This window comes from Malaclemys terrapin, chromosome 1 (genome assembly GCF_027887155.1).
Source record: "Malaclemys terrapin pileata isolate rMalTer1 chromosome 1, rMalTer1.hap1, whole genome shotgun sequence".
Lineage (NCBI taxonomy): Eukaryota > Metazoa > Chordata > Testudines > Emydidae > Malaclemys > Malaclemys terrapin.
The window spans coordinates 67,035,384-67,143,379 of NC_071505.1; the positions used below are offsets into that span (position 1 = coordinate 67,035,384).

Sequence of the window (107,996 nt, forward strand, 5' to 3'; positions counted from 1 at the left end):
TGCCATGGAAAGAAATAATTCAAGATTGTTGCTGGCATTCAAAGAGTAGCTGCCCGGAATACCCCATCGGTACTGGGCTCAGGAATTAAGCACTGAGTGGTGGGATCACATTGTGATGCATGTATGGGATGACAAGCAGTGGCTGCAGAACTTTTGGATGCATAAATCCACCTTCCTGGAACTGTGTGTAGAGCTCACACCAGCACAGTGGTGCAAGGACACCAAAAGGAGAGCTGCCCTCACTGTGGAAAAGCAAGTGGAAATCGCTGGCAACTCCAGACTGCTACTGGTCAGTCGCGAATCAGTTTCGAGTTGGAAAATCCACCCTGGGGACTGCGATGATGCAAGTGCGCAGAGCCATTAATTGCCTCCTGCTACGAAGGACTGCAACTCTCAGTAATGTGCAGGAAATACTTGATGGCTTTGAGGCAATGGGATTCCTTAAGTGTGGTGGGGCAATAGATAGAATATGCATATCCCAACTTCTGCCCCTGCTTTCTTGCCCTGGCAGCTTGGGACTTCAGTGTCCTGCCTGGTTTGAGCCAGACCCGCTAGCCTGCTGCAAACCCAGACCCAGGTCTGAATCACATCCCCTAACAGCAGTAGGCTTAAACTGAAAGCAGCTTAAGAAGTGTTCCTGTCTTTAGCACTCAGATGCCCAACTCCCAATGGGGTCCAAACCCCAAATAAATCCGTTTTACCCTGTATAAAGCTTATACAGGGTAAACTCATAAATTGTTTGCCCTCTATAACACCGATAGAAAGGTATGCATAGCTGCTTGCCCTCCCCCCCACCACATAATACATATTCTGGGTTAATTAATAAATAAAAAGTGATTTGATTAAATAAAGAAAGTAGGATTTAAGTGGTTCCAAGTAGTAACAAACAGAACAAAGTGAATTACCAAGTAAAATAACATAAAACATGCAAGTCTAAGCCTAATACAGTAATAAAACTGAATACAGATAAAATCTCACCCTCAGAGATGTTTCAATAAATTTCTTTCACAGACTGGATGCCTTCCTAGTCTGGGCACAATCCTTTCCCCTGGTACAGCCCTTGTTCCAGCTCAGGTGGTAGCTAGGGGATTTCTCATTCTCTCAGCCCCCTTTGTTCTGTTCCACCCCCTTATATAGCTTTGGCACAAGGCAGGAATCTTTTGTCTCTCTGGGTCCCCCCCGCCTCCCCTTCTAAATGGAAAAGCACCAGGTTAAAGATGAATTCCACTTCAGGTGACATGATCACGTTATTATAAGACTTCATTACCCACTTGCCAGCACACATGTATACAGGAAGACTTACAAGTAAAACAGAGCCATCTACAGACAATTGTCCTGGTTAATGGGAGCCATCAAGATTCCAAACCACCATTAATGGCCCACACTTTGCATAATTACAATAGACTCTCAGAGTTATACACCTCTACCCCGATACAACACGACCCCATATAACACGAATTTGGATATAATGCGGTAAAGCAGTGCTCCGGGGGGGGCGAGGCTGCGCACTCCGGGGGATCAAAGCAAGTTTGATATAACACGGTTTCACCTATAACGCAGTAAGATTTTTTGGCTTCCGAGGACAGCGTTCTACCAGGGTAGAGGTGTATTTCATATTTATAGTTTCAGATATAAGAATAATACATTCATACAAATAGGATGAACACACTCAGTAGATTATAAGCTTTGTAATGATACCTTACAAAAGATCTTTTGCATGAAGCATATTCCAGTTACATTATATTCACACTCATTAGCATATTTTCATAAAATCGTATAGAGTGCAACATCACAGTGTGCATACCAGAGCTCGCTTCCCCTGCTTCAGGCATGCCAGAGCTGGAGTGCTGGGATTTGCTAGTCCCCTCCAGAGTCAAAAACAGATCCTGACTTGCTGCACCACCAGACGACCCTGTCAAGTGTTCCACATCTGCCTCCAACTCCACTTTGTCCTTGGAGCTGACTGTGCTGGTTGCTGCCTCCAGTTCCCCCAAAGTATCCAAGGGGCTCTTGGTGGTTGAGGTGGTGTCACCACCAAGGTTGGCATTCAACTCCATACAGAAGCAGCATGTCTTCGGAGCTGTGTCAGTTTGCCACCCTTGCTATCTAGTACCCCTGCCTCAGCTCCTTGATATTAGCACAGCACTGTTGTGTGTCCCTTTCATGCCCCTTCTGCATCCCACTAGCAATCAGCCCAAAGTTCCTAAGGTTGGAACAAAGCTGCGACTGCACAGCCTCCTCTCCCCAGAGAGCCAGCAGATCCAACAGCTCCAGTGTACTCCAGGTTGGAGCGCGTCTACTGCAGAAAGCTGGCATGGTCAGCTGGGAAGATGCTGAGTGAACTGTCCATGCCAAGCAAACAGGAAGAGGAATTTCAAAAATTCCTGGGCCTTTAAATGAGGGAGGGGCGGATGCCTGTGTACCTGGCTGCAGGGCAAGAGAATCCAAACTGCTGACCAGGGCAGTCATGATGGGCATTGTGGGACACCTCCTGGAGGCCAATTAGGATGACATAAGCAAGCGCAGTGTCTATACTGACACTGCATTGATCTAACTTTGTTACAAAAACCTCTATGCCTCTCAAGGTGGTTTTATTTTGTTGGCGTAGCAGGAGAGTTAAATTGGTGGGAGGAGCATTGTTGTGTGTACACCTCCACTGTTTCGTTGATGGAAGCTGACTTTTGTCGACAAAACTGTGTAGTTTTAGCAGGTTAATTAGTTCCTTCTGAGCCATGTTAACCCCTTCAGGAGTGGTGTGGGGTGAACATCCCATCACATAGAAGAAGTCATATATCTAGGTCTCTTCTCTGTACCTTCTTGAGTATGAACAGCCATTTGTAAGAGTGCTGGTGACAGAATGGTTGAGGGGGCAATCTTGGCCTATACATCTGTTTGTGGTGTCTCCTCTTTGGAGATGGGGCATGAATTACACAGGCAATGAGGGTTGTTCAGGAGTCTTTGAGTGAGTGAGTGAGTGAAGGGACTCATCAATTTTTTTTACTGAATAAGTTAGCCTCGTCAAAGGGTAGGTCCTCAATGGTATTTTGTACCTCCTTGGGGAACCCCCAGGAGTGGAGCCAAGACTCACGCCTCATGACAATTGCTGTAGCTATCCCTCTCAAAATGGCATCAGTAACATTCACTGCAGCCTGAAGAGAAGTTTTAGCTATCAGTCTGCCCTCATCAATGAGGGCTTCGAAATGGGCACTGTCCTCTTGAAGGAGTTTGTCCTTAAAGTCCAAGAATTTGGAGTAGTTGGTGAAATCATACTTTGCTAACAGGACCGGGTAGTTAACAATTCAAAACTGAAGGCTGGTGGAAGAAAAAACCTTCCTCCCTAGGCAGTCAAAGCATTTAGTACCCTTGTCCATGGGTGTTGTCTTGGGATGCTGTAGCCTAGCCTCTTAGTGTCTGCTAACACTACCAGGGAGTTGGGTGCTGGGGTGTAAACTGGAACTCCGCTCCCTTGGTTGGTACAAAATAATGCTTCTCAGCCCTTTTGGGGGTGGGGGTACAGGAAGCAGGAATAGGCCAGACTACTCTGGCTGGTTCCATAATAGCCTCGTTCACTGGAAGGGCCATCCACCTAGGACCAGATGGCTGCAGAATGTCTAGGAGCCTATGCTGAATATCCTGGACTTTTTTGAGTTGGATCTAGAGCTCAGCCACCTCCCTCTGCAGGAGTTCTTGATACTGCCTGTGGTCATCAGGAGGGGATGATGATTATGGAGGGACAATCACCTCATCTGGTGAGGAGGATACTCCCACTGGAACTGTTGTCCCCAGTGGATCTGACTTGATTTCTTTTCTCTTGTACTCTAACAAAGCTGGTTGATTTTGGCTAGGAGATGGTAGGTGAGATTCATACATGGGTCCAGGGTCTAGCATAGAGATTCCAGGGACCCCAATAATGCCAGTATGAAGGGTTGACTGGTTGGGTGGACCCTATGACATTAGGTACCATCAGTCCCCATGGATAGGCATGCCTGGGTGAAGGATGGATCCCAGACCTTTGAGAGTTTTTGTCCGGGCTAGCATCCCTGTGCGGAGATGATGTTTTGTCTGAAGCCTCTGACTTGGCCAATGAGAAGGTACGTTCCAGTTCAACCGGCAGAGCCATTAGTACTGGTGAACAAATACTCTGGCTGGATGGGTAGGGGGGCATTCCTATCTTTTCACATTGGCTTCTTTCTCCAGTGTTGTAATGTCCCTAAATAGGGTCATACTTGACAGGAGAGAAAACTGTGGATAAGATAGGGTAAAGTCCATTCTAGAGTGCAGGGTTTTCTAGTGGTCAGGACAGATGGATCCAGCACATCCCAAGTTGTAGTGAATAGCGGTTCCTTGTGGGGCAGTGCCAGAGCAGTCTTGTCTGGAACTCCTAGATGGTGGTAGGTGCTGATCCTTGAGCTTATGGATTAGAACAGAAGTTGGTCCTGACAGATCCTTATTCCTTTGTGCCATACCTTCATGTTCAGGAGATTTGAGTGGACCTAAGTCCTTAGGACCTGCATGTTAGGACTTAACTGACTTGGATGGAGTCAGGAAGAAATCTGTTACTCTAGGTGCAGATTTGGAAGGATATCTGTCCTTGTGTTTGCAAGAGTGCCTCTTACTCTTGTGAGAGAAGCCCTAAGTAACAGTTGTTTAGACTTAGCTGCTTTGGCCTTGGCTCCTGAGCTTGTGCTTGGAGGGGCACTGCCACCTGACTGAGGCTGTTGTCTGGAGGGCACCTCTCTAGCCCAGGTCCAACTGAGCTCTTATGGCCTTCTCCACGAGATGCTTCTTTAGTCAGAGCCATCGTCCCTCATGGGTTCAGGGAGGGAAGGACTGACAAATGCTGTACCTGATAGAGATGTGACCCTCCCCAAGGCAATAAAGGCAACACTGGAGCTCATCACCTGTGAAGAAAGAATGAAGGCAGGAAATTCAGTTCTTAAACCCTGGCTCTGGGCATGATCTTTGCAGAGAAAGGCTCTCTGGGGGTGGGAGAACTAAATTACACTAACTAGACTAAACCTCATTACTACTACTAATAAAAGAAACGATTTAGAATATATAGGTCCTGAAGAATAAACACAGAGATCGCTTCAGACACAGAGGATTCCCACTCAGGCCATGCAGCACTAGAAAGGAACCGGAACAGCATCACTCTGCACGGCCCCCATAGCCCAGAGGGGGTAAAACCCTGGTATGTGAGGTAGGGAGGCAGAGACACGCTAATGCGGGGTTAGTGGTGGTGTGTACGAGAAAGGCAATGCCCCCGCCCCCCCATGTGGGATTGGGTAGGGGGAGTTCTTCACCCGCGGGTACATCTCCAGCGGCGGCGGCCCCGTCCGCGTCCCCACCCGCACGCGGCTTAGCGGTGCGCCGGTAGCGGCTAAGAGAGAGGCTCCGGCGGGGCGAGCGCCAGGTCAGGACAACCTCTCCCTCCGGAACGCAACCCCGCCCCTCGTTCGCCATATTCGTGTTTCTCCGCCGCCACGAGGCGAGCTGTCAGGAGCGCATGCGCCGGCCTTTTGGCCCTGGGGCTCGCGAGAGGCGGGGGCCTGAGGTTGTTGTGGAGCTGTTGGAAGCACGTGAAGCGCGCAACGTCATCATAAACACTAGTAGGGAAAATGGCGGCTCCTGCGAGCAGCAAGGTAACGGGGGAAGGGGACGCCGGCTGCCCGCCGGCTGGAGCGCGGGGCGCGGCCTGTGCTGATGGCAGCGCCCGGCCCGGCCCTGGTACTGCCGCGTGTCTGTTTGTCTGCTCTAAGCTGGGGGTGGGGGAGCGAGGCCCGGCCCCGTATTGCTCCTTAGCCCTGGCGGGGCGGGGGGCAGGGGAGATCCCTTCTGCTGCTGCGGGGGTGTGTGTGTGTCTCCCCAGGCCGTGGCGCCCAGTGGGTGGGGAGATGGTCCCTATAGAGCGGGGAGAGGCCGGGCACCCTGCGCTGGTTCTCGGGGGACTCCTTAGTGGGGGAAGGGAGGTGCTTGGTGACAGACAGCGACCGTCTTCGCCCCTCCCGAGGAGCTGGTGACATCGGGTGCCTGGCCCCGCCAAGCGGGGTCTGTCTTGCCCGGGCCCACCAGCCTGTCGTGCTGCAGCCCCAGAGTTTCCCCAGTGCTGGGGGCGGCGGGTTGTTGTTCGGCCCTTCGTTTGGCGGAGGCAGCTCAGCTCCACTCACTCTGCGGTGTGCGTTTCCGTGGAGAACACCAGGCTGCTGGTCAGTTGGTGGCTGTTTAAAATCGTAGCGCTTTTGTGAAGAAGTGGAGTTGTCCCATTGTCCTTGGCCATGGTGTCCTGGTGTTTAGTAGCCACCCACTTTGCCAGGATGGGTTGGGTTTTAGCGGAGTGACTGTGTCTACCTTTTGATACTTTGGGATGTTGGTCTGTAAATAGAAGGTATTTTAACATAAATCTAATAATTGTGTTAACATAAATATCTGTGTTCATTGAGCCTTTGATTCATGGTCGAGCCGTGCCTGGGACTATTTTTTTTAGTCCACAATTCCAACTTTCACCTGCTCCTGCATTGTTTCATGCATTTTTATCCCACTTCCACCTGCAAATACTTTAGATCCTGCAAATCCTGCAAGAGAGACAGATACTCCGATGCTACTAAAAAACAAACAAACCCATGGTCAATTAAATTTAAATTAATGGAGATATTCCATCTCCTAGAACTGGAAGGGACCTTGAAAGGTCATCAAGTCTAGCCCCCTGCCTTCACTAGCAGGACCAAGTACTGATTTTGCCCCAGATCCCTAAGTGGCCCCCTCAAGGATTGAACTCACGACCCTGGGTTTAGCAGGCCAATGCTCAAACCACTGAGCTATCCCTCCCCCCTACTCCTTATACTAGATAACCTTCCCTCTGCTATAGGGCAGGTCCCAGGCAGGTTCCACTAGAGTTACGTTCTTCCTTCACCACTTAATATATACATAATTAGAATTCAGACACAATTTTAATGTGCTAAACTGATGAGAGATTTAGCGTTTTCCAGCAAATTACTATAGTATGTCTTTGTGTTTTTTTTTTTTTTGCTCACCTGATTATACCCACAACAAAGTACCTTTTACCTGCTATTGCTATTATGGCAGCGGGTCCTGTGGGACCCACAGGATCCAAGTCCCATTGCAGGGCTCTAATTCCTTGGTGGTCTTTGAGTGTAGAAATTCTGGAATTTAACTCTAATGTGAACCTTGGTTTGTATTCATTTGAGAGGATTAAAAAAAATTGGATCCAAGTTGTCCTTCAACAAGTTTTTTATTGTCGAACAAAAAATTCTGCTTATCACAATTCTTGGTGTTTAGAATGCTTTTTGAAAAACAAGTTACATTCGTATGTTCCACCCTTGAGAACCAGCTAGTGGGGTGTGTACCTGAAAATCCTGGGTATGTTGGCTCACTGGTGCATGTCACCAAAGTCTGAAAATAAAGAATGGTGTCCTACTTCAGTCTCCTTGTAAATGTCAAAACATGGCAGTTTCAATGGTATTGCTCTTAACACAAGAGAACCCATATAATTTCGAAGTGTACTCTTCTCAGAGGGCATTGGGTAGTGCATCTAGCTGAGTGGAATTAGAGGAAGAATTTAGCAAAGAGAGCTAGGTAATAGACTGCAAGGAAACTAATGTGGGAGACCATTTTTCATTGTTTGTTGCAAGTTGGCTGAGGTGAACAGTCAGTTCACCCAGAATTGTTAAACTATCAGTTTAAAAATATGTTGCAAACAAGTTTCTTTAATGCTAGAAACTTTAGACTTGAATTTTTTAAAAAGCCTGATTACTTGTTACTGAGTTTTGTTTACTACTTTGCATTTTTCATAAGTTGAACAAAAATCAAATAAGTCATTTTTGTTTTTAATCAGTATAACTTTCAGATTCCTAGTGCTGCAATGTTTGTTTCAAAGGCTGCAGGTAATATTTGCTTTGAAGGAGCTATATTCGTTGAAAAATGTATTGGGTTGTTTTTACAAACATTAAATGTTGGGTGAAATTTTAAATTGTGTCCATTTCAGGCCAGCAATTTATTGGATGATCAACATTAGAGTCACTCTTCATTACTAGGTGTCTGTGCCTGTTCCCTTGAAATCCCCATTACTCTTCTTTCCTTAATCAGGGACTTGATACTTTATTCTGAAAACTTCAGCAATGAGAAGTTGAAATGGAAATTGGAACAGTGTTAGTGTAGGCTTCTGTAATGATGAGAAAAGTAGACACTGGTGTTATACAACACACAAGTGTTTCCTTTTTATAACCCGAAGCCATAATAGACTAAAACCTACTTGTGGATCTCATAAGTAATCTTAAAAGGACAGTCTGTAGGCTTAACTACTATTTTTTTTTTACTAACTTTTCATTTATTTTGAATACTGAAGGGAACTTTGTTTTGCAAGGCTAGATAAAATGCATACATTCTTTGCATAACTCATTTTTCACATTCTAGCTCATAAATGTCATGGATACAAGCTAAAACATGCCGAGTGTTGATCTTTCCAAGTAAATACAAACTCTCAAGTTGACATGTGGGCTTGGAGAAAACTCTCTCCCCCCCTGCCAAGGACTTATCTACATTGTGGTAAAGGTCCATGGATGTAAGTCATGGTTTACGCTAGTTCAAAGCATCTGCCCTCAGGGTTTGCACCAGGCCGTTACATCAGTATAACCATGTGTGATTGGGATCTCAGGGGGGCCAGGCTAAGATTGCTCAATTAGGGCAAATCGCAAAGATTGGGGCAGATAACCACCAGTTTTGGGGAGTATTTGAATATTTGCAACAAAACAGCTTCTACAATCATAGGCGCTGACTTTCTCCCTACCCGTGGGGTGCTCAGCATGTAGGAAGTGCTGGGAAGGAGGGGGAGGAGTTGATCAGTGGGGCCACCAGCGGGTGGGAGGCACTGGGGTGAGAGGGGAGCTTGGCTGCCGGTGGGTGCTAAGCACCTGCTAATTTTTTTCTGTGAGTGCTTCAGCCCTGGAGCACCCGCCTATGTCTACAATACCTTACTGGTTACCCTGAAGCCAGAAATACAGTTCCTTGTAAAGTAGCCCAGTTTTGAGCTCCCACCCGGACAGTCAAGTCAAATATGATGAAGATTACTGAAAATCTTGTTCATATAAAAAGTTCTACCAATCCCAAAGGATTGGACACATTACCCACCAGGTTAATGAATATCTCAGATCTTACCCCAATACATGCTTACAGCCAATTCTTAATAACTAAACTAAAATTCCATTAATTCTCCCCCTTTGCTTCCTGAGTTACCCAAGATCAGTGGTTCTCAACCCATGGCCCGCATGTGGCCCAATTAGCACACAGCTGCGGCCCAGCTCAGCTGTGTGCTAAAGGCCGTGGGTATGCCCGGGGTCTCAGGTTCCCAGCTGCCTGGGGGTACAGGTTCAGGCTGCCCTGTCACCTAGCGCGGCAGGGTCAGGCTCCCGCCGGTCCTGTGGGGTCGGGGGTCCGAAGCTACCATCTGGCCCTAGAGGGTCGGGGGCCTGCGGTCTGAGGCAGCCGGCCGGCCCCGTGAGCTCCAGGGGCCTGAGCAGCTGCATGGCGAGGGACTGGGGTGGGCAGCCAGCCTGCCCCACATGGCAAGGAGCCCGGGGTCCGGAGCAGCCATCCCATCCCGTGAGCTCCAGGGTCCGGGACAGCTGCCCGGCGGGGGTCCCTGGGCGGGCAGCTGGCTGGCCCCGTGAGCTCCAAGAGCCTGGGCAGCCGCGTCGCGGGGGTCCTGGTGCACTGGCCCCGCATGGTGGGGGTCCAGGGTCAGGGTCTGGGCTGTCACTGCCCTGCCACCCAGTCCCTACAGCCCAGGTAACACATTGTAGGCCGCATATGCGGCCCACAATATGTAATAACTTGAGAACCACTGTCCTAGATCCTAATTCTTTCACTTTTTTACTTTAATTTTTATCTCTGTCCTATTGCAGTCCCTTCTTGAGGGCCTCAGTCACTCACTTTTTCCTCACTGTGTATTCAACTTTTGCAACATGTCCAAGTCAGGTTTACTTTCTGGGTCCTATTTGTAATGGTCCTGCCTTTTGACTATACATTGCTTCTGATCTATATGCAAAATGTTTCTTGATGCTCATTGGAGTTTTGCTGACAGTTGAGGACAGTACGTGATCCTTGTTTTTCTGCTCTTCTCCCCCTTTCTACTTGGCTGTGTGTTGTTACCAGTGGTAAGGGCAACATCTTAGCTGTACTTATTCTTTTGTAGCTCTGTTTTCTGCTTCAAATGTTGCCTCTTTTATATAAGTCATGTTCCTGAGATGTTACTTGGCAAAATCCTAGCTGTCATAGTTTGTTCCTGCACTCTTTGGTTGTGTTCTTTGCTGTTGCCACACCTCCCATAATACCTTTGAACAGCCTTATTTTTCTCTTTTTATAATGATTATTCTGTTCTCTATATGGCCAATTTGTAGTATTAACTTAATTTGTTTTCATTGAATTATGGTTCATGATTCAGATTCTTTTTCAAATAGTGACCGTCTACATTAAAACACTTGTGAGCTTCAGTTCTCTGCCCTTGATTGCAGTCAGCATGTTTTTCTGTGCCTGCAAGTAACTACAGCTAGTGTTTTCTGGGAGTGAGGACCACCTTCCCTGATGCTTTTAATTATATGTCTCAGCATGGGTACCCTTTACCTCTTTCTGCTGCTTACCAGAAGCCAGTTTGTTGTCTTTGTCTTTGGGAATGGTCTCCAAGGCCATGTCTACACTACTGGCTAAATCAACACTGCTGCGATATATTCAGCGATGTCAATTTAGTGCAGGGGTTTTCAAACTGGGGGTTGGGACCCCATTACATGGAGGGGGGTCACGAGCTGTCAACCTCCACCCCAAACCCCACTTTGCTTCCAGCATTTATAATGGTGTTATAAATTAAAAACACTTTTTAATATATTTAAGGGGGGTCACACTCAGAGGCTTGCTATGTGAAAGGAGTCACCAATAAAAAAGTTTGAGAGTCACTGATTTAGTTGGTCTGGTGAAGACATGCTAAGTCAATGGGAGAGCGTTTCCCGTTGACATAGCGTGGTGTGGACACCACTGTAAGTCATCCTAAGTTACGTCGACTTCCGTTATGTAACTGAACTAGTGTATCTTAGATTGACTTACAGCGTTAGTGTAGACCAGCCCCAAGGGTTTTTCCTTATAAAAGAAAGCAAGGTTTGTTAGAAAATAAAGTAAAAATAAAAAATGGTGGCATAAAACCTTATTTTAAAGTCTGAAAAGCAACCTCACTAGATAGGATACTTTATAACTAGTCTGTTAATGGACAGATACAGTTTTTACATTCTTGGAGTTTATGTATTTTCAGTATCTTGGCTGTTAGATCTTTCCCTCCAAGCTCATTGGTACACTTGTCCTCGAGGAGATTATTTTCTCTTGTGTGCTTCTTTACATGGTGCGAACATTCTGTTACCCAGTATAGGGGGAAATATTCTGTGTTTTAGCATAGCCCTCTAATTAAATATATTGGTCATTAAGACCAATATACTTTTTCCATTATGTGAGTTTATTCAATATTTGATTTCAGCCATCTCTAGTTATTTGATATATGCTGCTTCAAAGGAATCTCTGTAACCTTCGTGGAATCAGACACCTTTCTGTATATCCCCTAAATCTAAGGCATCGCTTAACAGAAGGATTCATATAGGCCTTCTCTACACTTAAAATGCTGCAGCAGCACAGCTGCGCCACTGTAGCACTGCACTGAAGATGCTACCTACATCAGTTGGAGGACTTTACCTACCGGAGAGGCAGTAGCTATGTCAATGGGAGAAGCCCTCCCGTTGATATAGTGCTGTCTAACCTAAGAATTAGGTTGGCATAACTGCGTCGCTCAGGGGTGTAGATTTTCCACACCCATGACTGATGTAGTTATACGGAGATAAGTTGCTAGTGTAGCCCAAGCCTCATAGTGTGCTGTGAGCAGAGACCTGTGCCTGCCTGGGATTCTTCTGAATGTTAGACCTTGTTTAAATTAGAATGTTTTACCAGTGTAGCTATGTCTGTTAAGAGTGTGATGATTTTTTTTTCCCCTCTTTCACATTTCTAGCTGACATAGCTATGCCAGCAAAAGCTATGCAGGCAAAAAGTCTTTTTGTTGGTATAGTATATTCCATTCAGGGAGCTGGTTTAAGCTATATCATATATCTGTACTGGTAAACCCTTTTAAGTATAGACAAGGCCTCAGTTATGGTTTCACTGTGCTGAAGAGATAAAGTATAATTCTCCTTTCTATATATTCTTAATTGCATTTTATATCAATTATGTGAACTTCTCTTGCATAAATGCCCACAGTAAAAGTTGCTTATTACTACCTGAGGCTCTTATTCTGTCTGTGCTTAAGAGACTTGTATCTTAGTTTAAATACCACTGTTACTGTATAATTAAGTAGCTGTAACACTTATTCTAATAGCTCAAGACATTTTCAATGAACCTGTGGCAGGACTTGAAAAATTTGCTTATTACCATCAAGTAGGAAATCTTTCCTGTGTGTGTGGTTCCCGTTGTTTCCAATGCTGGCAAACCTGTCAGTATTTGGTGGATTTTTACTTAAAGCCCCAACTCCTGGAATGAAATGAGAATTCTACTTTTAAAAAAAAGCAGATTTTTCTAGTCTTCATCATTGTCATGAAAGAGCTCGAAGATGTGAGCCTTAAATGCTCCAAAAGAAGAATGCACCTAAAGACTCAATTTATTTATTTTTTTAAAAGCTTCTGAACTCTAAGCCATCTCATGATCTTTTAGGGGCCCGATTCATGTTTTTTGAATGCTTATGGTTGGTTGGCAGTGCCAGAATCCAAAACCCTCAATTTCTGCAGAATTTAAGCTTTAATTTAAAAATGCTGTTTGAAAGATAAGCTTCCAAATATGAGCTGTTGCACTGCTTTTATCTTGATTCTTCAGCCTCAGTTCTTCCTGAGCCCACAACTTCTAGGAAAAACTTTGCAATAGTGAGATTTTGATGACTACTAGCACTTCTTCATCATTTACTAGGTTATTGTACCATGGAATACCTAGCCAGGATTGATTGTGTGACCTTTATATCCATTATAGTTGATAAAACAGGAGTACCTTGTCTCTACTCCTTTCCAGACTTGTATTATCCATGTGTGACTGCTTATTGAGTTGTGTTTTTTTGTTTGTTTGTTTATTTAAGTCAGATATGGACATTCTTTTGCATGGTTTGGTTTGGCATCACAAAAGCTGTAATTAGAACTGAACAGATTTGTGTGATAGACCCATGGTTAAAGTTGCAACTATTCCAGCTAGTTGAAATATAAAATAAGTAACTGTTTTGTTAGTACTTAAACATTCCTATGGCCTGGTCTACACTACACAGTTATGTCTATGTAAGGCAGCTTACATTGACCTAATTATGTCACTATCTACACTATAGCCTTGTCCTGCCAATGTAATTGCTGTACTACATGGACATAATAACTCCACCTCCATGAGAGGCGCAGGGATTATGTAAGTGTACAGGCAAATCGCATCTTAGGCGCACTTAACATGCGCGAATTCAGCTTTGCGCGGTCGGCAAAAACGGGGAGAAAAGGAAAAACAACAATATTAAAAACTACATCTGTAGTGCGGGCAATTCTGCCAGCCATTGAACTCAATGAGTGTTTCACTATACGCGGTTTTTGCTTTGCGCGCTAACCGCGGAACGGAACCCCTGAGTAAGATGAGACTTGCCTGTAGTTAGCGTGATGCAGTGTCTGTGCACTGCATTACTTATATCAGCTGTTAGCTTTCTCCAGGAGAGCCATGAAATTGACAAGAAAGCCGGGTAGCTAAAGCCCAGCTCCCCCCGCTCGCCTTTAGAGCTGGGGTGAGAATGGACTCTGCTCCCAGCAGGGAGCTGGGGTGAGAATGGACCTCACTCCCTCTGACTTTCTCTCCCTGTGCTCCCAGCTGGGAACATTGGCTGTCTCCTCATTTTCACAGCTCCATGTTGGAGCTGTGAAATTGAAAAGGCTGCCTAGCTCATGGTTGGGAGCAGGTAGGAGCTGAGGTGGACGAGAACACCGAGCAGCTGGACTCTGCTCCCCAGGGGTGGGAAGCCCAGGTGAACTGGGAGGTGAGAAGCCCCGCCAGAAGCCCAGTAGCCTGTGGGGCAGCCACACTGCCTCTCAGGTCGGTGGAAGCGCTCCTGGTCAGGACGCGCACCACCGACCCAAGGAGGGTACTATGGACATGCACCACCACAGTAATTACTGTGGTGGCTGCAAGTTGACCTAATACAGGCCGATTTAAGTTTTTAGTGTACACATATCCTAAGTATTTTCAGAATATAGGTACATTTTCAGAGCATAGACAGTTACCATTCACAGTGTTTTGCTAAACTAACTTATGATGTGTGCATGTTATTCCAAACTGTAAACTTCAGAATCTTTAAAAGCCTGCACTTTTATCATGATCCGTATAACTACCTTTCTGTCTCCTCCTTTCCCATAATTAAAAAAATAAATAAAATTGCCATAGTGGTATGTTTTTTGTGATAAGCCTCATGGTTCAGACATAAAAGGAAGGAAAGCTGGTGCTTACATGGTGGCTTCTTTTCTTAGCATACTCATATTCACAATTTGACCCATCCAAGGAATTAAAGGAGAAGAGCACCAGATATGGAAAAAACGTTGACAGTTAGTGGATAGTTTCCATTCTTGGAATATTAATGAGGGAAACATTTTCCTCTCTGGCCTGTTGTGCTTGGAACTAGTTATATAACTTAGCCTTATTACAATCAATTGTTCTGCTTCTGTTTCAGTACAATGTAGCATAACTTTTAAAGTTACTAATCATCATATGCTGATCTATAGTCAAAGAATAAATTCATATTTTTCTTAGGCCTTTTCAACGGTCTTAATTTACTGTTCAGAAAGTGACCTGTGTGTTCCAGCATCTTAGTTGGATAGCAACCGTATTACATTAATGTATGTGACTTTCACACCAACATATTAACATTCTGATAATTTGCAATAGTTAAGATAACCACTGATGACCTTCTTTTTATTTTTTCTTGGAAACTATGAAATGGTCTAAAATTAGATAATCTGGTAAAGATTCTGACCCAGTCCAATGAACAATTTGTACTTCCAGCAACTGAAGGAAAAATCTCCGAGGACTAGGAAAGTGTTTGTGAGGGTAAGGAGACCATACTTATGTATGGCAACAGCCTATCTACATGCACCACATTTTGTACTTTTGCTATGTAAGGGAGTTTAGATTTGGCTAAGGCTTAGGACTACTCAGAAGTTTTTGGGGGCCCAGGACAAAATAGAGAAGAAAGCGTTTGAAGAATGCTGTTGAAAACTTTAAAATGATTTATTATCATCAAAGGCAAATCACGTCACATTTATCTTTTTTTTTTTATAACACACTATTATAATTTATACTCTTTGCAAGATTGTCCTCTGTTGACAGCATCACTAAGGCTGATATGTGGTCTCAGCCTATGATTAAGGATACAATTTAGTCACGGAGGTCATGGCTTCTGTGACTTTAAGGAAACTCTGTGACTTCTTTGGCATCAGCCCCCCCAGCAGAGGCAGGGGCCAGAACTTGGGCTGTCAGTCCCTCTCCACTCCTGCGGGGTTTGTGCTTCAGCCCTTTCCCCTTCCTGCCCGTTATTTTTAGTAAAAGTCAGGGACAGGTCATGGGCATCTATGAAATTTTGTTTATTGCCTGGGACCTGTCCCTGATTTTTACTAAAAATAACAATGACGAAATCTTAACCTTATCCATGGTAGGTTGGGAGCAGTTTTTTTTTAATCAGGGATAACTTGCTAAAGGAGCATTTCCTTTTGGAAACTGAAATAGGTATCAAGATCAAAGTCATTAGATCAAAGCCCTGGTCTGCAGGAAAACATTCTGTAGTCCTTGTTCGTAAATCTCATATAACAGCTTAATTGAAGTAACTTTTCCAAACTCTGTGTGTGTCAGTTTGTTTAAAAGGTGAATTTCTTCAACAAAATCCTCTATCAAATCTCTTGGGTAACATTTTAATTGTTCTTGAGCTCATATTAGCATTAGCATTGTTTGTAGTCAGGTTCCAAATAAATGAAACAATGCTTTTGATTTTGTTTAGCTGTTTCAGATTTTCTTGTGATTTCCCTGATAAGAATGTCGATAGCAGCATAAAGTCAACCTTGAACTTGGTTTTCTTGGTAATATGTGGTGATCCTGTCTTTGTTGTAGAATGTCTTCCTCTTTCTGCCCCTGTTCTTCTGACCCAGCTGCTACAAGTTTGGACTCATCAAGAATCAGAGGCTAAGATTCTTGAAGGTGCTGCGTTTCACTTGCAGGTGATTTCATTAGTCTTGATTCTTCACCAAATGTAAGCTCTGAGTCTTGACGTAAACATCTTACATTGTGGATGGCTTGAAGGGTTTTAAGCCAGTAAAATGAATTTGAAACATTTTAACCAGATAAATATTCTACTTTATTGTATAAGTCTGCAGACAAATCAACTTCGTTCTTTGGATTCACCAAAACTTGTAGAATTTTACTCGATTGCTTTGATAGTGGTTTCACTGCTTCAGTTCTTGAATACCACTTAGTGTGCAACAAAATGTTTGCAGCTTTCTGTAGAACTTTTAATCAGGCAGGGCTGGAATTGAATAAGTTGCGGAGTTTGAGTGTTTCCAAACAAACTCTTTATGTCCACACTTAGGTCTGCTGCATGCACACCACAAAGACTCAGACTGTGTGCACTATGTGGTGAGTAGTTTACCTGAAGATTCTTCTGTAAATTCCTCCTTCAGAAATTCCAGCCATGTTTGACCCATTGTCCTGTCCTTGACCTCTACAATTTTGAAGGCTGATACCACTCTTTTCAAGTATTCTGTATACTGGCTCTGCAATGTCCTTTTTTTCTCCCCGGGGAGTCCTCAGACATCAAAAAGCACTCTTTAATTTCCCATACATTATCTTGAGTTTGAACGTATCACAAAACAAAAAATAATTTGCTCTCTATAGGAAGCATCTGGTTTTCTGTCAACAGTCATATCATAGTAGAATGCTTTCTGTACATTTTGGATAAGCGTTTAGGACTTGTTTAGACAGGTTTTAGCTGTCTTCTGTGAACTCCATTCTGATACCTCAAGCAACTGTAAAGTACAAAAGAAAAGGCTGTTCTCGTGGTCCCCAGTTTTGCAGTTAGATCTGCAAAATGAAACCATCTAAAACCAATATGACATCTGAGATGCATTTCAAAATTTCGTTCCATTTTATGGTTTCTTCCTCAGCTTGTTTTTGAAGAACACCATTAATTCCAGTGTGGTTCTTCAAACTTTTTTCCAGTCAAAGTAGAGTGAAAAATGGACAGAATTTTGCTCGTGGCTTTCAACCCGATCATAGTTACTTTTGAGTTCATCAGACATGCCAAGAACTGATACTTTTGTTTCAGCTGTTTATTGCATCCATCAAAAGACAACAAGGAAAGCGGAACAGTTGTTGAGCATGCTGACTCCACACAAGCCAATTTCTGGACATTTTTTTTTGTTTCAGCAAGGTCTTAAAAAATGTTTACTGGAAAAATATGCAACAGGAATCTCATGGAAAAGAGGCTGAGTTCTTAGGAACCTTATTCAGTAGAATCAAATCTTTGTCTGCATTTCTTAGCTGTCTCCGTGTATCTGTATCACTACCAGCCAGCTCTTTGGTAGATTCACTCTTCAGTTCTTTATCCAAAATTAATTCAGGACTGATATCTTTGTTCTCAGTATTCCAAAGAAGAATTTCTTGCTTGTGAGATCCTCCTTCTGAATCTACTGGATATTGATAGGCATCTTTTGTCATCTTCTTCACCTCCAGACAAGCTTCTCTTTCTTTCTGCTTCATTTTCAAGTAGTATTTCCGTTTGCTTTCATTTAGTTTCTCCCGACAGATATCACCTTCTTCCAGACATGTCTTTCCTATTCAAGAGTCACACTCAAAAAGAAAACAGTTCTGTTACTTTTCTGCCTTTTCATCTCCACTTTTATTCAGTACAGAACTGAAATGAAAACAGAATAAAAAAAGTTTTTTCTAAAGGTAAAATGGACTGCAGAGGAAGTGTGTACCATGCTAGTCATAAAAGAAGTAGGACATAAAATCCTATTAACCTGAGAGAGTCTGTCCATTTTCAGAAAGTATATATGTAAAACAGAGTATTACAACCTTTTTGTAGTAGTTCAAGATATTTAATACGATGTGTGTGGAGTACCTAGTACAGTGAAGCCCCGATCCTGTGATCTAGAAGAAGCTGCACTACAAATTAATGAGACTTTTGATGATATATTGACTCACCTTTCATCTACTTTGCCGTCTTTTAAAAGTATTGTCTACACTGCAGTGTTAAACCCAGGATTATCAGGACTTGAGTCCACGCACTCTGTATTTGTAATGCCAGGGCTTGAGCATCCACACTTATTGGTTACACTCTAGATTTAGAATTTCTGGCCCCAGGCCCCAAAGCCTGGCTACACCATCCATACTGCAATACACAGAAGGATTCCAGACACTCCAGAGGATTTAGCCCAAGCCCAAAAAACTCTTCAGAGTGGTGAGGAACCCGAGGCAGGGAAATGCATATAGGGGTGTTGATTATTTTGTATAGATGTGTATATTTCTCATGCTAACTAAGTAAAGAGTGGTGGTGTTTTAGAATCCTGTACAAATTCTATCTAGCTTTCACGATCAGGTGCCACTGAAACCAGAAAGCCAGGTTTGGCAAGCCAATCAACTGACTGCCTATTATTTAACCACAGTCAAACTCTGAAAAGTCACTAGATGTAGCTGTTTAAGCACTCAAAAGGAGTCAAAAATGTCACCAACGAAATTTCCAGAGAATTACATACGTGCATGTGTGCGTCCAGGCAAGTATAGTCACAAAATCATTCACAAGCAGCTCAATAGTGTTGTTAAAAATCCATTCCATGCTCTTTTTACTACTGTAGCACACCAGAAGCAACTACCACAGAACACTGTCATCATCAGGTGGGTGCCCTCCACTCATTGGGAAGGAAACTGCAGCTCTCTGCTCGTTGGGAAGGCTCTGTACACTGCTGACTAGGTTGGCTGGGGTTGGTTAATTTCAGCTGAGCCTCCCTTTCTTGCCCGCCTGGATTTGAGCAGACAGGTTAGTGAAATGGAGAGCCCAGAGTCAGAGGGAAGGGGGCATGCACCTGACCTGAGCTTGGTGTTGCAGGGAGCTAAGAAAGTAATTTTTAAAACAAAAATAGCTAGCCAGACCCCTTCCCCCCCACTTCTAGGATTTGATTTCTGAAAACAGCTGGGCAGCTAACCCAAGGTCAAGCCATGGGAAAGAGTAAAGGGGAGCTGAATCAAGCTAGTTCTACCTTTGATCCTGCAGTAAGGGCTTCATCCCTTACTACACATGGCCCTGTCTCATACCACCACAACTTCCATCCGTGCAGCTCTCTTCCCTAGCTAACCTGCCACCCACACCATGCCCACTTCATTAGCCATTTTTCCCTGCATCACAGGGTGTGCTACCTACTATGGAGCAGCAAGAAAGAACACATTTGGGTAAAATAAGCCCTGGCTAATGTGCTGCTCTCTCCAAAGTACTCCTGGCTTTAGCAAAGTATTTAATTAGCCTCCACAGACTTCTTTTCCTTGCTTGCAGATTATAGTGATCTCAGCCCAAGAAGCCCTGGAATGTGATTCCTTCTGAGGACATGCTCAATTGAGATGTAATGACATTGACTTGGTGTGCAAAGAGCATGGAATGGATTTTATTAACACTACTGAGCTGCTTGTGAATGATTTTTTGACTATACATACTGGTGACTTCTTTCTCTGAATGTCACTGTAATTGGCAGTGAAAGTTGTTAGATTTGTCACTGGTCACTTTGACACCTATTTTCTCACTAGGGAAACCAAAAAGTTGCTAAATCTAGTGACAAAGTAGCTAAGTTGGCAACAACTTTTCAAAAGCAATTAAGTTTGTAAAAGGGTACTGGTATTTTAGCACAGATACAAAAGGCTGAGCTAGTTAGAAGAGAGGATTATTGCATTTTATTTCCAGAAATGTACGTTTCTCCATTTTGAACAATGCATGCTGTTTTATATTTGAGGAACAAATATGTCCACAAAATGAATCACATAATGTTGTATGTTTCAATTCTCAAAACCTTAGTATTGAGCGTTTGGGGTTTTTTTTCACTCGGTTCCTCAGCCAAATGAGTGGGTTTCTTCATGTTCACAACAACCCTGATTTTCATTTCCTTTGGTAGACTTTTGATTAAGGTTATTTATATCAAGCAGCACAGGAAATCATGCTGAATCTTGGCAGAGGAGAACACTGTGTTTAGATTTTTGAAAATAATTTGTATATATGGGAAAATATAATCTCATTCATCAGAAACAGTTTACACAGTAAGTAAGTCTTTAACTTTTGGTGTGCTTAAATTTACATCATAGTAGTCAAATAATAAGATACATTCAAAGATCACCATTCAGATCAATTTTAATGATCTAAAATTCTTCCAAAGTAACTTTGTACTACAGTATTTCATTGAGCCTATTGATTAATCTTTCAATATACTGAAGTTGAAATCAAGCATTTTGTGCAACAACCATTTCTTTGTCCAGAATAAGACTGTGGAAACTCACTTTTTGTGTCTGTGCAGCAGGATTAATTTTGAATTGCAGGGCAAATCAAAATTATAGATCAAATTAATTGTATAGTACCATTTTGGTGCTGTAAACGTGATTTTTAGGACATAACAGTAATACTGTGAGTATAGTTTCCCCTTTATTATCTGTCTAGGTACTTATGTTGTCTAAATCAGTGGTCTCCAAAGTGGGGTACGCAAGAGGATCCTTCGGGATGCGTGGCAGGAGAAGCACTTTTTTTTTTTTTTTTGCTTCAGCAAAAATGGTAGAGCTGGTGCGGCAGGGGGTGCGTGCTCAAAATTTTTTTACTGATAGGGGTGCGCGATCAAAAATGTTTGGAGATCACTGGTCTAAATGTTGCTCTGCCATTAAAATAAGAAGTTGATCCATTTTTGTTTTTTGTTTTTACAGGTTGTGTATGAACAAGAAGGGGTTTTCATTCATTCATCCTGTGCAAAAAATGATGACCAGGACAGTATAATATCAGGAGTACTACGTGTCATAGAAAAGGTAATCATTTGATACAGTTGTTAGATTTTTTTTTCTTACATTTACCTTCAATGCATCTAACGTACCTTCGCAAGTTTAAAATATTAAAAGAAAAATCCTCAATGTTTGTTTTTGTTAATGAATACCATGATGTTTGGCAGCTATACCTAAAATAATGTATGTATAAAATAAACATATGTAATTCTTTGCATAAATAGGTAGATCTGCATTTTCTTAATTATAATCTTACTGAGTTTGTGTTTGATGCATAAGTGTAACTTGTATTGTAGGAAGCTGAAGTAATAGTAGACTGGAGACCATCGGATGATACTTTGGACTCTTCCAATATCCTCTGTGCTGGAAAGGTATGCTTATTAATTACCGGCATTCACCTTTTCATCTCTCTGTGCAGGTTTTGTATGTATTGTTCATCTGTTAAATTTAGCTAGATGATCCTAAAACTAGAAGTTTGTTTATTCAGGGTGGTAGTTTTTTGTTGTTGTTGTTGTGTTTAGGAGCCCTAGTCCTGGACCTCATTATGCAATGCTCTGTAAAAACAGAACAAAAAGACAGTTCTGTTTTGCCATCTGAGTGGGGGGTGCTAGGATCCAATGAAACCTGGTCTTCAGAATATGAAAGAGGGGAGTGCTACCTTTTATGGCTCTGCCTAGACAAGGGTTTAAACATGTTGTGTTAGGATGTTAGCTCACACATCCTAACTAAAATGATTTAAGTCTAGGAAAGAAAATATCTTGATTAAAGCCTCTAGGCTTTAACTGTACTAGCTTGGTATGTACTAAAACAAAGCTCAATGAGGAAAATATTCCCATGCTCATAGCAGCCTGCTGTATGCTGCATAATGTGTGAAGCTAAAGGTGAAAAATTTTCCCGAGGTGGAGTGTGGTGGCGGATTGCCTGGCTGCTGATTTTGAGCAGCCAGATACAGGGCTATTAGAGGTGCTCACTGGAGAGCTATTCAAATTTTGACAATTTGCCCCAGTAATGTCTCTTTTTGTAAAACTTTCTGCCATGCTTTGTTTACTTGCTGCGTGGAATGAAAATTTTGATGATTCCTTCCTGACTGTGATTTGTAGTCTGCAAATGTGCCAATTGCCATTGTGTATTAATTCTAGCAGCAACCACCGTGTGTAGGAGACAAATAAAGATTGATTTTATTTCTAGAGAGTACCTTTTTATTAAACAGCAATAACCAATACACAAAAATGCTTTCTTGGTAGGGACGTAACTCTCTTGATGGAGGCTCTCATAGCTGTGTGTAAGTCCAGCTATCATTGGATGGAACCTGTCTGAAGGGGTGGAGTGAACAGGGTACTGTGAAGGGCTGGAAAGATGCAAGAAATGTGTGGGTGGAGTTTGGGGAGGTCATGGCAGGCAGTTCTGTATGGGCTGCGGGGCGGGGTGGGTGAGCATGCATGTGTTCTGCCTGAGTGCGATTAGGGACTTCAGCATCTCTTTTGGTCCTCCATCACTTTTATCATTCACTCCTGGCCATCTACTCTTAATTTTTAATTAATGATCTCTCTTCATATCCTGTGATCTTGATCTCTGGCGTCAGACAATTGGAGCATCTCTCGAAACATGTTCTTACTCTTCCTGGGTCTCTTCCTTATCTGGTGGAGGCACTCTGCTGGTGTGTAGGGGATTGCCCTCAGGGCCACAACTGCAGAAGCTCAAGAAACAATAAATAGAGGCATGATCGTGAGTAGAGTCCTGCAGATCTGTGGATATCAGCTTTATATCCACGGATGTCCCCATCCGTGGATGCGGATATCTGCGGATCATTTTTGCGGATGCCGGATTGGATACACACATACATTTTGTATGTATTTTAGGGCTCTAAATATAGGATTTCAGAGGCAGGGAAGCAGCTGTCTGCAGCTCATAGCCTATGAGGCTACTTCCCCGCCTTCCAGAGCCTATAGTCCCTTCCTCCCCATCCCCCATGAAGAGAAAGGGGAGGTGATAGATCAAGACAGGCAGTGAAATTCCCCATCCTCCTATCGCCTCAGTTTACGCAGTCAAGCAGTTTAGGAAACCTCTCCTGACTTCATTGCCACATCAGGTCAGTTGGAGATGGAGGCAGCTGCTTCTGCAAAGTAAGTCAGGAATCCATACTGATTTACTTTGCAGAAGCAGCAGCCTCCTTCTCTAACTGACCTGTTAGAGCACAAATTAATCACTGGCTGGGCAACTGGAGAGCACTTCCACCCCACTCCCTTGCCCCTCACCCATGCACACCCCTCTTTGCCCCTAATCCTTGCACCCCCCCCTGCTCCACCCACCTGGGGAAACTGACCTGGAGTCCCGGAGTGCCTGCTGTCGGTGCTCCGCTCCCTCGCTCACAGCCTCTGAGGAGAGTGCAGAGGATGACTTGCCAAGTTAAGAGGTTCTGGGGCTCAGCCCTGGTAAAAATTAAACATTGCTAGGCAGCCGGAAAGCACCTTCACCCCCCTCCTGTGTTCCTCGTTCCTGCATCCCCCTCCTGTGCCAATGTGGGGAAATTGACCTGTCATTGATCCTCACAGCCCCCCGAAGAGGATGACTTGCCAAGCTAAGAGGTGCCAGGGTTGCCCACGAGCCCCGCGAAAATTAAGCACTGTAGCCTGTGATAGTATTCCCCTGCATGCTTCCTCAGTGGCTGGTACAAAGAAACTGGGATTGCTGAGCTCTAAGTGTGATGACTTTATAAATCACAAGCTAAATTGGGGGGGAGACTTCTTTATTTTATAGTTCAGTTTGTGGTTTTGAGCATTATTGACTTGAGAAATTTATTTTTAATGTAAAAGGCTATTTGTTTTGATGCCTGTTGTATAATAAGATTGTTTAAAATAATAATAGTGTGCAAATTTTTAAGCCATATAGCTTTTTTTGTACAGTACACATACACTCACACAATGCTCCTCCTAAGAGGCACTGTGAGGTAGCGTGCTGGTGCAGATGTGTATATAGATTAAAGACAGAGTGTGGATCACAGTTCGGGTACAAATTGATTCTTGCGGATGCGAATCCACATTTTTGTTTTCGCACAGGGCTCTAATTGTAAGTGCACTCAGAGCATTGAATCATAATAAATAAACCTTTTTTTCACTGTCCCTTGGCAAGCTCACAGCTCGGCAACTGCCCTAAACATGGTGAGTTTGGCCTGGGGGGTGGGGGCAGTATTCCAAGATTGGCGAAGGGTATAGGTGTTTTTTTAAGGGGATCACTGCAGGTGACTAGGGACAATGTTGTAAATTCTGCCACCATTTTCCACAGACGGGAGTTATTGAAGCCAATAGCTCACTCCTGAGGGTAAGAAAGGATGCAAGGGTGCATCTCTTGCATGCGTGCGGCTTCAGACTTGGTTCCTATGCTGCTTGCCTGTGTGCCGCTTTGGTCCCTGGAAAAGTGATTGCCAGTGGCTGCGGAAAAGTTTCCTACAGCGGGGGGAAGACACAAAGCAGCTCTGCCAAGGAACCTTCAGCAGAGGATTGGCAAGTACCACCAGGAAAGTTTACTAGAAATCTCTGTGGAGGATTCCCATGAAATCTGTGTGCATTAACACACTGTTCCTCAGAGCCTCCACTGCATACCTGCAAAGGGGGAATGGGAAGCAGATGCAAACACAACTAGTCTTGTACATTTCTATCCCTTAAGCAACTTCTAGCATATAACAAAGCAAAGGACAGCTCTACCTCATGTAACCGAGCAGTATCGAATCAAAATGAGCACTTATTAGAACTCCCCTCTCCTGCATCATGCACACCACAGAGTGCTAAAACTGGCCTGAACCCTCTGGGGTCAAGAAGAGGTCCTGACTTGCCATGATCCCAGACAACCTTGTCACCTGTCCCCTCTCATCCTCCAACTCCACTTCCTCGTCCATCACTTAGTCCTCGGGGTTGAGGTCGCTGGCCACTGTCTTCAGTTCCCCTGTAGTATCCACGGGGCTCATGGAGATGGGGTCGCCGTCGAGGATGGCGTCCAGCTCTTTATAGAAGCGGCAGGTCTTCGGTGTAGCACTAGAGCAATGATTTGACTCCCCTGCCTTCTGGTATGCCTTCCTCAGCTCATTGATCTTTGCATGGCACTGATTCGTGTTCCATTTGTAGCCCTTCTCCAACATGCCGTTAGAAATCTTCTATATGTATCGAAGTTCCTACAGCTGGAGCGAAGCTATGATTGCACAGCTTCCTCTCCAGTAGAACCAACAACTCTGATGTACTCCATGCGGGAGATCATTTAGTGCATGAAGCTGCCATGGTGAGCTGTCCAGGCTGAGCAAACAGGAAGTGGAATTTCAAAATTTCCTGGTCCTTTTAAGGGTGAGGGGCAGATGCCTGTGTACCTGGCAGCAGAGTTTGAACTGCTGACCAGAGCAGTCAGGATGGTGCACCACCTGGAGGCCATTTATGGCGACATAACCAAGTGCAGTGTGTGCACTGACACTACATCAATCTAACTTTTCTGCAAAAAGATCTATGCTGCTCGTCAAACTGGTTTTATTTTGTTGGCGTAGCAGGAGAGTTAAATCAGCGGTAGGAGCATTGTAGTGTGTACACCTCACTATTTTGCTGATGAAAGCTGACTTTTGTTGACAATTGTGTAGTGTAGACAAAGCCTTATACACTGCTAGGAAGCTTTCCCTGTTAAGAGGAGGCCTAAGCCACCAATTTCTATAGAACTTTTTTAAAAAATTAAATTTTAAAATTAAAAAAATTGTTGCTATCCCCTTAGTTGTGAAGATAACATACTAAATCAGGGGTCGGCAACCTTTCGGAAGTGGTGTGCTGAGTTTTCATTTATTCACTCTAATTTAAGTTTTCGTGTGCCAGTAAAACATTTAAATGTTTTTAGAAGATCTCTTTCTATAAGTCTATAATATATAACTAAACTCTTGTTGTATGTAAAGTAAATAAGGTTTTTCAAATGTTTAAGAAGCTTCATTTAAAATTAAATTAAAATGCAGAGCTCCCCCAGACCGGTGGCCAGGACCCGGACAGTGTGAGTGCCACTGAAAATCAGCTTGTGTGCCGCCACTGGCATGCGTGCCATAGGTTGCCTACCCCTGTACTAAATGTATACTAATTTCGTCTTGTCTTCCGGAGTCTGCTGACAGACTACTCCAGTGTCTCCTTTGCTTCTAATAACTTTCCTAAGCAGCAGCAGACAGTAGTTTTTCCCCCCCTGTCCTCCTTCTGCTTTATGGACAGCAGTGGAACTAGCAAAAATGCCAGTCTTACTCTGTTACTACTTTAAGGCCTGGTCTACACTAACCCCCCACTTCGGACTAAGGTACGCAAATTCAGCTACGTTAATAACGTAGCTGAATTCGAAGTACCTTAGTCCAAACTTACCGCGGGTCCAGACGCGGCAGGGAGGCTCCCCCGTCGATGCTGCGTACTCCTCTCGCCGAGCTGGAGTACCGGTGTCAACGGCGAGCACTTCCGGGATCGATTTATCGCATCTAGACCAGACATGATAAATCGATCCCAGAACATCGATTGCCTGCCGCCAGACCCGGAGGTAAGTGTAGACGTACCCTAAGAAAGTTATAAGCAGCAGCAGAGACAAGCAGGGGAGCTATTCATGGAAAGAAACCATATCTCAACCCTTGCTCAGCCAGAGGGTTGAGTAGAGAGCAAAGTAGTAGAGGCAGTCTTCCCCCTTTGGAGTAACCAGGAGAGTTGGGGTTAGGTATAGAGTATTAGATTCTTTCCTTGCAGCCAGGCAACTAGAGCGTGGAGAAGAAAGTGAGAGTGCTGCTCTTTTTGAAACCATTGCACTCTCTCCTTCTTAAGCAGTTGAAAATTCCAACTTGCCACTGGAAATTTGTTCTGGATTCTCACCACAGTGTTGCTCCTGGGCCTCAGGAGATGGAGGAGGAGGCTCCTCTTTCATACTGGCCTCTGGCAAAAAAAAATTTAAGACCAGTTCATACCTACTGTGTATAATATATTGTTGTTTGGACTTTTTTTAAGGTTTTACATTTGAAAAAGCCAAAACAATGAAACAGTGACTGTCACAAGCATAACATTTTTTGTTTTAATAGGGATAAAGAGGTCTAAAACTGTGGACATCTTAAACTGTGGTTCGATCCTAAAAATGTGACATTAAAAGAAGGGCATTGTGGGGTTCCATATTCACTGTGTTTTACAGATTTCTGTATCAAACTTGCTCAGATTAAGCAAACAAACTTGCAAGTTGCTGGCCCAGCAAACTAACCATGGACTTTTGACAGTCAGCATGAGTTCTTCTCATTTTATACATCACCAGTGGGTTTGTGCATATTGTCATTGATGACATCATCTGCAGACAGTGGTCTGGCATAGGATACCGGAAGGCCTAATTCAGCTTGCAGAGCCTTTTTATTGGTGGTGATAAACACAGTGGGTAGAACTCAACTTGTCTCAGAGCCTCTGGTAAGTTTGTTGGACTCACAGCTAGAAAAATGTCTATTTACTTGCAGAATGATCAGATTTGATATGGAGATTATGAAGAATAATTAATCTGGTTCCCCCCCAGGGCCCTTGTTACAAAGTCACTTTACATGATCGAACCACGCTTTACATTTGGAGAAAACTCTGTATGTGTATATTTTTTAAAGTGGAATTCTGAAACAGAATCACAAAGCATTCAGGAGTGCTGGAACCATTTTTCTTGTGGGGGGTGCTGAGAGCCATTGAATCAGACTGCAAACCCTGTATATGATGAAAATCACTTCAAGTTCCAGCACCGATGAAAGCATTTGATTTTATAATTGGCTTCATACATAGCTGTCTCCAATGCAAAGTGTAATGCTTTGCCATCTTAATAACTTTTACTCTTTCTGTGTTGCTGACTTAATGCTTTGATCTTGATTTAGAACAAAGGCCAATTCTGTTTCTTACTATTGTATAATTGACACATGGAATCTTTGCGGGGAGTTGGGAATGATTACTTTTAAAATACTATTTATTTAACCTGGAGTTGTTAAAATGCATCCTTTTCTGTTATCTATGGTTGTAAAGAATAGTGGAAGTGGCTCAAGCATTGTACAATTTAGAGTAATAAATGATACATATGTTATTACTGGGATGAAATCAATTTGTCAATTATGAATAGGTAAGGTTGTTTTAAAATTTCTACTTGTTCTTAGTGCATCTCTAGTTGGGCAGAATTAAGATTATTTGGGTGATCTTCACTATCTTTTTCTATGAATTTCAAATGTTTGGGTTTCTTTTTAATTTAAACTTAACATGGAATTTCTTGTTTTTTTTTCCCCCCTAATATTTGTTTGATAACTATGTTCTTCTGAGGATTTTAACACTCAAGTCTGTGTACTTTCAACCTTAATTCGATTTACCAAAGGTGTTTGTGTTTTTTAAACCTTGAAATTAGCTACTGATAAAATTCAGTTTTCGTTTTATGACTTCTTTTTTTTTATTTTGTTTAGGATTCCAGTTCAGTTGTAGAGTGGACACAAACCCCTAAAGAAAAATCTCCACGAGGATTAGACCACCAAAATAATTATGAAGCAGAATGGGACATGGTCAACACAGTCTCGTTTAAAAAGAAGCCACGTTCGAATGGAGGTACATGCAAAAATAAATTCTGAAATTTTAAATATTTCCTTTGATATTAACTTAGTTTTAAAGGATCCATTAGTTATAAAAAATACTCTAGACTGTATTCCCTCAGGAAGTGAAATGCTGAGGTGACTTGTGGCTTGAATTACTTCTATTTTCCCAGATGAATTGATCTTGGCACCCACAAAGCTGTCTGCTTCTTCAATCTGATTTCCCCGCTAAATCACTAGGGGGGATTGTGTGGTTGAAGCTTACATCTAACCAGCATTTTAAGAGCTCATCCTACTGTGTCATAAATCATTGCTATACCTGTCTTAATATGCATACGACCTTCACATCTCTCTTAAGCAAGTGTAACTTGAACAAATGTATACAATAGTTAGGAAAGAGAATGAGAAGATTAATGCTGTATTAAGCAGATGCTACTTCACTACTGGAACACCAGAGGGAGATTGAGTATACTACTGTGCAGTGAGAGCTTGCACATCAGAAAAAAAAAACAAATATCTGGAGAATTGTACTCTATTTCACACCTAGCACTCAAGTTTTGGTAAAATAAGAAAATAAATACAGGAAAATTAAAAGAATTAAAGAATTGGTAACCATCAAGTTTTCATAGCTAGAATGTGCACAGTTCCTGTGTTTCCCATTATTGTTTTGCTTGTAATTGTGTGATATTTTTACAGTTACATTTGTCCTCCCTCTGTACTTCCTCTCCATCTTTTTATATTCATGGTCTTGCCCTATATTAGACCCCAGTCCCATAACTGGGTACTGTAATGGGGCCTACAAATCCCATACTAAGCGTAGACAGAAGGGGGAGGAGAGCCTCTCCTGTTTATAGGCAAACAGCTTGATCACACCCTCACGCAGCTGCCAGAGCTGCCAATCATGGAGGCAGGCTTCAACAACTTCATCCAGTAGAGGAAACAAAGCCTGCTATAAAGGGGAGAGTACAGAGAAGGAAAGGTAGGCAGAACAGCCTGAGACAGCAAATGGGTAACACCCTTGCACCAGGCTGCCTCCACGAACACAGCCAAGAGGCTGAAACATACTTCTAGATTTAATTAGAGCTGAGGGTCCAAGAACTGCCCTGCTCAGGGGCAAACTAAGGAGCGCCAGTCAGGGGCAGCAGAGACCCCCGCAAAAGACCAACGATGGTGTTTAATACTTTAGGCCTGGTCTACACTCAGTGGTTCTTAGAATGCATGTCCATGTGTATTTCACTCCAGGTGCACATGAGCGCTTGTGCTGGATATTGGAGATATTTAGTTAGCGGTGACTGTTCAGTCTATTCATGCACCTTTGCTACCACTGTATCCCAAACCAAGGTATAAAGGACAATGCAGGACTAACCCTCATTGCAATTCCTTCTCACTGCCCACGGCTGTGATGGAGTGCTCAGTGTCCTACACTCCTATAGTTAGCTCTTATTATTTTATTGCTGCACATAGTGGTTATTTAATGTTAGACTAGTGATTTGCCTGTTGATGATTATCATTTTATAGCTGTTTATAATTTTTGATAGGTTTCATTCGCTTTGAGGAAGCTTTCACTCCTCCTGCCGCCCATTTAGGGTTTTTTTGTCTTTCTGAAGGACTCCGTATGTTTAAGATGTTTGTTTTGTATGATTTGTACTCTCCTGTGCTCTGTATGAGTAAGTAAAAGTATTGATGTATTGTTATATGCTTCACAACTGCTTGTGTGCCCCTGAAAGATTGAACCGGTAAAGCAAAAGCTTCACACGTCTGTGGTGGAATTCTGGGATAGGGTGTGCTTAAGTAACTTGAGAATCTTGAGGGTCAGTGCTGATCTTGGGGGCCTAGGGCAGGTGGGCTGAGGAGCTCAATTTCTGAGAAGTGGTAACTAGCAGACTGAGAGTCAGTGCCCAGGAAATGTGCCAGAGAGGCCAAAGGAGGAACCAATGCTTTAACCAGCTGAGACTCCAGGAGCTTGAAACACCGTAGTAATCCAGTGCAGGAGAGGCGTGGATTCCCCTCACAACAGTCTTAGTGGGTGGCCAGGAGGTGGTACTTTGCTAGGATTTGTGACACGTACCTAGAGTGGAATACACATACAGACACCACATCTCAAAGAACTCCAGTTACTTTACAAGTGAATAACTTTTCTTTCTGGGTGGGGTGAGGGGGTCTACTCACATGTATATGATTGCAGCATCAGGGCTTTAGATAGTGATCCCTTTGAGGCAAGGATTCTGCCTACCCATGTGTTTGTACAGTGCCTAGCACAACATAGCCCCAATCTTATTGGAGCCGTTAGGTAAATCTTGGGACATGGCACTTGTAACTGGGATTTCATACAGCCAGTGAATTTACAGATGCTAGACAAACTGGGTAGAAAATTAGCAGTTGAAGGCCCAGTGCCACTGCACAGTTTGTTTCATGGTAAATCCTCTCCTGGGTATATGTAGATGCTAATAGAAACCAGTTTTGGAAACCAAACTGTGATTGTCACAATTTTGTCTTTAAAGATGCTACAACTCATGCAAATGGAGAAAGCAAGTGGTCATTCCAGTTCAGTTTGACAGATCTGAAGTCAATCAAACAAAACAAAGAAGGCATGGGATGGTCTTATTTGGTATTTTGTCTAAAGGATGACGTCATCCTCCCAGCTCTTCACTTCCATCATGGTGATAGCAAATTATTGATTGTGTCCCTTGAAAAATATGTGGTGTTGTGTGAGTAAGTATCAAACAGTTTTTAATTGTTAATATATAATATAAATATAAATAATGTCAATAATTGTAAATTCTAGTAATAAATTTGCCAGTATGAATGTAGGTTCTGAAAATTTAACAGTAACAAGTTAATAAAATCCCTTCCCTTTAATCTTATTTCTCACTACTTTAATAATTTATCTGATTTCTAACAATTGATTTAATAGTTCATGTTTTCATTTCAAATGTTTTGATATGTTTAAACAAGCTTCATCAATCTATTGAAAATCAAACCTCTGCAGAAAGCTATAATGTTTCATGGTGTTAGCATCCTCCAGAATGGGAATAAGGAGACTCGTGTTCTATTGCTCACTTCACTATTGTCCGAGTTTGTGACTGTGAGTTTATTCTCTCTTCCAGTTTCCTCATCTAAAAATGGGGGTGATAATAGTCAACCTATGTAAATCACTTTGGATCGTCAGCGTTCTTCTCCAGACCTGAAAATCTCTGTGAAGCTCAAAAGCTTGTCCCTTCCACCAACATAAGTTGGTACAAAAAAGATGTTATTTCACCCACTTTGTATGTCTCGTATATAAGCAAGATAATTATTATTGATTATAATGATTTCTATTGTAGGTGTCATTGTCAGGCTAAATGAGTCTAGAAGTTAAACTTTGTTTAAAAAAAAAAAAAAAGTACCACCCTGTCATCCAAATCATATATAAATGTTTCCTCCAAAGTGGTCTTCAGAACTCCATTTATTGCTGTTTATTTTTAACAACTTCATGTTCTCTTCTTAAGGATTTGAAGGGGAAAAAAAAAAATGGCCAAGAAACCTGACCATGGATCCTTCCAGTTTCTGATAAAGTTGTTCCTGTTATGGAGCATTATCTGCTCCTGCTCAGCCAGAAATGAAGGACTAAATACAAATCTTGAACTCTGATACCCTCCTGATAGCATATTACGTCACTATTAGACTAGCTTTATGTACAGAACCAGAGGGGCTGTTTTTTTCACTGGGGTTCTGCCTTGCAGGAACTTCTTTTGTGTTGGCCTCTGCCTAGTAGGATTTGTTTTCTGATCAGATGCATAGCTTACGTTTCATCATACCTCCCACTCTATTGAGCTCCAGAAGTTGTTGTTTCGTGTCTTTTAATTATTTGTATTGTGGTAGCCCATAGGAGCCCCAGTCATGGACCAGGACTCTGTTGTTCTAGGCACTGTATACAAACATGTAAAGACTGTCCCCAAAGAGCGTAGAATCTAAATATGACTCACCAGCTATTTAACCATGTCAAGTTTTTTGTAAGCATCATGGCAAAGAACGGATTAGAAGGGCGATAATGAGATTGCGTTGTAGATTTTTATGGGGAGCTGTTCCTCCAATGCAAGAAGAGCAGCATGGGAGGCGGGGCTAGGGTTGCCAACCCTTCCCGGTTTCACCGGGAGTCTCCTGGAATCAGGCCCTATCTCCTGTAGGCTACTGAAGCCAAACCAGGAGATTTTCTGTACTACTCTGCGCAGTAGAAGCAGGGAAATGCACAGTTTTACTTGAGACTTCTATTTGACCCAACAATTTTTCTCAGTACAAATCTGATGGTTTTACATTAGGCCACAACATACCACCTTGTCGAAAAAGGAAATAGTGATTATGAAATTTTGTAATAAATATGTTGACCAGTTCACTGTGTGAAAAGCTTCACAGTGTTAATGTAGTTACTGTAGACAGTCGTCATTTCTAACTGAAAAATATCCTTTCGCTATGCAACCCCCCTCTAATTTGAAAAGCTGTCTAATGCTTTGTATTTTCTTACAGATCTATCTAGAGTTTAAAATATGTAAAATATGTTTTGGGGATTGGAGCGAGTGCTTCATGTTCACGTACTTTAAGTGACTCGAAGCATGTTAGCTATATTTGTGAGTTAATTCTTTTTTAAAACAATATTCCAAATGTTTTCAAGAAATAACATTAAGGTAGCAACATATTTATTTTTCTTGTTGCATTAGAAAAGTAATTTATGGCAAATAGCAAGATAAATTGTGAATCTGTAAATACAGTAATTGTAATATTCACTTTAGTTTGTTAGCGCAAAAGTTTTATGCTTTTTTCTTTTTTGTAGCCAAGTATAAATCTGATGCATTTGGAGAATAAGCCAAGAATAATTTATCCTTATCACCACCTATCCCATTTGGCCCATATTTTACTTGGTACTACTTCCTTTCCAGCATGATCTGTTGTTGCATTACTTTAGCCAAAGATGAATGTATGGTCTCTCATTTTCTTGACAGTTCTCCTTTGAAGTGGCACTCCCTTGACAGTAAAGTTGATACCTTCTCACAACATTCATTCAGTACTATTCTTGAGACGTTAAGTGTGCTCTGAACCAAAACAAACATCCTTCTTTGTTTGCCTATAAACATGATAATAGCAGTATCACAAAAAGAAATAAGGCAGGATTATTAGAACTTGTTTAAAAGGTTTGCTGGTCTAGATACAGTGGCAAACCCTCCTAGTGTAGACATAGTTCGTAAGTCCTTTTGCTGGGATATGTTATAACCTGTTCCCCAAATGAAGTAAGCTATATCGGCAAAAGGATATTTTTGCTGGTATAACTGCATATATATTAGGGCTTTTGCCTGTATAATTATGTCAGCAAAAAATCATACCCCTAAGCAACCTAGCTATACTAGCAAAACTTTTTAAGTGTAAACCAGGCCCAAATATATAACTGCTGCTTAAAGTATACTTCTACCAAAGACTGGATTGTCAGTTTGTGGTCCAGTCCTTAGTAAAGGGCTGCTCCTGGAGCAGACTGGGAGAGAGATTGTGACTTAGGAAGTCAGTTTCCCTCCAGATTTTCCTAGAGCATTGGGAGGAGTTTACACTTCATGATGCACTGGTGTATCTATGCTGCCAGGCCTGTTGGAGGGGTGCCATGATGACTCCCTTCCTTCTTGCGCACCTGTCTGGGAGGGGAAACCTAGCAGTTCTGCAAAGCCTAATTCCCTTTGCATGCAGGAAGCAGTGGTACAGGGTAGTACAAGGAAGCAAAAGGGAGTAATAGGGTGTCCCCATGTCCACCTCTGCCTCTGCTCCCTTGTGCTGGTATGCAGCACAGGCTGCAACCTGGCCACAAAGTAGCATTGATTAGGAGCATGTGAACTACCATGTTGGATCAGACTGATGGTATTCTCTTTCTGGTAGTGGCCACTAGCACTGGTCAGAAACGCACTGAAACATTTTTTCATTGGAATTTGACTATTAGTTGAGATCTAAACATTTCACAGAGACAATTTAATTTTGACAAAGTTCTGACCGAACCAGGCAGGATTCCATTGGAAACCTGCCTGGTTTCCTGCCAGCTTGCTCCCCCTGGTTTCAACTGTCCCTAGGTCTGGTTCAGTCCATCAATTGGATCTGGATCATTGAGAGTTCTGAAATTTTTGGTTTTCATTGCAAATTGGAATGAAACCAAATTTTGAAATTCTCTGCTAAACATAATCAGTTTTCTCTATCTAGATCTAGTACCCAGTACCAAATGCTTCAGAAGAAGGAGTAGAATTCCCAAAAAGAATAATTACTTAATACAGTTTAGGGAGAAGTCTTTTCTACTTGTTTATTCTGATTTATCTTCAGTGTGCCCATTCTTTAAAATTTTTAGCAACTTGTCTTGATCAGGACTTATACATCCTATGATAATAGAATTTTTATTTTTGATGTGATCTAAATTAGCTGTTACCTCTCAAGAAAGAGATTAGGAGTCATTGTGGATTGTTCTCTGAAAACATCTGCTCAATATGCAGAAACAATTAAAAAAAAACCCTAATGATGTTAGGAACCATTAGGGAAAGGATAGATAAGACAGAAAATATCATAATGCGACTATATAAATCCCTGGTACACCTACACCTTGAATACTGCATACAGTTCTGGTCGCCCCATCTCAAAAAAGATGCATTAGAAATGGGAAAGGTACAGAGAAGTGCAACAAAAATTATCAGGAGCATGGAACAGCTTCCATATGCAGAGAGATTAAAAAGACTGGGGCTTTTCAGCTCAGCAAAGAGACAATTAAGGGGAATATGATAGAGGTCTATAAAATCATGAATGGTGTGGTGACAATGAATAAGGAAGTATTATTTACTCCTTCACATAACACAAGAACAAGGGGTCACTCAATGAAATTAATAGGCGGCAGGTGTAAAACAAACAAAAGGAAGTACTTCTTCACACAATGCACAGTTGATCTGTGGAACTCATTGCCAGGTGATGATGTGAAGGCCAAAACTATAGCGGGGTTCAAAAAAGAATTAGATAAGTTCATGGAGGCTTGGGCCATCAATGGCTATTAGTCAAGATGGTCAAGGATGTAACTCCATGCTCTGGGTGTCCCTAGCCTCTGACTGCAGGAAGCTGGGAGTGGATGACAGGGGATGGATCACTCAGTAAATTGCCCTGTTCTGTTCATTCCCTCTGAAGCACCTGGCATTTTCTGCTGTCAGAAGACAAGAAACTGGGCTAGATGGGCCATTGGTCTGACCCAGCATGGCCGTTCTTAAATTACATTTTTATTGTTGCATCATTATAGATGTTTCCTTGTCCTGCCCATCATTTGCTCCTCATCTTGTTACTGTGCATAGCACATTGATATAAAAACACTAAAAGTGCTTTCTAAAGATTTTTTTTTGACTAATGATTTTTATTTTAATATGGTGAGAAATAGGGTGCCTTGAGTGCTTGAGAGTTATGCATGGTTGTGGCAGCTAACAAAAATTGAGGTTGTTTGTAGATCTGTATGGAGACAGGACCACACTATCTACAAGTGTCATTGATTTATCTGCTTTGTAAAATCTTAAATGTTTTCTCATTCTGTACCCCACATCTTCCCTCTTTTCTAAATCAACTCCTTTCCATAGTTTCTCCAACAAATATTTGAACTTCTGTGTTTGCTTAATATGATCAACATAATAAAAATAAAAATAAGATCATATGTCTCTTGTGATAACAACCAACTTCAAACCTTATAATGTGTAAATCCCCTTCCCTCCTCTTGCTAGTATCCTCTCTCCTTGCTTAATTTCCTGACATACATAACCTCAGTTACAATATGTTCTCTTTATTCTCTCTGTGATGTGTCAGACACCTGTGATATTATATACAAATGTTACATAATCAGTTATTTAATGTTTTGCTTTCTTGCTGTTTCCATTATTCATACATATTGTGCCCTTGATATTCATATAGGGATAGCATAACTACTTTCTAAAATAATGTAATAGGATAGGCTGGCATTTCCCCCTCCTCCTCCTGGACTTTGATAACCTTTTTGCCTTCCATCTAATAATATTCTGTTATGAAAGTATTCAGTCACTGCGTAAGTCAGTATGTCTGAAGTGGCGGAGATGGAACAAATATATTTATTGGATTTGTCACTTTGAACAATCTGTGCTATTTAATTTGGCTTTGTATCTCTGATTTTATTGAATACAATCCTGTTCTGATGCCACATTGTCAAAGCTGGAATTTTGTGAATAAATGCTTTTGTGAATGTGTGTAACTCCACATTTTGTTTTGAACAAGTATCTGTCCAGAGAGAGAATGTTTAATTAAAATGGAAATTTCTTACAAGGGTTTTCATCCTCCTGGCTTGGCAAAGCATAATACATGACTCAGCCTTTGCCCCCTCTGCTGCTTTTAGCAAAACCCAGTTGAGGTTTATTAACTGCCATTGCCAGTGACCTATGACTGTGGTCTGGCAGACTTGAAATGAGATCTCTTGTTGAATTTCATATCCTCCTGCATTAACATTGTATCCTGTCATGTTGGAACTGAAAAGAGATAAGAACTTTAATAACTGTTATCTTAGACTTTAATAGCAAGGCATGTGTTCTATGTAGCAATGAAATAAAAAGTAATTTTTGTTTCAAAGACTAGAAATAGTGAATTTAACCAATTGATTTCCTGGATAGTGAGCCTCAGGTGAAGGGCAGTGGAGGGAGGGGTTTGCCATAATTTTTTAGACGCTTCACTGAAATACTAGATTGCTCAAATACGTTGAATTCAGCCATCTGATGATCAGGTTTCAGAGTGGATTTAGCATTTGGATTCCAAACTAGAATACCTTTTGCAGGGCTGTAATATGACAGTTCAGTTTAGGAATATAATGACTATGCTATTTACAAACTGCATTAATTTTATATGCTTATATGGCTGAAAGTAGATATGATTGTAATATTGTTGATTGAAGAACTCACAAAATAAAATCAGGAAGACTTGCATTGTTGTGGGAAAATGCAGTTTATTACTAGATTACTTATGCATTTATATGCTAAATTTCTTATACCATTTAAAACTTTTTGTTGGGTACCTTAGCATGAAATCCACCAGGTGCTGAGAACAACCCCTGGAATGTATAAGGAATATACAGGGTCTGTTATACTCCTTTGCTGTTATAGTTTATTTTATTCAAGGATGTTTCAGCATAAACTTCTAGGGAGACACAATCAAGCATCCATACACTTCCTCATTAATCAACTGATGTTTTTGTTACAAAATTTACAACGAATCATAAAGTGCAAAAAGTAATTTCAAAGGAGAATTGTGGCACTTAAGTCATAAGGCACTATGTACCATTATCTTAATGCTAGCCTGTTAATTATCAATGTATTTTGTTAATCAGACTTTGGCTTTTAAATAGATTGAGAACTATGTATAAAAATGGAAAAAATGCATATTGTAAATATTTTAGTAAGTGTATTGTGTAAAGGGGCTAAGAATGATTTTGTTCAGCATCAGCTTTTCTCACACAAAGCACCAATTGTAACTTACACAACCTAAATTTTTAAAAACATTTGTAGGAAAACTTGTGATACAAATTGTATTTTATTACAGATCTCCACAGGATAAAAGAATTCTTCTTGTCAATTGTCAGAACAAGAGTCTTTCACAGTCTTTTGAAAATCTCCTTGATGAACCAACGTATGGTCTAATACAGGTACGTACTATGTATAAAACCTACCTACTCATCAGTATTCCTTTGATTTTTAAAACTAAGTCATCTAAAAACACCTCTGCCCTTCCACTGCCTAAAAAACTTCCCAAGCAATTAAGCTTTCTGTAGAAAGAAAAGAACTTATGTTCTACTTGTATACTGTAACTACGTGTCCATAAAATTTCATTATTTTTCACATGATCAGCCATTCCTTAAGGTTCAAGTGCTGCTCCTCCATGTTGTACAGATATTATTTCAATAGGCAAAACCTTGTTTACTTCAGCTTTGCCTAAATATACTCCTTAATTTTTTTCATAGGGGGGGGGGGGGAAAGAAACACAAGGCAAGTCTTGCCCAAATGTGTTAGGTAATTACTCAAAGAGAGAATTATTTCCACCAGTAATGTTTTTTCACCCAATATATGTGCTGCTCAGTGCACAATATTGCACAAATGTAAACTATTCTGTTTTATAACTGCCAATTACTGGGTGAAATCCTGGCCTCACTGAAGGCTGTGGCAAAATTCCCATTGACTCTTTGGGACCAGGATCTCACCCCATTGATTTGATTTACAAAGGAGGTAATATTGACTAAATTGTATTAGTTTTCAGATTTAGTGATCAAAGATAGTTTTTTCTGTAAGATTCCTAGCAGGATGCTTCTTGCTTCAAGATGTATTTTCTCTGTGAAGGGAGAACTACTAAACAGAAGAAAGACATTTTGGGCCATTCACCATTGGAAAGTAAGCACTGGACATGACTTATTATTCTAATATAAATAGGCTAGATTTAGCTAGCACATCATTGGCCAATCTCTCAAACAAAATCATTAGTGTTAGACTAATACCTGTTGTGATTTCTCATTTTTAAACCTTTTTTAGCACATTACAATTATAGCAAGTTTGCATAGTATTACAAAAACTTTAACTTTCAGAATAATTGTTGAGAAACTACCCTTGGTTATAATTTTATATTTTGGTTAGAATAGTTGTCTGAAATGTGAGGCTGTTACTGTTAACTTGTTTTCCTCTCCTACTACTATATAGAAATTGAAGAAGGATCCGTATACAGCAACTATGGGAGGATTTTCCAAAGTGACAAACTATATTTTTGATAGTTTGCGAGGAAGTGACCCTTCAACTCAACAACGACCACCATCTGAAATGGCAGACTTCCTCAGTGATGCTATTCCAGGACTAAAGATAAATCAACAGGAAGAACCAGGATTTGAAGTTATTACACGTGTGAGTGTGTAGTTAGGGTGACCAGATAGCAAGTGTGAAAAATCGGGACAGGGGGTGGGGGGTAATAGGAGCCATATAAAAAAAAGCCCCAAATATCAGGACTGTCCCTATAAAATCGGGACATCTGGTCACCCTGTGTAGATAACATATTAGTGTAATATAGACATAAAGCACCTTTCTTACATACTGACTATCTTCACCACTACGGTCACTGATTTTAAAATTGTTGATGCATGTTGTGTTTGCTCTTGAAGCTTTGGTTTGTCTTGTCTATAAAGTAGAGGTCTGCTCAGGCCTAACTTTTAGGCTGAATCCAAGCCCACCTAACTTAATCTGAGCCTGAAAAGGTCAGCAAATTTTACAACCCAACCAGACCCTGACCCTTCTTGAACCTGAGTCAACACTGCCACCTCCTACCCATGAGGTCTGCTCTCCTCTTGCCTGTGGGATTGGCATGGCAGCAGCTGCATTCTCTGCTACTGTTGAATGCTGGCCCCTGCTGTGCAATGTGTGTGCTGCAGAGTGAAAGGCACAACACTGCAAAGTGGCAGTGGCCAGCGAGAGCAGGGCACACAGTCACTGCCATGCCAACCCCACAGGCTGGAGGAGGAGAGTCCAAGAGGGTTCAGTTGTTTTTCCATCTGATCCAGATCAGACACTTGTAGTTGCATTCCATCGAGTTGCAGGGCACTACTATAAACCATGACATAGCATAAGATCAACATTAATAGCTTGAGAATGTACATAAAAATTCTTCCTTTCATGCATTCAGAGAAAAATGAAGTGTTGTTGCTTAACATTAGTGTCCAATTTATCTCCCATTGACACCGGTGGAAGCTCAGGTTGCTCATTTTACGAAACCATCCCCATAGAAACTAAACTGGTTCAGTTCTTGCTTGGCTTATTTCCTGTGTTTGGCTTTAGATCTATATTATGTATTTATATCTTCAATCTCTCTTAATATATATGTGCAATGTACTTTATTTTTGCATGTTTAATTTAAATAGTTTAGAATATCCATTTATACTTAAAACAGGTTTAATTGTATTAAAACAAAATACTAAATGGAATGCTCAGTTGTAGTTGTATTATAAAGACTTGGGTATAGCAACTAATTCCATGCACTTGTAATTCAACCATGAATCACTTATTGTGAACTCTGTGGATCTCTTTTACAGTTAATAAAATAATTTTTATATAAGTGATTCATGGCAGTGAGATTAGTTAAGCAGCCCAATGCATTGACGTGGCATTAAATATTTCAGAAGCAGTGTTTATAAAACTTTTAAAAACTCAAATAATTCAGGTTTCCTCAATAGCTGAAAATGAAAATTGTCAGCAAGTTCAACTACGTAATCTGTAGGTTCCTTGGATTTACTACCCAGCAGTTGTTCAGTTAACCATGGATGTAACAGAAAAGATATGATTTATTTGAGATAACATTGACCTGTGTGCCTTGATATGCTAAACTTGTGTGGCTTCTAAGTAGTTAAAACCAACTTGAGCTGAAGTAGACTTTGTTTCTGCCATGTGCAAAATATTTTGGGCATCAGGGCTAAAGTAGAAACTGTCTAAAGCCTGAGCCCTACTCAGTGCTCACATATTTGGGTTGAGGACTGAGGGGAAAGTAATTTCCTGATCATGGAGCTTTGCTGCACTTTCAAAACTGCCCTCTCTCTGGAGCTGAGGGGAGAAAGGCCAGTGTATGTACACAGCAATTGATCTGCTAGTCTCATCCCCAAATCCCTACCATGCTATGATGTGCAAGAAACCCCTGTGGAACTGTGGCATGCTCCTCAAATCTGTCCGTTTCCCCTTCCCTTTTAACTCCCTATACACAGTGCCATGTGCTGTGGCTATAGCCCCAAGTGCATATGGAGGAGAGAGCTGGATTTAATACTATTGTATGAGGGTTTTTTTTTTTTAAATAAAATTAATGGATCAATGCAATGACATTCATGTAACATTGGGTTTTTTAATATTTTAGATTGATCTAGGTAAACGACCTGACGTTATCAGAAGAGAGCCAGTGTCTGCTGAAGAATGGACTAAGAACATGGATTCAGAAGGAAGAATCTTAGATGCTGACTCCATAAAGCAAATGATATTCAAAGGGGTAATTTATGTTCATTAATGAAGCTGTTGCTAGGAACAGAGTCAACCAACCCCTTACGGTCAGATTTTAGTTTTCCCCTTCTCTGCAAACTCTGCCATTGAGCTGATCTTCTTATGCTTGCAATTTCCAGAAGACTTTGAACTTGTCAGTGTTGTTGGACAGGGTAAACAAAGTCTGTTGAGTTGTTCAAACAATGTTAAGGCAAGTATGCAGCAACACAAAGAAATGCTGTCTTAAGACACAGAGGACTTTTTATTAGCTGGTAAGAGAATTTGGAAGTAAAAAGGTGGACATAGGTGACTGGGCCTTGGCCAATACAATAGAAGAGGCAAAACTACTTAGGGAGGGAAAGCGTTCTAAACTACGGCCATGTCTATGCTACAGACTTTGGTTGACATAAGTTACATTGGTGTAAAGCCTTTGTGGTTAATGTATCACTTGTGAATTCGTACTTGGCTGCTTGCATTGGTCTTTGACTATTCACCAGGAGTGCTTGTATTGATGTAAAGTGTGGTACATCATGGGTAGGTATTATAGTGTGCCACACACCGCCCTGTGGTGCAGTGCCTTTTGCAGAATTTTTGCAGTGCACTGTGGAGCGCACACAAGTTGTGTAGGGGGGGCTGTGAGCAAGGGGTCAAGTTCCCATCATGCAACTTTTTCCATCCCATAATGCCATCCCATAACTTTTATGCCTTTTTTTAAAAATCCCACAAACCCACATGGCACTTTTTGCTATCTACTATCTCTGAGAGAAGCACAGAAGCCGTAGAACTTTGCGCTATTGTCATGAATGTTACAAACACAGAATGAACAATATTCTGTTATTTTCAGAGCTCAGAAGTTCTGCAACTACAGAGGACATGTTGATTTCTTTGAGGACAGATGGCTGTAGTACATAGTGAAAAACAATTCAAGGTTGTTGGTGGCATTAATGGAGTAGCTGCAGATGACGGAGCTTTGGGGCCTGGGAAACAGCAACAGCTAGTGGGATTGCATTGTAGTGCAGGTTTGGGACAATGAGCAGTGGCTGCCGAACTTTCAGATGTGAAAGGCTACATTCCTGGATCTGTATACAGCGCTCACCCGAGCCCTTCAGCGCACAGACACCAGAATGAGAGCTGCACTGACAGTTGAGAAGCAAGTGGTGATTGCACTCTGGAAGCTTGCAGTGCTGAATTGCTACTGGTCAGTGGGAGATCTTTTTGGAGTTGAAAAATCCATGATGGTGGCCATTGTCATGCAAGTGTGTAGAGCAGGAATCTCAAACTCAAATCTACATGAGGACTAGTACATTGACCCGAGGGCCGCATCACTGACACCTTTTTATATACAGGTACAAAAGCCCCTGCCCCCACTCCACCCCTTCCATGAGGCCCTGCCTCTTCCCACCCCTTCCCCAAAGTCCCCCCCCCAACTCCGCCCCCTCCCTGCCCCTCTTCCAACCCCTTCCCCAAATCCCGGCCCCGGCTCTTCTCTGCCTCCTCCCCTGAGCGCGCGGCTCCCCGCTCCTCCCCCCTCCCTCCTGGAAAGCGCTGAGCACCACCAAACAGCTGGAAGTAGGCGGAGGAGCAGGGACGCGGCGCGCTGGGGGGGAGGGGGAGCTTGGTAGCTTCAGGAAATAACTTGGGGGGGAGGGCGGGGGGGCAGGCGCGCGGGGAGCTTGACAGGCCATGGGCCGTGTGTTTGAGACCCCTGGTATAGAGCTGTTAATTGTATCCAGCTATGAGGACAGTGACTCTAGGCAGTGTGCAGGATATCGTGGCTAGATTTGCAGCTATTGGGTTCCTGATCTACAGTGAAGTGATAGATGGCATGCATGCTCCTATTTTGTCCCCAGCCCTGTTACTCTGAAAAATAGGTTTGGGGCACCCCTACAATAATCTGCCTATCATTTCCTTAATCTGTCCTTCCCTGGGTATGGGTCTTAAAGGTAGTCAAGGAAACACTTGGAGGATACAGATATAGCCTTCTGATTAAAATGATTGACACGGGCAGTGTTCTTTCCAACACAAAGTATCTTTTTATTACTATAATAATCCCTAATACAGTGTAATCTAAAAGCATGAATTAAACACACATCCCTTGTTGCAAATTAAAGAGAACTCAAACTGCAGTACAGTTTGAATGATGTTAAGTGGGTGTGCTCTATTACAGATGACCAGTCTGTACAGGGTGCTGACAGCAGTTCTTAAATTGGACTTTAAATTTTACATAGGTAAATTGCAATGAACACAACATTTTATGCACCTTTATCAACATACACACACATACTCACGCTAATCTCACACTATACTATACTATACTGTAATGAGAATTCACAAACACTCTAAAATCCATTGAGGTCACTCTTTGATTGCTGCTGTTGCCAACTCCCGTCAGTTATCAGCGTGGCATGCGTTCTCTCTCCTTAGCTCGACTCTTCAATTCTTTCAGCTACGTTGCTGACTTCCTTCAGCAGTTGCTCTGCTCTGCCCTCCACTGTTTTAACTGCCCATCTTTTTAATCTTTTTATTCTGTCAGCTATCAGGTCTTTTCTGAGCATTCTCACTGTTAAACGTTACCTCATTCTTGGATGTATGCCAACATTGTGCACATGCTCACTGCAGTTATTTACCGCAGAGTTAAGACCTTGCCCTACTTGGCTTTTTGCCAAGTCACCATTTTAGATACTCTTGGCTTTCTGCCAATGACCTTTCCCCCACTTTTGCATTGGGCATGCTCAGCCTAAAAACACTTTGTGGTCATACCTCATTTTACTTGCAGTGGTCACGTGACTTACAACGCTCAGTTTTGAAGTGACTCCTGCTTAGTCAAGTGGGAAGCTAGGGTTAGAAAACGGAGATTAGAAATGCAAAATGGAGTCTGGGGAGTTTCTCCGGTACCAGCCCAACAGAAAGAGCTACTTCTGTATGGTTATGCAAGTGTTGGGGATTCTTCACTGATATCCGTGTGGACTGATCAGGGATGCATAACACTCACATCTTTAAGAATGCAGAACTGTTCAGGAAGCTGCAAGCAGGAATATTTTTTCCCAACCAGTGGATTGTCATTGGTGATGTTGAAATGCCAGTGCTCCTGGGAGACCCCGCCTACCCCTTGCTTCTCTGGCTCATGAAGCTGTGTGCTGGCCACCTTGACAGCTCCAAGGAAAGTTTCAGCCACTGGCTGAGCAGGCGCAGAATGACAATTGAATGTGCTTTCAGTAGACTGAAGGGATGCTGGTGGTGTTTACTCACTAGATTAGATTTTAGTGAGAAAAATATCCCTATGGTTATATCTGCCTGTTGTGTCCTGCCTAATGTCTGTGAGGCAAAGGGGCAAAAGTTGCTGCAGAAGTGGAGGGCAAAGGTGGAGAGGCTGTCTGCTGACTTTGAACAACCAGATGAAAGATCATTAGAAGAGCTCAGCTTGAAGCTATGTGGCTGATAGGAGAACTTGAAAGAGCACCTTAATGCTCAGCCTCGGTAGTCTTTAGCTGGACTATGCTCAACCTGGCCCTGAAGTTTTGAGGGTTACTAGGAATTGCATAGCACTTAGTTCATTGGTTCATTAAAAGATGTAATTCATAAATGTACACTATGTGCTGTCTACTTTACATTTATAATCATTACACTACTTTTTCACTGAACCTATGAGTTGTGGTTCTGTTCTATTACAATGATGTGCTTTGAGTATTGCTAGGCATGTTATTAATAGGGCGCTACCAAATTCATGGTTCATTTTGGTCAGTTTCATGGCCACAGGGTCTTAAAATTGGTCAGTTTCACAATTTCAAATGTTTACATCTGAAATTTCACTGTTGTAACTGGGAGCGGGGGGGTCCTGATCCAAAAGGGGATTGTGTGGGGGTCTCAAAGCTGTTGTAAGAGGGTTGCAGGATTGCCATACTCACTTCTGTGCTGCCTTCAGAGCTAATTTCTGAAGGCAGCAGCTGCGGAGTTTCCTGCAGCAGCTGGGGGAGGCTCCCAGAGGTGGAGGCTGGTCTGATTTTCCCAGTGCTGCTGGAAACACCCCAACCAGGGGATCCTAGCTGCTAGTCAGAGCCAGGGTGCCCCATCCCTGGCAGGAGCCACGGGGTGGAAGCCTGGTCAGGAGCCGAGGGGGGAGGACAGCAGCCCCGAGCCGGGGCAGGAGCCTGGCAGGAGCTGTGGGGGCTGGAGCTGCAGGGGATGGCAGCCCCCGGCCCAGGTCCCTGAGCCCGGGCAGGAGCTGCAGAAGGTGGAAGGCCCGACTCCCGCTGGAGCCGCAGGGGGTGTGGCCCCCTGTCCAGGTCCCTGAGTCTGGGCAGGAGATGAGGTGGGGGTAAGCAGCCCCAAACCTGGGGAGGAGCCATGGGGGGGGGCAGCCCAGAGCCCGGGCAGGAGCCATGGTAGGGGAAAGGGAGTGGAAGCCCAGAGCTTGAGCCCGGCCAGGGGGAGATGGGGGCGGCAGCAGCAACCCCAGAGCTCAGGAGTCCGGACCCTGGGCAGGAGCCACTGGGAAGGCAGCCCAGTGCCCCAGCATTTCTGCGCTGTCTGTGGAGGTGGGTCTGATCTCCCTCGGATAACGGCTGTGCAGGGGAAGGACAAGTCCTGTCCCTCCCCAGCCCAACTATTTCAGGGAGATCAGATTTCCCAGGGAAGAGCTTATTTCATGGTCCATGACATGTTTTTCATGGCCATGAAATTGGTAGGGCCCTAGTTATTTCTAAAAAATAAAAATGTATTACAGAGCAAAAATAGTGTGCAATTAAAAACTATGGTGCAGACTTATAAACTAAAATCAGCGGTTCTCAAACTGCGGGTGGGACCCCAAAGTGGGTCGCAACCCCATTTTAATGGGGTCGCCAGGGCTGGCTTAGACCTGCTGGGGTCCGGGGCTGAAGCCCAAGTCCCACCTCCTGGGCTTTGGCAGGTCAGTGTATGTGAGGTTGTGGTTTTCCTTAGTGTTCCCTGGTGTGGAGTGATAGGGATGCAGCTCTTGATGCCACCTACCGTGTGTGGGGGAGTTGGGGGGGGGGAGGAGGGGCATAGGAGGTGCTAAAATGGAGTTAACAATCGACTGCGATGGGGGGCTGTGACTGTTGGATCTGTAGGTTAGCAAGAGTCTGCAGCATTCGTGTTTTGCTGTCTGAGAAGCTCCATTATGTCCTAGAGCATCTCCCTCTCCTTCTGGGACTCCTGTGCCTTTCTCCTGTCTGCTTTCTCCTTCTCCAGGCTGTCTGCTATATTCATCCTCCAGGCCCTCTGTTCACAGTCTGATGCCGCACTGGCTTGCAGGATCTCACTGAATATGTCCTCCCTAGTCTGTTCCTTTCTCCTCTTCCTCAAAGTCAGATGTTCCCCTGGATGTTGAAGGGGCCACCCCTCAAGGTCACAACGGCAGCAGCTACAGCTAAAACAGACCGATGTGGTGGTGTATTTACAGTGACAGTGGAAAGCAAAAGATAAGTTGCAGAGCTCTCTTCCCTTACTCTCATAAGAGTTTTAAATAAGACATACTTATTGACACGTCAGCTTTGAAGTGCCTCTGCACATGGGGAGTCTGACCTGCCAGGGATGGATGGTGGGATAGGAAATGAGGCAATTGTTTGGTTGCATAAAACAATAAAACTTCATCCCCTGTTTCCATGGATCTGAGCACAAGGTAGTGGCAATGAATACTGGCACTGTTTTCCAGCGGGAGTAATGATTTCAGCTGATACCTCATTTTTGGGTGTAACAAAGGCACAGTGAACACAGCTGCTGCTGGTGTCCCAAAGCTGCTTGGGTCTGTATACTGCTGACCTGTTTACTGCAATTATGCCTGCTGAAGTCATTGTGGAGTGGCATGGGAATGTCCTATCGTGAAGGAAGAAATAAGGTTGCCATCCCTAGAAACCTTCAAAAGAGGATTGCAGATTTACCTCCGTGAGTTTCATCAAGATCTCTCAAGAGGATGCTAGGGCCATCCCAGTGTACATAAACAAACAGCTCCACGTGGCTTCCCTTTCCCCACCTAACCCTACAGTGGAATAAAAAGCAGATAAGAGCTCTACCTCTGTAGTATCTCTTTTCATATGAGAAAAACAATGAAAAGTAGATAACTATGTAGTGCTATTTTGGGATTGGGCTGAGTGCCATCTTCACATTGGGACTGGGAGTGGCTGGCTCATTACAAAAGCAGCTTTGCCTCTCCTGGAATTGACACCACCTCATCTATTATTGGGAGTGGACTACATCCACCCTGATTAAATTGGCTCTGTCAACACTGGTTCTCCACTTGTGAGGTACTCCCTTCTCTTGTCATTATATAATGCCTGCATCTGTAACTTTCACTCCATGCATCTGAAGAAATGAGGTTTTTTACCCACAAAAGCTTATGCCCAAATAAATCTGTTTGTCTTTAACAGACTGCCACCGGACTCCTTGTTGTTTTTATGGATAAAGACTAACACGGCTACCCCCTGATATTTCACATTTAAACACTGTAAAGAAGAATGCATGCACACACCTGAGATTCCTTTCTCTTCATTGAGCTCACCCATGCCCGGCTGGTAGAACTGGTTAGATTGTGGTGGAATCTCAAAAAGATCCTGGCTCGAAGTGTAGCTGGACCCTCCTGCTACATCTCCCTCCTCTGCCTCTTCCTTGCTGTTCACGGCAGAGGTCTTGGGCTCCTTGGAGGTATCTTGTGTGAGGTGCTTGGTGGGGTCTCCGCCAAGTATTGTGTACAGCTCATTGTAAAAGTGGCAGGCCTATGGCTCAGCACCAGATCAACTGTTGGCCTTCCTGGCCTTGTGGTATGCCTGTCACAGTTGCCTCACTTTCATGTGGCAGAGCTGCTGATCCCTGTCATACCCCTTAACCTGCATCCCCTGTGCAATCATTTTATATGTTTCTGTGACTGGTCTGTACCTCTGCCTGCACAGCCTCTTTTCCCCATAGGCCCAGGAGATTCAATACCTCCTGTCCACTCCAGGCAGGAGCTAGTATAGAGCATGTAGTGAGCAGGTCAGTTGGGCAGTCACATACAAGAAGTGGGGAGCTGCTAGGTGTGTTCTCCAAGGAGTGCAATCAGGAAAAAAGCATTTCAAAAATGCATAGTTTTAAAGGGAATGGCTTCCATGACCCAGGGGCAATGGAGTTCACAAATGTGACTAGAGCGGTCACTGTTGCGTATTGTGGGGCAGCTGCTGGCGGTTTATTAATCTCAATATGGGTCACACATTGTAAGCGTTTGCACAGTGTTGACCACAATATGCCAACCATGGCTCATTATCATTCGAGGAGGTGTTGTTACTGCTTTGCTGTAATGTGGTGCATACATTGACAGGAGATAAATTTGAGTGAAAATAATGTGCAAATAGGTTGGTGCAAAGCTACTTAGGTCAACCTAACTCTACAGTGTAAACCAGGCCTGAGAAGGTGCCTCCCATGAAACTATTAATGCTTTAATGAAAGTGCTATTTTCTTTAGGATGTGAGTCCCCTTTTTTCTGAATTGGTAGTTTTCCCCTCCTATCCTGCCCTTGTTTCTTGCTCTCCATGGTTTGTTCTGGTAGCGAGATTGTTGTGGGCTGTGCTGAAGCTGACCCTGAAGATTTTCATTAATTTTAGTCTTGTTTTGTGGAGTCCTGTAGTATGTGAATTCAGCTTCACTAGTGAAAATCTGGTAGTAAATACAAACTAAAAGTGAAGTTATGCAGAACAGTTGTAGCAAGAACACCTCTCCTAATCAGTTGTCGTGAGTGACGTTTGCTTTTTTTGTTTTCATGCTGATCCAGGTGCCCAATGGGCTCTCTTGCTCACTTTCTAGTCTCTACAGTGTGCTAGGGAGGTGTTGCCAGGCAGGGTCTCAGAAATGCATGACATCTTAAAATGGAGTAATAACCTTATATCCACCATTTTTATTTTGGGCCATCACTTTCTTTCACACATATAGTCCTACATCCATTTTTAACTATTTCTGATATGCCCAAAGATGGAAAACATGGCTTAGAGCAGTTGGTTCAGGAGCCTATTGCAAAGCAGGCTCATTGACTGCCTGTTGTCACAGTGCAGCCCATGTGCGTTTTGCTTGCCCTCTCAGCATTACCCTGCAAACCCTAAACGTAGAAGGCCAGCATGTTTTAATGCCCTAAGCATCTGACAGCCTGAGAAGTGACTCCTTGAGGCCCGCTTCTGAACCCAGGTCCCAATTTGCTTCCCATCTATTGGGTCTGATTACACTTGACTTGGTGGCATAGCGATGCAGCAAATATTTGCTGCACTATTGCGCCTGTTTTAACCTTGTAGAAGAGGGGACTATAGTGAGGAGTAAAGAAATACTGTTGTTATAGCGGATTATTGAACAGTGGCATGGACAGAGGTCAAGAAGTATGTTTGTTTTATCCTCACAGGCACAGTGCAGATGCTTGCCCATAGGAGATGCAAGGGCTTGTCTTATTTGAGGGCAGGTAATGTTCGGGCAGGAGTAGTCCTTGATATAAGAGAGAGACGTGGTAGGAAGTGCCAGATTTACTATGAAAGGATGTTGAGAAATAAACATTCTTGAGTACACACCCATATTATGAGTTGTGTGGTGGGATCATCTGCATGTTATATGCTTTTACTTATAGTTGTGACACAAGGGGTATTTTATATTAAAAATGGCATACCAGACCTTGGAGTATTGGGTAATTGGGTCTAGTGGAGAGCAGGTTTTGGGGATGCAAACTAAAGTTTGGACTTGTTAGTTACAGTACAGTGTTTCAATATTTAAGTCTAGCATTTATCTTCTTATTTTTTGTAATGTTTATACAAAGGTTCAACGATGATGTTTCTGGGGAGGGAGAGAAGTGTAGGGTGAAATGTGACTTAATCTTTTAGTGATATTTTCTTTCACTGTTTCAAGGTTGTGCCTGATGCTTCTGTAGTTTTCACCAGCATCTATGTAATCATTTGATTTTATTCCACTCATTTGGCAAACAAATTGCATTGTTCTTTAAATGCCTTTCTAGGTAAAGGCCAGTCAGATTCTCTGTCCAAGTCTGTGACTGTCTGCATTATGAGCTTAGGGGTGTGATTTTCCCCTGCTGGTGCAGAAGCTCATCAGTAGTGCCCATACCAAATTCATTGACCAATTGACCATTTTGGTCAATTTCATAATCATATTTTTAAAATAGTCAATTTCAAGGTTTCACATGTTTTCATCTGAAATTTCATTGTATTGTAACTGTGGGGGTCCTGACCCAAAAGAGGTTTGTGGGCGGGTTGCAAAGCTGTTGTAGTGGGGTAATTGGATTGCTACCCTCATTTCTGTGCTGCCTTCAGAGCTGGCCTGGGCTCTGAAGGCAGCAGCCACAGAACTTCCTGCAGATTGGGGAGGTTCCGGAGGTGGGTCTGATCTCCCTCCTGAGAGCAGCCATGCAGGGAAAGAGGAAGTCCCATCCCTCCCCAGCCTGGCCGGGACTAACAGCAAGGAGCCCCCAGCTGGGGCACTCCCAGCAGCATGGGGGAGATCAGACCCATCTCCAGGAACCTCCCCCAGATTCAGGCAGCTCCGTGGTTGCTGTCTTCAGAGCCCAGCTATGAAGGCACTGCAATCTTGGAGCTTCCTGCAGCCAGGGGAGTTACCCGGAGGTGGGTCTGATCTCCTGCAGGAGCGGCCACACAGAGCAAGTCTCGTCCCTCCTGAGCCCTGCTGGGACTAGTAGCTGGAGCCCTGTGCATGGGAGCCCCCAGTGAGGCAACCGCAGCCCTGCCAATCCCCCTCCCCTACAATAGCTAGATTTCATGGGGAAGTCTGATTTCATGGTCCATGACACATTTTTTCACGGCCATGTATTTGGTAGGGCCCTACTCATCAAGCTAGTGCGAGTATAAATAGTAGTGAGGCCACAGTAGCATGGGTAGTGGTCTTTGGAACCCCCAACAGGGGCAACTTAAATATTTCACTCCAGGCGGTGTAAGGAATAAATCAACAGGAACTCAGCACTTCTGTCTGATCAATGAAAAATGCAAGTAAGCGTGCTCTAAAATTGCAGTTTATTAGATTTAAGCACACTCAAACATAAGCAATAGGTTTAGAACATCCCAGATATTTACCTAACATCTGGAACAGTATTGAGTAAGTAACTGCAGGTTTGCAGTGGCCAGTTCCTTATACACCAGGGAGAAAGTGTGTCAGGAAAAACAGCTCTCAAGATGGCTTCAGAGGACTGCTCCAAAGCGCACTCTATTAGCTAATAATCTTTTATAACGTCTACAAAACGGATAGGTCATAATGACCCCTACTGTCTCATCACTTTTCTAACTTTCAATAAACTTTTAACATCAGAGGCATCTAAATTCAAGGTTTTCCAACCACCAAGGTTTTCAGACTCAGTTGTTTAGTTGTCTGTCCCCTCCTCCCATTCTGATTGATAGAAACTGCCAGCTAGATTTGACCTTGTCTCTAAAAGCCTGTCTCCATATTAACTCTTAACGATGTGGCGTTCAGTTTCATTACTTCAGGGTGGCTGAATGCAAATAATATGATTGCAGTTAACTTAATCACATTCTGGGGTATACACACCCCTCAAATCCAGGGCAACAGTGGGAGTGGAGGCACATCTGAACCATGCTGAGTACAAATCCATCTGAAACCAGTGGGTATGTACTCAGCACATTTCAACTGTCTCTGCTGCTGCTACCTGTGCTACCGTGGCTACACTGCTATTTATACTTTTGCTAGCATGATGAGAATGCGAGTATGTGTACACAAATTGGGGAATCACATCCCTAGCTTGTAATGTAGACATAGCCTGTGAAACCTAATAACAAGGTGAGGTTGTAGGTACTGTAAAGCTCTATGGGAGGATACTCTTTGCCTTCAGTTAACCTGAAAAGTCGTCTTAACCTTTTGTTTTCAGTTATTGCTTTAAGACGTGTCTACATATTGTGGCATTGTTTCATCACTAGAGCTAGAATCTTACATTCTTTGATTCTTATGTATTGCATATGCATATTTTTCCTTAGGGACTCTGCCATGCTTTGAGAAAAGAAGTATGGAAATTCCTTTTGGGTTATTTTCCTTGGCACAGTACTAGAGAGGAAAGAACTAATTTGCAAAAAAGAAAAACGTGAGTACAGACATACTTTTATACTACAAAGTAGGTTTAAATAGTTTCAGAATTTTTTCAAGCATATGCTTATTGTAGTGATGTGGAAGTCTTCCTAAATCTGCAGAAAGCTAATTGTTTAATGTTATTGAATGCAGTTATCCACGGCTTACTCCTGTATGCGCGTTTTTTTTTTATTTTTTGAGATTGTGACATTCAAAGAAAGAAAAGTGAAATGACTTAGCTAGTTGCATTTAGTTTAAAAATGACCTTTCTTTTTCCTTAGAGATGAATATTTCAAGATGAAACTTCAGTGGAAATCAGTCAGTGATGAGCAAGAAAAACGAAATTCAAGATTAAGAGACTATAAGAGTCTTATAGGTAATTTTCCTTTTAAAGATTTAGTGTGCAACGTATGGATATGAATTGGATTAATGGCAAGATTTTAAAAAAAAGAGAAGTGAAGTTCTTGAGATTTAGAATACTAGAGCCATTGCTCAGAGTATTTTGTGGCCAGAGAATTTGCTGTATAATCAAGCTCCAGAATCTCAGCTTTCACTAAACTTTCTTATAAAGCTTCTTGGAGGTCTTGAGCATGTCTACAATTAATTAGAGACATCCCCAGTGAAGAAGGGCACTGCCTTGCTCCAAAGGAGTGCCATCTGGTCTTCAGTGACTCTGAAATTATAAAAGCAATATTGAGTACAGTTTTGTCATTTTTATCTCATTTTAAGATAAAAACGAGATCCAATATAATCCAGAAGCTAGCAGGTACGACGTGGGGTGCATCAGTGTTGTGAACATCTGCAGTAGCACTTGTATATTCAGTAACTGACTATTTTGCACCAGTATGGAGCAGATGTAGTCACACATGAATTGTGGATACCCAGCTAAATACAGTGATGCAGTGCATCATGGGAACCCTTAAGTCGACTCCATTACCATGGCTACCTGTCCTGTCTAACATTGCTCCCCCGCCAATACACCGAACTGCTGCAACATTCTGTGAAGCTCAGCGAACCTCTGAAAACAGATGTCTTCCTGTTACCAAGACCTTGACAAGGCCCCCCTGCAAAGCTTAAGTCCCGCAAGCGTTTCTGGGACCATTCGTTTAGTCTCATGCAATCAGGCTATGATCAGATGGAGGCTTGGAAAGAAGATTGACCTTCCATGGTCATCTTGGTCATCTCTGAACCAAATTCAAGCCAGCCATGCTAGATGCGGACATCTAATGCACAAATGGAGAATCAAGGACTCCCTGGTGTGTGACTTGCATCTGAAGAAGTGAGATTCTTACCTACGAAAGCTTATGCTCCCAGTACTTCTGTTAGTCTCAAAGGTGCCACAGGACCCTCTGTTGCTTTTTACAGATTCAGACTAACACGGCTACCCCTCTGATACTTGTGTGTGAGTGTGGTTCCCCATGACAGACCATTGAACATATCACTACCTACTGCCCAATTTATAAATATGAGGGAGGCATTACTGCAATAAATTCTGCTACTCCTGATGTAGCCATTTGGCTCAGTCAACTTCAGGCGAAATTGTAGTTGCTGCTCTACACCAGCCATACGAAAGAAGTGCAGTTTGTCATCAAATTCAGGCAGTGAGAACTCTGTTCATTGAAACAACACATAAAATGTACAGTCTATATCTAGGAACAAGCAGGCAGTTTCAGCTCAGTAATAATTACAGAAACAAGACAAACTAAAATTTCATAATACTTGCTATAATGAACCGACCAATTATAAGTGTAACAAAATCGCTTTAAGCTTGTTTGCATATTAGCTTTTTCCCATTATAGTTTTCATATTATGCTGCATATCATATGCATTCAAGTGGCATTTTACAGTTAACTCATCTAAAGTAGTCTTCATTGTTTCTTTGAATTCAGTAAAAATGTTTTATATTTAATCATGAGGTTTCTGTAAAAAGTGTGTAACAATTTAAAAAAAAATGCAGATCTGCTTGTAAGTAAATCATCTTATTCCAGACAGGAAGAATTTTCTTTTAAGTACTTAAAAGCTCCTTTAAAGCATTTTATAATGACATTCAGTGAATATAGTTGGTTATTAAACACATCAAAGCTCTGCAATAGTGTTTTGAGAAATCAATAACTTAAAGAGCATTGTGCATTTGTTAGATATAGGCTTAGTAAAAATTGTTTTGAAAATGTTTTGTATCTGTGGGTTATTTCTCAGAAAAAGATGTAAACAGAACAGACAGAACAAACAAGTTCTATGAAGGCCAAGATAATCCAGGATTGATCTTGCTTCATGACATTTTGATGACCTATTGTATGTATGACTTTGATTTAGGTAAGTGGGACTTGTCTGAATATTTTTTTTTTATAAAAAGTTAATAGTTTAGTGAGCAAGGATCACTTTTCAGAGTATTATTGCATTTCAAAAATCTTTTAGTGTCTCATTATATACTTTATGAAGGTTAATAAAGTTAAATTAAATAGAAATATGGGTGTACATTTTCTAAAGATTTGGCGAATCCAGGGTATACATGTTTACAGTTTTTGCCCATGTTTGCAGAATGTAAGCTTTTAATGATCAGATGCAGGTATTTTTTTAAGTCATACAGAGGAAATGGAATTTTCAAACTATTTGGTTATGCTGATTTGGAACATACCTACCAATCTGCTGTACCACTGAACAATTGTACAAACAATTGTTGTTCAGAAACAAATTTGAAGCTTGGCATCTTGGAAGAAAGGGAGAAAAATCATTTAATTTGGAGTTCATAATTGTGTAAATCACTAGTTAACAGTCTAAGATTAAGTTTAATTATTTCTTTTTTTTTTAAGGGTATGTTCAGGGAATGAGTGACTTGCTTTCTCCTGTCTTGTATGTCATGGAAAATGAAGTGGATGCCTTTTGGTGCTTTGTATCATACATGGATCAAATGGTAAAAACAAGATTTGTTTATTTCATAGTGTTCATGCAGCTTTCATTATCTGAATTTAGATGTAAAACTTTGTCATTTTATCTCTGTCTTCATGACTAGACTGGAAATTTTTGCACTATTTCCTCTATCTTTTGTGAAAAGAAGTGTTTAATATTTGCAAAGCCGAAAGAAACAGTTTAATATTGGTACATGTATGACTGCAGAATAGCTCAGAGGCATATTTGCCCAATAAATGGACTATGCCCATGTGAAGTAGAAAGCAACAGAGGGTCCTGTGGCACCTTTAAGACTAACAGAAGTATTGGGAGCATAAGCTTTCGTGGGTAAGAACCTCACTTCTTCAGGTGCAAGAAGCTGCATCTGAAGAAGAACCTCACTTCTTCAGATGCAGCTTCTTGCATCTGAAGTAGTGAGGTTCTTACCCACGAAAGCTTATGCTCCCAATACTTCTGTTAGTCTTAAAGGTGCCACAGGACCCTCTGTTGCTTTTTACAGATTCAGATTAACACGGCGCTACCCCTCTGATACATGTGAAGTAGGTGGCACTTGTTTATCTTCTCTTTTTAAAGATAGGAGGATCAAATGCCCATCATTGCCAGTCAGTCACTAGAGGTTTACAACATCTGTGGACTGATAAAAGTACACCACCACTATAACCTTTCAGCTTCCAAGTCGTATTACAATATGGCCAGCTTCTAACTGGTGGTCTGTTACCCCAAAGTGCTCTATATATTCATCAATGTGTGTATATATACTCTAGCAACAGACAAAAATTGGGAAGTCTCCTGTTTTCTCCCTTATAATTTCTTCTGTTTGTTTATATGTATAATAAACATGTTTGGTCCTTGATACAGCGTCTGATAGCTTTTGATGTTCTGGGAACACAAAGCTTCCAGAAAGCTTCCCCAGCTATGGGGAAATTCTCCTAATGTAAGAGGAGGTCTTGGGTGACAGAGCCAGCATAGCCTTCTCTAAGGACCCCTGTTTCTGCTCTGAGTGCAGCTGTGATCTCTGTACACCAGAACATAGCCCTTTGGGAGGGCTTGCAGCCCTGAAGCTATTCTTAGTTGGGCTGATGGCCAAAATAGCCCCTGGTGGGCACCAAGATAAAGCTACCATTCTTCTTCTTTGAATAGTGTCCCAATGGGTGCTCCACTATAGGTGTGTTTGCGTTCCCTGAGATGGGGTATGCCTGGTTCAGTCTGCTTTAAGAAGCGTCTCAGCTGCAAAGAATCCATCCTGATGACAGATGGGGAAAATCACATTGCCCAGAGGTGTGGATTATGCCAGCAGTTGAAACTGTGGTCCCGAAAAGATAGAGAACTGAGACTTAAACTTCTTCTAATGGAAGCAGCTCTCCAACTGCCTTCAGACCCATGTCAAGACTCAGGACGGTGGGAATCCTCACCACAGCCCTCTACAGCCAAGGAAGGTGAGCCTAAGAAGATGCCTATGAGCCACTCACACAAGGCTTTTAAAGAGAGAGCCGTGAGTCCCCATAGTGAGCCCTGAACCAGCCGAAAACCACCAGTTCGTTTGGTATCATCGGTACTGACAGTACCAAAGCCATCCAAATGCGGAACCCAGAGCTAACGTGGTACCGTCCCAGAAGAACACGTTAGGCTACCTAAGGAGACTTTATCAACAATTATTTCAGCGTTGGAACAGGGAGACTGGTACTCGGCCCTCTACCTCCAGGATACTTATTTCCATATTTCAATCATACCATCTCACAGACGATATCTCAAATTCACACTAGGGCAGGACCACTACCAGTGCAGAGAACTCCCTTTTGGCCTCTTGTTGGCTCCCACAGTATTCTCCAAGGTCCTCTCTGTAGTGGCAACCCACCTACGCTCCCAGGGGATCATGATCTACCCTTACCTGGACAATTGTCTCTTCAGGGCACACTCCTTTGACAAAGCTCAGCAGGTTACCCATACAAATTTGGATTTATTCAGAAAACTAGGCCTACAAATCAACGTACAAAAATAGACATTAACCCCAGTATAGAGTTTAGAATTCATAGGAGCCGATCTCGACTCTATGCAAGTGAGAGCGCTCCTTCTATAACACAGATTGCTCAGTTTCTACACGCGTATAGAGACAGTGCAAACCAGCCTTCAGATATTGGCCAGACATTGCCTTCAGCTTCTTATGAAATGCCTCCAGTCATGGTTCAGCTTGGTTTACAGACTGAACAAAGATAGCCTAAACAAACCACTATCTCTACCCATCAAGATAAAACAATCTTTGAATTGGTGGAAGAACCCAGCAAATGTCTGCATGGTGATGCCATTTGTGCAGCCTCCTCCTCCACCACTTCTCACCATCAACACATCCCTCATAGGGCGGGGTACACATCTCAGCGACCTCACAGTACAGGGTAAATGGTCACCCTCAGATTGTCTTCACATCTACCTCCTCGAGCTCAGAGCAGTCAGGAATGCACGTGTTTCCTGCCACTGATCAGAGGCATTTCCCCCCATCACAATGGACAACATAGCGTGCATGTACTACATAAATCATCAAGGGACTGCCAGATCGCCCTCCCTTTTTACGGAAGCACTAAAGCTGTGTTACCATATCAGCAGCCTACCTGCCAGGAATGCACAACACAACAGCAGCCGTCTCGGCCGCAAGGTCCCACACAGTGATACTCCCAGGGCCCGCCTTTCATCAAGGCGCCGGCCCAGGGCAACATACTGAAGAGGGCGCAGTTTGATAACCCCTTCTCTCCCCATGACCTGCCCTGTTGACCAAGAGCCAGCTGGGCTGAAGGAGGCAGGCAGGCAGCCAACTAGGGGAGAGAAACGCAGCACTGCAGAGGGCAGATCCAGGCTGCAGCTTGACTAGGCATTCAGCCAGGTAACTCTGCGGGTGAGAGCAGGGATGGGTGTCTAGGGCTCCCCACTCTTCTGGGACAGAGGGCCCCCTAGAAGCCATGCCTGGAGTGGGGCTGGGCTGGAAGAGGCTCCCAATCTGATCTCTTTGATGAGCGGTGGAAGTTGGGGGAGGGAAGAAGGAGGGGTGTGTGCCCCAGCAGCTTGCCTCTGTGTGTCCGGGTTGGAGTAGCCGCCCTGCTATATAGGTTGTGATGGGGGTAGACATGCACTATCGTCCTCTAAAAGCCCCACACTTGTCCAGGAAAGGGCTTGCTCTTCTCCAGCACTTCCCACAGATAGGGGAGTGCACACTTATGCTGCAGAGCACCATGCTAACCAGGACACTGCAGCCTGCTCCCATCCCTTCCCTGCAGAGAGGGGACACATGCGAGGGGGCATGTGCAGGGTCACATTCCCCTCTTCACCCGCCACCCAGTTTTCTACCAGGGTTTGCCTGCCAAGCCCCCCACCCCTGCCCGCTTGCTGGAGCCTGGGACCAGGAGAGGCAAACAAACAGCAGGTAGGGATCATCTCTGCTCCCCTGGCTCAGAAGCTTCACTCGCTTGGTCCCAGGAGCGGGCTGCCTCCCCTCAGGCAGGCAGGTGCACAGGAGATAAATGGGTGTGAGATCAGCTCCCCCATGTGCCTCTCCCCCCTCCATCTGAACAGGAGTGGGAATGGGCACCACAGTGGATAGGGGAGCAACATGCTGACTCACTGCACTGTGCCTTATCCCAGGGAGGTTCCCAACACAGTGGTTCTGTAGTTTAGTTTTAATGGCAGATCAGCAATAAAGTAGGTGGTGCCTTACTGCTGTGACCTCTTTGAAACCCATCTCCCTTTCTTTCAATCCTGATTGCCTATCCCCACCCTCAGGCTCTCTTATTTTAACTTTTTCCACTAGTTGTATTTATAAGTATACTGAAAGTCCTTGGAGCAGGGCCTTGTCGAAGCTGTTGGGGAAAGTGCTTTGCACATTTCTATACCACATCAAGAATAAAAAAACTCCTTTCTTTATTCTCATCTCATATCCTGCAAGCCTCCTTCATCCTCTGGAAGTTGCTGGGTTCCTGCTGTTAGTGTGAGGACAATGTGTGATTGTGACTTAAAGTTTCAGGCCCTTAAACTGGGAGATAACTCTAGTGGGGATAGGCTCTGCCCTCCATGCCTCCCTCCCGCCCCGCTTCTCAACCCTGCTGCTCTGGTGACTTACAAATAGGCTTGATAGAATGCATTTTTTATTTTATTACTGTACGTAATATCAGTTTATTTTTAAGCTTTTCTGTATGTTAATTTTTAATTTTCCACAGTTGTGGGAAATTATGGGGAAAGGTCAGATAATTTTTTTAATGTCAGTAGAAGTTGAGATTTGAAGATTTCAAGCTTTAAAGCTGTTAAAACACAAATAGAGAAACAAGGTGGGCGAGGTAATATCTTTGTTTGGACCAACTCTGGTAAAAGACAAGTTTTTGAGCTCCACAGACCTGGAGAAGAGCTCTGTGGGGTTTGGTTGGTGAAAAAGACAAGCTTTCAAAGTTGGGCCAATTAAATATATTACCTCACTGGCTTTGTGGCTCTCATATCTTGGTACCAACATGACTACAACAATACTGTAAAAACCAGTAAGTGTCAATATCACATGTCAAGATATGGAAAATCTAAAACCAGAAATAATTTGTTGATTTAACTATTCATTCAATAGTACATTAGTAACAATCCTAAATCAGAAGTTTATATTACTGAATTTTTACTCTAACAAGTTCTCATGCAGCATTTTTCTTGCTTTCCCTATCTGTAAATGTCAGTTATTACTAATGGAAATATTCTTAGGTGTGTGTGTGTGTGTGTGTGTGTGTGTGTGTGTGTGTTGAAATCAACAGCTAATTTCTAAATTATCTGCAAAAAAACCCTAGAGTTTTCAGGTGCCTAAGTATCCCCTGGAATCACGGTTAAAGCTGTCTTTTCCCCCCCAAATCTGAAATGATGCCCTGGCGAGCCAGGAGTGGCCAGAGGGCTGCAGGAGTGCCATGGGCTCTGGCAAGATGCAGCCCCCTATGTGACAGCACGAAGCCTGCCTGAAGCACCAGGCACCAACAGCCACAGCATCACCGCAGAAGTAAGGGTGGCATTACACCATATACCATGCCACCCTTACATCTGCGCTGCTGCTGGCGGTGGCATTGCCTTCAGAGCTGGGCACCTTTCCAGCACCTGCCGGTATCAGGCTGCCCTGCCAGTGCTTAATTTGTGCCAGGGCTAAGCTCTGGCATCTCTTTCAACACTAGGGGAGGCAGTGGAGCCCAGAGGTGATGGGGGGATGGGGGAAGCCCAGCGAGCCCATGGGGGCCAAGAGTAATGGGGGGCGCCAAAATACGAGTTCGCTCAGGGTGCCATTTCCTCTAAGGCCAGCCCTGGATACTCCACAACGTACTCCAGTAATGGGGTCATACCAATAATAGACTTGTTCACCACTAACCAGAGCAAGAAACGCTCGCAGTACTGCTCCAGAGCAAGCCTCGGACAGTACTCTTTGAGGGATGCTCTTCTCCTCTCATGGAATGAAGGCATTCTTTACACCATCCCGTTTCCTCTCTTGCTGAAAGTCCTGTTGAAAATAAAGAGAAAAAGAGCAAATGTCATAGTGATTGCTCCTACCTACCCAAGAGAGATGTGGTGCCCTTAACGGTCGCAACTGGCAATGTGTCCGATCGCTCTTCAACCCACTCCTTACCTTCTCTCGCAGAACAAAGGCTGCAGTCTCCGTCCGTACTACGGCTCAAAGCCTGGCTTCTTTATGCTGGAACCATGTAGAGATATCCTGCTCTGAGGAGTTACAGGAAGTGTTATCACACAGCAGGAAAGTGACTACCTGCCGTACTTACCTACAAAAGTGGGCCAGATTTCAGATGTGGTGCCATCCTAGAGGAATTACCCAACATCGACTACTCTACCACTAGTCTTAGACTATTTACTGACTCTTAAGAAATCAGGAGTCTCTATTAGTTCACTAAAGGTACACTTGGCGGCAGTAGCAACTTTTCATCAACAGATAGAAGGGTACTCAGTTTTCTCACACCCAACTACAAAGAGGTTCCTTAAAGGCATAACAAACCTCTTTCTCCAACCAGACATTCTACCCCACCATGGGACTTTAGTATTAAAAGGGTTGACCAGATTGCTCTTCAAACCTATGGCCGCTTGTTCAGTAACGCACCTTTCAATGAACACGGCCTTTCTAGTCACCATCACCTCAGCGAGTAGGATAGGGGAGATAGTGGCTTTATGGCGCAACCCTTTACAGTGTTCTTTCCTGACAGTCATGCTCCAACCACGCCCAAAGTTCACCTCAAGGTGACTTCCACCTTTCACATGAATCAACACATTCATCTCCCTACCTTTTATCCTAAACCTCACCAGGGTAATAGAGAAACCATTCTACACACACTTGACATAAGGAGAACCTTGGCTTTCTATTTGGACAGGACAGAGGCCTTTAGGAAATCTCATAAGCTCTTCCTCTCCATTGCGGATAGGTCTAAAGGCATTGTGATTTTAGCCCAGAGACTATCTGAATGTGTCTCGAACTGCATCAAACTCTGTTATCAGGCTTGCAATTTAGTACCTCCATCTACAATCCATAAACACCCTACAAGATCGGTTTCCTCCTCAGTCACCTTCTTCAAGCATGTCCCTATCCTGGAAATCTGCAGAGCAGCTACATGAGCATCTGCACACACCTTTGCAAAACATTATGCCATCATGGGGGACTCTGATGCCGATGCTAAATTCAGCTATGCAGTATTATCATTCATAGCAAACTCGACTCCGAAGCCCCAGCTTCCCATTTGGGATACTGGTTGGGAGTCACCTTCAGTGAGGCACTCCTAGGAACAATACTTGAAGAAGAAGAGGAAGTTACTCATCTTGTGCTGTAACAATGCTTCTTTGAGATGCGTGTCCCTATGGGTCCTCCACGACCCACTCTCCTCCCCTCTACTTTGGAGTTCTCATTATTGACTCTGTGGGTAGAGAAGAAACTGAGGAGGGTTCGCCTGCGCAATGCTGGTTAGCCTCATGGCAGAGCATGGGGGTGCACAGCCCATCTGTGGACCGAACAGACACTGCTACCAAAGTTCAACTATCAGCAGTGCAGGGATGCAAACATACCTAGTGTGGAACACCCATCTTGAAGAACCATCATTACTGCACAAGGTGAGTAAATTCCTCTTCTGTCCTGCTGGATTGGGCACAGCAGTGATGGAATTGAGGGTCTGGTCCATAAAGAATGACTGTTATTGCATATATGATATACTGCAAAAATGAATTTTTTACATGCCCCAGCTCTTGTAGGGTAATATAATTTTTACAGTTTTTATTAATTTAAACAAGTGCTCATTTCCAAGAACAACTTTGTATATGGGATGTTGTGAAACACAAATACAATGGTTTAGAATAAAATACTCTCAGTTGTCCTCTGATAATATTTTAATAATTTTCTCTAGTCTGTCTATTCCTGCCTACAACTTTCTAGCTCCAATTTGGAGGCAGATGAATTTATTCACTCCAAATCTTGTATCCAAGTTGCAGTGTAAGTATGATTATGGAAGATTAAGTACAAATATCCCTGAGCCAGAGACACAGTTCATTGTTTATTGCGTTAAGCTTCCAATTGAAGGCAAAAATTTACCCGAACTTGGCTCCATCCTTTTAAACGCTTAGTATGTGAAACAGTTAAAGGGTCCGACCTTCTGTTACCAGGACAATGAATTTAACTTGCATGTAAACTAATAATATTTTTGTGGTTTATAACAGTATTTGACCTAGTGAACTATTTACCAGTATCAATACCTGACAGAGTGCTAAATTATTTCCCATCAAGCACGAGAACTTTGAGGAACAAATGCAGGGTATGAAGACACAGCTAATTCAACTGAGTACTTTGCTTCGCTTGCTAGACAGTGGATTTTGCAGTTACTTAGGTATGTGTAATAACTCAAACAACTTTTTACTTTTAGAGAGAGATATGCATAGACATTCTAACGGGCCCTTACACACTTTTCCAACATGAATCTGTTACATTATTAATGTAGGACTGCCGCATACTAATAATTTGGCTTTAGTACAATGCCTTTGAAAGAAAAGAAACTTACTGTTTTATTTCTCTGAGCCCTAGAGTGCAGAGTCCTTAATGTATCACTAGGTATGCTGTTGTCCTAAATGAACAATAAATATTCAAATTAAAAACATTTAATAGGTTTTTTTAATTGGTTTCCATGGATAGCAAAATATAACAGAACTATGTCATGCCATTGATATTTAAGCAGTACTTCTCACTGATTTTATTGGAGACTTAGTTTTACAAATTGATGGCAGGATAACAGTCCTATAAGATGCATATTTTCTTTGTTTGATATTCATAAGAAATGTGACATTCTTTTCCTAGAATCTCAAGACTCTGGATACCTTTATTTTTGCTTCCGATGGCTTCTGATCCGATTTAAAAGAGAATTTAGCTTTCAAGATATTCTTCGATTATGGGAGGTAAGAACATAGTTATTTATGGAAGATGTTTGAAAGCAAAATCAAAGGCAGTGTAGTAAAACAATGGGATAAATCTGACATGATGGGGACAAACTAGTACAGCTTTTGTAGATAAATTGTGCCTCTCTAACCTATAAGAAGACTTTTAAAGTTACTGTAATATTGGAGTGATATGATGGATATAATTTACTTGGTTTTTCAAAAAGTATTTGACGAGATCCATCAGAAAAGACCCTTAAGGAAAATAACCACCGATGCTCTGGTAATGCTCAGGTCAGGGTTGAAAAACTGGTTAGGTTATAGGAAACAGCCAAAATAAATGGCTGCGTCTCAGAAAGGTGAAAAGTCTATTGGGGCATTCCCAGGATTGGTACTGGGGTTAAACATGTTCCATCTTTTTATAAATGACATGTCTGATGAAGTGAATAGTGAGACAAGGAAACTTCTTTCAACACAAAACTAACTAATCCACTAATCCAAGTGGAGGGGGTTGTAAAATACTGTTGGGGGATCTAATCAGTCTGGGTAATTGGGCTGCACAATGCCAGAAATATGTACATTAATATAAGACAATGCTTACTGGAAAAATGGAAATACTGATGGACTCTGAGTGAGTAGGATACTATTGTGGGCTGAGTTGGTCTAGGAATTATCCTGATGATGCCAATTAAACAAATTAAAATCTTGAATATAATTTTTAAAAGTGAGAAATACAAAATAAAATACAACACCACATTAAATGTTAGCATGATCTTACCCCAAATATATAATCAACTTACTTCAAAAAGGGAATAGTAGATAATAGAAAAGGTCCAGACTGTATAAACAAAATAGCTCAATTAATGGCACAAAGCAGAAGGGTGGGCAATAGAAAGATATTAAATAAAACTGAATAATTGGCCTGAAACAGAAAAAAAATGGAGACAGCCAGATTGAGGTATATACAATTATTATTACAATAAAAACTGATTTGACACTTTTTTTATTCACTTTATCCCATAAATGAAAAAGGGGTCATTCAAAAAAATGGAAGGGCAGTAAATTTAAAACTGCAAAGAGGAAATAATTTTTAGCCAATGTAAAGTCAGCCTATGGAGTTTTCTGCCTTAAGAGGTTATTGAGGCAAATAATTCATCAGAATTTCAAAGGATTAGATAACTTTATAAATAACATTTACTAATGAACCACAATTCACAAATACAAAAGAATTTAGCCTATTATTTCATGGCATAAGGTGATCACAAAAGAGGAGTTTGGAAGTAGTTTTTTCCACCCTCTTTCCTTTTCCCTTCCCAATGGTGTAACACTATACGCTGGCAATTTTATGTTTTTTTGAGGTTCCTCACCCCACCATTTTTGAAGCTTCTGCTGAGCAAGTTACCAGACAGTGGACCAATACACTGTTCTGATGTAGCAGTTTTACATTGTTTGTGTCTCTCATATTTGGTGGGGTTTTTTTTTAATATCCTCAATAACATCTTCATTAAGTTTTGTGCTATGAGCACAGTACAGCACTGCTATCGTTTTCTTTCAGTGTGTTGTACTGTGCACAAAGAGGCTGTAAGATCAGACCCTCAAAATTTAATCGGGAGAAATCTAGTTCAGGATAACGCCATTTTGAGCACTGTTGATTCCGAATGAACTATATAAACGTACAGATATTTCTAAAAAGTCTATAGAGGAATCTGAAACTCGGTAATACTAATTATTGGTTTGACATTTTATGTCAGTTTTGTATAACCTCTCTATATCATATCTAAATATTAAGTGTGTGTGTGTGTGTAGACAGACACTTTAATTTTCTGTACTGATTGTTTTTTGCTATTCTAAACCCTTTCAACTAATGAATAAAGACATCTAAGATATTGGTGGAATCCTACTAAAATAATGTGTTGGGTCCTTCTAGTGCATCTTAAAAAATGTAGTACAAACCTTATTTTTCAGTTTTATTACCAGGAGAAGCAGAGCTAAAAATCACATGCTTAGTTTGCTTTTTAAAATGTTCAAAAACCCATTTAATATCTAATCAAGTTGTGGCATTTATGCCAACATTTCCTCCATCTGAAGATTACTGCCTTTCTTTTAGAAAGTTAGAGCCTGATTCGCCACTACATCACTCCAGTTTTATAGCCAGGCCATTCTACTGATACAAGAATAGTGTGCTGTCAAATGTACATTGTAAACAGGAAAAATACTCCATTTCTTAAGTCAAACTTCTTTCAGATACAGTAAAAGTAGGGGTTACTTGTCTACAGTAAATGCAATATTTTCAGACAGAAGTGTGATTTAGCAGAGTTGGACCATTCCACTGTTACGTCATGGGTATTTGCAATATGTCCTAAACACATGTAAGGGCTTTATTCACCACTGTGTTTAAACCCATTTTATGCTGGTGCAACTCAAATGACATAAGACTTGAATGACAGTGGTGAACTAGGACTTTTGTGTTAGTACTTATTACAAATATTCATACCTAGTGAGGTAGCAGTGGACATAAGTAACCCCTAAGATGACTGTATCTGAAAAGTCAGAAGGTGGGGGGAAGCCTTGTTCTCAATTTTTTTGAGATTGTTCATTTTGATAGCACTTGTATATGCTCAGTTTAATTTTTGTTAGTTGGTTTCACTTCCTTTCGCATCCGCTAGTATGTAACATTACTGTCATGCACTCCCCTGGAGGAGCTCATGTGTAATACCCTTCTCGATACTTTGTGAAAGACTTATCAGAAACAACAACAGGAAGTCTGGAACAGAAGCAACAGTTAGCAGCTGTGTACATGGATAGGATAGGGATAAGCCCCAGCACATTCATTTGCTCTCTTAGCCTTAAAAAGAAGAACAGGAGTACTTGTGGCACCTTAGAGACTAACAAATTTATTAGAGCATAAGCTTTCGTGGACTACAGCCCACTTCTTCGGATGCATATAGAATGGAACATATAATGAGGAGATATATATACACACATACAGAGAGCATAAACAGGTGGGAGTTGTCTTACTAACTCTGAGAGGCCAATTAATTAAGAGAAAAAGAAAAAAAAAAAAAAAAAAAAAAAAAAAAACTTTTGAAGTGATAATCAAGCTAGCCGAGTACAGACAGTGTGATAAGAAGTGTGAGAGTACTTACAAGGGGAGATAGTCAACGTTTGTAATGGCTCAGCCATTCCCAGTCCTTATTCAAACCGGAGTTGATTGTGTCTAGTTTGCATATCAATTCTAGCTCTGCAGTCTCTCTTTGGAGTCTGTTTTTGAAGTTTTTCTGTTGTAATATAGCCACCCGCAGGTCTGTCACTGAATGACCAGACAGGTTAAAGTGTTCTCCCACTGGTTTTTGAGTATTTTGATTCCTGATGTCAGATTTGTGTCCATTAATTCTTTTGCGTAGAGACTGTCCGGTTTGGCCAATGTACATGGCAGAGGGGCATTGCTGGCACATGATGGCATAGATCACATTGGTAGATGTGCAGGTGAACGAGCCCCTGATGGTATGGCTGATGTGATTAGGTCCTATGATGATGTCACTTGAATAGATATGTGGACAGAGTTGGCATCGGGGTTTGTTACAAGGATAGGTTCCTGGGTTAGTGGTTTTGTTCAGTGATGTGTGGTTGCTGGTGAGTATTTGCTTTAGGTTGGGGGGTTGTCTGTAAGCGAGGACAGGTCTGTCTCCCAAGATCTGTGAGAGTAAAGGATCATCTTTCAGGATAGGTTGTAGATCTCTGATGATGCGCTGGAGAGGTTTTAGTTGGGGGCTGAAGGTGACAGCTAGTGGTGTTCTGTTATTTTCTTTGTTGGGCCTGTCTTGTAGGAGGTGACTTCTGGGTACTCGTCTGGCTCTGTCAATCTGTTTTTTCACTTCAGCAGGTGGGTATTGTAGTTTTAAGAATGCTTGATAGAGATCTTGTAGGTGCTTGTCTCTATCCGAGGGATTGGAGCAAATGCGGTTATATCTTAGAGCTTGGCTGTAGACAATGGATCGTCTGGTGTGTCCTGGATGGAAGCTGGAGGCATGTAGGTAAGTGTAGCGGTCAGTAGGTTTCCGGTATAGGGTGGTATTGATGTGACCATCGCTTATTAGCACAGTAGTGTCCAGGAAATGGACCGCTTGTGTGGATTGATCTAGGCTGAGGTTGATGGTGGGATGGAAATTATTGAAATCATGGTGAAATTCCTCAAGGGCTTCTTTTCCATGGGTCCAGATGATGAAGATGTCATCAATGTAGCGCAAGTAGAGTAGGGGCGTTAGGGGACGAGAGCTAAGGAAGCGTTGTTCTAAGTCAGCCATAAAAATGTTGGCATATTGTGGGGCCATGCGGGTACCCATAGCAGTGCCGCTGACTTGAAGGTATATATTGTCCCCAAATGTGAAATAGTTGTGGGTGAGGACAAAATCACAAAGTTCAGCCACCAGGTTAGCTGTGACATTATCAGGGATACTGTTCCTGATAGCTTGTAGTCCATCTTTGTGTGGAATATTGGTGTAGAGGGCTTCTACGTCCATAGTGGCCAGGATGGTGTTTTCTGGAAGATCACCGATGGATTGTAAAAAAGTGGGAGAACACTTTAACCTGTCTGGTCATTCAGTGACAGACCTGCGGGTGGCTATATTACAACAGAAAAACTTCAAAAACAGACTCCAAAGAGAGACTGCAGAGCTAGAATTGATATGCAAACTAGACACAATCAACTCCGGTTTGAATAAGGACTGGGAATGGCTGAGCCATTACAAACGTTGACTATCTCCCCTTGTAAGTACCCTCACACTTCTTATCACACTGTCTGTACTCGGCTAGCTTGATTATCACTTCAAAAGTTTTTTTTCTTTTTCTCTTAATTAATTGGCCTCTCAGAGTTAGTAAGACAACTCCCACCTGTTTATGCTCTCTGTATGTGTGTATATATATCTCCTCATTATATGTTCCATTCTATATGCATCCGAAGAAGTGGGCTGTAGTCCACGAAAGCTTATGCTCTAATAAATTTGTTAGTCTCTAAGGTGCCACAAGTACTCCTGTTCTTCTTTTTGCGGATACAGACTAACACGGCTGTTACTCTGAAACTTCTCTTAGCCTTATTCTGTTCCTAGTAAAATTGCTGGATATCAACAATACTTCCATGGTAGTTGGCCCTATAAGATTTTAACAGGGAGCAGAAAAATTGTTATAAAAACTTCTTCTTTAAAATATATTTTTAAAATTCAATATATCTGGTTTAAAGGGGTTTTCTATTAGAAAAATCACATTTTTAAAAGAAATGTAAACTTTAAAAACTATTCAAGTTGACACTAGATCTTTAACCAAAGCTGTATTTTGAGAGGATTCCACCATCTTTACTGTAGGCTGGTGTCTATCATTTGTGTTTGGTGTACAATTTTAAATTCTTGGAGGTGACACTTTCTGCTCTGTATTCCTTTTAACATGCTGCTAGATCTCTGTTAATAGTAACTAGACCTGTTATATTAGTGATTATATTATATATAATGATTAAGACCCTACCTGAATCGTGGGATGATCTTCAAATAATTGCGGCTGAGTTGCGGACAAGACATTGAAAATCGCGGAAAAGTAGTAACACTGCTCTACAGCCAAAATGCTTCTGAAATAAATGTAGTCAAACTTTACTAATTCTGGGTCACTGAGAACGAAAATGATGCTTAAAATTGTTGATTGGCTCTAGTTTTCAAGATATGCTATTGGGTCAGTATATACGACCCTTGACTTGGGAATGGCAGAGGATAAGTGAGTTATAAAGGGAAGGGATCTCAATTTAAACCAGAAATGACTAAAATACATCTTTGACTGGATCTATGAATAAATCTATGACTGGGTTTGGACAGTACTTGCTTTTTAGGCAAAACAATGAATGATGCAATCTGAAGCTGGTATTGCATCATACATGATATGAATTGCATCATGTTATTCCTAGAAGTCATGGATGATGCAATCATAACGAAGCTTACATCACTCTGCTGAACAAATTGCCCTATATCAGCTCTAGAAATCGTACAGTGTCATGCTCTTATTTGTCAGTGTTTGATTTTGCAAAGGGACACATTTCTGTTTAGCCAAAGTGAGCAGAGATGCCTTGTACTTGTGTGAACAGTGCAGATAACTTCTGCTATGTTTGTGGCGAAGTGACTTTGCATCACAAAAGCTCAGTATAACCACTATGGTTAAGAAAGCCTATCACCTTTCTTTTGGCTGCAAAATTGGAGATCAGGACAAGAGGTGGGCCCCACACATATGCTGCAACACTTGTGCAATAAATCTTCGCCAGGGGTTGAACAGGAAAAGGAAATGATTTTGCAGTGCCAATGATTTGGAGAGAACCAACAGATCATACCAGCAATTGTTACTTCTCCATGGTGCCTCCAGTTGGGAAAGGTGTGTCAAAGAAAAAGTGGACTGTGCATTATCCAAACATTCCATCAGCTATACACCCAGTACCCCACGGAGAAGGACTGCCGGTTCCTGATGCACCAGAATCATTCCCACTTAAGTCAGACGAGGAAGAGGATGAAACTTCTGGTCCTGAACCAGCATTGTCACAGGACCCACATTTTCTCCCATCCTCCTCCTCTGAACCACACCTCATAACACAAGGTGAACTGAATGACCGTGTCAGGGATTTGGAACTACCCAAGAGTAAGGCAGAGCTGTTGGGCTCCAGACTACAGCAGTGGAATCTCCTGGCAGGTGATGTTAAGGTTTCCATGTTCCGAGACCGTCAAAAGGATCTTGTCCCATTCTTCTTCATGGAAGGTGATCTTGTAGCCTGTAACAACATTGATGGTGTGATGGCAGCCCTCAACATCGTTCACGATCCAGATGAGTGGAGACTGTTCATTGATTCATCGAAGACGAGTCTTAAAGCTGTTTTACTGCATAATGGCAATGTTTTGCCATCAATTCCAGTTGGTCATGCAGTCCATATGAAGGAAACCTATGACAACATGAAACAACTTTTGAGGTGCATAAACTATGACCAAAATCAGTGGCAGCTTTGTGGCGATTTGAAGGTTGTTGCTCTCTTGCTTGGTCTGCAGACTGGATACACAAAGTACTGCTGTTTTCTCTGCGAATGGGATAGTTGTGCAAGAGATTCCCACTACATCAAGAAAGATTGGCCACTCCGACAGTCATTGGAGCCTGGGAGGAAAAGTGTTCAGCATCCACCACTTGTTGAATCAAGGAAGATTTTGTTACCACCCTTACACATCAAGCTGGGTCTGATGAAGAACTTTGTCAAGGCCATTGACAAAACACAAGCAACTTTCAAGTACCTCCGTGGAAAATTTCCAAGATTAAGTGAAGCTAATATAAAGGAAGGTGTCTTTGTTGGTCCTCAGATGCGTGAACCTACTCAAGGCATACAAAAGCCTTGGTTGCAACATGTCTCTAAAGATACATTTTTTTGCACTCTCATCTAGATTTTTTTCCCACCGAACTGCGGAGCAGTGAGCGGCGAGCGATTTCACCAGGACATTGCAACAATGGAGAAACGCTATCAGGGTAAATGGAGCCCATCAATGCTTGCAGACTATTGCTGGACAGTGACAAGAGATGCTCCATTTAATGAGTACAAGAGACAAGCCAAGAAGCGCCGAGTAGACACTGAATAGGACTAAACTATGTACATAATAGTTTTTTGCCTTTTGTTTCATACTAAATTTTATTTAAAGTGTTACATAAACAGGACAGGGTGAAATATTATCATGTAAAGCAACCATAAACACATGAAAAGACCTAGGTTTACAATTTATGATTAAAACTCTACGATCTACACAATATACATAGACATAAAATGTAAAAACTTAAATATCTTAAACAGTAGCCGATCAGTTGTTTTAATTGTCGTATTTGAATTCAGCACATCAAAATACATAATAAATAGCACATTTTATCTCTGAAGCAGACGACTTCTCAAAAATTGTAGAGCAGTGTAATGGACCTTTATTAATAGCAGTAATTTGGAAAAGCCACAGTAGATGTATTTGTTTAAGAAAAATTTGCTGGAACGATATAAAAACTCAACTGTTATGTTATGCCTTCAAATTTTTGTTGATAACCAGACAATTTGGTGCAGCTACAGGGCCATGATCAGGGCAGGGCATGTGGGACAGCCATCCAGGGTGCAAAGCTGGGGCAGAGAGGAGCACAGGGGTGGTAGAAAAATGATGAAAAAAACAGTAGGGGATCGAGCCCTGCAACGGGCGTGGTATTGCTCCCTTTGCTTCTGCGCTGCTGCTGTTGGCACCACTGCCTTCAGAACTGGGTATCTGGCCAGCGGCAGCATAGAAGGTAAGAATGGCAATACCATGCCCATTGCAGGGCTCTGCCCCCTACTGTTTTTTAGCCATTTTTCCGCACCGTTTCCCAACCACCACCACCCTCTCCAGTATGCATCCTGGCTGGCTGTCCCGCCCTGGTTAGGGCCCTACCCAAAACTCTCCAAGATTATTTAATGTACTAGTGGGGGGGGAAAGTGTGTGTTGCAAACCTCAAAATGTATGTAAAATTGTGGACTGTGCGAAGTACGCTAATTTAAAGCAAAATTACAGTGAAAGCCTAATACTTCGGATTCCACAATTTCTGCAATATTGCAAATGAATTAGGACCTTAATAATAATAATACCATGGAAATTAGAGTATACTGAAGATGGGTGGGCAATGATTTGATTGCTAGCAACATCCTTGCGTAGCAGTCAATGTGTGTTTATTTTATAGTGTGAGAACTGCAGAGTTAAAAGAAAATTAGCACAGTAGTGGACTCTGCATGCAATTCACTTTGATACAGTTTATAATATTTATCAACCCTTTCACATTTTCTTTTTAAAGAATGGATTGAGGTTAATTACAAAAAGGAGTATCAGATATTTGAAATAAATTCTTAATCTGTCATGGCTTAGTGAAATGAAACTTTTAAGGTTAATTGCATTGTAATTAAACATTTTTAATTGATTTTGGTTTGGATATCACTCAGATTTATGCAGTTCTAGTGAAGGGCTGTGTGCATTGCAATGACAATTGTGCAAGAATAAAATAGACTATTCTTTTAGCTTCAATAGCAGTGACCCTGAATCTTAAATATAGTAGAAACTATAATTGTGCTAGCTAGGATAGAAGTTACTTCTAATATCAAACCCCTGGCATCAAAGCACAAACAGAGCACCAGGCAGTTTCAAGAAGGAATTGCTTATGTCTTTTCCCTGCTACCAGTCTTCTCTTCCCACCCAAATATAGTATTGTTTAACTGGCCTAGTAAATGTCTGCCTTCTGTGCAGCATTTGCTTTAGGACTTTATTGATTTCTGGACACAACAGCATAAAACTAATGATCCATTATAACAATTCCCATGTTCCTGTATAGAGCTGAATATCCTTCATAAAACTTGTCACAGCATATAAGTGAGTTCTATATGGTAGTAAAATTAAATGCAACAGGTGTTTACAGCAATTTGAAAGGTCTGCTGTAACTCTGAATTGGCTATGAGTTTAAGGCTGACAGTCTCTCCTTACTTTAAATGCTTCAAGATCACCTTATAACCGTGAAGTAAACCTATTTTTTCATGCTCCTGTAATAACTAAATACAGTAGGTTGAGTGAGAGTTCTTACTTGAACTAGTCAAGTAAAGCATACTGTGCAAAAATATTTTAACATGTAATAGAATAGTGTGAAAGGGCATTCAACACCAAATTACTACTACTTTCCATTCTTACTGTGTAATTGTAATAATTAAGCAACTTCTTCAGAGTAAGCTGGAAGAGAGTTTACACATCTTTCTAAAACTTTTGGAATGGGATAGAGCTAACAAGCGGTCTTTTCAAATTGACTCATTCATGTATCTATGTATACATTTTTTATAGAAAAGTTTGTTAGGTTACACCTGAGTACATAATTTCAGTGTTTACCAGTATAATATTGGAATGTTCTCATATTGCATTTGCATACAAAATGGAAATATTGTAAAAAAAGTCACAAAAATTATAAAAAACAAAAACAAAAACCCTGTATACACCATCCTTTATAATTAGCACTTGTTTGATACAAATTAAATATGATCAGTTTAAGATGTGTAGAAAATTCCGATTAAAAATGTGAAAGTAGTTCCATTTATGTTTTGAGAGTAGTATATTTTATCTTAGAAATGCTGGGTGCAGGACATTAGTTCATGAATCAATAGCTTCATGTGCTATAGGAAGAAAGAATAAATGGTAAATAGTGGTGTCCCCCAGGGATCTGAACTGGGACACCTGTTCAACGTATTCATAAATGATCTGGAAAAAGAGGTAAACAGTGAGGTCACAAAATGTGTAGATACAAAATTACTCAAGATCGTTAAGCCCAAAGCAAACTGTGAAGCATTACAGAGGGATCTCACAAAACTGGGTGACTAAGCAACAAAATGGCAGATGAAATTCAGTGTTAATAAATGCAAATTAATGCACAATGGAAAACATCATCCCAATTATCCATACAAAATGATGGATTTAAATTACCGTATATACTCGTTCATAAGCTGAATTTTTTTAGTAAAAAAGGGAAGCACCAGAGAAGGGGGTCGGCTTATGAATAGGTATAGAGAGGGAGAGGTGGGACACAGCCCCTCCCCCCAACAGAGGGAGCAAGGAGAGGCAGCACAGCCAGTGGTGCCAGAGTCTCTCCATTTCTGGCCACGCTGCTCTCCCCCCAGCCTCCAAAGCAGCTGCAACTCTGGGGTTGGCAGGCTGCAGAGCAGGCTGTGGCCGTGCCACCTGGCCCGCTGGAGCACAACGGCCCAGCCCGCTGGAACATGCTGTGGCCGTACCACCCAGTCTGGCCCGCCAGAGCAGGCTGCAGCCGCGCTGCCCCGCCTGCCGGAACAGCTCCAGCCAGGCCCAAGACATCCTCCCCAGATAAGGTGGGAAGGGATGGGATGGGGAGTGTGGGGGTCCCAGGCTAGGGGTGGGGTCATGTGGGAGGTGGTCACCGGGGTTACTCCTTTGTCTCCCAGCTTCTCCCCCCCCCTCCAAAAAAATTTCCCCACCAGTTGCTGTCCCAGCCCATCAGGGTAAGCAGCTGGCACGCCGGGACACTTTGTTTACTTGGGTTTACCTCCGTAGCTGCGGACGCTTGAGGTAAACAAACCATCTCGGCCCACCAGCCGCTTATCCTGATGGCCTGGGAGCCAAAGTTTGCTGACCCCTGAATTATAGGGTTGGCTTATGAATGGGTTATAAAAATTTTCCATTTTTTACTTATCCATCTGGGGGGTGGAGGGTGGGGGGAGTTATCTTATAAACGAACAGTCTTATGATCGAGTATATACAGTAGTTTATACCACTCAAGAGATCTTGGCGTCATCGTGGATAGGTCTCTGAAAACACGTGCTCAATGTGCAGCAGCTGTCAAAAAAGCTAACAGAATGGTAGGAACCATTAGGAAAGGGATAGATAATAAAACATTAAGTGTCATAATTCCACTATATAAATCCATGGTACATCCACACCTTAAATACTATGTGCAGTTCTGGTCACCCCATCTCAAAAAAGATATATTAGAAATGGAAGACGTACCAAAACTTCCTGTCAGAGTGGTTAAGCACTGGAATAAATTGCCTAGGGAGGTTGTGGAATCTCCATCATTGGGGATTTTTAAGAGCAGGTTGGACAAATATCTGTCGGGGATGGTCTAGATAATACTTAGTCCTGGCTTGAGTGCAAGGGACTGGACTAGATGACCTCTCGAGGTCCCTTCCAGTTCTATGATTCTAAGAAGGGCAACAAAAATGATCAGGGATATGGAACAGCTTCCATATGCGGAGAGATTAAAAAAACTGGAACTTTTCAGTTTGGAAAAGAGATAACTAAGGAGATGGGGGGATATGATAGAGGCCTATAAAGTCATGAACAGTGTGGAGAAAGTGAATTAGGAAGTGTTATTTCTTCTTCGAGCGCTTGATCATGTCCATTCCATATTAGGGGTGTGTGCTCACCACATGCACTGGCCGGAAATTTTTCCCTCAGCAGTATCCTTAAGGGACCGGCACTGGCGCCCTCTGGAGTGGCATGGCACGGTATAAGGGGCACTGCCAGCTCCCCGCACCCTCACTTCCTTCTTCTCACCAATGACAGTGCTGCAACGTCTGCTGCTTCAGCTAGCGTTATTTCATTCTCTGTTGCGAACTTTGAAATCCTGTAAAATAGTTAGTTATATTTATATATATATATATATATATATATAATGTTAGTAGTTTTCTTAGTTACCCTTAGTAGTAGTTCTCGAACTCTTTGTTAGTCCCAGACGGGGGTTGCATTTAAGCCCTGCGATTGCTGCAAACGGCCAATGTCCATCAGTGCTCCACATACCAGCTGCCTAAGGTGCTTAGACGAAGGGCACATAAGTGACAAATGCCATATTTTCAAGTCCTTCAAACCTAGGACAAAGAAGGAGCTCAATATCCATCTAAGAGCACTCCTAATGGAGCCAGCATTCGCACCAGCGCGCGGTCCAACTCCACACCAAGCACCGTGGCCTCCATGCGTAGTGCTCCCCCAGCGCCATCCACAAGCCGGCACCGGTCTCCCTCCTGTCAAGAAACCGAATAAGACTTTGAGGGGAAGATCTCCTACCTCCCACAAGGGAAAGGAAAGGGCAGGGAGAACCAAGACCCATGTAGGGCAGCTCAATATCCCCCTCAGGAAGTCGGGCCCCAGCTCAAGTCGAGTGGTGCAGCCCATCCTATTCCTTGCCTGCGACTCCAGATAGCGGTGCAGGCCACTACCAGCTTCAGGTGCTGTTGCTGCCTGAAGCCCTTCAAGCAGATTAGGAGAGCCTGATGCTCCTGGTGACACCCTCACTGGCTCCCGCAGTACCCTGGTCTCGGGAAAACCCGCATTGGGACCTATGCATGTGTCCTCGCCACAGCGATATCGTTCCCCATTGAGAGGGATGTCCTGCCAGCGTTCGCCTGCCCGCAGCTGCCACCCCTCAGGACTGGAGAGGCAGACTCAGCAGAGCCCTCTTCAGTCCCCAAACCGGTGGCACTGATCATGGGATGCGAGGTGTACTTCACCAGTAGATTGGTGCAGAACCTCTGAGGCACGCATCACCCGTCAAGAACTCTGGGACCAGCCCCCAAGCGTCTTCAAGGGCCCAGGACTGATCGGACACCAGAGACTGCCAATCGCCAGGCTGTCATCGCACATCTCCAAAATGAAAGTCACCCTACTCAGGATGATCCTCCCGGCAACTGGCCCATAGTAGCTCCTGTTCCCATTTGATGCAATAGTACTCTTGGGGGTTCACCCAACCTTCCCACACTGCCTGATTGGTGTTGGGAGCCTCAGAGAGGCCAGCGGCCTCGGTATACTGTCCCCCTCAGATGCTTGAGACTTCAGGGGGTAGAACCCCACAGGTCCAGGAGGACCCGGGAAGGAAGTTGCTGAACCACCAATGGACATGAAAGAGTGGTGGGCAACCTGCGGCCCATCAGGCTAATCAGCTGGTGGGCGCCAGATAGTTTGTTTACCTTTGCACGGTTGCCCACAGCTCCCAGTGGCCGCAGTTCGCTGTTCCTGGTTAATGGGAGCTGCGGGAAGTGGTGCGGGCCACAGGGATGTCCTGGCTGCCACTTCCCGCATTTCCCATTGGCTGGGAATGGCGAATCGCAGCCCCTGGGAGCTGCAGGCGGCCGTGCAAATGTAAACAAACTGGTGGCCCGCCAGGGGATTAGCCTAATGGGCCGCAGGTTACCCACCACTGATGGGGAGGCTCCCATGGCGTTGTCCTTGTCTTCATCGTCACCAGATGAGGTTATCACGGGGCCTCCTCTCCCAGTTCCTCAGAATGACTCCAAGGCGCACCAGGGACTTTTGAAGAGGGTCGCTTCTAATCTTGGGCTTAAGGCAGAGGAATTGGAGGAGCCCTTGGACTCTGTTTGACGTCCTATGCTCCTTTGCTCCTGCCAGGGTGGCTCTGTCCTTTCATGAAGGGGTTTCCAAGATCACTGATGCCCTGTGGCAGACCCTGTCTTCCCTGACCTCTATCTCTAAAAGGGACAAACGCAAGTACTTCGTGCCAACCAAGGGGCATGAGTACTTATACTTCTACCCAACCCCCAATTCTCTTGTGGTCAAGACGGTTAACCACGAGAAGCAGAGACAACCTGAGACCACCCCCAAAAAAATAAGACTCCAAGAGGCTGGATCTTTTTGGACATAAGGTTTATTAGTATCCCGCTGCCTAGGGGGGGAGAACAGCCACCGCCTGGCACTGCGGGCCGCCCCCCTCCTCTCCCTACCACCCAACTGAATCCTGCCTGCTCGGGGCCAGGCCGGACTCTCACTCACCCTGGCCCCGCGCTTCCCCTGCGTCTCCTGGGCCTCCCTCCAGCGCTTGTGGAGGGAGAAGGAATGGTGAGCCTGGGGAAGAGGCGGGGATTCGGGGAGGGAGCCAATCGGGGGAGGAGGGGGTGGAGTCGGAGCGGGGAGGGGGGATGCGAGCACTTCCGGGCTCCAGCACATTTCCTTGTGGAGGAAGGGTTTTTTGTTGTTGTTTTTTTTTTTGTCTGTCTCCCCCCCCCCCCCCCCCCCCACGCCCACTTGGGTGATCTGGTCACCCTATCACCATCATTTCAAGGTATTGCAAAACATGGGCAATGTTCCTCTTTGATACTTGGGCAGGGATGACTGGAGCTAGGAATTCTTCACTCTATTTGAGTTTGTCCAAAAGGGGTGTGATGGGAATTTTATTATGGAGCTCTCTTCTGGTTCTTTTCAGCCCTGGATGTTCTGCAGAGGAATTTCCTCAGGACTTCTAAGTGCTTTCCTCCTAGGTTCCTTAAAATTTCTGCTTCATTAATAATTATTAGCACAACTGATGAAAACTAGACCTGAGGCCTGTAAGGATAGAAAATCTAAACTGTTTTCATTATTTGTATTAAAGCATGAATTTGGAATTGGGAGAAAAGGCAGGGAAACTTAATTTATAGAAAAAACCAGCAAAATAACTATAAAATGGACATGCTGTGACCTGTAGAAAAAGGTTTGAGTAGAGCCACTCATAATGTCAATGAAATATTTTATCTTTAAATGAAAATCTGTATCAGAAAAGAACAGTCAGTCACCCTGCCAAATGCCAACTGAATGAATTTTTCTGAAAAATACATTTGCTAAGGTAACTAAGTTCCCAGAAAGATAATTTAGGTCAATCAGTTGCAGCTCTGGAATTGGTAATAAATTGATTTAAGTTGTAGAAAGACAGCCGTGTTTAATGACTTATCAAATAAAATTTTCAAACATTTGAAGGAAAATAGAAGAAGCATTTTTTTGTAATGTACAGTACAGCCTTCAAGAGGGTTTAGTGCTTGCTTTTCACAGGAGTGCACTTATAACACTTGAGACTGAGAAGAGATAAATGTAGTACTGTATGCCCATCTCATTAAATATAGCTTGCAAGATATTAGCTAAAGTGGAACTTTAGGGATTTGAGGCAGTCTTACTGGAAATAACATATTAATCTGTTTGTAATAATAAAAAATTCAAACAACAATGAAAGATTACTTACCAGTATTGAGCTCTCAAAATATATTGCCTCTTCACTTTCCCACTGTAAGAGTGATTTGCTAGGCTTTATTATCAGAGCCATTTTAAAGTAATGTAGACACTGTCCTACAGTTCAGATGTTCCAGCATGGTTATAAAAGGTACTAGCCCATAACCACCTTTGGTTCCTCCCTGCCTCTTCTAAACTAGTTGTACAAATCTGAAGAAGTAGGGAAGGAAAGGAGATCAGTGTGGCTGTGCAAAGAAAATATGTTTAGAGAATTCCATATGCAGGTAATTTTTCCCCAACCTAAAATTACCTATGCAGATCTACACTACCAGAGATGAATAAGTGGCAACATTGCTCAGGAATACTACTTGAAAAGTGGTTAGCTGATTAAAAAGTGGAGGATTACTTCACTGAAATGAGTATTCAGTTTGGCTCCAGTTAATGAAACAGTAATATTGAGTAAAAGTGAGTTGAGCAGCAATCTGACAAAGATCTATGATAAATACATTTGCAGAGATAAATCTTGGAAGTGGTTGCTGTTCTGGCAGAATGAGTTTCATGTGTCTCTAGTGCTGATTTAAATGTAAAACTTCAATTATTTAAATAATCTCGGGGCAGAAATTGCTTCACCTTAGACTTTTTGCCAAAAACCTCCAACTAGGATGATTTCCAGAAGGGTTTGGTGGTGTTGCATAATACTCTTTGATGCAAAGGATTTCGTGCTCTGCATAACATATCTCAGAATTGCTGTGCTGCTTTGTGTATTAAAGAAACAAACATCCCAAACTAACTGGAAGACATGATTACATTCAGATAAAATTCAGAAACCACTTAGGGAAACTCCATTTTTCTGTATCATTGATCCAATTCCAATTGGATCAAAGGAAAGGAGAACACGTATGTGGTAGTTGTGTTGTCTTTGAGAACTTGGATCTCTTTTCCTGTGGTTTATGGGAAGAGAGCTGTGTAGTGGCAACCTGATACCCAAAATGCCTCTTTTAGCTTCCAACCCCCCCTCCCCGTTTTTACCAGATGGGCTTCTTATCCTGTCCTCCTATAAGCTGGGAGTGGCTAGCATCCCTGTGAGGAAGATATTACTAAATCAACTTGTACCTTATAGTCCCAGGGTGTTGGGTGTGCATAAATTTAGGATGCGCTCACCCAGTACTGATCTTTTCAAAGGGAGTCACGGAGGTACATGAGACTGTTAAAGAAGAATAAATAATAAAGGAAGTAGTAAAAAGTAACCTGCCTCTAGCTGAAATCTTCTTACCATCAAGGCTGCTTCCTAGAACTCCAGAAAAAGTCAGGAGGATTGATACACTGGGATTGGAAGATGATTTATTGTAAACATTATCTGTTGCCTAGAAGATGAATTTATTTTGGTTGCCCTAGACTCTGAAATAGAGCAGTTAACTTAGAATTTTAATCACATTCCTTGAGGGGAATTTTCTTTGAACAACAAATCATCTAGTTAAGAAAAAACCTACAACACTGTCACTAGAAGTGGTTGGCTACTAGTGCCGAAGGTGGTGAAAACTGAGTGTTGATCCCACTCCAAATGGGAACATGAGTTAGGAATGGTCAGAACTGACTTCAGTGAACTATGTATGATCCTATTTTAGTGAGAGGTGGAAATAGTTACCTTCAAATCTGAGTGCTCTGAATCAATCATGATTTAAATTGAGGACTTTCATTGACACCTGCTTTTCATTGCAGTGTGTAGCTACACATACCCTACATGCCACTGCAAAAGGTGTACCGTGTAGAACATGGCCTTTGTCCATTGACAGTTTCTCAGAAGAGGATCCCAGAAAAGTCAGAGTTTGTAGGCCTTCAATTCCTAGGGCCCAGTGGGTTCCCATAAACTGCATGAAGAAAGAAAATGGGATAATTGGTCTCCAAAGACATGGAGAAAAAAAATTAATATAAATGGATTGCTGCAGAGTTCTTTGGCGAGATCAGAATTACTGCACTCCAGAGAATGAAGCAGTTGCTGGAATCAGAGGAGCAGAACATCACATCCTTTGCTTGTTCTGCTGACTCTTAACATGATGAACACTTTTGAGGCTGTCTTTGTTTGCTCTGAGAGTTGTACAAAATTGGACTCCTGACTGTTGCTGAGAGTACTGCTGCTTATACCTAAATGAGAACATTTACTTTCTAAATGTAGATTGGGAAAATCTCAGACACAGAACTCTTGTGTGTTTTTCTCTAGTCATCTAAGCTATTGTAGTAAAAAATCACTTGTTTTTCCTGTAATACAGCAAAAGGATATTTTTGGAATATATAGAAAATCAGGGTTGGAAGGGACCTCAGGAGGTAATCTAGTCCAACCCCCTACTCAAAGCAGGACCAATCCCCAGACAGATTTTTGAACTCGCAACCCTGGGTTTAGCAGGCCAATGCTCAAACCACTGAGCTATCCCTTCCCCCACCACCCTTGGAAGGGACTCCAAGAGGCCATTGAGTCCAGCTCCCTGGCTTCACTAGCAGGATCAAGTACAGATTTTTGCCCCAGGTCCCTAAGTGGCCCCCTCAAGGATTGAACTCACAACCCTGAGTTTAGCAGGCCAATGCTCAAACCACTGAGCCTGCTCCCAAACTTCCTCCCAGAGCCTGACCCCCACGGCCCCTCCTGCACCCCAATCCCCTGCCCCAATCAAGGTACCTCACTTTATTTTCATTTACTTCCCATTACTTATAAAATAGGAGAATGAAGAAAAAAATGAAAAACAGGGTAGGGGGAGGTAGATAAGAGAATGTTCTTTTTCTTGGCTGGGTCCCAAGTGGGGGGGTCCAAAAATGATCTCTGCACAGGGCCCCACTAACTCTAAATCCGCCACTCCACATACAATCACAATGTGACATTGGTCTGAGCTGGGGTTATGAGGCAGTACTTTAATACAAGTAATTAATTCTATATAATTGTATAGCTTCCAGTTCTAGATTTTTAGGTAGTAGTCTTTGTATGGTTAGCGTAGTTTTCAGTTTTTTTGCTTCCGTTTTTTAAAAAGTTGTCTTTCTAGAATATGAAGAGCTTAGTCTAGACACACAGAATCCAAGCAGTCTTTGGATAGCATAGTCTGGGGGTTGATTTTGGACCTCTGAATCAGGAACTCCTGTGTTTGTCATCTTGGATCTACCTCTGAATCACTGTGACCTGGGCCAAGTCACTTAATCATTCTGCCTCAATTTTCCCGCAAAGGGGGTGTTGAGGATTGATTAGTTAATGTTTGTAAAATGCTTTAAGTTTCACTAGTAAAAGTAAAAATGCAGTAAGGTGTTGTCAGGAAGGCCACTCTTTCATTCAAACATGTTAAGAATATTGCTTGACTGTATCATTGATCGCCATCATGCCTGTATGTATATGGGGAAAAATACCTGGCACAGAAGATATCTTTGATTAACCATTTCTGTACTGTTCCCTGAAGGATATTCAGTTAAGTTTTCTAGTTAGAAAATATCCTCTTTTATTAAATATTCATGTAAGAATGCAAGATGGCTGATATAATGGAAAAATATTAAATGCTGGATTGCTTCGGAAACTACCAAAAAGATTGGCTTAAATTAAAAAATCTGATCATAATTGTTCACATACACTTGTATACTCTGTTCTACAAAACCGTCTCTGCACTTTCCCCCATGCTGCATCTGTGCCTGGAATGTCCTTCCTGATCTTACTTACCATTCAGTTTCCTTTTCCTCAAAGCATCCCTCTTTCTTTGGTTTTGCAGTGATGACCCACTCTAATGCCTCTTATAAAAGTGAAATACTCTTTTTTGGGGGGAAATAAACCAGTGCGGGCCTTTTGGAAAGCAGCAACTTCAGAACCTTATTTTATGCAAACCTTCCTCTCCGCCTTCACCGTGTCATATCTAAACAAAGCCTGATTTCCTGAACTCTTATTCTTGTTTGTAATCTTTGCTAAGGGAGTAGGTCCCATTAACTTTGGTGGTTTTACTCACTTGAATAAGGACTAATCTTGCAAGTAGAAGCAAGTTTGGATCTTTCATTTTTGATTTCCCCTTTCCCTCAAACAATTGTTATAATCTACTCTTTTAGTTGCCAATCCTAATGTAAAAATGAAGCCATCATACTTATAAGTGTACTGTGTTCAAAGAGTCAAATCTTGGTCCCATTGAACTCAGTAAGGGGTTTTCTGTTGTTTCTTTGATCAGTATTTGACCTGAAGCAGCAAGCCATTATTTTGCATGTCTGCTCTTTGACTTGCAGGCTTGTTGTTCTGGAGTGGTGGGGTGAGGCTGGAGGGGCAGTTTGGCTTATAAGAACCTTTTGTAAAGATTTGAAAACACAGTAAGCGTTTCTGCCAATTTGCTGGATTCTCCAGGCTTTATACCAAGACCTGTCAAGCCACGTAAAACAATTAGAATTCATAAATGTTTTGTACACAATTACCTGTCCTCTTGTTTGAGTAAGAGATTTTTTTCTTGAACTAGGACAACCAGCAGGCATCAGTAAGACCATGAAAGCACATTGGGCTTGATAGTATCCATCGTACACATCCTCAGCGGATCGATGGTCTTGATGAACTGAGCATGTAACTACTTTCATAGATTCTAGGACTGGAAGGGACCTCGAGAGGTCATCGAGTCCAGTCCCCTGCCCGCATGGCAGGACCAAATACTGTCTTAGACTTAGACTTACTTTATCACTAACTGTTTTTCAGCCAGTGATAGGAATATTTAATTGGTTTAAAAAAGGAGCTTGTTTTTTAATTAAATCATTAGGCTTAGAAGGCATACTGAAGCTATATTATTATTAAATGTGAAAAGTTGTTAAACTTCAATGTCTTTCTTGATATTCAGAAGAAAGGCATAAATTCTCATTTCCAATTTCAAAAGCAGTTTTAATATTTTAACAGGTAATGTGGACAGAGTTGCCTTGCCAGAATTTTCATCTTCTCATTTGTTGTGCTATCCTGGAATCTGAAAAGCAGCAAATAATGGACAAGCATTATGGTTTTAATGAAATACTAAAGGTATTTGCTGAGGTTCTTAATTTTAAGTGTAAATTAACCATTTGAATGGATTCTTTTCTGGTTCTACACTGAAAAAGGATGTAGATGTACAGTGTGTCTCCTGAGTGGTTATAGTTACTTCATTCCAAAACTCTTTAAGGGGCAAGGCAACCTAACAAATATAATTATGGATCAGTAATTTTTCACCTATATTAAGAGGTTAAACCTCTAGTGTTGTGTTAATAAGTGTCAATAATATTGTCACTCTAGTAGATAGAATATTAGCACTTACTCTTTTTAAACCGCCTAGGAAGTTGCATAAATGTAAATCATTTTTACTTCATCTTCTATAAATGTATTTATTATTACCTCTTCAGCTCTGGCAATTAGGGTTGCCTGATGTGTGATATGCTATTGTATATTACATTAGAATAAGGAACTCTGATATGGACTCATTTTAAGAATCCTATAAAATGCTGACCAATTGCTGTGAGCATATAATATTGAGCACATTCAGCTCCTGTTTATCAATGCATGTGCAGTGTTTTGAGCATTTTGCAGGTTTGACCCCTTAAACTCCAATGTGGCACTTACAATAGAGGAAAATGTTATTATTTTAATGCAACAGCATATTTTTTCTAGTCTCTTATTTGCCATTCTTATTTTTTGTGAATATATTTTTAGCATATCAATGAACTGTCTATGAAAATTGATGTGGAAGATATACTCTGTAAAGCGGAAGCAATTTCTATCCAGATGATGAATTGCAAGGTAAAGTTCTTTTAAAGTATATGAGTATTCGAGAAAGTAAAAAAATACATAGTTGTTCATATTCATGTACACATATAGCTTTTGAAATAGTCCCTTTTGAAATAGTTCAGGTTTTGGATGTGATGGGAATCTGCTGTCAGCCTTTGATTAGATATTTACAAAAGCCTCATACACTTGTCTAGGCAAGAGTTGTACATTTAGTATCAAAAGTGTCTTATTGTGTGAAAAAAGCTGGAGTTTTGCTTTTGGATAGGTTGTTTTTACTTTGTTCGGGTTAGATTAGCTGGTATACAGGTGAGTTGACTTTCGATATGTGGGGAGGGATGAGAGGGGAGTCTGTTACCCTGCTGCCTACTGGACTAAAAGCACGTAGAGTTAGTTTTGGTGTGTGCTGAAAAGTTGGGTATTGAGTTGGGTGGAAAAAGTTTTAGTCAGTGTTATGAAATTTATAATGGCTGATTTGACTTATACTTTGGGTTCAGAGCAAATATGAATAGCAATGTTAATCTGATAATAATTACAGGAATATAATTTAGACTGTGGGATAAAGGTTTCCCTATCACCTTTAAAGATCTTTTCAGGGAGCAAAGATAGCAAATGGCAATTTTCTTGAAAATAATCAACCCCTATGCAAAATTAATATTTAAACATATTTTCACTACAGATTATACTTTATTTGTAGAAGTGCTTTAAAGAAGTCATTAAGGGTAATATGCTTGCTAATGTGTTTCAATTAACTCTTCAATTTAATTTATTTAATAGAATAAAAAATACAATGATAAATGTTTCCTCCTCATAGGAATTGCCTCAAGCAGTTGGTGAGGTCCTGGGGATGGAGACCAGTGCTGTTACAACACCAGATTCGGACACTGAAGAAGATGAAAGTGTTACTGTGATGAGTCGTTCTGCATCAACATATCAAAATCTCTCAATGCCTGTAACTGCTGCCAACGGAACAAGAGAGAACGCACAACAGATGGCTGTGACACATAGTGCCCAAAGATTGACACCTACATAATTACACTTGGTTAAATTCTTGAAGAGACACTTTACTGCAGCTCTTTTTTTCAAGCACTTGAGAGGTGGATGTTTAAAATTTGGTGTTTGATTAAGCTTTAAGGTTTTGGAAAGAAATTCTGTACTGTAATGCTCTTGCATTAAAGCTTTACAACATGACCTGACCTAATTATTTTTGTAGTTACTTCTACCAAAATAGCCTTTTGTTTTCAATAACATTCCTTACTATTTTTGTAGCAAAGTGCATTTCTTTTCTGGTGATGAACTGGAAATGGCTAAGGTGGGTGATTTGGGAATGATGCATCTGCTGAGTTTTGACTTATTATTCTGAGCTTTGGTGATTCTTTGGTTTGATCAGATTCAAAATGAGTCAACTGAAGCTCCTGTACAGCATTTCCATGCTGAAAAGATGGTGATTTCCAGAAGAGGAACATTTTGTAAATGAACAGAGGTTTTTCCTTCTCAAATGTTTACAAAAATATTTGTTGCTGTTTGAATGTACATTTGAAATGGACGTTATGACTTATGTGTATCCCAGGAATGGATAAACAATATATTTTTTACATTTAACATCTCTTCACTTACACGTATATATACTATCTACATAAGTAATTATTTGTGAATACTAAAAGAATAGGCATATTTTCAATATTTGAATAAACTTGACTGTTCATTAGTCAATTTGACCGAATTAATACACAATAATTTCAACCTGGGCTCTTTTTGAAAACTATTTTCTAAATAATTACTATTTCTTGTGGGTATGATCAGTCCTACACCTGGTGTAATTTTACAGTTAGTTTCTTGCGAAGTTTATCTTTACCAATAATGTTTATTAAATTTGCTAGTAGTATATTAACTGATCAGTAAACTCCTACTTAAACTGTTTCTATGTCAGACTCTTTGGGACATTTAAAAGCAGGTACAAAACTCTTGGAAAATAGTAATCACAATGATCTTAATAAAACATTTTTTTGTATATGAAAAAGGCAGTGTGAGTTTATACCATGCCATGCTGTATGATTTTCTTGTGGTATTTAACATAATTGATTCAATATATTCATTGTTATTTGGCAACTAATGTACATATTATACAATAAACCTCAAAACCAATTTAGTGTTTTTTAATTAAATCATATTTAGAGAACAAACTTAGTTGTCTGGTTGTGATATGAGAAAACAAGTAGAAGATGGGACATAGGTAATGGCAGTTTCCAAGTCACTTAAATTTTGTTTTGAATGGGTAATGAAGGGCAATGTAGAAATCAGATTTCTCCAGAGTAGAACATATTGTTCATCTCAAAGCCATTGTTGATAGTGAGTAGGCAAAGGAAGTATTTCCCCCTCCTATTTTGGAGCATCTTACTATTATAAATGATGCTCGTACTGTGTCCAAAGCAAATACTTAAATTGACACAAAAAGGCTTCAGTAGATAAAGCAAATCATTGCAATGACTTGAGACCTGTTTAAACTTCTCACACCTGTTGTGAGCAAACATGGCAAAGGGTTAGATGAATCAGTACGGATTTTGTTTTTAATATCATCAGTGTGTTATCTCTCATCAGTTAATAACTAAAAAACTCATTCAGCAAAAGTGAAGCATTCAGAACTCAGCATCTCCACAGTCTTTAATTTCCTGTTTTACAGGAAATTGCTTGGAAGCATCACGATACCTTTGTTCCCTTTTGAGCATTGGCCTTTTGGGTAATTCTTTTTACATAACAGAAAATCTAATGCTTTATTTGTTCTAGTATATTACATGAGTTAAAAGTATCAAATTACTTAACTGAGTTCTGCTGTCGTATGTTCTAGAGCAAAATACTGAGAACCTTGCACAATATATTTCTATAATATTTGCATGAATAACCCTGTGAAAGTAATGTTATATAGGGAATATGGCTAAACCACACACAAGCTGTGAAGTTTTAGTAGGAAGACTGTCATGGCAAGCTTTGCTTAGTTCTTCGCCGTTGTCTCATGTATTCTGTATCATGAGACACCCTTCCCCCCCCAAAAAAAGTCCCCAAAGTGTAATATGCAGGGTTTTTGTGACTTTTTTCTTTCATGAAAAAGCCACTGAAAAAGCACAATGGAACAGGTTCCCATCCCTCCCAAATGCACAAAGATTTTATTTTCTTTTAAAAGGCATATTGTGTGGTTCATCTTGTATGCATATGTATTTCTCAAACCTAAAGAGGCACACGTTTTCCAAATTATAATAGTCGCCTTTCTGTTCATTAAAATGTAAAAATACAGTTTCTCAGCCTGATAATTAGGTAGGCCTAGCAATCTTCACCCTGCTCTTAGATACCAGTATCTTTTACCAACTTACTTGCTTTTGTAATACCTATCCTTATTACAAAATTTAAAAACAATCTGAGTGTGTTAAAACATGTTCCATTGATGCTGAGCTGGCTGGAAGAAATGCAGAGGTGTTCAGAATTGTATAAAATTCTGAATTCAACATATCCTGGCTTCTGTGAACTTATTGTCAACACTTTGATATAATGAACTGTTGAAAAACCTCCTTTGCAAATATATATTTGGGATACAAATCTGGATCTTCGACTTTAAATGGTAGAAAAGAAGGAACTCGTGTTTGTTTCATGAGCTAGGATTAAGCTTATTCTTCCTCATGCCAGGTATCTTCATATGGGCTCATGCTCTGACAGTTATTTTTTAATTCAGCCCTGCTGGCTCAGAATCATATATTTGAAGTGTCTTTGTGTGGTTCCAGTGTTTTGTTAATTAAATCAAGCCATATTGAAATTGCAACAACAATATCTTCAGCCTGTAATTTGTCAAGCCCCTTGAATTGCGAAAAGCCACCTTCAAATTGCTTTTGTAAATTGAGTCTCCATCCTTGTTGTGTAAAACAAATCCTATCTTTAAATCAAAGACTGTCCTGTGATCCATGGATATTTCAACACATTTATGGAAAATATAGAAAGGCAATCTTTGAGAGCGCCACTAAATGCCATTGGAAAGCTGGGGTATCAGTCCTCCTTTTTTAGCTGCCAATGACTAAGCTGGTGGTTGCAGAAGAAATGTTGAACTTCTGCAATGTGGTTTAGAACTGTGCTAGGTGTTACTCCTTTCTCAGCAAAATTTGAATAGTATGGTGAACGTAAGTATATTAGAAGTTTAGGAAGACTATATTCAGATTGAATTGTTTCAATCATTTCTTTAAATTGCTTATTTTTATTACACAGAAGATGTTATTAACATTAAAAGAAGGTTGCAACTTTCTTCGGTTAAACTCTGCCTTTCAGTTGCTGTAATGACCTAATCATTGGCTTGATAGATCTTTGCCACTTTTGGTGGGTGTTGAAGATAAAAAAGGGTCTGCACGTGAATTAAGCTGATGCTAAAGAGCTGCTGGAAGGCTTGGAGCGGGTTGGATGTGTTTTGATGACAATGATGGCTCCATTGCAAGATCACTCATTAGTAGACTCTTCTTCTGTAGACAGTTCAGTTCAGTGATGCAGCTGTAGAGGAAAACAAATGAAGGGGCAAAACCTACCACTGATTTTTTTTAAGGATGCATTACTCTAATCTGAGACTACAGACTGCCTTAATCATTTGGTGGTGGTATGATCTCGGATTTAAGTGTAAACTTGACTTTGAATTTTGGGGTTTTGTAATGCTTGGTTTGGGGATAATTACAACATCCCTATGTTTTTTTTAAACTGTTAAAGTACTAATATTCTCAGCCTTAACTCCATTTTTTATGTCCATTATAAAAATATATATAGCTATGCTTATCTGACTGTCCACAATAAGTGATTTGCCCTTATTGGCCTGCTCATACAAAAAATTATTCTAGTTTTGAAAATGCCTTTTCTTGGGTTTTTGTTTGCTTTTTGTTTTGGGCAAGAGGAGAGCTATAGGGAAACAAACATCAGCGGTTCCTTGAAATTTTAAACCTACTCAAGTGTTCGATTTATAGTAGCCTTTGATACTGCCAGAAAGAAAGGATGAATTAGTGGGAGGAAGAGCGTTACTTTTCTGTACACATCTGAAATTTGAAATCTAGTTCAATTCAACTGAAATAAATGTGAAGATGGTTTGTGTGTCAAACATGTTTTTTAAACAATTGTGTTTGCACCATTAGAGGGGCTAGCGAATGCATCTCAAACACTCTTCAATGGTAGAGAATATGTATTGGTTTGGCATAAATGATACCTCTGAACAGCATAGGTGCTACATTTGTGCTACAAGAGTTGTGGTTGCTTTAAGGACTATAATATTGAATTCCCTGATTTCTATTGTAGTTAGCAACTTTTTTGCATTGAACTGTAAGTTAATTAGAGTGAAGTTGAGCATTGAAAGAATGTTAATAGATTTCATCTTGTTACTGATTTTGTCCACTTGGAGAATTTTTTTTTTAATTTTCATATGTTCCCTCCCCCCCCAAAGGACAAATTAGTGACTGAATGTTGCATTGTTGATTATTCTGGTCTAATTGTATTCGTATAGCGATTGCTCTTTACATTCTTAGGACTTGTCTATGTGGTGCTTTAGTCCGCACCAAAGGGGTGTAAATTAGTGTGTCATGTACCAACTGGCCAGTATGGACCTTGCTGGTGAGCACTAGAAGTTCTCTAGTACACATTAATTTCCCATTTCATAACTTGCACCCCAGCTTGGAAGCACATTTTTTTCTAAGTGTTATGGCATTCACTGCTAGAGACGTTAACAGGAGCTTTGAGACAACCAGATTTTAAAATGCTGCAGTTTCACTGGCTGCTTGTGGCTGTTCAAGTGTGATGGAAGTGAATCCCTATCTAGTTGGAGATTGACATTGCCTATCAGAGAAATATCACTTACAAGAAAGAGAGTTTCTCTCTTCTCCCCCTCCCTCCACCTTCTCCTTTTCAGCCTGCTTTTTAAATTCCACTTCTTTAAAAAGGAGAGTGATGATGTGGTTTGTTACAGACTCATATTGCAGGCTTTCTCAGCCTTTTTTTTTAACCCCCCCCTTGCCCCTGCAACATGCTATAAAAACTCCACAGCCCACCTGTGCCACAACAACTGTTTTTCTGCATATCTAGTAGATTAAAAGTCAGGGCTGGTGCTAGGTGGTAGCAAGCAGGGCAATTGCTCAGGGCCCCACCCCATAGGGGGCCCCGAGAAGTTAAGTTGCTCTGGCTTCAGCCTCAAGTGGCAGAGTTCAGGCTTCAGCTTTCTGCTCTGGGCCCCAGTGAGTCTAATGCTGGCCCTGCTCTCTGGTTTATTTTAGCAGACCCCCTGAAACCTGCTTGCAGACCCCCTGAAACCTGCTTCCTGTCCCCCAGGGGGCCCCGTCTCCTTGTTGAGAACCACTGTCATATTATATCTGATGATTTGTTTGCCTGGGGATAGTGACTGGAATAGCTCCCCTCATGGACACAATTCCTGAACAAAAATGGTTTTATACTGGAATACTTACTCTACTTAGAAGGGCACTTGTTATTCCCAAATAAAATGAGTTTTATTCAGAATAACATCCACAGGGGAGCTATCCTTGAATAGTTATAGCTGAATGTCTTATTCCACAATAGTTATTTTTCTAGTCAATTTCCCCATGTAGACTAATAGAGCCCTGCATGGATACAAAAATGTGGATCCGCATCCACCAGGATCAACCCATGATCTGATCCACAATCTGTCTTTTACCTATATCCATATCTGTACCCGGCTAGTGACTCAGGAGCGAGGGGAGTGGGGGCCTCTTGCAGGGAAGAGGCAGTGCGAGGATGGGGACTGGAAGTAAGGGGCAGCGAGGGGGGGGCCTTCAAGAAGAAGGGGCAGCGTGGGGAGGGGGACTGAGTGGGTTTCGCATTGCATGCTGCTCCCGGGGGCTCGCAAGCGACGGCACATGGCAGCAGCACTGCATGTTGCATCACAGTGGGGTGGACGGATGAGGCGCCAGGGCCTTGCCTGCTCCAGTCCCTGTGGCCGGGCCCAGGACTGGGAGCGTGGCCAGTGCTGCTGGGCCAGGCCAGATATGCTGGCACTGCCTGAGGGGGCCTAAGCTGCTGGACAGGAAGCGGCATGGTGAGCGAGTGCTGGACAGCCCCAACTCCGGCCTGCCACCCAGTCCCAGCCACTGGCTGCTGGCCACTGTCCCAGAGTGTGCTGCGCCTCTCGGGTTACCTGAGCTGGATGCTGCGGACCAGGCACCACCAGTAAGTATAGCCCTGCATGGTTGTATCTGCATCCGATCCATTATCCACAAAAATGGTCGGATATCCACAGATTTGCAGGGCTCTATAGACAAGCCGTAACAGTGAATGTCCCCTGAGGTTCATGGAGAGCTGGATGTTCACATGGCTCTGGATGCTCATACACATTAATATAGCTAGAATACATTAAATGCTTTCATAACATTATTGTCTCATGTGAAAAAATTGCTGTATTTGCCACATTGGTGTTATGTGATCATGGATGGGAGGGAAGATTTTCTATGCAGTTAAAAATAGGATTAAAGTGGGCTATACAACTATGGGGGGAGATGATCCACAAGATCATCTTTATTTTAAAATGGGCAATCCTGCTTGGCCCTTGAAAGACACATTTTTAAGAGGAGACTGAAGCTTTGTCCAATGCACCTGCATTTGGATAAATTATTGCTGTGATTGCACATGCAAATTGAGCATGCACAGATGTCCAGCTGAGTATTTAAATAGACATTTACATGTGCAACCATTGCACTTGAGTGTGCAGACATTTGTTCCTTCAATGAAGACATCAGGAATTTTTACTCGGGTTGAAGAAAGAAAAGGAATTATAATTCAGAATGTTTTGTATTATTGAATTTAGTAATAATGTGATTAGTGCCCTAAAATATGTTGTATTGTGGAGGCACTGGTCCCAACTCCAGACTTAAGTTTGAGTTCCATTTTGCAATTAAAGCAGGGATTTAACCTCTTTATTTGGTATGAAAAATAGTATATGCTCCCAAAAAAGATACCGCTTAATCTGTGGAACAGAATTTTCTGAGAATTTACAGGAACTTTTGTTATCGTTGGAGTTTTATTTAAAATTGGGTCTTTTAAGAAATTTAGTACTTGTCAGTCTTTCTATTTCAACAGCAATCTTCACAATGGAATAAAACAGACTTTCCAAACTCTCCATATAGTTAAATTAATTGACCTTCTCTGCATAGACTACATGTGAAGAAACCAATTTATAATTAAACTAAGTTATTAACAAATGTATCTAATTGTGCTATGATTGTTTAGATTAAACAGCCTTGGGTCAACAGCTAAGGTAACTCTTAGGCTGTGTTTTCATTAGTTAAGAAGACACCTTTCTTTCCTAACGTGAGGTAAAATCCTAGCAAAGACAAAGCAGTTCATAGTTTTCACAGATGTTAGCAAGTTGAATTGGACTAGTTTTTTCCTCAACTTTTCTCCACTACTAACTTCTGTAAAAACTACGAACTGCCATCTTCACAGGATTTTAACTTTGAGTTAGGAATGCACCTTTTTTCTCAAGACAGAGCTGAAAGGAGGTTCACTGAGACATCAAAAGTAACTTAATCATCACCTTTCCACTACAGGTAATTTGCATGCAAGAGTTCTGTTGGTGTAATGACTCAGTGGTTTGAGGGAGATGTCAAACATTCTCATTGATTGATTACTTGGCCCAACTTTCACTAATTTTTAGATTTCATGTCTGCATGCATCAGTGCTTAAAGGATTCCACATGGCATTGGTGCCTTGGGTCCACTGCACGCTGAAGCAGTACTGTTGGGGAAACTGAGGCAGAAGTGCAGGAGCACCAGTAACGATGAGAATCTCCTTGCTCCCACTTCACACAACTCCAGTCTCAGTAATGCACCCCTCTAAGCCAGTATGTCAATTTCAGATTAAGAGTCAAACTCACCAATATGCTTCATCTGCTTTGCGGTGACCTGGCAATGCAAAGCAGTTGTAAACGCATTTTGACGCCTGGCTGTGCTCTGGGTACATTGCTGTGGTGTATCAGTGAAATGTGTCCTTGAATGTTAAAATAAAATAAAGATTTAAGGTTGATACTACATGTCTTCAAATCAGTAGAAATATCATATGGTAGCATTTTTTGTGTTTCCATTGAACTTCCAGAAAAAAACACTAAAGTTAAAATGGAATTAAGGTTAAGAGTTCATATCATTAAATTAAGGGTAAAAATAAATTACAGAGATGTTGCAATTATCTCAAAACCAGCCATTATAAATCCAGGAAATTCAGAGTTAAGGGAAATCCAAATGTTTTAGGATAATCTTAAGTGTAAGAGATGTACAGTTAACGCACCCAAACAATTTCACTGTGCCATATAATGATGCTAAAATTGGGAAAAATCTCTCTCAAAATCTGGGACCGCAAACACTGAAATGCCCGTTAATCATAATTATATGGTTATTTCATGGTTTGTTTCTTACGCTCTGTTTTAACTGCATCTTAATGTAGTTTTTGGTCTGTGAATTTGTATTGAGTATTTACTCAGGTGTTCTACTTTTTTGCCTGTAGTACTTTGAACTGAAGGTAAGTAGTTCTGTTTAATGAACTGTGAATGACTTCTGTAGCATAAACAGGGGTACTCCCAGAGAAATATGTACACTGTAATAAAGTAGTGAGAGATGAAATAAACATTTATTTCAGTAAATCTTTGTCCCTCAGGATAGCTTTAATATGCCAGACTCCAGCTGTTACAATGGAACACACCAAAGAACCAAAAGTCTTTATGAAATGAATTACAGGGGTAGGATTGTTAAAACAGTTGAGTAATCTGATTAATTGATCATCCCTGAATGCTCTATAGTTTGTACTGTCATAGTGCATCTTCATTCACTTTGTCTTCATCAGTCATGCTAAAGAGAATTAAAAGAATGAAAGAGAGAATACCTTTACTACACGCTTGTTACCAAACTCAACTGTGATAGATGAGCAATGTTACTGTGTCTGGGTAACAGGGTCATCTTAGTTTTGTGTGATGTCCTAGCTGGAAAATTAGATTCTAACAGCCGAGGTGGCCCTGCTCTGTCATTCCAATAAAAGAAAAACCTGCACAGCAGTGCTTGTTGTAGTCAGTGGAACATTTCAGATGGTGACAGGCAATCTTGCCCACGTAAGTCAGGCAACCTCAGGAAATTTGTCAAGATGCCTCAGATATATCTTTGTGGTATATCAGGGCCTGGAGAAGATGACACACATTCCTTTCCCTGAACAATAATGAATAAACATGAAGGAATGTATTTTATGTAATCCAGATGCGAGGCCATGGAATAAGTAGACTGTGTGTGTGTGTGCGCACGTGCGCGCACACACACACACACAAACAACAAGGAGAGCGGTGACACCTTAAAGACTAACAAATTTATTTGGGCATAAGCTTTTGCGGGTAAAAACCACTTTAAGGTGCCACCGCACTCCTTGTTGTTTTTGTGGATACAGACTAACATGGCTACTCCTCTGATACGATAGAGAGAGAGAAAGACACACGCACATTCACTCTCTCTCTCGCCCTGAGAAAATAGGCATAATACAATAAAAACAATAGCAAAAACTAACTTAATGTGGGTTACCCACAACAATAAAGTTTTTTCTTCAAGTGCTTGTCCATTCCAATCAGGTGTGTGCGTGGCAAACTGAACTAAGGGCAGAAATAACATGTAATTCACCAACTCCAGCTTGCACCTGGGTCAGCTGTGCTCCAGTAATAAGACCAGTGGCCTTTTCTAGTTGCCCTAATGTCTCATCATGTTGTTGGCCCTTAAGAATATTCCAAATTGCTGCTGCACTATTTGCACCATCCCATAAGTGTCCAGCTCAGCCTCTTTTCTTCCTAGAGGAGACCTGTGCCTTTTGCTGTGCTAGCCAAATAGCAGCTCCCTTGGAGCAATTTGGATACATGGAAGTGATTTGAAAACTGGATAGGGCAGGGTGAATTTCACAATTCCTAATGTGGCATTAATTATTGTTATTCGATATCCTAGTACATCTCTCTCAGGGATAGCATTATACCACATCTATTGTTTAAATATTCTCAGGTACTTTCGAGAGGCCTTAACATTAATAGCATAGGAAGGGGTATATTGTAATATGGTACAGATTAAATTATCAGGTACTGGGATCATTTCAGTACAAGTAAAATTTCCAGTAGCAGAACACACACTCTGAGTGAGTCTGATTATTTACTAATTGGGTAACCAAAACAATAAGGACCCCTGATATACTACAGACCCCTGGAATGGCCATTATATCAACCCCATTATAAAACCATAATTTCAAATTCTTGAAGCTCATTTGTAGTGATGTCATATACTTTTATCTCCTCTGATCAGTCTTTTTCCACTCGATTGTTCGCTTATACAGGATATCCTGAACCTTAAAAATAAATTTTTCAAACAATATTTAAATAAATCACTAAAGCCTGAAGACCTTGGCCATTGGGTTTTATCAGATATATGGCATTTTGTCTGTATTTGGATGTGTTACAGGGGTAATAGTGTAATGGAGGAGATGGCAGGGGCAGTGGCAACAAGGTGCCTTTGGTATTTGTCATTTAAAATCCAATTAGGGAGGGCAATACATGCTGAATGTACTTATCCAAAAACACAGGGCACAGCCTGTAGAATAAACCCCAAAATCCAATCAATACCACATTCCCAAACATGGGTCCCACAAGTTTCTTCCTGCCAGTGTTTAATTTTATTGTTTCTTCACCAGGGTCAGTTCTTAATGTCTTTTGATGTCCTATTGATCTCATAGGAGCAGAAATAGATGGTCCAGGTCATCACAAGACCGGCACCCTTACCTGGCACTGTGGTCTGCGCAGTGGCAGGCCCTGGCACAGAGGACCTTTTGGACTCCCTGGGCCTTTCACCAAGGCCAAGGGCAAAGCAAAGGGTCGCATTCCAGGGTGCCATTGGTGGCCTTGGCCATTTTCATGCTGCCTCCAGCACCGTCGGCATCAGCAGGATTAGTGGTAGCTCCATCGCTCCCTGTCGCCACCATTCCAACCCCTGCGGCACCGGCGTTGGCTACGCCAGCCCCAGCGGTATCAGCACTGACGTCCTTGGCACCGACGGCCCCAACACCATTGATTCCGGCTTCGACACCAGCGGCCTTGGTACCGACATATACAGCTCAGGCACTGAGGGCCACGGCACCATTTGCGCCCAGGATCCCCAAGCGCCACGGTACCACTTGGGCGTGGAGGGAAGAGAGCAACCACCCCTTGTGGGGTCTTTTCCCCCTCCTCTCCAGACGAAGCGCTGGCGGGCACTTCAGTAGCCCCAGCTCTAGAAGACAACAGGGTCCTACAGCAATTGCTGAGGAGGGTTGCCCGGGCCTCAGCATTCAGGCAGAGGAGGTAGCAGAGGATGCAGATCCAATGGTGGATATCCTTGCTCCCTCCGGACTGGCACGTATTACCCTACCCCTCATAAAGACCATTGCTGACACCACAAAAACATTGTGGCAGACCCCGGTTTCATTGCCCAATTCAGCAAAATGCAATGAAAGATGCTATTTTCTGTCGTCCAGGGGCTACAAGTACTTGTATACCCATCCTCCACCAGATTCCTTGGTCATGGATGTTGCTAACTAACGCAAGCGCCAGGGCTACCACAGCCCCTCCCCAAAGGGAGGCGAAACGACTCTACTTTTTTGGTAGAGAAGTCTACTCCACTGGCAACTTGCAGCTCTGCATTTCTAATCAGCAGGCCATTGTCAGCAGGTACTGCTACAATACATGCGGGGCAATGGTAAAGTTTGCAGAGCTGCTGCCGCAGGACTCCCATGCTGAATTCTCGGCCCTGGTGGAGGAGGGCCAGCTCATTTCCCGAGCTTCGTTGCAGGCCGCTCTGGACAGGGCTGATGTGGCTACTCGGGTGATGTCTACCGGAATTGCCATGAGAAGGGGCTACTGGCTCCCCGTATCAGATCTGCCATACAAGGTCCAGCAGACCATTCAGGATCTCCCCTTTGAGGGTGGTACCCTGTTTTCCGATAAGATGGATAAAAGGCTACATAGCCTAAAAGACTCGAGAGCCACATTCAAATCTCCTTCACAGATCTACCAACCACAGAACCGCAGGACGGCTCATGGAGGAGAAACAGGAGTGGCAGGAAGAGGCTGCACCTGTCCTCAGGCCAGGGCTCTGGCCCGTCCAAACCTTCATCTGGCCAGAAGCAGGCCTTTTGAAGGTGCGAATGAGGATGGTGCACCAGAACTTGGACTGGATCCCAACCCGCCTTACCTTCTTGTCCCAACTATCCCCTTTCTACCCTACGTGGGCCCGTATCACATCAGACTGCTAGGTGCTCCGCACGGTAGAGAAGGGATACTCCTTCCAATTCTCTGTCCTCCCTCCTTTCCAGCCCCCTTCCCCATCGCTCTTCAGGGACCCTTCTCATGAGCAACTCCTCATACAGGAGGTGCACTCCTATCGCTAGGAGCAGTGGAAGAAGTTCCTCAGGAGCAGAATGGCAAGGGTTTCTATTCCTGGTATTTCCTAATACCGAAAGCCAAAGGCGGGCTCAGGCCCATCCTAGACCTGTGAGAGCTCAACAAGTTCCTGAGAAAACTGAATTTCCGCATGGTTTCTTTGGCCTCCATCATCCTTTCCTTGGATCCAGGGAACTGGTATGCAGCCCTTGACTTGAAGGATGCATACTTTCATATAGCAATTACACCATCCCACAGATGGTACCTCAGGTTTGTGGTGAGCAACAAGCACTACCAGTTCACAGTCCTTCCATTTGGCCTGTCAGCGGCACCTCATGTGTTCATAGGCGTGCACAGCCCATTTCATTAGGGTGTGCACCCAGGGAGCCCCGCCCCTGCCCTGCCCCCATCCACTCCCTCCTACTTCCCGCCCCCTGACTTCCCCCTTCAGAACCCCCAACCCCCCCTGCTCCTTGTCCTAAGTCTAGTCTCCTGTATCTAAGTCTCCCTGCTCCCTGTCCCCTGACTGCCCCCCTAGGACCTTACCCCCTACCTGTCCCCTGACTGCCCTGACCCGTATCCACACCCCTGCTTCCAGATAGACCCTTGGGACTCCCACGCCTATCCAACCGCTCCCCGCCCCCTGACAGGACCCCCAGAACTCCCAACCCATACAACCCCCCCCGCTCCCTGCCTCCCCCAACCCTTCTCCACACCCCTGCCTCCTGACAGCCCCCCCAGCTCCTTGTCCCCTGACCACCTCCTCCAGAGACCCCACACACACACCCTAACTGCCCCCCAGGACCCTCCTTGCTTCCTGTCCACTGACTGCCCTGACCCCTATCCACCCCCTGCCCCCTAACAGACCCTGGGACTCCCATGCCCCATCCAACACCCCTGCTCCCTGACTGCCCCCTCCAGAGACCCCCCCCACCCCTAACCACCCCCCCGGGATCCCAACCCCTATCCAACCCACCCTGCTCTCTGTCCCCTGACTGCCTCCACCCCCCCGGATCTCTTACCATGAGATGAGTCTCCTAGCCTCCCCACGGAGCCAAACATTGCCCCGTGGGAGCGCACAGCCCCGGCCCCCAGAGCGCTGCGCACGCGGAGGCATGGCTCCAGTGTGGTGGGGAGCATGTCTGCCTCCCCACAGAGTCCCGGTCCCCAGAGCACTGCGCGTGGCAGGATGGGGAGGGGGGAGCGTGTCTGCCTCCCCACAGAGTCCCGGTCCCCAGAGCACTGTGCGCGGCAGGATGGGGAGGGGGGAGCGTGTCTGCCTCCCCATGGAGCCCCGGCCCTCAGAGCACTGCGTGCAGCAGCATGGCTCCAGGGGAGCAGGGAGCATGTCTGCCTCACCACGGAGCCAAATGCTGCCCCCCGGGAGTGCGCAGCCCCGGCCCCCAAAGCACTGCACGTGCGGCAGCATGGCTCCAGGGTAGGGGGAAGGCGGGAGAGGGGCCGGAGGCTTGCAACACTCGGCTGGGCGCTCCGGCCCGGGAGCGCAGACCCCACGGTTTGCCGCGCCGGGAGAGGGGGGCTATTTGCTCACCCCTGCATTAGGGTGTGCCTGGGCACACCCGGCACACCCCATGCGCATGCCTATGCATGTGTTTACCAAGTGCATGGCAGTCGTGGCCACATTTCTACGCAGATGCCAGGTACAGGTGTTCCCGTACCTCAATGACTGGCTGATCAAAGGCCGCTCTAGGGCTCAAGTGGAGGCGCAAGTCAACTTCATAAGAACAACGTTCGACGAACTGCGCGTTATCCTGAACATGGGAAAATCGAGACTGCCCTGTTCAGCGGATAGAGTTCATAGGGGTGGTGGTAGACTTGACACACGCCAGGGCATACCTCCCGGAAGTGAGGTTTCAAGCCCTGGGTGACATCATTCGAAGTCTCAGGCAGTTTCCCACCACCACAGCAAGGAATTGCCTGAAGCTTCTAGGACACATGGCCTCGTGTACCTATGTAGTGCAACAAGCCAGGCTCAGACTCCGGCCTCTCCAATCGTGGTTAACCTTGGTGTATTGGCCAGCTCAGAATAGTTTGGATAGGGTCATGACTCTGCCTTGCCCGATCCTCGACTCCCTCCAGTGGTGGCTTGACCCACAGGTAGTTTGTGCAGGGGTCCCCTTCATCAGTCCTCAGCCATCCTTCTCACTAGTGACAGATGCATCTGACTTGGGCTGGGGAACACATCTGGGAGACCTCAAGACACAAGGCCTCTGGTCTCAGGCAGAACTCACTCCCCACATCAATGTCAGAGAGCTTACAGCAGTGCGCCTGGCATGCCAGACTTTCCAAGCCCACTTGATAGGGAGATGTGTATCAGTCATGATAGACAACACCACGGCACTGTTCTATATCAATAAACAGGGGGGTGCATGCTCCTCTCCCCTGTGCCAGGAAGCCCTCACGCTGTGGGAGTTTTGTGTAGCTCATTCGATACACTTGCAAGCATCGTACCTCCTGGGAGTACAGAACAAGTTGGCAGACCGTCTCAGCAGGTGCTTTCACGGCCACAAGTGGGCCATACGTCCGAACATCGTGAACTCCATCTTCCAACAGTGGGGCTTTCCTCAGATGGACCTGTTCGCCACGTGACACAACAGGAAGTGTCAACACTATTGTTCCTTCCTGAACCACAGCCTGGGCTCCATCGTGGATGCGTTCCTCCTCCCATGGGGAGGCCATCTTCTCTACACGTTCCCGCCAATCCCTCTCATTCACAAGGTGCTCCTCAAAATATGGATGGTAGAGGCTTCAGGCATATTGATAGCTCCAGCCTGGCCCCATCAACACTGATACACATCACTCTGGGAAATGTCAGTGGAAACCTCAATCACCCTGCCGCTCCTCCCGGACTTAATAATGAGAAGGTGAGTTACCATTTTTGTTGTTGTTTTACAGTAGCAACTACAGGACCTAACTGAGATTGAATTAGACCATCTACATATACATAGCAAGCAACAGTCCCTGCTCTCATGAGTTAATCTAAATAGACAAGCAAAGGGTGGGAGAAAGGAAGTATTACTCTTCTTTACAGATAGGGAACTGAGGCACAGAGATTAAATGACTTGTCCACGGTCACACAAGAAAGTCTATGGCAGAGCTGGGAATTGAAACTATGACACTTGAATTCACAGTCCTGATCCTCAACCACATAAGAAAGGCCATACCGGGCCAGACCAAAGGTCCATCTAGCCCAGTATCCTGTCTACCGACAGTGGCCAATGCCAGGTGCCCCAGAGGGAGTGAACCTAACAAGCAATGCTCAAGTGATCTCTCTCCTGCCATCCATCTCCATCCTCTGACAGACAGAGGCTAGGGACACCATTCCTTACCCATCCTGGCTAATAGCCATTAATGGATTTAATCACCATGAATTTATCCAGTTCTCTTTTGAACTCTCTTATAGTCCTAGCCTTCACAACCTTCTCAGGTAAGGAGTTCCACAAGTTGACTGTGCGCTGCGTGAAGAAGAACTTCCTTTTATTTGTTTTAAACCTGCTGCCATTCTTCCTCTCTGGGGAGAAGTGGCTTGATTGACAAAGGCCATGCCTACACTAGAAACTTTTGCCAGTATAGCAATGTTGGTTAGGGGATTTATGTATGGCAACATTTCTATAGTGGCATAGCCCTAATAACAATTACACCAGCTAAAAGTGAGTTTTGCTGGTACTGCAATACCATTTTTTTTCTGGTATAAGCTGCATCTGTGGTAGAGAGGGTTGTCACTATAGCTGTTCCCATAAAACTTTTCTAGAGTAAAGCTGGACTAAGAAGTCAGTACCATACTTACTGACGCCCACTTGCAATTTGTATGTATTTTATAGTCATACCATTTTAGGCTTTGATCTTGTTAATGTCCTTCTCGGCCATGTTAGGCCTAGTCAGTAGCTGGATGGGAGACTTCTGCAGAAAGCTGTTGGTGGTTCAGTAGAGGGCACTCTTTCCTTTGACATGGTAGTAACCATGCCCCATTATGGCGTTAGAGAACACTATAAAGCTGGAAATTGTATGTTTGAATGAGACTTAAAACAGAGATTCTGACACTTAAAAATCCCACTGCATTGATAGTTCAGTTTCTTTTACATTATATAAAATAACTTCTTTATTCAAAGTATTTTTATGGCTAAGCTTCAGAAAAGGGAAGAAGGAAAGAAGAGAGCAAGAATAAGAAGCGAAAGCAAGAGAAGACTGCCATGTGAAATGGGATATTTGATTTGGTCTAAAATTGTTAATTTTGTTGATTAAAAACAAATCCTGAGACAATTCCAATAGTAGTCCTCCAAACCATAGACATTCAACCATGGTGTTCTGACGAAATTACAATTTGAGTAATTAAGTTCTACTTACTTAAATTATCCACATTTTATTTGTCTAAGGTACAACGATCCTCAATACTAGTACTCATGTCGTCTTGGGATGCTTAAAAGCTTTTATGTTTCACCCCTTCAAATGGATGTGTATAACCGAGGAATGAAGTCATGGTACGTATAAGCAGAAAAAAACCTCTGAGGTCTTTATAGAAGAGTTATCTTCATAGAAAAAGATTGATATATAGATTTTTAAGGTTAGATGGGATCATCATGATTATCTAGTCTGACCTTTTCCATAACACAGGCCACACACTTACACCCAGTCAGTAATTACTGTATCAAACTCAATAATTGGTGTTTGAGTTAAAGCGTATCTTTCAGAAAGATATCCAATCTTGATTTAAAGGTTTTGAATCCACAGCAACCCTTGGTAAGTTGTTCCCAAGATTAATTTCTAGTCTGAATTTGTCTAGTGTCAACTTCCAGTCCACTGACTCTTATGCTTTTTCCACTAAATTAATGAGCCTTCTACAATCAGATATAGTCTCTCAATGTAGGTACTTGTTAGAATCATAGGACTGGAAGGGACCTCAAAAGGTCATCTAGTCCAGTCCCCTGTACTCATGGCAGGGCTAAGTATTCTCTAGAACAGGGGTCGTCAACCTTTCAGAAGTGGTGTGCTGAGTCTTCATTTATTCACTCTGATTTAAGGTTTCGTGTGCTGGTAATATATTTTAACGTTTTTAGAAGGTCTCTTTCTATAAATCTATATATATAACTAAACCCTTGTATGTAAAGTAAATAAGGTTTTTAAAATATTTAAGAAGCTTCATTTAAAATTAAATTAAAATGCAGAGCCCCCCGGACCGGTGCCCAGGACCTGGGTAGTGTGAGTGCCACTGAAATCAGGTCGCGTGCCGCCTTTGGCACACGTGCCGTAGATTGCCTACCCCTGATCTAGACCATCCCTGACAGGTGTTTGTTTAACCTGCTTTTAAAAATCTCCAATGATGGAGATTCCACAGTGTCCCTAGGCAATTTATTCCAGTGCTTAACCACCCTGACAGGAAGTTTTTCCTAATTCCAACCTAAACCTCCCTTGCTGCAATTTAAGCCCATTGCTGCTTGTCCTATCCTCAGAGGTTAAGAACAACGTTTTTTTCTCCCTCTTCCTTGTAACAACCTTTTATGTACTTTGAAAACTGTTATCATGTCCCCTCTGTATTCTCTTTTCCAGACTAAACAAACCCAATATTTTCAATCTTCCCTCATAGGTCATGTCTTCTAGACCTTTAATCACTTTTGTTGCTCTTCTCTGGACTTTCTCCACATCTTTCCTGAAATATGGCACCCAGAACTGGACACACTACTCCAGTTGAGGCCTAATCAGCGCAGAATAGAGCGGAAGAATTACTTCTCGTGTTTTGCTTACAACACTCCTGCTACATCCCCGAATGATGTTCACCTTTTTTGCAACGATGTTACACTGTTGACTCATATTTAGCTTGTGGTCCACTGTGACCCCCAGATCCCTTTCCATAGTACTCCTTCCAGGTAATCATATGGAATGTGATCATCTCTTAAGCTCTCCTTGACAAAATTAATTAAAATGAGCTCCTTAAATCTATCAGGCAGTTTTTTTACAGTCCTGGAATAGTTTGTATGGCTCTTCTCTGAACCATCTTCAATTTTTCACATAAAAAGAAAAATTAAGTGAGTTTCCATGAAGAAAAACTTCTGCATCTTGAGTTTCTTTCTAAAAGAAAAAAAATCCCCATCTAAATCCCTGGCATAGAAATTTTCCATGGAGAAAATTCTCTATAGAAACTCTTTTGCACAGAAACTCATTGTGTAAGGATTTTTCTGTATGTTGCCTACTTTAAAAAGTTTTCTGTTTGAGGGGTTTGATTGTGTGGGTCAATGTTTACTCCCTTTGGGACCAGCCTCATATGGTTTAATAATTCCAGCATAGTTTCTTACAGAATTCAGTTCTACTGACTTTGTAAGTTCCTTATGTGACAGTGTACCCCATAAGGCTTTATGGGAGGGTGTTTATAAATGTATGTATGATATAACTGGAATATGTTTTGTGCTGCCTGTGCCATGTAACATATCTCCGTAAAGGTTATGGTCTACTATATCTATTCATCCTATTTGTACACATATATCATTTTCTACTTGAGATTAAGAATATGGGCTGTATGCTGGCTTGGTTTCTAAGTAAGCTTTGTGAGGCATTTGGTCAACTTCTTTAGGAAGGAATTTGCCAGGTTAAGTCCTGATCAGGAAACACTTGGGGAACAATGCATCTTGGAATGCTCTAATCCACATAAGAAGTCTTCCTGGAGACATGCAAGATACCATGTGGACAATGGCTTTGGCCTGTAAAGACTGAGTCATGCAGGGGCATGTGACTTGCCCAGGTGACTCCAGAAGTCCATCTTGGAGCTGGACTTTGCATAGGAGGGAGGAGGGGGTCTCCACCCACAAGAGAGAGTCTATTTAAACCCATGGGAGACCCCTCCATTTTGTCTTCAGCTGGCTAAGGAAGGAGTCTCTCCACCCCCCCAGGATACTTGAAGGGAACTGAAACAAACGACAAGTAACTACAGGGGGGGGTGAGTGATTGCTGGACCCAGGCTAAAAGGAGATTAGCCTGTAAAAGGAGCATTCTGGAACTGGTGAGGAACTTACCTGTATTTAGTTTGATTAGACATAGATTTGCGCATTTTATTTTATTTTACTTGGTGACTTACTTTGTTCTGTCTGTTACTACTTGGAACCACTTAAATCCTACTTTCTGTATTTGATAAAATCACTTTTTATTTAGTAATTTACTCAGAGTATGTATTAATACCTGGGGGAGCAAACAACTGTGCACATCTCTCTATCAGTGTTATAGAGGGCGAACAATTTATGAGTTTACCCTGTATAAGCTTTATGCAGGGTAAAACGGATTTATTTGGGTTTAGACCCCATTGGGAATGGGGCATCTGAGTGCTAAAGACAAGCACACTTCTGTGAGCTGTTTTCAGGTAAACTTGCAGCTCTGGGACAAGTGATTCAGACCCTGGGTCTGTGTTGGAGCAGACGGGAGTGTCTGGCTCAGCAAGACAGGGTGCTGGAGTTCTGAGCTGGCAGGGAAAACAGGAGCAGAGGTAATCTTTGCACATCAGGTGGCAGCTCCCAAGGGGGTTTCTGTGATCCAACACAGCTTAAATGGGGGCTATTTGACTGATGGAATTTATGCACGTCCTTGGGTGTGCCTGTACAGTTTGTGAGCTCATATAGCCCTGGTCTACGGGGGCGGGGAGGGGGTGTCGACCTAAGATACGCAACTTCAGCTACAAGAACAGTGTAGCTGAAGTCGATTTATTTAGGTCTACTTACCGCGGCATCTTCATGGCGCTGAGTCGACTGCTGCCGTTCCCCCATCGACTCCGCTTGCGCCTCTCGCGGCAGTGGAGTACCAGAGTCGACGGGAGAGTGCTCGGGGATCGATTTTATCGTGTCTACACTAGACGCGATAAATCGATCCCCGATAGATCGATCACTACCCACTGATCTGGCAGATAGTGTAGACGTACCCTTAATGTAGTTAGTGGTCTATAGACTTTAGGAGAGTCATGGGGATAATAGCAATAAACACAGCCCACAAGTTCTGCCTTGCTTGTGATCCTACTTAGCAATGCCTGTGGACCTTGAAAGCTCTGTAGTGCTAAATGTGATCATTATAGTGAGCAGGGTTAGGCCTAGTGTGTGGGTTGGACTGTAGCCATGGACCTTCTAGGGTGTGTAGAGAACACCTGAGGACCCAGAATGTTCAATGACAGATCTTTGGTCCCTGGAAGCTCGATAATGTTAATTTATTGTAGGGAATGATTATGCACACTAGCTGGAGGATGAATTAAGATGAAACCTTTAAATCAAGATTGGATGGCTCTCTGAAAGATTTGATAGGTCTTTCCCATCTCTAACAACTGTGATTTTATGCACACAGGAAATAAGTTGAGTACCATTCCTCTACAGCTCTAGTTTAAACACTACTGCTGGCATTAACTGAGGGAAACCTGGGAGATCATAAGTGCAGGGCTGCAGGCCACAACTCAGGCTGTTGTGCTGTGTTTTTAAAGTCTCTTTCCCCACCATGTATCAGAGGGGTGGCTGTGTTAGTCTGGATCTGTAAAAAGCAACAGAGAGTCCTGTGGCACCTTTAAGACTAACAGATGTCTTGGAGCATAAGCTTTCGTGGGTGAATGCCCACTTCGTCGGATGCACATCCGATGAAGTGGGCATTCACCCACGAAAGCTTATGCTCCAATACATTTGTTAGTCTTAAAGGTGCCCCAGCACTCTCTGTTGCTTCTCCCCCCCCCCCCCCATGTCAGTCTGAGTAAAGGAGGAACTACCTACCTGACTTGGGGCTGTGTTGTGCTGGCTTCTGTTCATGTTGCCTCAGGACAAGCATAATGTTAACTAACAATTAGTTCACTAATGTTTTAGGTGCGTATCCCAGTGATAGGGGCAAAACAGTGTTTTACAGAAGTGAATAGGGCTGGAGGAGGAAGTGACAGGACAGAAGTATTAGATTGCTGGGCAGCCTGGCGGGGGACTGGGCCCCACAGGTGTCAGGCAGCCCGGAGGGGGCTGATTCGCTGGGCTCCTTCCCCAGCTTCCCCGGCTATCAGCAGAGATGTGAGCAGCTGCGGAACGTTTCCATACCACAAGCAGCCCCACTCGCTCCCGGGCTGGGGCGGGGGTTCCTGGCATAAGTGGGACATGCACCAGCCGCAGCCTGGCAGTCACGCCGGCTCCGGCATTGCTGGGGCCCCTTTGCCCGCAGGTGAAGCCACCCC

General features: G+C 42.6%; 1 protein-coding gene across 4 annotated transcripts; it reads left to right on the plus strand.

Moving 5' to 3' along the window:
• Positions 1–5,491: 5,491 nt before the first annotated feature.
• On the plus strand, positions 5,492–87,507 carry TBC1D15 (TBC1 domain family member 15). 4 transcript variants are annotated; one of them, XM_054026620.1, is made up of 19 exons: positions 5,492–5,642; positions 16,201–16,307; positions 21,037–21,135; positions 21,405–21,479; positions 28,550–28,688; positions 31,174–31,384; positions 38,252–38,354; positions 39,043–39,093; positions 39,397–39,594; positions 41,582–41,710; positions 52,671–52,774; positions 53,040–53,134; positions 54,955–55,071; positions 55,569–55,669; positions 63,434–63,533; positions 63,998–64,095; positions 84,511–84,627; positions 85,291–85,377; positions 86,177–87,507. In XM_054026620.1, exons 1-19 carry the CDS (start codon positions 5,507–5,509, stop codon positions 86,393–86,395), a joined length of 2,286 nt encoding a protein of 761 aa, XP_053882595.1. In that variant the 5' UTR covers positions 5,492–5,506; the 3' UTR covers positions 86,396–87,507. The 4 variants fall into 4 exon arrangements, with proteins under 4 accessions (XP_053882595.1, XP_053882568.1, XP_053882577.1 ...); XM_054026593.1 differs by lacking the exon at positions 16,201–16,307 and having other exon boundaries at positions 5,527–5,642; positions 38,995–39,093; XM_054026602.1 differs by lacking the exon at positions 16,201–16,307 and having other exon boundaries at positions 5,527–5,642.
• The last annotated feature ends 20,489 nt before the right edge of the window (positions 87,508–107,996 follow it).

Excerpts from the sequence above, each read along its gene's own strand:
- TBC1D15 (XM_054026620.1), top strand. The coding sequence starts at position 5,507 with ATGCGCCGGCCTTTTGGCCCTGGGGCTCGCGAGAGGCGGGGGCCTGAG. Across the intron at positions 39,094-39,396 it reads GGGCCATTCACCATTGGAAA|AAATTGAAGAAGGATCCGTA; the intron begins GTAAGCACTGGA and ends ACTACTATATAG. Across the intron at positions 41,711-52,670 it reads AGCAAATGATATTCAAAGGG|GGACTCTGCCATGCTTTGAG; the intron begins GTAATTTATGTT and ends ATTTTTCCTTAG.